Here is a 121,896-nt window from a genome sequence, read left to right on the forward strand (position 1 = left end):
CTTCAGTTCAGGAACAGGGCTAGATAAAATGATACGACAAGCTGATAATATTCAGCAGAATTACACCTGGCAACAGTCATTTTCATTTCTTTGGGAGACTTACCAATAAATCGGTTCTCTCTCCTGATGGGTGTTTCTGTCCATATTCTCTGACTTCCAGAGTCTTTTAGGTCTTCTGAGTCTTCCACCATTCCTTCTTACTGCAAATAAAGGTTACACGCATTGAAAATATATGCAAATTGTAACTACTCTGGCATGAAGTGTGGGACACTAGGTCTAATTTCAAGAGAAATCAGATCCTCCAATTGTCTGAATGAAGAGTATGGTATGCCTTTAAACAAGTCATTCTTTAAATTATATATGTGAACTTTTTGCTTTCAACTATAGCCAGATTATCAACAAATGGACATGTACTAATAAATTCCCTAAATACCCTTCGTCTAAGTGCAAATTATCTATGACTAAATAAATATCTGCACGCTGTAATTAACTATTCTAACAATAGGAGATAGTCTATGTTTATACTAAATGAGCCAGACTTCTTTTCAGCCCTGCAGTAGGTGACTGTTAAACATTTCTACATGAGCATTCATTTTAAAAAAAATCTTTCCATTCTCCCATAGCATTATAGTTACTATAATTAATGCAAATTAAATATGAAGGGAAAACTATCATTTCATTTATATAATCCATGAGCATTCAAAAAGTTAGGTATTTTCACTTCTATTAACCAGCTAACATGCTGTAGAAATCAGTTGCAACCAACAACTCCCTTAGTCAATGATACATTTATTTTTACTTACCATGCATGAACAGCAGGACCAAAATTTTCATGTGCTCAAGCTTTATTGTTTAGTTGATTCAGTCACATGCTGTACAACTCTATGGAAAGATGAATTTTTTAAAAAAAATGAAGAGCTCCATTTATGAAACTTACACGTACACTTGCTAACATGTACAGCATTGTGTGAAAAATGCTGGAGGTGCAAATGTTTCATGTTTGTTGTCAAAAGAAAAGCCAGCAGTTTCTGTCACATGTGACAAGTTAGTACAATGTGCTTTTCTAGGGGTCATTCGGTGCTATGTAAATTAGTCCACTGGGAAAAGCCTAATCCTGGGAGTGCACTGCATCTCATGTCTGGCATGGAAAATGGCAGAAAGGCAAAGCCTAGCTAACACAGATGCTGACTGGTTTATTTGCCCCGAGCATTTCATTTTGATTTATATGTCAGAACAGTGCAGAGATTAGAGGGCTTGACTTCAATGGAGCTATGATCATGTACCCCATGTGCTGTATTCTTCAGTGAAGCCGCAAGAGAGAACACATGCTGTTTTAAACATTGCAATACTGGCTATGTGTTGTCCTTTTAGAGAAGATGCTTTTGGCTGTAAGAGGAGTATCATTTAAGTGTTTTAATTGCAGTAATAATTTAGAATACAATTTCATGTATTGAATTCAAAGCATGATGTGACTTCAATTTTTATCTGATCACATAAGCAGAGAGATTTGATGTTTGCTGCAGGCTTGTGCATCACTTTCACTTGAATCCCTGTGCTTAGACTGCTGTTTATCAATCTTATGGGATGTTCTTTAAAAAATATTCACCAAAAAACTGAAAAAAACATTACTTGACTTTCACAGGACTTTGGGAATTCACCAGCAGTTGTCAAACTGCACTGTCATTTTGTAAGATGTTTGTAGAATTTCCTTAGTAGTTAGTTGCAGAGGATTTTCATAATTGTCCATTCATTTTTATTGGTCTAACTTGAGACATCCAAGGCCTGATTTTCAGAGGTGGTGAGTACCTGCAGCTCCCACTAACTTCAACAATTCTGGTAATTGGACTCACATGCCTCAGGTTGGGCACCCAAAAGCTGATAAAGGCAAAATGAAAATGTCTAAAAGCAAGTTGCATCTGTATTATTGGGGAGTGCAGTGGCTGTAGAAGGGCTCACTTACAGGACAGCAGTGATTCTCAACCAGGGGTATGCGTACCCTGGGGGTATGAGAGGTCTTCCAGGGAGTACATCAACTCCTCCAGTTTTACAACAGGCTACATAAAAAGCACTAGCGAAGTCAGCACAAACTAAAATTTCATACAGATGACTTGTTTATACTGCTCTCTTACACTATACACTGAAATGTAAGTACAATATTTATATTTCAATTGATTTATTTTATAATTATATGGTAAAAATGAGAAAGTCAGCAATTTTTCAGTACTAGTGTGCTGTGACACTTCTGTATTTTTATGTTTGATTTTGTAAACAAGCAGTTTTTAAGCGAGGTGAAACTTGGAGGGATGCAATACAAATCAGACTCCTGAAGGGGGTGCAGTAGTCAGGAAAGGTTGCGAGACCCTGCAGTACAGCAAGACAGATAGGGACTTTCAATAATACTAAGGAATTCCATTAGGTTTGGCCAAAGCACCAGGGAAAGTGAATGCGATGTGACAGTCAAAGGCAGAGAGGAGACTAAGTACTTACATCAGAATTCACTGCAATGTAGTTCTGCTTGGAAGAGGGAGGCAACATCCATGTCTTCATTGGACTGAGAACAATGTTCGCAGAACCACTTTAAAGGAGGTGTTTAAGCAGGTTCACGCTAACTTGATTTTATCAATTTAGTTGAACTTTTAGCTAGGACACTAGAGAATTGAACTGCTTATAATGTAGCTGTTTGGACATAAGAACACACAGACATCAAAAAAGCTGGTGCCAAGACAAGACCTACCTCTTGACAAACAGAAGAGATAAAGAGACATTCCATCTCATCTGTCCTCAGGAATGAAGCATACGTAATGAGAGTACTTTAAGCTCTTGCAGCCTCTGCTTGGCTGCTCTGTAGGGTAGGGCACAAGCACCCTACTGGCTCTCCCACTGGTGTGAGGAGTTACTGAGAAGACTGGGTGTTTTTGCAATCCCTCCCCATAGCACTAATCCATATGTCTGAAATACATGAACTAAGCCTCAAAATAGCTCCATGCAAGAGGAAGCATTACTAGATCCATTTTACAGATAGGTAGAATGAGGCCTAGAGGGGTTAAGCAATTTTACAATTTCATAGATTTTAAGGCCAGAAAGGATCATTAGATCACTTAGTCTGGCCTCTGTCATAAACAGATAGCTAAGGGTTAATGTCTCTTTCACCTTAAAAGGGTTAACAAACAGTGACCTGAAACACTTGACCAGAGGACCAGTCAGGAGACAAAATACTTTCAAAACTGGGTGGAGGGAAGTTTGGGGGTGAGTTCTTTGTTCTTTGTCTTGGTTCGGTGACCCTCTCGGCTCTGAGAGTGATCTCTCTATCTCCAGGCTTTCTAATCTTCTGTTTCCAAGTTGTAAGTACAAGGATAGTAAGACAATAGGTTTATATTTTTTTTTTGTATTTACATGTGTGCAGTTGCTGGAATGTTTTAAATTGTATTCTTTTTGGAGAAGGCTGTTTATTCATTTTTTTCTTTTAATTGACCCTGTATATTGTCACCTTGATACAGAGACCATTTTTATGTCTTTTTCTTTCTTTTTATATAAAGCTTTCTTTTAAAGACCTGTTTAAGTTTTTTTTCATTGGTTAAGGAGGGGGAAAATCTCTTTGTGTTAGATTTACTAAACCTGACTTTGCATACTCTCTGGGGGAGGGGAGGGAGAGATTTGATCTCTCGGTATTTGTGTTTCAAGGACTTGAAGCAGGGAATATCCTAGAGTACCCAGGGCGGGGAAATCTGGGAGGAGGTAAAGAGGGGGAAGGGAAGTGGGTTATTTCCCTTTGTGGTGAGACTCAGGGTATCTGAGTCTTGGGGTCCCCCAGGGAAGGTTTTGGGGAGACCAGAGTGAGCCAGACACTGGAATTTTCTGGCTGGTGGCAGCGATATCAGATCCAAGCTGGTAATTAAGTTTGGAGATTTCATGCTAGCTTCTCATGTTCTGAACTCTAAGGTTCAGATCTGAGTAGGAAAGTTATGACATGGTAGTAGGGGTGGGATAGATACAATCCAGAAGCCAGTAGGAATATTATTTTCTTTTTCTCTCTAGGGCTTTTAAGCAGAAAAAAAGGTTTGGTTTTAAAAGGTGCCAGAAGGAATTTTTTTTTCTGTTCTCTCGTTGCAGTTTGGCTTGCATATTAAGCAAGGATTTATTAAGGTTGACAAAGGGTCTTTTGTTAAACTATAGCACTCCAATTGAGAGTCAAGTACCCAGCACAAAACACATGCAAATAAAGTGGTTTTTCTGATTTACTTTACATTTAAAAGATTAGCTAGAGGAAGAAAAAAAAAGGCACTGTTGCTGGGCAAACCCCAAGAGACAACAGAGAGCCAGCAGTTCAAACAATAAACACCAGAGGGCACCCCAACACAAGAAAACAGGAACCATGATTTCCAAGGCAAAAAGTAATGCAGAGAAACAAGTCGAAGAAGCAGACCACAGGCGACAAATGGAAAAAAGAGAAAAAGAGGTGGAGCTGAAAGAAAGGGACGAAAACATCAAACTGGCAGCCTACAAATGAGAGCGAGCAGCCAAAGATGCAGCCCACCAACGAGAGAGGGAGAAACATCAACAAGAAATGGAAAAACAACAAAAACAGAGTGAAGAGAAGGAAAAAGAGAGAAATCATGAAATGGACTTGGCGCGGGCCAGGCAGGATGCTCCCACCAGTCCTAACAACCCTGCACCAATGATTGATCCACATCACAAGAAATTTCCCATCTACAAGGCAAGTGATGACACTGAGGCCTTCTTAGAAAATTCTGAAAGGGCCTGCCTTGGGTACAGCATCTCTGAAGACCAGTACATGGTAGAACTGAGGCCACAGCTCAGTGGACCGTTAGCAGAGGTGGCGGCTGAAATGCCTAAGGAAAACATAAATGATTATAAACTTTTTCAAACCAAGGCCAGATACAGAATGGGGATAACACCTGAACATGCCCGTCGGTGGTTCAGAAAGCAAAAATGGAAACCAGATGTGTCATTCCCCCGACACGCCTACCACATTGCAAAGAATTATGAAGTCTGGCTATCAGGAACAAAGGTTAACAATCTGGACGAGCTGCATCTCCTGATACAAATGGATCAGTTCTTAGATGGTATTCCTGAGGAAATAGAGAGGTACATCCTAGATGGGAAACCCAAAACGATAATCGAGGCGGGGGAGATTGGAGCCAAATGGATGGAAGTGGCAAAAAAGAAAAAAACTACCGTCAAGGGGAACGAATACCCCAGAGGGCACACCGACAATAAACCCTACAACTGAGGGCAGCCAAAGACCCCACCTACAACCCAAGGAAAGCCACAGACGCCCTATTCTTCCACCTCACCAGTCTCCAGTAACCCACCTCAACCCAGTGACCAGTCAGCTGGAAGATGCTTTAAGTGTAATGAACTGGGACATATAAAGGCCAACTGCCCAAAGAACCCCAATCAAGTGCAGTTCATTACACCACCCTCACACCAAAGATCCCCAGTCCCAGATGCCTCTCAAATACCCTTGAAGCGAAGGGAAAATTTGAGAGTGGGCGGAAAGAAGGTTACTGCATGAAAAGACATGGGGGCACAAGTGTCAGCTATCCACCAATCCTTCGTGGACCCCAAATTCATCAACCCAGAGGCCCAAGTGACAATTTACCCCTTCATGTCACAAGCTGTAGACTTGCCTACAGCTGAACTGCCTGTCCAGTACAAAGGCTGGTCAGGAAGGTGGACTTTTGCAGTCTATGACAATTATTCCATCCCCATGCTACTGGGGGAAGATTTGGCCAACCAGGAGAAGCAGGCCAAGAGAGTGGGAATGGTTACACGTAGCCAAACCAGGCAAGCTTCCAGACCCATTCCTGTTCCTGAGCCGTCCACAGGAAACCTGTCTGTGCTAACAAAGACCCAGACAAAGGTAGTGGACCCGGATTCCCTGCCAACAACGGAAACAGCCACAGCACCTCCAGTCCTAGGCCCAAAACTGGAACAGCCCCCAAAACCAGCACCAGTCCCAGCAATCGCAACCACATCTTCAACCTCACCACCAGAAGGCGCCAGCGAGCCAGAACTGGCAGAAGCAACAGACAACCATACCGAAGAGGCTCAGCCAGAGCCTGAAATACTCCCAGGTGCACCACCGGAAAGCGGTTCACCAGCAACGGAAACAACCCCATCACCTACATCGCTTCCAGAGGGACCAAGCCCAAGTCCACAGTCTGAGGAAGAACTGGTGTCCCCAGCCTCAAGGGAACAGTTCCAGACTGAGCAGGAAGCAGATAACAGCCTTCAAAAAGCTTGGGCGGCGGCACGGAGTACCCCACCGCCTCTCAGCTCTGCTCTCCAATCCCGGTTTGTAATAAACCAAGAACTTTTATACAAGGAAATTCTTTCCGGTGAACACGAAAAAAAATGGCAGCCGAAAAACAGTTGGTGGTTCCAACAAAGTACCGGGAAAAGCTCTTAAGCTTAGCCCATAATCATCCCAGTGGCCATGCTGGGGTGAACAAAACCAAAAACAGTCTGGGGAAGTCCTTCCACTAGGAGGGAATGGACAAGAACATTGCCAAGTATGTCCAGTCTTGTGAGGTGTGCCAAAGAGTGGGAAAGCCCCAAGACCAGATCAAGGCCCCTCTCCAGCCACTATCCATAATAAAGGTCCCATTTCAGCAAGTAGCTGTGAATATTCTGGGTCCTTTCCCAAAAAAAACACCCAGAGGGAAGCAGTACGTACTGACTTTCGTGGACTTTGCTACCCAATGGCCGGAAGCAGTAGCTCTAGGCAACACTAGGGCTAAAGCTGTATGCCAGGCACTAACAAACATTTTTGCCAGGGTATGACAGCCTTCCGCATAACAGGCTATAGAATTTCTTCCAGTTATTCCTGTATTGAGCCCAATAACTTGTGTTTGACTAAAGCATATAATTTTCTCAAGGTAAGTGAATCAGCTACAGAGCAAGGAATACAACCCAGAAGTCCTGACTCCCAGGGCTCAAATAACTCAGCCCCCTTCATTTAAAAACAAAGGTCCTAATGAAACTACAGTTGGCTGCTGGGTCACCAGATGAGGTGCCAACTTTGGAGATCCATCAGAAGTAAAACCTTGCATTTTAAAATGTTTTAATAGTTTATTAGGAGTAACTGTAATTAAAATAACAGTGGGGAATTTTCAAATTGGTTTAATCAATCAATTAAATGAAATGCAAAAATAAGGTGGGTATATTTTATTATTATTAATCTAACTGAATATAAACACCCAACAAATTTTAGGCACCTTCAAAACTCACAATTTTATAGGGTTTTGTTAAAATTATTGGATTTTCTTTATTCTCCACTTCTCCCCTCCTGCTCTTGCATTCTAATCCTGGCTCTGACACTGATAGGGGAAGGCCTCCAAGCACCAGCTAAATATACCTCTAAACTGCAGTTGGGAACAAGTCTCCCAGCCCAGGTAGACAGCATGCTAAAAATAGCAGTGTGGATTGTACTAGCCACCTGAGTTCAGACCCAGGGGGTGTCAGGTGGGCCTAAGAGCCTGAACTGACACCTAAGCAGCAGTGTCCACACTTATTTCTAGCATGCTAGCTTGAGCAGAGCTAGTGTGCTGTCCACCAGGCTGGGAGGCTCAATCCCAGCTGCAATGTAAGTGCTATGAGAAGTGAAATTTGTGAGTCAGTCAGTGGTATTCTGTCCTTTGATCCAGAATTGGACTAACACCCAGCATGGAGTGAGGTGCCATTGTGCTGGTGAAGGTGCCACTGTTCAGATGAGATTAAAAAGAGATCTTGTCCACTTGTGTTAATTAACATTTTCATCATGCACTTCCTAAGCCCAGGGTTATTATCCCCAGTGTCCTGGCTGAATTCAAATTCAGATAATGACAGCTTGTCTTTCTGAAAACCACCTGCAGCGGGACACAATTCACACACACATTTTAGTATTTTAACTTTTGCTTCCCTGAGATAGACCTATTGCATTTCAGAAAGGTACATGGTTCAGCATTCAAAGCCAGCCTTATATCCTTGTTCTTTTCTATGGCTTCATGTGTTCTTACTATGATTTCACTAACAACTTTACAAAAACATCTTTTTCATCCCAAGGCTGCCTGTACACAGACCATTTTGAGAAAAGCTCAGACCAGGTCTTGAAGACAGCAGTAAAAAGCCTGTGGCCAATCTCCATCACTGCTATGTAATACTTGAGGGCTTCCATCACCAAAGTATCTGAGCACTTCACAGACATGAATGAAATCATCCTCACAACATCCTTGTTACAGGATTGTAATCCCCATTTTAACAGATGGGCAACTTCCGTACAGAAAGATTGCATGACTTACTCAAGATCCTAGGAAGTCTGTGGCAGAGCCGGGAATTGACTCCAGATCTGCCCCAGTGTCTTAATCACAAGAGCATCCTTTCTTGGATCTTCACTGATGTTAGACCAATGACAGGAGAATTTTTGAAAACGTACAGAGTATACAAAATGAGAGAACAGGTGCAGGAGCAGTACCCCTGTACAATTTATCTAATAACTCAGAGCACTCAGCCTCTTGTATAAAAGTGATTTAAAATGTTGGGGAATCAAGCATTATGAATGGTAGGGGCACTAATACATCAGCTACAGAACAGTATATGGCAAAGTGCCTGGTTTTTCCAAGATATCATCAAGTCTTGGGTGTGAGGCAAAATTTATTGCAGCTTTTACCAAACAGAAGAGAAGGAAAAGGGGGAGAGGAGATTTTAAGCTTGTTCCGTCATACATAATTTATTAGAAACAGAATTTCAAGAATAAGTAGCTTAATTATTTTAGAGGTTCCTGAAACAGAAAAACTGTTAGAGCAGGATTGTGTTCACACATATTTTGGGGACACCAGGAACCTAGATGCCTCACACAAACTGTTCAATCTACCAAATTCCCACCAAAAAAACCCCCATCTCCACTATTCATTTTCTGTTATTAAAGGGCTAAGTTTAAATTAGACCCTCTCTCAAAACACAAACAAAACATTTAAAGAAACATTGATTGGTGTTAAAGATGTTCAGAGGACAATTTTGGGTAAGAAGTTATTATCTTGGTACTGTTGCAAAGGTCCTTCCATTTGGTTTTGGTCATAAGTAATACTATTCTTGACCAAGAGAAAGTCAAGAATATAGTCAATGGACAAATAAGGTTACAATAGATGTACCCCCTAAGGCTGCTCACAGAGACCTTTTCTTTTTCAATTAATTTATTTATAGATAAGTATCCTACTATCAGTCACAAATGTACATACCACAGTGAGTAGGGTTCTCTCCAATGTGTACAATGCACTCAACAGAGAAAAGAAACCCTGGCCTAAAGAGCTCACAGTTTAAAGACATTAACAGACACAATGTCATGAACAATATACATTGGCGTTATAGCTGGAATGTTTTGTGGAAAGGTGCCTTTTCAGTAGGAGGGGATTGAGGAAGTTTAAGCATTCATTGGAATAGTGTTCAAATGTTACGGGTGGCATGAAAGGAGACAGAAAAGCTAGAACGAGCAAAGTAGAAAAAGAGAGCAGTCAAGAAAGCAGCTTGGGCAGAGTGTAGGTTGCTGGAGGTTGTGTAAAAGGAGACGACACTTTTTGTTGAACCTTGTAGCAAACAAGGCTACACTGGGCCAACCCCAACTGCAAAAAGATGTCTTGTACTACTTGACCCGTCAAGGGCCACTCATGCCTCTGAGACCTGTCTGAGATAATCTGCCAAAATATTTCTCTCCCCTGCTAAATGCTAGGCCACCAGATAGACCTTGTGAAGGATACACTAGTACCGTAGACAGGTTACTTGGGCAGATAACTGGAAAAATGAGCACCCTCATCATGTTTGTTCATGTATTGTCCATTGCTGCCTGAAATAACTTTTCCCTCTCTATGAGAGCATACCATACTTGTAGCAAGGAATGGTCAAGTCAACCAAATGGCTGTCAACTCCAACACATTTAGATGCATGCTCTTTTCCTGAAAAGGCTAGTGACCTTGGATTGTAAAATGACCCAAATGTGCTCCACATCTATTGTTGAATGCACCTGAAGTTATCATGACCAATGATAAAGGGGATTGAAAAGGACACTTCTGAGAACATTTAATCTGTCCATTCACCACCTCAACAAATTTAGAATGTTTTGAGGTATGGTGACAAACATTTGAACGGTCTCTAGATTGGGTGTGTAGACTTGAGCTCTACTGCTGCATTTGCTTTATTCTGAGAGGAGCAAAAGTGGTAGCGAGCATCAAATCCAGGAGACCTGGGAAAGCCATCACTTTCCAGGTTTGATGGGTTCAAATTTAAAAAAACAGCTTGCTCTACTTTTAGAAACCTGTCCTCTGGGAGAAAGGCTTTCCCTGCTACAAAGTCCAAGTGTTTTGAATAAAAACCCTCACCACACTGATGTTTGGATACCCTCTTGACAGTTCCTATTTGGAGTAAATTCTGTACTTCCAAAAGTAGTCATGTGACGGTTCCCTGAAAAGGAAAGGTAGGGGGAAATTAAAAGGGGGTAATTTTTCAAACCGAATAGCATAGTCCTTCTCCATAACTTCTAGGGTCCATAAGTCCAATGTAATACGACTATTTGTTGTTGAATCAGGCTAGCCTGTCTCCAGATAAAGGAAGGGATGAGTCCTCACTGATTGGTCAATGACTCTCCAACCTCACATCAACTCTGAGGCCCGGTGTTCGAGAAAGACAGAGGATGGATCAGGTTGTTTCATCTTAGGGTTGTTTTGTTTTGTTTTGTTTGCTTTTTACTAACACTAACTATAACTATCTCTGTAATAACTTATCTAAATATTTATCTAAAAACTACTTCTTAACAGTTTTAGGGAGAAGTGCTAACAGTGCCCCTTCACTCCGTCTTCAGCCGAGGATGGTTGAGAGGGAACTGAAGGGCTTGGGTCATATGCACGCTACATGGGGCACCAACGGCACTGCAAGATGCCTACTGCACATGAGTGACCCTGACGGACACTACTACCATAAATCTCCAATAGATTTATGTGATGCCCCACCACCTAAAGTGAAGCACCCACAGGGACACTACTAGAAGAAGAGCCAAGGATTGCTGAGCCATCATATCCCTATCAGATAAAACATCTCCTCTCCATCCATGAGGATGATTCAAAAAATTTTGTGGTGGAACCCATTAGGGTCATGGAGACCAGGACAGCCAGTCTCTCCAATAGCTAGGATCTGGAAACATACTCACAGGAGGAGGAGCAAAGGAGTGAGGGAACTAAGGGTGAAGAGGCATGAACCAGGATGAATCAGGTCTCTTAACTCTCCCTTTATTCTTCTCTAAATGACGATCGGACCTCAGAACGTCTATGGACCACACCGACGACAACAATGGTACTGGATGGTGAAGAGAGATAAAAGATCAGAAAGATGTGACAGGGGACCCTGTAGGACAGGGGTTCTCAAACTGGGGGTCAGGACCCCTTGGGGGTTGTGAGGTTATTCCATGGGAGGTTGTGAGGTTATTATATGGGGGATCACAAGCTGTCAGCCTGCACCCCAAACCCCGCTTTGCATCCAGCATTTATAATGGTGTTAAATATATAAAGTGTTTATAATTTATAAGGGGGAGGAGGGGTGTCACACTCAGAGGCTTGCTATGTGAATGGGATCACCAGTACAAAAGTTTGAGAACCACTGCTGTAGGAGTCTTAGGAAGCACGGATGGATTTTGAGAAAGACAATCTCCTCTACTCTTCCCCCCTCTTCAGGTGAAGATGCAGATCTCAGAACCCACAATGCCAGTCTTTTCCTCAGCACCATCTGCCTCTGACTCAGCTGTAAGGAATGTTCGGACTCATACCAACCACTAATGTAAAAGTCCTCTTTGGATCCAAGGATCCCAGTACAGGAGCAGAGGACCAAGCCAGTCCCACAGACCTGGGAAGTATCAGATCCGGAGAAATATTCAGCTCCATAGCTCCAGTCTTCGAAGTTGAACCCAGAACTGACTTGGGTTTCAGAGTTGGAACCACATAGTCCATGACAGAGTCAGACAGATCCTATAAGTCTGACATAAGGGACCTGGCACTGCAAATGATAGCTGTCTGCCCTCCCTTGCCTTCTTCCCCAGAACTGATGGAGAACCAATGATGTGGTTCTAGGACCCTTGGCAGGGAGACAGCCTTTTTCCACCAACAGTGTTTTCAAAGCCTTGATGGCTTTAACAGAAGGATCTGGAGCCAGAATGGAGCCTAACATCCTGGAATGTTTGAGCGGCTTAGTCTTCCTAGAGGAAGTCACAGGAGCCAAATACAGTATCTTAGGCTTTGGATCTGACATCCATCAGGAACTGAAGGGTTTAGCAGATAGAGCTTCCTTAAGAAGTATATTCTGCCTCTCTTTCCATGCTTTGAGAGTCCAGCAAATGGGACACCCAGAAATTGAATGACCTTCCCCCAGGCACTTCAGGCACCTAACATAGTTGTCTGATGCCAGGAAAACAGTTGGGCATGAAGCACATCTCTTAAATCCCAGCTTTTTCTTCAATTCCACCATCCTACCAACTATATCTAAACTTATCAGTATGCTTAAACTATATTACACACTAAGAACGACAACAACTGAAACTATGAAAGGGACCGTCAATGGAAAACAAAGTGTGAATCCAAAGGGACTGGAGCAGTTCACCTCCATATGTTGCAGCAGTTAGAAGGAACTAAGGTGGTAGAAGGCACAGCACCTTGTTATATAGCCTTGCCCTCACAGGGTTAAAAAATGCTGAGGGAAGAGGGAAGAGCTGGTGCGAGAGTGCTCTAATGGGCACTTCTTGGAGAAGGTTCTACCATTAGATGCCACATGTGGCAATATGCAGGGCCACACAAAGAACTTTCTGTTATGCTGTACAGTGCATGCTTTTATTAGCGTGGGAGGGAGTAATTACAGGGACTGCAAATTTGATACTGAATATCAAGACATGTTCAAGCTATTTTATATCTCAAAATAGAACAAAGATTGTTCTACCTAATGTAGAATTTTCTGCCAAAAATGAATTTATGGCATTACATACTTTATAAATGGTCCACATGGTAACTGAATTTGTTATTGCATCAAATCTAGTCTGGTTTTTGGGGAAAAGTGCTTCTTCAGCATGGCTGGAATAGCACTAAAGCTGTGTTAGGACCCAATCCTTCAAACGCTTTCAGGTAGCTTTACTCACATAGCCTCATTGACTTAAATAGGTCTACTCCGACGAATATAACTACACCGGACCCTTGCTAGAATGCAGGATTTGGGATCCATGGCCACAACTGTGTTATATGTGAATTCGCGCTATATAGATGCATGTTCTAGCAAGGGTCTGGTGTATAAGTAAGTATCTGCAGAAGAGGGGTTAAAATGAGTTGCTGAGTAGTATTTGCTGAGAGAGTGGAGTGACACCTCTGTTACAATGCATTGATTGTTCACCATTTGTTCAGACAGCTTCAGGTAGACCTACAGAAGAAAAAGCAGTTAGTAACCTCTTGCAACTGTTGTTCTTCAAGATGTGTTGCACATGACCATTCCACTCTGGGGTGTTTGCATGCCACACACATAATCACCAGAAATTTTCCCCTCAGTGGTACCTATTGGGGTGGCTTGAGCACCCTCTGCTGCCACACACTACTGGCGTAGTGTGTATAAAGGGCCCAGCTGATCCCCAGGCCCCTCAGTTCCTTCTTTCTAGAAACTCTAATGTAAAGGGGTAGGAGGGCAGGTCATGGAATGGAGATGTGCCACACATCTAAAAGAATAACAGTAACGAAATCTTAGTAACTGTTTTTCTCCTACAAGTGATTGCACATGTGAACATAAGAATGGCCATAGTAGGTCAGACCAATGGTCCATCTAGCCCAGTATCCTGTCTTCCCACAGTGGCCAAGTCCAGGTGCCCCTGAGGGAATGAGCAGAGCAGGCAATCATTGAGTGATCCATCCTGTCGTCCATTCCCTGCTTATGGCAAACAGAGGGTAGGTACACTCAGAGAATGAGATTTCATCTCTGACCCACATTGGCTAATAGCCATTGATGGACCTGTCCTCCATGAATTTATCTAGTTCTTTCTTGAACCCTGTTATAGTCTTGGCCTTCACAGCATCCCCTGGCAACAAGTTCCACAGGTTGACAGTATTGTGTGACAAAATGCTTCCCTTTGTTGGTTTTAAACCCGCTGCCTGTTAGTTTCATTGGGTGACCCCTGTTTCTTGTGTTATGTGAAGGTGTAAATAATTCCTTGTTTACTTTCTCAACCAGTGAAGATTTTATAGACCTCTATCATAAGCCCTCTTAGTTATCTCTTTTCCAAGCTGAAAGGTCCTAGTCTTTTTCATCTCTCCTCTTCTGGAAGCTGCTCCATATCCCTAATCATTTTTGCTGCCATTTTCTGTACCTTTTCCAATTCTGATAAATTTTTTAGATGGAGTGACCAGAATTGCACACAGTATTCAACTCTATGCATTCCATTCTTGGTGACTCCCAAGCAGTAATATAAGTGGAGGGATCAGAGTTCACATACACAGACTGTAGGACAGCTCAACCAAATTTGGAATCATCTCTAGAGTACTGGGTGATGGCATAATGGGAGGAGAAAGTGTGCACCAACGACCAGGATGCTGCTTTACAAATGTCCTGGATAGTGAATCTGTGCTAGGAACACTTGAGTATGCATGCGATCTTGTGGAGTGAGCAATCAGCTCATCTGGTGGCAAAATGCCTGTCAGATCATAAGTGTGGATACAGGAAGTTAGCCAAGACAAAATTCTCTGTGAGGAGATTGGAAGACCTTTCATTTTGTCCACTATATCTTTGGAAGACCTTTCATTCTGCCCATGAACAGTTGGATGGACCATTGAAACAGTTTGGTCATGTGTAAGTAGAACACCCATGCTCATCTAATGATCAATGCGTGTAAGAGTTGCTCATCTCTATTTGAATGTGGTTTGGGGTAAAAAACAGGCAAGTAAATTGATTGTTATTTGAATCAATTTGAAACTACTTTAGAGAGAAAACTCTGATAAGGGTCTAAGTACACCTTATCTTTAAAGAAGACTGTATGGTAAATCAGATGTGAGAGCGCACAGTTCAGGGACCCTCCTCTCAGAAGTGATAGCAATTAGGAAAACCACATTCCAGGAAAGGTGTAATAAGGAGCTCATTGGAAAGGTTTAAATGGTGGTCCCATGAATGTAGACAAGACCAAGTTCAAGTCCTAAGGGGGAATGTGCTCCCTTAATTGACTGTACAACCTTTCCAGGCCTTTAAGAAATCTGATTGTCACATAATTAGGAAAAAAAACAGAACAGTTATCCATGCAAGGGTGGAGAGCTGATATTACTGCCAGGTGAACCTTGATAGAGGAAGTTGCTAAGCCTTGTTGTTTCAGGTGTAGCAGTTAGTCAACTATATGTTAGATGGATGAATGCATCAGTAAGACTCCAGTTTGACAAGTCAAGATAGAAAACCACTTTCATTTTGACAAATAGGTGGCCCTGATGGAGGGCTTTCTGCTACTTGGTAAGACCTAGCAAACTCGCTCTGAGCAAACCTGTTCTCTGGGATTCAGCCATGGAGCTTCCAGGTCATTAGATGAAAAGATTGTGGGTTCAGATGGAGCAGCTGAGCCTGGTCTGGGGAGATTAGATCCGGGCAATGGTGGCAAGATTGACAATGCCACCTAGAGGTCCAGCAGAAAGGAGAACCAGGGTGGGTGAAACCACACTGGGGCTATTAATATACCTGAGCATTGTCCCACTGGAATTTTAGTAACATTCTGTGTAGGAGTAGGAGTAGGGGGGAAAGCATAGTAAAAGCTTCTCTCTCCAGGGTAGCAGGAAGGCATCTGTGATTGAACCTGGACTGTGGCCTTGCAGGGAGCAGAACTGATGATATTTTCGCTTAGACTTGTTTGCAAAGAGGTCTATCTAGGGAGTCCCCTGCTTCTGGAAAATGCATCTGGCTACATCCAGGTGAAGACACCACTTGTGGTGACTCAAAAATGACCTGTTCAGGCAGTCTGCAAGGTTGTTCTGCCTCCTTGGAAGATAAGAGGCCACGAGATTGACTGAATGGGCTACACAAAATTCCTGCAAGTGAACTACTTCCTGACAAAGGAGGGATGAGCAAACTCCTATCTGCCTGTTGAGGTAAAAAACATAGCTGTGGTGTTGTTTGTAACAACAAACAAGTTTCTCCTTCTGCTATGAGATAAGAAAATCTGAGAGACAAGGTAGGTGAGGTAATATCTTTTAAAGGACCAACTGCTGTTAGTCTCCCTCACCAACAGAATTTGGTCCAATAGAAGGTATTACCTCACCCACTTTGTCTCTCTAATATTCTGGGACTGACCTGGCTACAGTTACACTGCACACAACAGTAGGAAAGCCTTACAGGCAAGACAAATTAACCTGAGTTCTCTGATGTTGATAGGAAGAAAGAGCTCCCTCAAGGACCAAAGACTCTGAGTTCAGAGGGGCCCCAGGTGAGCTCCCCACTCTACAGCAGGTACGTTTGAGACCAGAGTCATTGATGGTTGGGGTTGGAAACACCCACAAAAATGCTGAAAGGATCCAACCACCAATTCAGCAAAGTTAGAACCTGTAAATGTATTGTGAGCACGGTGTCCAGATGAAGATAGCTTGGCGAGCACACTGAGGCCAGCCACATCTGGAGGAGGTTGAGGTGCAGCCTCATGTGTTGTATTACAAATGTGCACAAGGCCATGTGCCCTAGGAGCCTCAGACCAGTGGTTCTCAAACATTTGTGCTGGTGACCCCTTCCACACAGCAAGCCTCTGAGTGCACTGACCCCCCCCCCCCCGCATATATTAAAAACACTTTTTAATATATTTAACACCTTATACGTGCGGGAAGCAAAGCAGGGTTTGGGGTGGAGGCTGACAGCTTGCAACCCCCCAGGTAATAGTCTCACAACCCCCTGAGGTGTCCTAACCCCCAGTTTGAGAACCCTGCCTTAGACCATTTCAGGCTGTTGTGATTGGATGAAAGTTGAGGTCTGTCACTACAGATTGAACAGATTGTGGACTCTTGACTCTGGGAGAAATATTCTGGCCTGGGTAGAGTCCATCACCACCTCTATAAATAGTATCCTCTGTACTGAGAAGAGGGTGGACTGGTTTGCATTGATCAATAGGCCTAGGGCCTTGAATGTTGACTGAATGAGTCAAAAGCTGGATATAACCTTAGCTTTGGACCAGTAGACCTGCACTCCAATCTTCTCAGGAATGCTGCTACCATGGCCATACATTTTGGGAACAGCGGAGGAGCTGCAGACAGACCAAACTCAAGCACTGTGATCTAGTAATGCAAATGCTTCACTATGCACATGAGGCACTTTCTGTGCCTTTGGTATATTGGCACATGAAAGAAGGCATCTCAAATTGAAGATGGTGTACCAATCTCCAGGATCCAGATAGGGAACAACGGATGCCATGGTGACCATGCTAAACTGCAGCCAAGTCAGGCTCATCCAGAGAAGCTTGCAATGAAGCCCTTGCCACCAATTTTTCCTTATCCACTAGGGAGAACTTCCACCTAACATCTTCTGGCAGCATGTCTTTGAATTTTAGCAGGTCTTTTAAATTTTAGCACATTAAAGTCAGACCTGCCCAAAGTGCACACTGGTTTGCAATCCTGAGTTGGAACCACTGCCCTCTCCCACCAGGTAAAATAAACTTTCTGACTAAATAGGTCTAACTTTTTTGAGTCTTTTGATATTGGGGTTGTGCCCTGCTGCCCCTGCCTTTCCCTCTTCTTGGCAGCAGATGCTACCAGGGACCCAGGGTGGAGGGATAGGAGTAAAGGAACTCATAACCCTGGGCAGATACCTAATACTTGCATTCAGCCCTTTTTGAAGTGAGAATGGATGCAGGGGTCTCCACAGCTCCTTAACTTGGTCAATAAGTGCCTCATTGAGAGGCAGGGCCAGTCTGGAAGGACTTGCAGTGGCTAAAATATTGACCAGGCAGCTAGAGGATTCTTTAAACTTCCTCCACCTGTATGCCCAGACTTCAGGCAATCCTCTAACAATTCTCGGTGTGCCTTATAGTTACCTGGGGGAGGTGACATGCCCCCTCCTGCGACTGCCTTACCAGGGGAGGGGAAGAGAAGGCCAACACTGGCTGCGGATGCTCTTCCTCCATTTCTTGATCTGCAGGGTCCTGTTGAGCTGGCTCTTGATGTCCAGTATCAGGCTTGGTGCCAGAGTCAGGAACAAGTAAAGTAAGTGCCACACACCTTTTTGATGCCACTGAATAAAAGTACCTGGAATATGATCTGGAAATGGGGGGAAACCTCACTGATTCCAAAAGGATCACTGAACAGCTATAGGATCTCAAAGACCTTCTGGCCAACCACTCCATGGTACTTCTGTGACAGGATCCATGGAAGGGTAGAAACACCTAGAGGAGGTGTAGTGAGAGTTGCTCCAAGGATGAGAAATGTAGGACCCAACCTCTGATTTGGAAGAGGCTGATTTTCCTTCTGCTGACCACAGAGTTGTAGAAGGTGCTGAAGATCAGTGCCAAAGCAGAGAGACCTGCAGAGAAGCAAGCATCATGGGTTATCCCTTTGATGGTACTGAAGGACAAGCCTACATGAGGCTGGCAAGGTACCCAGCATTGTAGCAATCCTGCTGGTTCTCTTGCGTCTGCTGGCACTGATAGAATCAACTCTTGTACCGCCAGCGATACTGACACTGACAGAGTCAGGATGTCCCTGGCAACTGCAAACACCTCCAGTGGGGTTGGTACTGAGATAGTGTCGATACTGTGTAGTGCTGTGGATGTGGAAGGAGCCCCTTCTGGCTCTGGACTCAACAGAACCTGCCTAGGCACAGGATTCAATGGCACCATCTTCTGTGGTATGGAATAGACTGCACTCTACTCTTAACTCCATGCCTAGCAGACTTTGGAGCCAGGGGTCTCCTGCTTTTTGTGCCTCTTGGTAGGCACTGGGGATGGCACACTCCTTACGAACATTGAGGCACTCAGTGCCGAGTCTGACCGACCTGGCTCAGATGGAGGTTTCAAGGCTGCCTCCACAAGTAGAAAATTTACCCTGGCTTTTACTCACAATCTTTCTTTGTGTGAGACTTAAAAATCCTTGCAAATTTGGCAACACTCTGCTGTATGAGCTTCCCCAAGGCACTTCAAGCAATTTGATTGTGGGCATAGCCTTATCGCAGGAAACACAGGGAAGCATCTCTCAGCAGCAGGAATCAACCAAAACCCTCAAACAGGGTAAAAACCTAACTAACTCAACAAACACTAAACTATTTACAATAAACAACAGGAGAATACAGGCCACTAAGCGCACCTGCAAAAGTAAGAGCAGGAGCTCCAGCAACTCTCACAGGCAGTGAGGCCTTGTCTACACTATGGGAAGAGATCAATCTAGTAACGTGAATAATGTAGTTGAAGTTGACGTACTTAGATCTCCTTACTGTGGGGTCCACACTATGCTGTGTCAACTGGAGACACTCTCCTGTCGACTCCCCTTGCACTTCTTGTTCAGATGGAGTACAGGAGTTGACGGGAGACCTGCTAAATCGACCACCGATGCATCGATCCCCCTGTTAAATGTAGACAAGCCCTAAGAAGGCACAGAAGGGGCTCAGGGTTGGATGGACCTATATACTGATGCCAGTGGCGCATAGCAGCAGAGAGCACTTGAGCTGCCCTGATGGGTAACACTGACGGAAAATTTTCCGGTGACTGTACACAGGGCACATCCACATCCAAGAAGGGAATGCACATGTGCAATCAAAAGGTATAACATGTATGCAACACTCAAATTGCACTGATTGCTCCTTTGCTTAAAGGCCTTATCTACCTACAGCATGAGCAAGATCTGGAAGCAGCTCAGCAAACTTCCATTGTAGTGAAGCGGCCTTCAACAAGCTGCTGCGACCTGGAAAATGCAACGAGTTAAGCAACTGCAGATTGTGAAAACTCTTGGGAGCTATTTAATCCAAGATCTATTCATAGATTTAATTATGAAAATCAGAGAGGTTTCTGTCATGTGTATATACATGAGTAACAGATTGTAATGTAAAAGTATGAATCCTTCTGGGTTTTAGAAAAGAGCAGCATGGCTGAATAAATTCACTACATCAGACCTGCACAACTCGTAAAGCAGCGAGGGCCATATTACTCCAAAGAAAACAGCTGAGGGCCGAACACACACACACACCCCAGCGCCGCCAATCCCCCTTCCCCCCCCGACACCAGGAAGGGGAAAGGGGGGAAGTGTGAAGGGACTGGATGCAACTGTCCAACACACAAACAGGGGCCGCAGGGAGCCAGGGGCGGGGGGGGGGAACAATGTGATAGGGGCCATGGAGGGGGAAGGTCCCTGGACTAGGGGAGGGGGCAGCAGTTGGGGCAGAATAGGTGCAACACACACGTCTCTGTGTGACTGGCTGCCTACAGACAGTTCAACTGCCCACTCGTCCCATCACTACAGAGACCGTCCTGGGAGCAACCAACACAGTAGCCACCCTGCCCCGCCCCAACCGAAGGAGGGGGGGGATAGGGAAGGGTCTTGGCCGAGTTCTACCCCCCTCCCGCCCGAGCTGCAGCTCGAGCCCAGGCTGGGCACCCCTCCCCTTGCTCGGCACTTACCAACTCTGCCTCGTGCGTACTGCTTCCTGCCTCAGCACGCCCTGGAAGTGACACACCTGCTGTACACCAGGCGGGGGAAGCAGAAGACGGAGACACGTGCGCTTCTGGCCGTTAGGGCAGTTGGAGTGTGGCGCACGTGCGGGGCTGTAAGGTGGGGCTCTCCTTGGGCAGGGGGCGAACCCAGGGCCGGTGCAGGAATATTTTGCGCCCTAGGCGAAACTTCCACCTTGCGCCCCCCACCCCTCCGCACATCGGTTCGTTGAGGGGCAAATCCCAATAAGACTTTATAGACCCCAGGGGCTGCTCCCCAGACCAGGTTCCCCTCCCACCCCCTGAACTCCCCTGGAGGGTGCACAGACCCCCCATGAGCCCTCCCCACCCCACACAGGTGGCCCCTGCCCCAAGTCCACTCACTGGCTTTGCCAGGCTTGGGCCGCTGCAACAGTTTGGCAGGGAGGAGCCGCCTTCCGGAGGCACCGGAGAGCCAGAGCATCCTGCTTGCGGCAGCAGCAAGCCTCAGCCATGGAGGAGCCGACATGGTGCAGGGGGGCAGCAGCCCTGCAAAGGTGGCAGCGTTGCTAGCGGGGAGCAGCCACACCTCCCGCCCCTCCTGCCCAGGCTCCTGCAAGCTGCAGCGGACGCATGCAGGTGCCAGTCCCCCATACCCCCCCCCGCTGTCTCCTCACCACACTTGGGCTCTGCAGCTCTCAAGAGTCTGAGCCACCACCGCCACTGCCCCTCCAGGAGCAGGCTCAGGGCCCTGCACCCCAGTGAGTCACAAGCCTGGGAGCGGCAAAGCCTGAGCGTGGTGAGGGGGAAGCCGGGGGGGGTGCACATGGGCCACTGACTGCATGCATTTGCTGCAGCCTGCAGGAGCCCCGGGGGGTTGGGGGGCGCTCTACAGGCCGCAGCCTGGGCAGGAGACGTGGATGCTCCCTGCTAGCTGTGCCACCGCCTTTGCAGGGCTGCTGCCCCGTGCCACGCCGGCTCCTCCATCGCTGGGGCGCGCTGCCCATGTAAGTCGACGCTCTGGCTCTCCGATGCCTCTGAAAGGCAGCTCCTCCCTGCCGAGCCAAGGCACCACCTTTTTAGGGTTACCATATTTCATCAATCAAAAAAGAGGACAGGGAGAGCCCCGCCCCCATCCACTCCCTCCCACTTCCCACCCCCCTCAGAACCTCCAACCACCCCTGCTCCTTGTCCCCTGACTGCCCCCTCCTGAACCCCCCCCCACCCTAACTGCCCCCCTAGGACTCTATCCCTACCTGTCCCCTGGCTGCCCCAACCCTTATCCACACCCCTGCCCCCAGACAGACCCTTGGGACTCCCATGCCTCATCCAACCATTCCCCATCCCCTGACAGACCCCCCCCAAGAACTCCCGACCCATCCAACCCTCCCTCTGCCCCGACAGCCCCCTCAGAACTCTCGACCCATCCAACTCTCCCCCTGCTCCCTGTCCCAACTGCTTCGATCCCTCTCCACACCCCTGCCCCCCCAGAACTCCCGACCCATCCAACTCTCCCCGACAGCTCCCCCAAACTCCTGCCCCATCCAACCCTTCTCCTGCTCCCTGACTGCCCCCTGGGTCCCTTACCACCATGCCGCTCCAGCCGCTGTGCTGAGGCAGGGGGAGGGGCGGAGTGGGGGAGGGATTGTGCCTGCTGGAGGCCAATGGGAGCAGCTAAATCAGGCCCAGGTGCCCAATCAGTCGCACCGCACTCTGCATGAGGAGAAGGGAGGGGAGGAAGAAAAAATCCCAGACCATTGCACCAGCCCTGGGCGAACCCAACAGCGCCACCATGCCACTTGCTCACGGGCCGCACAGTGAGCCCACGCGGGCCACATGTTGTGCATGCCTGCACTACATCATAGTAAAGAAGTGAAGGTAACAAAATATTACATGGAATTATTTGTGTTGCAGTAGCACCTAAAGATTCTCCTCAAAATCAGGGCCCCATTGGGATGGGTGCTGTCCAGATATGCAGGAAGCCACATCACACAGCTTCTGGCAGAGAACCACCTTCAAACCTGGACATCCAGGCAACAATTGCTGCTCTTCGGCCACCCAGTTCTGAAGGAAGCGCAGAAATGGTTGGCAATACCGTGACATCCCCCCACTCAATAATAATTTTGCAACCCCTGCAACTCCCTTTTTGGTCAGGACCCCCAACTTCAGAAATGCTGGTCTCCCCCAACAAAATCTGTATAATATAGGGTAAAAGCAGACGAAAGGCCAGATTTCACGGTCCATGACATTTTTCATGGCCATGAATTTGGTTGGGCCCTAGTAATTGCACAGTAATTGTGTGTTTTCCTGGACAGTCAAGTGAAAAGTGCAGAGTACTAAAGTATTAATAAATGTATACAACTTGAAAAACAAAATTCCAGTTTGTTTATTCCAATAGCCAAAAATATTAAACACAAAACAATGCAAATTCATGGTTTATACTTTAGGAATATTAACTCTAGAGTACAATTTAAAACATATTTTATTACATAAAAAGTGAAACACTGCATTACCAAAATAGAAGACAGAAAAATAATCACACAAACTATGCAAAACATTAAAAATATGAGAAAGTGTGGCACTTTCATTTAAACTTAGGCTTTCAAGTTAAGACAGAGAACACCTACGAACGGATGCAGTTATTCCATAGACCTGTGTTACTAAAAATATACATCTAGTCCATTGTTGCAGTCTTTCAGAAATGGAGTTACACAGACACAAAATCCAGTATGTTACACATCTATATACAGCATTTTAAAATTAAACTTTGACTAAAGAAATATTTGACATAATTACTAAATTTGTAAAATCCTTATGCTAATCAAAAGGAGCCTGGTTATCTCTAGAAAGGTGTTTTTTAAAAAAGAATGACTTTTTCTAGCAATATGAACTCCAATAAACTTTCATAAATGTCAACAATTTCTAAAAAAATATCACTACAGAATATAGCTGCACAAAGTGGTTAAAATGCATACAATCTTTGCACAAAAGTGTCCTACTTCTAGACAACAGGAAGTAGTTGTTCACCGTTAATTTTAGGTAATCAAATATTTTGATGTTAGATTTTGCTGTTAATGCAGCACTGAAAACGTTTCCCTTTGATATAGTGAAATGGAGTTCAAACCTAAGTGTAAGCATTAGCTACTTTTTTCCTTTAGTACCACTTGAGTTTTCTGTTTTTAAATGGAGATTTTTTTTCTTCTGTTATTATACACCTCTACCCCGATATCATGTGACCCGATATAACATGAATTTGGATATAGTGTGGTAAAGCAGTGCTCCGTTGGGGCGAGGCTGCGCACTCCAGCAGATCAAAGCAAGTTCAGTATAATGCAGTTTCACCTATAACACAGTAAGACAGCGTTATATTGGGGTAGAGGTGTATTAAATGGTGGTAACCCCTGAAATGTATTCATTCAAAATTAACTACCATTGTACAATGTAAGATGTAATTTCTTAAGACTACAACAACATTTACTTTAAAAAAAGAAAAAAAACCATTCTCAATGCAAACGTGATTAATATAAAATTTAAAAACTCTCGAGATTCACTATATAACACTGTGTCCAAGCAGACGTCTTGATGGGTATTTGGACAGTCTAAGACACGAAACTAAACATACTTACTCCTAAAACTTTCCTGCAATTGTTTAAATAATAGTTATAAGTTTAAATACTTATGGTTATAAAAAGGTTGTTAGAGTAAAATTTCAGTATTGACAAGACCTAGGTTGTGGCAGTTACAAAAAATGAACTCAATGAACCAACCATATAGATAGGCTTATAAAGACTTATGTACATAAAGCTGCATGTGTAAGTAGAAGCAGTAGCCCTTTAGTATTAAGAAATCTGCCATTTAAAATCACATTTACTTGAAAACCATAAAACCTCATATAAATTCTATTGTATAAGAGGAATGTCGGTTTTATCATTTTGTTTTAACATTTATTTAAGCCCAGGAAGAAATAAAACCAACAGCCAAAGTTAGAATGATTAAACGTGCAAGATAAAACCAGTTTACCCTTTTAAAAAATACCATCTGATCTGTAGTTTGGAGAACAGTCAAGTGGCAGCTTTGTAAACATTAAAGTTACTCATTTGTATCCCTGGCATTTTAAATACACCTCTAAAAAAGACAGTTCATTCTGTTACTCTGTAGCTGCAAACTTAAATGGCTGGATCTTCCAGTACAGAAAAATCTTTTCTACCACTATTGAATTCAAAAGGGGTTTAACTACTATGGAAACAATTAAAAAAATAAATAAATCACAATTTCTCTAGAAAAGAAATGACTTAAAATACTAATTTCTTAAAGCTAATCGATGCTTAATACTGTCATGATAAAAAGTTTGCTGGAATTACAGTTTAAATCGATAAGTTATAAGTCAACTTAAAGGTATAGTTCAAGTAAAAGAATTTTAAAATTGTATTCCCCTACAGCTAGGAAATCAGAGGAAGGCTGTGTGTTCTACTCAGTGAGAGCTAGGAAAGGATCTTGTGCGAAACTCTAGTGGACATCCCTTCTTGGCCTCCCAGGAGGAATTTCAAGTTATGTTAAATGCATAATATCTATTATGTAGACATTACCTAGTAATACCTTTTACCAGTTCCCCAATACTCTTCCACTGCCTGTGGTTTGGATGCTATCATTATGAAATGGCTGGAAATTAACAAAACTTAGCACAGCACTGTCACCCCATTCTGAAAGGTGATTAAGAGGCTGCAGACAATGTACAATGAGAGCTTGTTTACATTTATTTGTGCTTTAGTTTTCAGTCAAATCAAGAATGGATATCAGGGCAAAACTCAACGAGGGAAAATCTAAAAAAGTGTTAGTCCTGGCTCTGTGTCATGAGGTCCTTTGACATTTTTGGCTTATAAAAAGGAACCTCGCCACAGAGATCAAAATACTCACAAATGGATATACATTAGACCTCTATTTTACTTTCTCCACTTCCCCTGCGAAAAGACCACACAGTTATACTATGTAAAGCACTCCTTCACTTCTCAAGGAATGGTTATTGCCAGCTTCTCTTCTCCCCATTTGTGTGTAGCTTGCAATCAATAAGCATTGTTAAAGCTATAATCTCAGCTAATAAGATTTTTTTTAAAAACTGCTATAGTAACCATAAAGAATGTTGATATGTTGTAGTTTCAAACTAGCAAAGTAATGACATGACTTACATGTTACAACATAAATGAAAGTTACAACATTAAGTTACAACATAAATGAAATTAGTTATAAATCAGTTACAGTACAATTTCTCTTTGTGCTTGCAAGATTCTTAATTTGTACATGTCCTTTTGTAACAGTCTCCTAGTCTCATTCAAGAACAAGCCTTATCTTTAAACACATTATTCCATTAAAATGATGTGCTTGATTCAATACAACAGGTGTCAAAATCAGCATGAACATATTGATACTGTAATTATGAACACATTTTCCAAAGTGATGAAAAATGCCGTAATGACTTTCTAATTAGTAGCTTTGTGCCTACTTCTGATGACTTAGATAAGGAACCAAAGTCACTGCATGTTCTGACAGAACACAGTGGCTCGGAGTGGGCAGGAGGGCAGCTTGGGAGGAGGACTTGCTCCTTTGTAATTCTGCATCCCTCTGCACCACAGAAGAAATTGAAAGAAAAATCTATTTACTGTCTCTTTTCCCCAGCAGTCTGACTATCCTGGATCTTCAAATGTGGTTATGAGTAAAAAAATGTGACTAAACAGACTGGTATTACAGTCAATGCAGCTAGGGGAAACAGCAAGAAGCTTTTCTAGCTCACTCATCAGAATTGATCACAGAGTTCCAATTTAAGAATATTTGTTGCCAGTGAAAGCGTGAACCAGAAAGAATAAAAAAAAAGACTTCCCTTCTAGACTCCACTTTAAGTTAACAGGACTGGTGGGAATTTTTTTTTTCTTTTGAACTGAGCATATTTGGTAACTCAGAATCAAACACAGAATCCAACCAGTGCTATTTTAGTCACTTTTCTGAGTATTATGGAATTTTCATCACAGAAAACTCCTGTCACCAGCAGAAGTTTGATCTGCCATTGTATGACTTTTGAAGCCAAGTTTTCAACCAAATGTTTAGAGAGACCTATTGTACACAAAACTCAGTTTGCATATACCCATATACTTACAGGAATATGCAACTCACGTGGTGGGCAAACATATTGGAGTTTGTGAATTAAGTCAGGTACATGCCAAGATTTCCCATTGTTATGAAAGTTTCCATCTAACATGGAACACTGAATTGGTATTTCTAGCTGAAGGCCTATAAAAAGTACATCTCTCACATTAACACATTTTCTCTGGCATGGTCTGCAATGCTGTGATTTTATTGTATGGACCTATTGCAATGTCACCCAAAATTTCATTCTTGAGTCACAAACCCCTTCTAATAAGTAACTACTTTGAATCAGTGACTGAAGTTTTCTAAAAGCTACATCCTGAGAAAGAGGATCCCTTTGCTCTGCAGTCTATATTTTACAAACACACAGACACATTCTGCCAGCATGGCTAAACAGAGCCTGCCAATATTTGTTAACAATAGGGGGATGTAAATAATAGGAAGTGTAAGTGTAAAATCAAATCACCTAAGGAAAAAAAAACCCTCTAGGCTATTAATAACAGTTGAAACAATGCAAAATAGTTAAAAATTGTAATCTAGACACACTGTCAAATGCAAGCCAAGCTCTAATGATATCAAGAATTTGGAGGGTTAGATTTTACAAAGGGAAGATGGGGAGCACAGTGTATAACACTATCAACAGAATCTCAGATTCCTTTTTCATACTAGGCAGTTTATCAGACATCAATCTGTTGACAGTGTTATGCTGATGCTAGGAGGTCGCTGCTGATTTGATTGTTTGTTTGAAATGGGAAGATCTATTCTTTCTGCTCCAGATATCAATTTTTCCTCTTGAAGACTACATGCTGAAAACCTATTTGCTTCAGCACCATTTCCACCACTACGGTTATTTGGAACTGTGATACCACTGACCTGCTCAAAGGATTTACTAAAAGCAGTAGTGGTAGTTCTAGCCAAACTATGACTGCCAGGCTTAGGCAGGGATTGGCTAGTAGTTAATGTCAGTCTCTTTAAAGACAGAAGATCTAAATTCTCACTCATGGCTCTCTGAGTTTGTTTTCGAGAAAAGTCTTCTTTGCAGGATTCCCCAGAAGCTTCTCTTTCTTTCCCCCCAACTTTGCTTCCTCCAGACCTTCGTTGGCTCTTCCCTAAAAGGATCTTGTTGCTGGTGTTGTTGCTGTTTGATAACGCTGATTGGCTTGTGCTAGAAGTAGCTCTAGAGTAAAACCCTTCATCAACCTCAGATACTTCTATCAGTTCTTCTGGAATTGCTAGATCAGTATTATCTATGTAAAGGAACAAGAAAAATGTTAGTTAAAAGATGTTATTCATATTGTGATTAATTCAGATGTATACAGTTAGGCTTTGGCATTTTCAAACACGAAGCAATAAAGCAATAGAGTATGGAGCAAAGTAGAAAAATGTAACATACTTACCTATTGCATTAAATTGTAGAAAATGATTCATTATGATTTAAATTGCATCAAGTTACATTTACTAAACCATAAGGCATGCCCGCATAATCTCATTTTGTAGTGATTTTGAAAAAAAGCAGTATTATTCATGCAAAAAATTAGGAACAGATCAGATAGAGACCACACAGAAAACTAAAAAGGTATAAATCCTATTATGTGCAAGTGCTTCTACATACTATTTGCAAAGCAAATTAATCATTAAGGTAGATTATCAATGCCACAAAATACCCATTATGGCTCCTGCAAGTTTAGAAAACCTAACAGTGTTTTAGTTTTACAACTGAAAGGTCACCTCTGCATTATCTGTTTGCCAGTATAACTAGGTTGGAAACTTAACACTGGAGTATGAATGTACCATCATGATGAAGGTGTTTCAAATAGTATAATGGGAGGGGGGGGGAATGGTAAAGCGTACTGAAATGCTTTTTTGCATAAGTTTGAAATAGTCCACTTTGTTTCCTTGATAACTTTATTTGTAAATCCAACAAATATGCAAAATAAGCTCAAAGTGAAGAATAGGAAAGTATTTTCTGTTCGTGTTGAGTCTCACAGTGTGGTTTCCCCAAGTTATGTCATCACTGTATGTGGCACAGACAAAATAAGAAATGGTGTGTGCAGTGCATGCATTTGTGTTTTTATGAAATGACAACATGCAAATACAACAACTGCATACTGCAACTCTCCAAGCATGCAGCAGTGACCTTTTCAATCAGTGGTACCTTAGAGTGCAGCTACAAAGTGCTCTGCTAAAACTGCACTCTGCCAGATGAGTTTATTCCATCCTCCATCATTTTTCTTACAGATTTTTGCCTCCTGATTTCTGGCATGCCTTTGCTGTCATTTCTAGGATCTGTAGCTGTTTCCTGCACACCCTGTATATGCTGAGAATCATTCTCTGCTAGTGCTCTGCTTTTTTCCCCATTCCCGGTTCTCTCTCCAGCCACATTTGTGACACTAATCTCAGGTATGACAAAGTTTCCAAATTCAGGAGCATCATTACCATTCTCTGGTTGTTCTAGAAATGAAGATGGATAAGGAAAAAAAAAAGGATGTCTGAAACAAAATCATGAAACAAACAACAAAACACAGAATTGGATGGCTGAAGCGTTATGAAGTAAGCTACATGTTTGCATATTAACTTTTTGTTAATTAGCAGTATTAGTGAGGATGGGATAGAATTACTCCATTTTTTAAAAAAATGGACTTTCTCCCATGCTGTGCTACCCTCCCCTCCAATCTCCTTTCAACGTTAAAGCCCTTAAAGGTGCTCATGAAACATGAGTTCTTGAAAATTCAAAATTACATGTTATTTTAGACATCAAAATTGAGTTTAGCTTTTTCCCCCTCAATTCACTTCTATGACCAGGTCTACACTACAGACCTGTATCAGCATAAATACATCACTCAGAGGTGTGAAAAATCCCCACTTGAGTGACACGGTTATACCAACTTAATCCCCTGTGTAGACAGCACTATGTTGACAGGAAAGCTCTCCCGGAAGACAAGCCCTATGACAATATTGTATCAGCTGTACTAAGATGTAAAGAAAACCTTTGTTTTTAAAGTTACCTTTATAATTATCTCCATGTTAACCTGAAGTACTACTACATAGGAGCAGAGATTATGCTTTCAGTATGCACTGATATAGCACTCTCTCTTGAATGTGGTTGAACTGAAACTCTACATCTTGAGAGCCAGACCAGCTCAGGTACAATTAGATTGCCACTTTATCTCTGCATTCTTTTCTAAGTTATTTTCAACTGCAACAAGTCTGCATAGTTAGGAAAACTTTCAAGTACATCAACTTAAAATTCACTTAACCTTTATATAAAATCTGCAAAGTAACACCTGCAAAAAGCTATGTAGGTGTAACATGGAATGTTTATTTTATAGAAATTTGTATATCACATCCATCTCCATAGCATCTCAGCACTTTCCATTAGCGCAATAAAGATGTTGACCTCAGCCCAATTTCTGCTCTTATTTGAGGTTACAGTGAAGCTTGATTTAAAGTATCCTTATCACTTCCATGTCAGACTGATCTCAAGTACTAGACAATTACATCACTACAGGATCAAACAGGAGAAGGTAGGCTGTAAGGGAGAAACAGTTCATTGCAATGCTGGAGAATGATGGAAACAAGCTGAGGCACAAGTGATTATCTTAGCTTCAAGGTACTACAACTTGACTGATGGATGAGGGGGGAAGAGAGTAAACAATATTAAATGCATAGCAACAGAGAGAGTGGGCCATCATTTAAAAAATAGTATGAGCATACTTTGACATTCCTGGATAGTTAAAGTAATGGTGGCAAAAATCAGTGATTGCTGCAGTTCTCGATACTATACGCATGAATAAAAATAGTACCATTGAACTGGAAAAGTGGTATTCTTCTACAGTAAAAAAGGACAGGAAGATCTTCATAACCTAAAGTGCAATGGTGCATAAGTAGAATTGGTCGAGAATTTTGACAAAACAATTTTTCATCAGAAAATGCCAATTTGTTAAAACCAAAAATTTTCACCGGAACTCATCACTTTCTGTGTTCATTCATCGGCAAAGGATTCTTTAGTCCACGATGGAATTTTTAGGGGGCTTGGGAGGAGGGAAGAGAAAGAAACCCTCCCTAGAATAGCCAATAGCCCAGTGGTTAGGGAACTCCCCTAGGATAAGGACAGTTCTTGCCTGATTCAGAGCAAGGACTTGAACTTTCATCTCTCATGTTCAAGGTGAGTGCCCTAAACAGACCCACCCCTCCAGTTTTTTGTACAAAATTTTGTAAGGTATTGATTTCACCTGAATGTAAACATTTTCCAATTGTGAACATTTTTGCAGAATGGAAAACCTGTTTTCCCACCAACTCTATGCACAAGGTACTTTACAGACAAATTCCTTCCCTGGAAAGTTTACTATCTAAAGTTAGATTCCGATAAATGAAGACCCATGAAGAGAGGTTAAGGGTAGAGAGGGAGAGAAATGCAAACGGGGGGGGGAGGGGGAGGGGGAGGGACTGGGAGGGAGGAAAGAAGGGGGGGAAGAGGGAAAAACCTTTCAATCTTTACAATATATAATGTAACAAACTACACTTCCAGCAACTTATCGGCATTATAAAAATCTTTAAAGAATTAGACCACAGATTTCCAAACTTTAAGACAATAAAAACATTCAGCAGTCAAACGGCTTTTCATCACCAGATCTACTATGAACTAGATTTTGTGATTAGGGGAAGCTACCAGGTCTAAACAGTCATTGGGTATCCATCATGAAAGTTTCTACCATCACATCTGTAACATACAAAAGCAAGCACAGGAAGAGAGAAAAATAATCTCTTCATGTATATAAATAGTAACAAACTTGACGAGAATGAAAAAAATCCAATGAAAGCATAGCAACAGCCAGAAATGATAGCTCATCCTTACTCTGAAGTGGTTAATTTATTAGTGAAACAGTTCTTTCAAAATCCTCAGGAGTAAGTAAAGAATATCAATATTAAGAGTATTTGAGGTTTTAGAACTGCAAACAACAATTGTCTGTGCTGTAAGGTTTCTTTCAAACTTGTTGATATGAAGCCTACATATGAATATTGAAGGAACACTAATTTAGGGTAAATATATGAGTAAACACTGAAGTTGAAAGGACATGAAACCTGGTAAACATTCAGCTACTACATAGGTCTATTTAACCACCAGAGTCATGCTATCTGCTGGAAGGAATGGTTTGAAAGTAAGTCAAGTACCTGACAATTTACTACAATGGTGAAATGTTTCCAAGAACAACTTAATGGCCAAAGGCCCCCCCATGCTTCGCATGAGCCAACATCCAAAGGCCCTTTCTAATGGTTTAGGGGTTTGCCTGTATGTCAATGGCCAAAACAGTAACTTTTCCCATATTGCTTAACATGATTTTTCACCAGCTGGCAGGCTGCCACTCTAAGGGAAGTGGCTTTAACACAGTACTACTGTAGATTGTGTTTTGGAATTCTTCAGGATGAAAGGGGTGTGTGTGTGTGTGGTTTATATTTTTTAGTATCTATATAGATATATATATGCATGCCTACTGTCAAATTTTCAGCAGTGAAGACAAGTCTGATTTCAACATTTGTGGAAGGGATTAAGTAGGAAAACTTACTGTTCGGTTTCTTAGGAGTATGAGTTGAGGCACAAAGGTTACCTCCAAAGGGTGTGTCATAAACAGATAGTTAAGGGTTAATGTCTCTTTTACCTGTAAAGGGTTAAGAAGCTCAGTAAACCTGGCTGACACCTGACCAGAGGACCAATCAGAGGACAAGACACTTTCAAATCTCAGTGGAGGGAAGTTTTTGTTTGTGCTGTTTTGTGTTGTTCGTTGTTCGCTCTTGGGGCTAAGAGGGACCAGACGTGCAACCAGATCTTTCTCCAATCTTTCTAAAACAGTCTCTCACATTCAAAATAGTAAGTACTAGCTAGAAAAGGCGGATTAGGCTTATGTTTGTTTTCTTAACTTGTGAATGTGTATTTTGCTGGAAGGATATTTTTACTTCTGTTTGCTGTAACTTGTATCTTAGGCTAGGGGGGAGGGAGTCCCTCTAGTCTATATAAGCTGAAGACCCTGTAAACATTTTCCATCCTAATTTTACAGAGATAATTTTTACTTTTTTCTTTCTTTAATTAAAAGCTTTCTTTTTAAGAACCTGATTGATTTTTTTCCTTGTTTAAGACCCAAAGGGATTGGGTCTGAACTCACCAGAGATTGGTTGGGGGAAAGAAAGGGGGGAAAGGTTAATTTCTCTCTATCTTAAGATCCAAGGAGTTTGGATCAGTGTATCTCTCAGGGTAATCCAGGGCAGGGAAAGTCTGGGAGGGGGAATGATTTATTTCTCTCTGTTTTAAGACCCAAGGGGTTTGGGTCTTGGGTCCCCTAGGGAAGGTTTTGGGGGACAGGGAGTATACCAGACACTGGAATTTCTGGTTGGTGGCAGCGCTATCAGATCTAAGCTAGGAATTAAGCTTAGAAGGGTACATGCAGGTCCCCACTTTCTGGACGCTAAAGTTCAAAGTGGGAAACATACCTTGACAGGGTGTCTATTGTATTGTGTCTATTTTGGTTAACAAAGTTTTTTGATTAGAGCTAGTAATAATGAGAATAGGGAAGAAAGGTCACAAATGAACACCACATAGTACTAACTAATAAGGTGAACCAACTGCATTTCAACATGGCTTCACACCTCTGTACATATGTAAAGCAGCAGGGAAGTCAGTTTTTTGCAGAGGCAATGCCTATTTTGGCCACAAAGCTCTGCCACATCTCATCTTTCATAGCTAAAAAACACCTTTAATGGTCTCTAATTGACATAAGGTACCTTAAAATTCTGTTTAAAATTGGCTGCATGTGCATGCTTAAGTATGTAGCCATTATGACAAAGCACTGGAAACACCCATTTAAACACACAGTTAGAATTCATTGATTGCTATAAATGAAAAAACCACACATTTTCCAGATTTCAGCTGTGATTTACCAACTTATTTCCTTTCCCCCACTCGACCCAAAAAGCCAATGTTTACAGCTTTGGTTCAAATGACACTATTTAGGTCTACTCACTTGATGCCAAAGGAATTAATACATCTAATTGCCAAGAACATGGGTTGAGGGGGGAAAAACACAACCTCTGAAGGGTCACTCTGTAGTTTTTGGCATGCTACATAGCAATTAATATGCCTAAGCATTATAAAACAAAACTGAACAAAAATATGTTTAAAGCTACTATATTGTTTATTCTGCATCTATGACTCTACGATACGCTAGACAAGTGCTGCCAGAGATTTTATCCCATTTGCTTTCAATTTTCCTTTCTTCCTTAAATAATATATCCCTGTTTAAACAACTTTTAAATCTTACATAAGACATGCAATTTTCCTACTTTTTTTCTGTTTATGGTTTGAGACAGAAAAGCCCCTACATACCTATAAGGACTGGTAATGCAAGACATTCTTTTGCCTTTAGGCTGATTATTTACAGGAAAAACAAGTCAATAGCAACAACAATAAAAAGCCAGACATGATCTGATGAACAGATGGTGGACTAAAGATCAAGATATCTGTCTCTCAGAGGACAGGCTGATTAAGAGACCTTTAAGCTAGATATTCAGGGAAGATGGTTGGGAGATTTAATAATCTCCAGGCCTCATTCTAATATTGAGCAGAAGGAAAAATCAAGAGAATGAACAGCAATGGAAAACAGAACAGAGGGTAGAAGAATGGACAAGAGGAAAGAGAGTGCCAATACTATTGACAGTAACAGTCAGATAGGCAACAGTGGAAGTAAAATGACTACCTATTCAGGTGAGGAATCTGGGTGAAGGCAAAAAGGAACAACTGAGATGGCTGTACACCACTGCAAGGAGTCTAAATAACAAAATGGAGGAACTAGAACTACTGGTGGAGGAAGTGAAACCACATATTATAGGGATAATGGAAACATTGGAATAATAGTAATGACTGGAATACAGATATTGAAGGGCATATGCTATTCAGGAAAGACAGCTAAGAACAATGATATTTTTCTTCAATAAAGTAACATATAAATGTGACAATTATAATGAAAACTATTCACTAGATCTTCAGTGTCAGTACAGAGACTGGGATAATATTTCCAAGCCTGTTAAACAATATGCAGATCTTTCTCAAAAGACAGATTTTATTTATAGCACAGCAGTAAGTTATATTTTATACTGAAATTGGTGTAGACAGATTTACTTCAATGCAAATTTTCCACATTAGGCAACAATGCATTTTATTTTGAAATTTCATCCTGAGCCAGCTGAGTTTTGTAGCATAATTATTTTAAACTACACAGCTTTTCAGATGGCCTTATGTATCTCCATATGGTTTTCCCAGTTTTTGGGTTTAACTGGTTTAACACATTATTCCCCACTGTTTTCTCTTGTTTTAGTTTTGGAGTTGACTCTAATTCCAGTAAGTCAATACATTATATATATATCAACTTTCTGGTTGCTTTTTTTTTTTTTTTTTGGTCAGAAGTCCATAATTCTCCAACTAAACTACTGTACTTGGATGCTCCCAGAAGTTTGTGAAGATTAGTCTGTACTAGAAGACATCATAATACTGTACTTCCATTCTAAGAGTTCAAATTATTCCAAAATGTCTCCAGAGAACAGATCTTTCATATCCTAATTGCATTTTCTTTTCAGCTCATATGTTGGTAAGTTTTCCCTACAAGTATTCCAAAAACTGAAAGTTTTCATAAGAGGGTGCACCTAACTATTGGTATTAGGAAGTTTGAGATGTCAGAAGTCAACCCATTTTCACAGAATCAGGGCCTGTGCTTTTCAGTGTAAAGTGTTCATTGTGTAATGCATTTGACATCAGCAGCTAATAGCTGTAAACATCAGGAAATCCCCATCCTCTTGGATTTCTGCATAGAGAAAATTTTACTAGAGAGTCAAAGCCATTCTCCTCAAACAAATATAAAAGTAATTCACTGAAGTTCTTAGAACTATTTATCAGAATCTAAATGATACAGCCACCAGCAAGAACAAGATTTGGGGTAAATAGCACATTTTGATTAACGTACTCCACACACACTCACCCATAAATGGTCTACAGCAAAGAAAGAATTTTCTTGAGATAGCAGCTTGTCAAAGTGTGTCATTTGTATTCCAAATACTTTTATACTGTGCAGTCCATTTAAATCCCTATTTTCTGCACCAAGACATCTAGCTTGTCAGTGTTTCTACCAAACAACAATAAACTAATCTCAAAACTCCTTTAATTTTTAAAAAACTGATATCAAGTTTCAGCTAAGACTTAACTTTGTATTCGTGTCATGAGCAGGGATTCTCTGCATATTCTAGTAAGAGCCCCCAGACTAATATAAACAAGAGATGATGAATTCTAACAATATAGTTGTCATAAACAGATAAGTAAGAGTTAATAGAACAGAAGTACTTCATGTCTCTTTTGCCTGTAAAGGGTTAACAAGATCAGTGAGCCTGGCTGTCACCTGACCAGAGGACCAATCAGGGGACAGGATACTTTCAAATCTTGAGGGAGGGAAGTTTTGTGTGTGCTGTTAGTTTTGGTTGTTGTTCACTCTGGGGGCTCAGAGGGACCAGACGTGCAACCAGGTTTCTCTCCAATCTCTTTGATACAGTCTCTTATATGTCCAGAATAGTAAGTACTAGGTAGATAAGGCGAGTTAGGCTTATGGTTGTTTTCTTTATTTGCAAATGTGTATTTGGCTGGAAGGAGTTCAAATTTGTATTTTGCTGAAAGGATTTTAATTTGTACTTGTATACTTAGGCTGGGAGGGCATTCCCAGTGTCTATAGCTGAAAGACCCTGTAACGTATTCCATCTTAAAGTTACAAAGATAATGTTTACTGTTTTTTCTTTCTTTATTTAAAAGCTTTTCTTGTTTAAGAACCTGATTGATTTTTTATTCTGGTGAGACCCCAGGGGACTGGGCCTGGATACACCAGGGAATTGGTGGGGAGAAAGGAGGGAAGGGGGAGAGAAAGGTTAATTTTCTCTCTGTGTCAGGATTACTTTCTCTCTCAGGGAGAGTCTGGGAGGGGGAGAAAGGAGGGGGGAAGGTGAATTTTCCTCTCTGTTTTAAGATTCAAGGAGTTTGAATCACAGTGATCTTCCAGGGTAACCCAGGGAGGGGAAGCCTGGGAGAGGCAACGGTGAGGGAAAGAGTTTACTTTCCTTGTGTTAAGATCCAGAGGGACTGGGTCTTGTGGGTCCCCGGGCAAGGTTTTGGGTGGACCAGAGTGTACCAGGCACTGGAATTCCTGGTTGGTGGCAGCGCTACAAGTACTAAGCTGGTAATTGAGCTTACAGGAATTCATGCTCGTACCCCATCTTTTGGACACTAAGGTTCAGAGTGGGGAATTATACCATGACAATAGTCAATAGAGTAGCCTTCACTAACCCTGCCACTTCTTGCCACCAACTCGGATGTTCATCCTCGTTCAGACCATTCTCTCTCCACAACACATGTCCCTAAAGAAGGGCATTCCCGTTTTCTCTCCTCACCTTCAGTATCTCTGATGACTTACCACATCTGCAGGTAGTTCATAAAACAAACAACAGCCACCGCCTGCTACTCCCATGGGTAGGGCAGGTGACTGCCTCTTCACATGTTGCTTCCATGGCTGAATATTCCAGGGGCAGTTGACAGAATGAGAGGGAGCAGGTAGACAGATGGATAAGTGATTTCAAAGCAGCTGCTATCCATCCCCCACACCACAAGAGACACACACTTCATGATAGTAAAGGGTAGGAGGTAGCAAGGTAGAAGATACGGCACATCCAATTCCCGGCTCATGTTCTTGTTCTTACCTTCTACCCACAGGTCAGGAAAAAGTGAGGAAGCCCTTGGAGCCCCACTATTCCAAGTGTAATAGCAATATCTTTTTCAGGATTCTCTGGTCTATAAGCTCCTAATCACTGTAGGAACTGTTGGTTCAAGATTTATGTCCAAAACCCAAACTTTATCCAGCTCCTCAGAAGAAATTCATTGGGAATTAATAAGTCAGTTCCCACTGCAACACTACAGTTACTTCACAGTATTTTGATCTGTATAATGAGTTTGTCTACATCAAATTTGGAGAATGGTTCAAGCAAGTCTTTCCTCCACCCTCCTCCCAGAAAAGTACACCCCAACCCCTCAGAAAAAGCAGCAGCTGTAACATTTGAGGGTTTTTTTTCCACTCTATATATTACATTTAATGGCCTGTTAAGAAAGCCTGTCCGGCCTGGATTTATGATTCAGGAAGAAATTCGTGCTGTCCAATAGTCAGGGTTTTTGCTAGAATTTTTATAAATAACATTTTGGAAGTGAAGCTGACTGAAATTGGTATAATGCACGGAGCCTTTTCCATTTATAACCCCCCAAAAGCCTTGTCAGTCACTGAGCAGATATTTCAGATTCACTTTTGGCATACTGGAATGAGAGATGTCTAATGACAGGATATTAGGGACAACCAATCATTTTTGGCTGAAAAGTTTTGGCTACACCAGTTTATCCCAGGAGTCCAGGAGTGCAATTTTTCCCGTTAAATCATTTGGTGCCACCATCCAAAGTCTTAGTTTGTAGTTCCCTCCCTGAATCAAATGGAATCTTGACAAGAATTTTTTTTAAGCCCTTATTTTTCTCCCAAGGGTTACCTATCATTCCTTGCTTGGGTCACACTAATTGCTTAGAATTAGATTAATATTATGCTTCTCTCTATTAACTGTCACACCATCTCTCTTCATAAGTGAATAGCTTTTTCCATGTTTTACAGGAATCTGTTTTTCTACTAACACTATCAAACCTCTTGCCTTACTGTTATCTGCTGCAGCAAATACTTGTCCCACCCAATGCCTCTTGAACTTCGCCATCTGTATGAAGCATGATCCCTGCAAGAAGGCAATACCAAAGCATGATTTTTGTAAAGACTGCAAGACCTTTATCTTTGCTGGATAGTCAGCACCTTTAAAATGCATGAAATAAGAATTGTTAGTATTGGCCCATTATAATCCATGTTTTTATTCTGTATTATTGAAAGTGATAAAGTAGAAGACAACAGGGGAGAGTTAAATTTGCCTTTAATTTCTCTCAGAAGGAACAACAGATCTACTGTCTGTGCTCTATGCTTCCCTGTATCAGTGAGTTTGAATTAGCAACATCAAAGCCACACAGAGGAGCAAGATTAAAGATAGCGTGACAACTGGCTAAACCATGTTCAGAGATGGTTTCTTGCTTAAAACACTGAGCCACGATTTGAGAGCTGCTGACCCCTTACTGATTTCAAGGAGATTCTGACAAGTCTTGGGCAGCAGCAGATCCTGCCTTACTTTCTTCCGCTAATTAGAAAGGGCCAGTAGCCATTTTGCACACTGTAGGCTGATATACTCCCTTGCATTACTATGATTTTAGTTAGTAATAACTATTGGAACTTATCTAAGCACTTGTCACCTCCACCACTAGCTATGACCCATAAATAGCCGGGTCTTAGGACCACTGCATTCAACCTGTTTTCATTGATACTTTAACATTTTTCATGAAGAGATTGATGTAAATATTACCACAGTGGGCATTATTGTATGTCAAGGTAAATAAGCAAGAGTTTTGTAGATTTAATCTTGTTTTAAAAACTAAATACCCCTACAAATTTGGGTGTTATAATTTTTTTAAAAATCGGCACTTATCCAAGATCACTAGGCCATTTATCATTTTTTAAATAGCCCTGTAGTAATTTTGTTGCTAATTATACTGCCTATACAATAATGATGTCTATTATAGTAATATATCAACACCGAGCCCATCCCAAAACAGTCAAAACATCAATTAAAGATAAAGGATGACCATATTATATAAGAGCCAATACTGATGATCTTCACCGGCTCTCAACCCAAGGTGGTAGTTACAAGGCCTTAGGCACAGCAAGTGATCAAGAGCACAGATCTGTGCTGGACTTGCTCTTCCTTCTCAGACTGGAGAAGAGGAGTGCAGATAATGGACTACTGCAAAAACAGAAGCCTTAACATGCTGTTTTCTGCCAGCCCAGACTGGGCCTGATTAAAGACCTCTGATGAAGTTTTTTTTTTAGCTTCTATTCTTTCATATTGATGATAACTAATACAATTGTAACATGACCATCTTTTCCCACTCTACACCCTGCCCAGCTTTCTTTGAACATTTTGCATGAAGGTTCTGTGGGGACAACATTACCTCTTTTAAATTACTTTGGTTATTGCAACTAATAATTGCTTCATTTTGGACACAAATCTGGGACACCCTGTAACAGATCTTTGATATACTAATGCTTCCAGTTAAATAAATGGTATGTGTAACTTCTTTAGCTATAGATTCAAGAATTTTGTACAGTTCTACATTTTAAAATAAAAACAAAATTTTGAAGAACTGAATAGCTAAGGAGTGAAACAGATCAAATGTTCACTCAGAGCTATGGCAAAGAAATCTTTATTCCCCAGTTGGGAAAAAGGAATCTGTTACAGGCAGTTAAGTCTCAGTATATAATAGCTCACTCAGGATAAGCTCACTCAATAGCACAGTGGCTCAAACATCCTACTGGATGACTAGATACTCAATATCTAGTCAAATTCATAACACAGACCCAAGTGAGCTGCTAAGGCTGCTCTGTTCATACTCTTCAGAGAAAGATCCATGGTACTGGATTTTTAAAGAGACTAATATATAGCAGTTTTCACCTCACTAACCAGAGACATTTTGGTTAAGATTAAATTAAATAGAAGATGTGTGCATTAGTCTTAGAATTTCAACTTTTAAAAAAAAAATAGCTCTAATAAAAAAAATAACATTTAATGTGTACAGTGTGTTTCTTACCATGTCTCTTCCATCTATGCCCCCTGATGGACATACTAGTCACAGCATTTCTTGATATTCTAGATGAAGTGGGGGTAATTTCAACCTGAATGCATCTTGTACCTTCTTTACTAGATTTCATGGCACCTTGAGGCAGTGAGGCCTTTATTGCATTAGCAACCTAGGGAGGAAAAATCTGGGTGAAGTTCTTATCAAGATTTGAATTCTAACAGAAGTACTATTTACAGTAATTAGCAGGGATTTGGAGCAATCACATTTTTGAATTGCTCTGCTCCGGCTCCACTCCAGCTCCAGGAAATAACCTACTGATCCATGCTCCAGCTCCACGCTCCGCTTCAAAGCCCTGGTAATTAGAATATTTTTACAACTCTGGGAAAAATATAATACCACATGCAATCTGAGATCAGCTATGATCATAAGGTTCAAAGAAAGTATCAAAGATTAGACTAAAATCTGTTTGCAATTATGCCTTTATTTCCTGGTGGTTTGAAGTCTTAAATCAAGCAACCTGCACAATGCTTTAAACAGCTACTTTGATGGTAGTCTCCGTTTAAAACAATGACTGACTACTTACCACATACTTCATGGTGCTTTTGAGCCTCCCCCAAGGCTTTAAATTCTACTTTTCCATTGTTTGAGTGCACAAAGTAAAATTACTTTCTTGGGGCTTGGCGTGGGAGGGGAAAGGAGTATTAAAAATGCATGCTTCCAAGCATCTTTAGCATAGGTAGGACACTGATGATTCCCTGTGGGCCTATGGTTCATTATAATGTTGCATCACCAGCATGATTCACAGTTTAGTAACTTTGTATCTAGATTTGTATAGAAAAATCCCAACATAATACCTACCAGCAGCGGTTCTGGATACAACTCCAGCTGAGCTCTATATAAAATGTCATCCATTGCTTTACGAGCTAGATCCCATTCTCCATTATAACTAGAAAAATTATAATTAAGTATGATTACCAAGTTTTATAAACTGCACCCTCATTTTTATATCAAGTAATAGCTGTCTCTCTCTCTCCTTGGTCACATTACCTTCAAACATTAACAATAACCTCATTTCTAAATAAGTTTAGGTGAATCATTAAACTCACTATTAATAAGAACAAAAAGCACAGGAAACAATTTTCTTATAAACAGATAGTTTTGACTTTTTAATTAAAGAAAAAAGAAATGCAAGTTTAAAAGCAGTTTGTTTATCCTACACTCCTGAGTGGTTTAATTTTAGGTAAACAGTCAACTAGTTGTTGCATTTTAGTCATGGAATTTCAACAGAAGTTGCATAGCTAGTGTGCTGTCTGCTGTTCCACATTTTGAAAATTTACTAATGTTGTGAACAAGTCTATGGGATCAGTTATTTCAGTTAATACAACATCATCAAAATTCAGTTAGTTTACCTGTGAACATTACTGTATGATAAGAATGCTGAAGACAAAAGAAGCAATAATGTGGATGTGGCAAAAAAAAATTAAGATTGAAATAAATTCTCCAAAACTGGACCCCCATTTGTCACTTCTAAGCATGAATATGTATGTGAGTAAGAATGGATATGGGATGAATAGATACACTCGTTGCAAATGGTTATTAAAAATATTCTGATATTAGTTCAATTTGCCAAGTGGAATTTTCCCCCTCAAATGGCATGTTTTATTGCAGTGTACAGAATTATTCTAATAGGAGAATATACTCCTAAACATAATTCTGCCAGTCATGAATTAACAGGTATGAAAGGACATCTGCGATAGAGTATACAAGTTAAGCTGTCATATGTTTTTGGTAAACTTACAAGGCATAGTAAATCCCAGTTAGCATTTGCACCATGAATTCAGAAGAAACTGGAATCCTGCTATTTACTCCTTTGTATTTTCTTACTTGTTGCCGAGGAAATCCACAGACACAGATTCTAGAGAAACCATGCATTTGGCATTAGTACAGCTGTTAATTTAGATGACTCCATATCTAAAATATTACAACGCTAAGAAGAGTTTACTATATGCCACAGCCAGAAGTGGAAACCACAAAGCGAATCCATCCAGCAATCAATTTTTCTGAATTAGATCACTCTTATATATCCATTTTGAAAAATATATGCAAAATAAGCGTTCAAAATGCCCTCTACTGGTAGAGTATGAGCCCTTCATACTTCATTACACAAAAAAGAAATTTCAGTCACTCATGCTACAAGCATATAGCAAACAAAATACACAAGTATCAGATTTCTCAGGTTACTATACTTCTCAAAACACACACTAGTGAATCTACCATATGTTGCTCCTCATAAAATGAAATTACCTTTGCCAGTAGTGCAGCATATTACATGCTCTAAATTTACAAAGTTACTCTAAAAATGGTAAAAATCTTTTCTGCGTTGATGCAAGTTTTCAATTAGATTCCATCACAGATTGTAACTTATGTGGCTTTTGTAGATCAAAAATGACAAACTTGACACACATAGTAAATCACTGAATATACATTAATAGATTTTTTTCAAAGACTAAAGGAATATAATGTAATTTAACTGCAGTATTTTATTCAAGTTTTGTTATGATATCTTCTTCAAGGTGGAAACTGGAAGATATTAAAGATCAGAAACTAATTTTGAACTGTTATAATGAAATACTCTCTTAGCAGATACTTTATCCTTGTAACACTCCCCTGGTTTCTGTTTGCAGTTTACAGTAACTAGTATATGCATCTAACCTTTACTGCCAAAAACATAAGAAATGAATCTGAGACTGAGTCCAAAGATCTTCTATTCTTCAAATGCCAATAGTTCTTCATAGATAGGAGGTCCTATGTTTTAATCCTAGTTCTGCCATTGACTTGCTGTGCATTCTTGGATATATCACTTCATCTCTCCGTGCCTCATTCTGCCACCTAGTCTTTGTCATGCCTATTTGAAATTGTAAATTCTTTAGATGAAAAACTTCTCTCTCTCTGTATGTGATTGGGTTTCAAGGTACTACTGTCATACAACTATTGACTGAATGTTTCCCCTCAATCCTTTGAATCTTTTTGCTACACCTCCACATTTTCTATCTTATTCTTGTAAAACCATCCTATCTTTACAAATCTCTATTCTTCAGACATCAATATTTTCTTCTCATGTTATAATTTTTTCTATGTTTACATAAAAATAATTCTAGCACCAGGCTCCCTGACACAGTCCATGGATATCCACAGATATAAAGCAGATATCCACAGATTCGCAGGACTCTAGGTATAAAATTTGGATCCACATCCATCCACGATCCACAAACATGGTCCATGGATATCCGCAGATTTGTGGGGCTCTAATTATGTGGCAGGAGTGATTGCATGCTGCATGAATTTTTACAGGTCTCCTACATGTCTGAAGATGATTTTTGATGGTTTTGTTGGCGAATGAAGCTAATTTTACATTTAGTTATCCTTAAGTGTGTGGTCTCATGCCCCAAGTCTGTCTTGACATTGGTGATTATGAGAATTCATTTTGCTCTATAAGTGATATGAGCAGTGTCTGGATCCACAGAGTTTATATTTGGATTTTATGTGATTTAAGAGATAGTCAATGAAGAGAAACAGTCAGAATGTGAACCCATAAATTAAACTGTATTTCTAAGTTCAGCAAACAGTCATGAGTTTTACTTCATGCTTCACAAAGTAAGAGACAGTCTTCTCATTTGAAGGGTATCCAACTGGCTACATTTTTCTGCATGTCTTCATCACTAGTAAACTTGACCCAACTCAGGTCTATAATACAATTACAACTAAACTGGTACACTGTAACATACGTACATTGGGTCAACCTTACTGGTGATAATGCATAAGTAGCAAAGAACACAACTTAGCCTTCAGATCCCAGGTGATTTAGCAAATAGAAAAAAAAATTTTCCTTAAAGTGCTCAACCATAGTGAAAAAACAGTGCCAGGTTTAGCTATGCAGTTTAGTCTTACACATTCTACTTTTAGACAAATGCTGACTAGAAAATTTCCAAACAGGCAGTAATACAAATATTGTTAAAAAGTGTTTTTGGGTTCCAGAAAAAAAAATCCCACTTTTATAGTCCTTTCTATTTTCACCTTTGCAGGGCATAACCTAGAGTATTTTTCTGGTAACCTGAAAGTTTTCTTAACCAATAAATTCTTGCCTCTAATACTGGATATTCTAGATAGATAGCAATGAGGATACAAGATATGGAATTAGGAAAACTGGACTTTTCTTGTATATTTAAGGGTGTTTTCCTAGTCTCTATAGTTTATGAAATGGAAGACGTTGTAGGCTATAAGATAATCAGGGACTGGAGAAAAGGATTATGGAGTTGTTTTGTGGACTAAGTTATATGAGTATGCTAGCTAGATTTTCCACATTAGCGCTCTCAGTCACTACAGCAGAGGCATTTATCATTTCTTCTGGAACCATTTTCCACCTCCTCTTTTGTTCCAGAAACTGAGTTTCCTTGGTAACAATGCTTGCTCTATTCTGGATCGGGCACTTCCTTGTGTCACTCACTCTGGCTTTCCATGTTCTTTTAAGATTGCAAAGTCAAGCACTCAAAAGTTAGGAAATGACAGAATTTAGGCTGCCCTGAAACTTTAATTTGGTCCCTCATGTGTATAGATTAAAAGCAGTCTAATTACATGACCCTGCTTCATTCTGTGCACAGGGAATGAAGCAGCTGTTCAACATTTTTATCATCATCCAGTCAATGGCCCATCTCCTCCTTACTGCATGCCAGCCAAAGCCTGCAAAGAATGGTGAATGCTTGAGAAGATGGGCTACTGAGATCATACGTTGGGCCTGGGATAGGGGTTTGTCAGGAGAGCTTGACCCATTTTCTCTCCCCTCTTGCCCCTGGAGTTCTACATGCAATGTGTTTTGCAGCTGCAGGAGAGACATGGGCCTGGCCTTAGATGAGAACCTGTTGCAAAATTTTGGCAGTATGCCAAAATAACTGAACCACCACAAGTGACAGAAGAGGGAAAATTATTTTCAAAAGTTTGTCTCAATTAAACCTGAAAGGAATTAAATGGGACAAAGCAGCAGCACTTCCCTGGTCTCAGTTTATCCCTGCCCAATTTCAAAGGTTTGCAGCAAACAGTGATATTTGAGTTTCTCAAACAAATGATGCAACCACTTATGATAGAATATGTTAGACACCATCTGGGGGTGATGCTCTCCCTATAATTAAGAGTCTGATTCAAGTAGCCTTGAGCTGTCAACCCTTGTTTGTTCAACTTACATAAAAATTAGTTCCCAGAGAACTAGATCCTGGTGATGGGTTAAAAAATAACTGCACCACAGATCACTGCAAATGCTGTGGAATTTGCTTTAAACAAACTAGCACTCAAACTCAAAGCCAGGAATTCCAGAATGTCTGGAACTCAAGATTGAGAGAGGTCTATTTTCACTCTCTTGCATAAAGAGAGAATAAGATCTCTAAATCCTTGAGTAAGTTAGAGAGTTAGGTTGTTTTCAGGGGAGTACCCACAATCTGATAGCTCCCTCTTTCTTAAAGTTTGATTGCCTCATGCCCAGAGAAAAGCCTGAAGCAAGAGGGACTCTGAGGAAATCCTCTGACTCACTGTCTGTTCAAGTCCATGGTTTAATCATGGACAGCTTTATTAGATATGGGCACAATGGCTTTAGATCAGTCTGGAGCTAGGAGGATTAACTTCCATGCAAATATGGCAACGATCTGCTACACTGCCTAGAAAAAGCCTATATCAAGTCATCTGTTTGCCCCCGATTTCTTAAACTTTCCTGAACTACCTCCTTGCTTTTGTGTTTGTTTTAGAGGTCCATAGAAAGTGAAAGTTTGTCTCGTTTTCTATACATCTCCTTGTCTACCACAAGATTTCACATTTCCCCAGGCTCACCAGCAGGTTACTTTATTCAAACCACTGTACTTTTGATGCTTCCTGCTCTCCCATCTGTCAGTAATTCACAGAAGTTGTTTATTGCTGCCCCTTTATCTAAGTTCACAATGATTTCACTGTTGAAAAGGTTGGGACAGTGCAACAAATAAAGTTAGTTAAAAATGAAATCCTCCATTAGATACTTGACTGCCACAGCATACAACCCCCCAGTGGTCTATTTCTGTTGAGGCTCATGCATGGAATAGTTTTAAATGTTCTGCTTCTGACTGCATTCTGTGAATGGTCTGGATCTTCACGTCAACCTTCCTTTGAACAAAGATTTATTCCAGTCAAGTCTGCTTCTTCTCTTGAGTGCCAATTTTGGTATCTCTGCCTTGTCAAAAAGCTCTAGTATTTTTGGATGTTCCTATGTATTGGAACTTGAGACACATTGAATGTCTCACCCATGAGGAGGATCTTTTTAATCAGTGACAAACTTTTTAAAAGCCACATATATTTTCTTGAAATGAGAGATCTGACAGCTTGGTTTTGAAGGACAGTTCTGTGGAATTTTGATTTAGTTGGTGAGGAGGAACAGTGGACACACCTACCTTCTCCCTCCTCTTCACTGATACCATGCTCATCATTATAGCATCTCCATGCTTAATTCACATGCTCTCCTTCTGGCAGAGGCTTATGAGGCTATCGAACTTTAAGTCATACTGGTAATATTTTACATGACATCACAGAAGAGGCAGACGAACAAGGCATATTTGGCTAAGATCTTGCTCGAACTACTTGTTTCTGTTGCTGCAGAAACCAAACTAATCTCTGGCTCCCAAATGAAGCCTGCAGAAAAAGCCCCAAAGACTAACATTCATTTCGGGGGGGGCAGGGGGGGGAGTATCAGTTTTTCTGTGTTAGGGGACTTTTAGTGTTGCCAAAGCTTCTGAGGCATGGTAGCTTCATTTCTTTGTGATCCTCCCATAATCTTGCATCTCTGTCAAAAGAACACATCAGGACTGGCAAGTACTAATTTTCCACCACGCCCCACTAACTACTCAACTCCGTGTCTTCTGTATGTTGGTGCAGGGACTGAGCTAGCACATGTGTCCCTATGATCAGTTCTTACTTCTGATGAGGATATAATGGCTCAGTGACTACACATGATAGCGCCAGAGTGGTATTTTAGGTTCCCTGATGGTGCTTTTCTGCAGGGACATGCATAAGGGCTGGAGTGGTACTGGTGCTTCTCGCTGTTGCAGAGGTCCCACTTGAAGGCAATGTGTGTGTAGGGAGGGAGAAGGCAATGCCTTTACATCAGGCTGTATGCATTATGGGCACTCTGTAGGAGCAAGAGAAATATAGCTGATTGATTTACTCAATCAGTCTCCTTATCTGAAGGTACAATCTTGGTGGTGGACTTTTTTCTCCCTCACAATCCCTCTTTTCCATCAAAATACATTGGTGCCTGTTCCTTCCTTTATAGTTTAGGTAGCAGGGACCTTTAATATTTGGCTTCATTAAACCCTGGTTGCAGGAGCAAATACTGGCCTGGAGCTCTTGCAGATGTCAGCCATGTGATATACCTCGAAAGGCTAGACAGTCGCACATGAGATCATGAGTCCACAGGCTCAGATTTCAAGAGATGCCACCAACCCTCTGAGGCCCAAGACCCATTTCATCTTTGCTCAGGACTCTCTCTGCCATGAAGTTACTGATAATTCCACTTAAAGAGATAGAGTTGAGAGTCAGCAAGTCCCTTATATATAAAGATGACATCACAATACTTACACTCTATCTGATGTGGAAACTTATGCTTGTTTGTTTTCCTTCAGTGCTTTTCCTAGATCAAGGCGTAAGGACTTAAGACAGACTTAAAAAGCATTCAACTAATACCCATATTGTCCAATAAATGGTTTTAGGGTACATGTGAATAGGGTCCAGGGCTGTGAAATTAGATCATACACTCTTTAGAGCAGGAACCACATCCAATTTTATTTATACAGCAGAGAAAATGGGATCATAATTCCATAGGGGCCTCTGAGCGCCACAGTTGCCTCAGTGTGCATTCTCTAGCACACCCATAACTAATTTTTTAGTGGCTAGATGGTGACAGAACCATAGACAAGACTGATATCCATGGAGAGGACAAAGATGGAAACAATCTCCTTTTCTGAAGCATGACCTATAGGATTGAGGTAGATTAGCAGGTTATTGTGGGAAAGTCTGTATTGCCATCATCCATCTTTCACATTTTTCTTGATCTAAAAAAGGTATATTTTGGAGACAATTATAAATGTACAATAACTGCAATGGTTATCACTTGCACTCTGCATGACACTTTGCATGTTGATTTCAGTATGCATTCAACAAGAAAGAAACCCAAAAGAGATTGTATCTTTGGATCATCAGAGCAAAAGACGAAAAAAGAGTCATGCTGAGACTAGAACCAGCATTTGAGACAGGGAGTAGAGATCATGAAATAAGCTTCAGTGAACAATATGCTTATTTACCACTCAATAGCAGATGGCTGCTTGGTAACTCTAGAGTAGCAGTCTGAGGCTAGACATATAGAAAGCTAACCAAATATGGTTAAAAGCAGAGATATTTGGTTATAATGATTGGGATCATTAGCTTTATTGCAACACCAACTACCTATATTTTTTTAACTGGGAATAGCTTCCTTAGTATGCATACATCTATTTTATGGAATGATTACTGGTAATACATGAGTAAGCATAAGACCCTTATTCTGGAAAAATAACCAGACATTTGCTCTGATTTTCAGCTACACTTATTTTTTTTAAAAAAAGGTGTATTAGATTGAAAATAGAAATCTGTGATGTACTGTAACTGCTAAAATCATGAAAAGGCTTCCCAATCTAGCCACACATCTGATGCCAATATCACTCAGAACTCTAAATAGGTCAAGTTATATTCTACCAAAAAAAAATCGGCTAAAATGGAAAGAGGGGAGCAGCATTCCCCTGCTACACAGCCCCAAAGTAGAATAAAGATAATGAAACAGAGGCATTCATTTCTGCTTCCACTATTACTAAAGGTATCTAAATACAGAATTCTGTATATATAATAAAATCAAAGATTAGGTAAATTCACATAATTGATGTGCTGCCAGTGTTATCTCTAATCTTGAGTTTGACCTTTGTAAATTGATATTGTTAAAGGTTTGTCATGATGAATAGCAACAGTGTTACATTTCCAAATCTCTGATAAAAATAATTAACCTTTCTAAAAAGGCTGTTCAGTGTAACTCAGACTTTTACCTTTATTTGGGCAGATCCTTCAGCAGAACCATATGAAATGGAAATGCCTAAGATATCCTGCTGATTCACTTAAAATGAGGGGAAAGGGAAGATTCTTTAGAGGGAATCCCACTACCTCTTCCACAGATCCTCCTCAGACCTAGATCATTACCAGATCCACATCCACAGACTTAAATGCACTGAAACATATCCTCGACCTCTTGTGTAAACCTCTTCCATTCCCCTGGTTACCTAAATTGCTTTCAGCCAGGAGATCTTTGGAAAGATTTACGGACTTGGAAGGGAGACTCTATGAGGGTCTGAGGGAATTTAAGTCCTGCTATTACACAGTTCATGTTTATAGTTTTATAAGCATCAAAATGGACCATCATTCAGTACCCAAACTCATAGTGTTTATTCTGAAATGAACTTCGGTTTGCACCTTGCATCTGCAGCCACTCTATTTGGTTAACCTCAAGATAACTATCAAAACTTAATGAAGCAGGATAATCAATGCCTCACTTTCCTATGCAACTCTTAACTGCTATACATTTCTGAAACCTCCTCCTCAGGTCTCCAAGATACCACTACCATCTAGCAAGATGTCAGGTACACTTCTCAGAGTATAAAAGGATTTTTTATGGTACTTACAAAAAAGAAAAAGCATCCTAATCTTATTCCCTCAGGATAAAAACAAAACAAAAACAACACAGAAACTCAAACCTTACAGCAATAGCTGCCCTTTTGAAGTTTGTGTGACAGTGCTTGAGATCTCTGAGTTAGAGACTAGTGGAAAATTGTTGTGTTATTGTTTATGGAATTTCAGGATTCTGGTTCTTGTTTTTATCTGCACAAGAGAGTCACCCTATCCTTAACATCACCTCACTTCAAAGTTAGCCGCAAGAAAAATTTGCAGGATTTGAGACAGGATGTTTGGATTTTACGAGAGTCATGTTGTTCATTGCATCTTCTTCACTGAGTTGTATATTTATTGTGGGGGAAAATGCAGGGCATCTCTTATACTTGAGCAAATATGTCTCAAGAGTTTTCAGGTGAATGACTGATTTAAGGTAAATATTTGAGTAACAAATTTATGAAGCAGGTTATCATTAAGCTTATACTACAAACATTCATAAAATGAGAAACAAGAAATAAATAGAATTCAAAGAACTAATACACATTTGTCACATGTATTGCCACTTTCAATATCATGACAATTGTAAGTTTTTTTAGACTTCCCAAATCTTAGTAAAATAGTCAGTCAAGTTCCCAGCTGTACAGCAACAAAACTGTAAAGCATCAAAACTCAGTTTAACAAACCTTCCAATGGGATACTAGTATTAAAGGAATATCAAAAAATAAATCACTTCTGACAATTTTTACCCAGTGCTTCAACAAAAAGTTACTACTATAACTAAGATTAGAAAAAAAAATCTAGATTGTTTCATTGTTTCCCCTATTGATGAGTCTCATACAGTAAGAAGGGAAAGAAAAGCCATTTTAAAGTATAAACAATGTGACTGTAAACCAAAACAATTTACAGAATGTTTCAGGGACTACAGGTGCTCTACATAACTGTTGTATTTTCAGGTATACTATATGACAGTTTTAACTTCTTGTTTAAAACCGTCTGGACTTCACATTGCCTGTGTCCATTTAATATATTCAGTCTAAAGAAAGTTTACCTTGAGCAAATTTGACACAATGATTGAAGAGAAACTGCAGGCATGTAGCTTAAGGCAGCATTATAACACAGCAGGAGGAATGTCAGCACTTCAAACCTAAACAAAAAATATTCAAAATGATCAAAAACATAAGTTTAAAGTATCAACATATTTTAGTACTTTTCCCTTTTTAAAGTGAATATAGAGAATAAGTTAAAATATGCCATGCGCAGGAACCATACAAGGGATTCTACTATAAACAACACAAATTTACAGCATCATTGAATCACAGAAACATAGGTTTAGAAGGGACATCAAGATGTGCTAAGGCAGAATCAAGTAAACATAGCACAACCCTGACAGCTGTTTGTCCAACCTGTTATTAAAAATCTCCAGTGATGGGGATTCCACAACCTCCCTTGGAAGTCTATTCCAGAGACTCACTATTCATCTAGTTTGACAGTTTTTCTTAATATCTGATTTAAATCTTCCTTGCTGAAGTTTCCATTACTATTTATCCTATCTTCAGTTGACATGGAGAGCAATTGATCACTGTCCTCTTTAAACCAGCCCTAAATATATTTAAAGACTTATCAGGTCCTGCCCCCATCTTCTATTCTCAAGACTAAACATGACCAGTTTTTTGTTTGTTTGTTTGGTTGGGTTTGTTGTTTTTTTTTTTTGGGGGGGGGGGGGGGGTTAAATAAACCTTTCCTCATAGATCAGGTTTTCTAAGCGTTTTATAATTTTTGTTGCTCTTCTCCGGATTCTCTCCAGTTTTCCTATATTTTTCCCAAAGGGTGGCACCCAGAATTGGACACTATATTCCAGGTGAGGCCTCACCAGTGCCACACAGAGTAGGACAATTACCTCCTGTTTCTTACATACAACACTCCTGTTAATACACCCAGAATGATATTAGCCTTTTTCACAACTACAACATATGATTGATTCATTGAATTTGGGACCTACTCTAACCCCCAAATCCTTCTCAGCAGCAGTATCAGCTATCAGTTATTCCCCATTTTGTAGACGTGCATTTGATTTTTCTTTAAGTGAAGTACTTTGCACTTCTATTCACTGAATTTCATCTTGTTGAATTCAGACTACAGTAGAACTTCAGAGTTACAGACACCTTGGTAATGGAACTTATCCGTAACTCTGAAATGTTTCTAACTCTGAACAAAGTGCAGTTCGGGCTCCAGATCCACAGCTGATACTCCAGGCCAGGCTTCAGCAGCAGCTGAGCTCCCTACTCAGTGCAGACATGAGTTTGCAAGCTGTCTCCCTCCTCACCAGGGGTGTGTGTGAAAACAGTTTGTCCCTCTCCCAACCAGGGGAAGGAGGTAAAAACAGCACATCCCTCTCCCAGCCAGGGGAGGGATAATGGGTGAAAATAGCACAGACACCAGCGCTGCTCCTGCTTTGCTGGCTCCAGCTGCATTTGGCTGGCAGCCAGTGTCTTGCAATAAGTGGCTGTCCTGCGCATGGGTGTGGGATGGAGACAGGCAGCCCAGATGTGCCTATCTTTAAGATGCAATACAGGCACAGTACAGTATTTGCTTCCCCTTCAACTCCCCCCGCTGCTGCCTGATTGGTTACTTCCAGTTTCACATGGTGTCCAGTTGATCGGTCAGTCCACAAGAGAAAGTTGCTCACCTTGCAGTAACTGAGGTTCTTCGAGATGTGTGTCCCTGTTGGTGCTCCACTCTAGGTGATGGTGCGTCCTGGCGCTGTCGATCTGAGATTTTTGGTAGCAGTGCCTGGTTGGGGTGCACACACCCAGATGGCATCTCCCATCTAGTTGGAATCTTCCTGAGTGCGTGCGCCCCACAACCTCCTCAGTTCCTTCTCTACTGTGGAGAGTCATCTCTGTACTGCAAAGTAGAGGGGAGGAGGGTGAGGAGTGGAGCACCTACATGGACACACATCTCGAAGAACCTCATTTACTGCAAGGTGAGTAACTTTCTCTTCTTCTTCGAGTGCTGTCCCTGTGGGTGCTCCAGTCTAGGTGAATGTGTAGCAGTACCCACTATGGTTGGTGGGACTTTGGAGATGCGGCAGGGAGTACTGTAGATAGTACTATATGGCCTACTATTGTGTCTGCCGTGGTGTCTTGCATGAGAGCATAGTGTTTTGTAAACGTGTGTTCAGATGACCACGTAGCCACCTTGCAGAGATCAGGAATGGGAACGTTGTGTAAGAAGGCAATGGATGCCGACAAGGCTCTAGTGGAATGAGTTCTAATGTTATCAGGCGGTTGAAGATTCTTCGCACAGTAACAGGATCTGATGCCGTCAGAGATCCACTTGGATAGACATTGTTTAGAGACAGCCATGTCCTTTGATCTTTCAGCAATGGAAACGAAGAGTCGTGGAGACTTGCAAAATGGTTTAGTCCGTTCTAAATAAAAGGCAATTGCTCTCCTCACGTCGAGAGTATGCAGGGTTGCGTCCTGCGGAGTTTTGTGAGGTTTGGGATAGAAAGTAGGTAAGTATATAGGTTGGTTGAGATGGAAGGTTGACACCACCTTAGGAAGAAATTTAGGATGTCGTCTCAAAGTGACTTTATCTTTGGAGAAGACTGTAGGGAGGGTAGGCCATGAGGGCGCTCATTTCACCAACTCTCCTCGCTGATGTTATGGCAACTAGGAAAGCCACTTTCATGGACATATGGAGGTGAGAGGAGGTAGCCAACAGCTCAAATGGCGGTTTCATGAGGGCATGAAGTACGAGGTGAAGATTCCATGTAGCCACTGTTGGATGAATTTCAGGGTAAAGATTTTGCAGGCCAGCGAGAAAGCGTTTAATGGTGGGGTGTGTAAAGAGTGAGTACCCATCCAATAGGTCATGGAAGGTGGTAAGCGCCGCCAGGTGCACTTTGATGGAGCTGAGCGAGAGTCCGTCCTGTTTTAGTTTCAGGAGATAGTCTAGAATGTTAGGGAGGGTCACATTATTGGGTGCTAAATGTTTATGCGAGCACCAAAGAGCGAAACGTCTCCACTTCTGAAGGTAGGTTTTACAAGTGGAGTTTCTCCTACTGTGCAAGAGGACATATTGGACCTGCTCTGAACAGGCTAGTTCATGGGTTTGGAACCATGAAGGAACCAGGCTGTGAGGTGGAGCTTTTGGAGCTGGGGGTGAAGGACTCGTCCGTTGTCCTGGCAAAGGAGGTCTGGTCTGTTGGGGAGAGCCCATGGGTGACGGGAGGACATGTGGAGAAGGTAGGGGTACCATGTCTGTCTTGGCCAAGCCAGGGCAATAAGGATGACCTGGGCCTTGCCGTCTGCAATCTTCCGAAGAACCCTGTGTAGTAGAGGGATAGGTGGGAAGGCGTACAGGAGGTAGTTCCATGGGATGAGGAATGCATCCCCTAAGGATGCAGTCCCGAGTCCCGCCCTGGAGCAAAACAGGGGGCATTTTCGGTTTCGGGTCGTGGCGAAGAGATCTATTGATGGCATGCCCCAGTGGGAGAAAAGCTGTTGGGAGTACTGCGGGGTGCAGTTCCCATTCGTGTTCTGTCGAGAAGTGTCTGCTGAGTGTGTCCGCAGTAGTGTTGTGACAGCCTGGTAGGTAGGAAGCAATGATCTGTATTCAATGTCGTATGCACCAATTCCATAGTCGAATGGCTTCCATGCAGAGGGAATGTGATTGGGCTCCCCCTTGTCTGTTTATGTAATACATACATGCTATGTTGTCTGTTAAGACTCGCAGGTATTTGTTCTTTATGAGGGGAAGAAAGTGAAGGCATGCTCTCCTCACTGCTCTGAGCTCTAAGGGATTTATGTGTAGACGTGTCTCTGATGCAGACCACCAGCCTTGTGCCCTGTGTTCCCCTAGATGTGCTCCCCAACCAATCAGGGAGGCGTCCGTGGTGAGCATGAGCGTTGGGAATCGTTGCTGGAAGGAAACCGCCGTGCAGAGGTTTTCTGGGCTTGTCCACCACTGTAGGGAAGTTACAACATGGGGTGGAGGAGTTAGCAGCATCCCTAAGGGATGTCTGCTGGGTTTGAAACTGGAGTTGAGCCAGCCTTGGAGGCATCTCATATGTAGCTTGGTGTGTTGAACCACGAAGGTGGTAGCTGCCATGTGACCAAGGAGCTGTAGGCAGATTCTTGCTTGCATCCTGGGACGAACAGAGAGCGTACGTATGAGCTGCGTGATAGTGAGGAATCTGTTGTATGGGAGCGAGGCCCTGCTCTGGGTTGAGTCGAGATGAGCTCCAATGAATTCGATCTGTTGCGTGGGTATCAGGGTAGATTTTTGGATGTTTATTTGGAGGCCTAGGCTGTGAAAAAGGGAGATGGCGAAGCGCGTGGCTTGAAGTGTCTCACCATAGGAGTTGCCCCGATGAGGCAATCGTCCAGGTAGGGGAAAAGTGTGACCCCGTGTTTGCGGAGGTGAGCCACAACCACGGCTAGGGTCTTGGAAAAAACTCTTGGAGCTGTGGAGAGTCCGAAAGGGAGAACTCTGTATTGGAAAGGATCCTGACCGATTGTGAATCGGAGGAAGCATCTGTGAGCTGGATGTATTGATATATGGAAGTAAGCATCTTGCAGGTCGAGGGTTGTGAACCAGTCCCCTTGATCCAATGCAGGTATTATTGTGCCCAGTGTGACCATCTTGACTCTTTGTGTCCTCACAAATTTGTTCAGTCGGCGTAGGTCTAGTATAGCCCTCCATCCCCCAGTTTTCTTCTGCATTAGAAAGTAATGGGAGTAGAACCCTGTCCCTTGCTGTTGCGTCGGCACAGGTTCCACTGTGCCTAGTTGCAGAAGGTGTGCCACTTCTGAGCGAAGTAACTGCTAGTGAGAGGGGTCCCTGAAGAGGGACGGGGAAGGGGAAAGGGTAGGAGGGTAGGATATGAATGGGATAGAGTAACCAGTCTGAACTATTTCGAGGACCCAGCGGTCCTGTGTAATCCGCTACCAAGCATGTTGGAAATACTGGAGGCGGTGGCCAAACAGACAAGTAAGTGGTGGAATCAAGGGGTGGTCGTGCAAACCCTCGACCAAAGCTTCAAAACTGTTGTTTATTGCCCGGTGGATGGAAGGTGGTGGCTTGATTTTGATTTTGTCTGCGTTTGGGAGGTCTAGCACGATTCCTAGTTGTGTCGTATGGTCTGGATTGAGGGCGATCGTACTGATGTGTGCGTGGTCTTTGGTAGGTTGGTATCGTTGTCTCCTGGGAAGAGATGGGTGAATGCCCAGGGTGCACAGTGTCACTCTCAAATCTTTCATGGTGTGGAGGAGTTCATCAGTTTTTTTCGAAAAGAGTTTGTCCTTATCAAAGGGGAGATCCTCCACTTTGGTCTGGAGCTCTTTAGGAATACCTGATGCAGAGAGCCATGAGGATCTGCGCATAACCACAGCAGTTGCAGTGGTACGGGCTGCTGTGTGTGCCGTGTCTAAGGACGCCTGTAGGGCCATTCTGGAGATCAGTTGTCCCTCAGACAGGACTGATTTGAAGTCTGCTCTTCTGTCCTCTGGGATGTATGAGGCAACTTAGAAAAGCTTATTGTAATTATCAAAATCATAGCTGGCGAGGAGAGCAGAATAGTTTGCAATCCTGAACTGTAGTGTCGAGGATGTATAAACCTTGCAGCCCAGGACATCAAGGCATCTAAGGTCCTTGTCTTGCGGGGTAGGTCGATATTGTGACTGTTTGGTCCGCTGTGCAACTGCATCGATGACAAGAGAGTTCGGTGGTGGATGAGAAAATAGGGAGTCTGCGTCCTTTGCAGGAACGTAGTATTTACGTTCGATCTTCTTACAAGTTGGTACTAGAGAAGCTGGGGTTTGCCAGAGAGTGTCAGCTGGCTCCATGAGTGCTTCGTTTATAGGGAGCGCGATTTTTGAGGGCGCAGACGGTTGAAGGATTTTGAGGAGTCTGTGCTGAGTCTCCTGAACCTCTTCTAAGGGGATATCCTGACTGAGTGCAACCCTCCTAAAAAGTTCTTGAAATTGTTTGCAGTCGTCCACGGTCTGTGGAGGTGGAGGGAGGATGGCTTCATCTGAGGCTAATGGAGAGTTAGGGTTAGGCGAGTCAGGATATGGTGCATAGCTCCCAGGCTGAGGAGGGGACTCAGGCGCCCTGGAAGTGGATGGAGCAGGAGATTGAGGCACTGAAGGAAGATGATTGGTAGGAGGATTCTGCCACGAGTACCACTGAGGCCAAGGCATGGGGTAGGAGAACCCAGGCATCGCCCATGGGTGGGCAACCTAGGGAAACTGAGGCTGCTGAGCTTGAGCCGTGACCTGAGGTGGTAAAGGTAACTGTGGAGGAGAAGCAGGAGGGGAGAACTCCGCTTGCTGCTGTAGCTCAAGGTCACCGTCGGTGAAAGCCAGTTCAGGTGGAGAAAGTGGCAGGTCAAGAAAGGAGTCCTCTGTATCTAGGAGCGGAAAGTGAGGCTCAGGTGGCACTAAAAGGTCACTTTGAGTGAGAAGCTGTTGTTCCTGCTCCCTAGGTTGAGCTAAGCCTGCTCTCTGCTCTAGCTCTTTAGTAGGAGAGTGACAGAGAGTGTCCTGCTGTGCTGAGCCTAGAGGTGCCCTGCAGGGGGTCTGCTGCTGGTGCGCGGGCAGAAGAGTGGCTGGGTGCCGACGCTCTTCTCGGTGCAGAGGCTGATCGCACTGTTGGCACTGCAGCTATTTTTGTTGCTGATGCAGAGCCCGCTGGCGGGACCACAGCCGCTTTTGGCGCTGAAACTGACCAGGCTGTGAGTACCGTGGCCGTTTTGGGTGTCAGTGCTGAACGCGCTGCCGGCACCACGGAAGGTTCCGGTGCCAGCATTGAAGCCCCTCTTGGTGCCAAAGAGGAGTGAGTTGTCCGCATCGCAGTCGTTTGCGGCGCTGAGGGGATCGAGTCAACAGGTGCCTTCCCCACGCGGGAGGTCTGGTCCCTGCCTCTAAGCTCTGTCAGAGCAGTTGCTGAGGCGTTAGAAGAGGCTGATGCAGCTGTCTTTTGTGCTATCAGCACAGGAGGTAGGGATCTCGCCGGAGACCCCCTACTCGTTAGAGTCTCGTTTGTGAGACTGCTGAGCTTCTTGCCTCTGCTCCAAGGAGGGTGAAGCAACGCTCCTCACCGGTTCCAATCTGGCTGGGGAGCGTGTGGGAGCGGGTTCTACCTTTCCCGTCTCCGACAGCGGCTGCAGGGATTTTTCCATCATAATGATCTTGAGGCGCAGATCCCTGTCACGACGAGCTCTTGACTTGAGGCTGCACAATGGAAGCACTTCGCGGGGATATGGGTGTCCCCGAGGCACTTGACACAAGAGTGGCCATCTGACCGTGGCATGGAGTCCTGACAGGAGATGCATCTTTTGAAACCTGAAGCTCCTGGCATTATGAATTAGAGATGGCTGAGGAGAGTGTCTCAGTGGGAGACAAGCCTGAGGGTTGGTTTTGGTTTTTTGTGGTTTTTTTTGGTAAACTAAGTAACTAACTATGTAACTCTGCTAAAGCAAGGGAAACAACTGGGAAGTACTTAATAATTATTTCTATGTTCTTTGTTACTGTTTCCTATCGAAATCAGGGAAGAGAAGGTAGCACTGCCCCGAGTCCCGTCTTCAGCTGAGGACGGTTGAGAAGGAACTGAGGAGGGTGTGGGGCGCACGCACTCAGGAAGATTCCAACTAGACGGGAGATACCATCTGGGTGCGTGCGCCCCAACCAGGCACTGCTACCGAAAATCTCCGATAGACAGCGCCAGGACGCACCGTCACCTACAATGGAGCACCCACAGGGACAGCACTCGAAGAAGAACTCTGGCATTCATATCTTTGAGGTTCTACTGTAATTCTCCAATTCGTAAAGGTTTTTTGTTTTTTTTTAAATTCTAATCCTGTTCTCCAAAGTGTTTGCAACCCCTCCTAGCTTGGTGTCATCTACATGTTTTAGAAATTTACTCACCCCTCCAATATTAACAAAAATATTGGGTAGTACCAGACCCAGGACTGACCCTGAAGGACCTCACTAGATACATCCTTCCAGTTTGACAGAAAACCATTGATAATTGTACATTGAAAGTACAATCTTTCAACCATTTATGCACCTACCTATGGTAATTTAATCTAAACCAAATTGCTCTAGTTTTCTTATGAGAATGCCATGTGGGACTGTCAAAAAAAAATTACTAAAAATCAAAAATATACTGCTTTTCTCCATCCATTAGGCCAGGAACCTTGTTAAAGGAGGAAATTAGATTGGTTTGGCATGACTTGTTCATGACAAATCCATGCTAATTCCTTACAACCATATTATTCCTCTAGGTGGCTACTAACTGATTTCTTCATAATTTGTTCCAGTATCTTTCCAGGTATCAATGTCAGAGTGACTAACATAATTCCGTAAATCCTTTTTGCTCCCCTTTTTAAAGATTGGTTACTATGTTTGCCCTTCTCTAGACTTCTGGAACCTCACCTGTCCTCCATGAGTTTGCAAAGTAATTCTTAACAATTCCAAGATTGCTTCAGCTAGTTTCTTAAGTATCCTAGGATGAATTTCATCAGGCCCTGCCATCATGACTACTTCTAATTCATCTAAATAATCTTTAACATGTTCTTTCCCTATTTTGTTTGAGTTTCTTCCTCCTTGTTAATAATAACTTTTGACTATCTGGTCACCAGTAACCTTTTTAGTGAAGACTGAAGCAAAATAAATACCTCAGTCTTCTTGATGTCATCAGTTATTAGCTCTCCTTCCCACTAAGTAGAGGACCTAAACTTTACTTCATCTTTCTCTTAAGGTATTTAAAGAATCTCTTCTTATTGCCTTTTTACGTCCCTTGCTAGGTGTAACTCATTTTGTGCCTTACTCTTTCTGATTTTATCACATAGTGACTTAGTAACATATATCATTAAAGCTGTAGACAGAAGCCGTTAAATGGTGTAAAACTGCAAGTCAGCGTTCTCTTCTTGTTGTGAAATGCAACACAAGTAGTATTTGCAAACCTAGATTAAGATGTTATTTTAAAAATATGCCTCCTGAAAGTATTTTAAACCCATATGTCTAGCAACTAATTCCTAAGATTCTAAATTACCAAGATACCTATGTACTACAACTGTAAACTTAGACAATATTAGATGAAAAAGATGGCAGGATAACAAAACTAAAAATAATGAAGCTACTTTAACCATTTTTATGGATTTTCATGCAAGATCTTACTATAGTTTTACCTGTTCTGTGCTGTTAACATCTCTCTTTGAGGATGAGGTCCACTGTACACAACTCTGGACAAACCATGCTGGGATAAAGCTCCCTCCGTAAGAGCCATGGAACCAATGCTGGAAGGCTAAAATAAACAGGTATTTGAATAAAGGATTCCAAACATTTGTCCTGTTAAAGTCTCATTACAAAGTGGAGTAAAAAACAGACAAAAAAGATGGAAAGTTGTACCTGTGCATACATTTTGAACCTACATAAATCTATCTGGCTGCTTTCTTATGTTATGTAATATAGCAACTGCCCTGAGATTAGTAGAAAAAGTTAGGAAACAAAGCTATGAAAAAGTTGGCACTTAAAATTGTTTTAAAAACAAGTTTAAATGTCCTCACTAGAAGACAATAGCCACAAAAGCTATGCTTTGAAAAGTCAAGTGTGTCATTACATCATCATGTATAACAAACTGTTCACATTGCCTTCTTTAACTGGCCTCAGCATAAGAGGAAGCTACGCAGTCCATCTGGTAACAACCATGCATTTAAGTAATTTCACTCACTTCATGATACACTGAAGGTTTGGACAAGGATGGAATTGTGAAACTCAGCACTTTACTATGCCCCTGTTTGTCAACTATTTCCTGTAAAACACAAAAGACATCAAGGGTTACAATATTAAAATGTTTATTGTGAAAATTAGAAGAGCTCAGTTAGCATGCAAGAAATGTTATATTGTAGGGGAAAACTCTGAATTAAATATCATTATCGCAGGGGTTCTCAAACAGGGGGTTGGGATCCCTCAGGGGGTCACGAGGTCATTACATGGGGGATCGCGAGCTGTCAACCTCCATCCCAAACTCCACTTGCTTCCAGCATTTATAATGATGTTAAATATATTGAACAGTGTATTTAATTTATTAGGGGGGTTGCACTCCGAGGCTTGCAATGTGAAAGGGGTTGCCAGTAAAAAAAAGTTTGAGACCCACTGCATTATTGGCTCTAGAATGCAAATAGTCAGCTAGAAGCTTAACGTAGCCTTGATATTTACCCAAAACTAAGTGTTCTTTGCTATTTTTGAATTCACTTAAAATAAAGACATTTGTTGGTATTTGTTAATTGATACATACTGGACATTTTTAATAGCGTACAAAAGAAATATACATTTCTATAGCGTCTGTTGCAAAATATTTGTCTTGAAATAGATATATAATTTTTTGATTTAACAGTATTATCCATTATTTTTAAAAGCTATACTGTACCTATTCTTTCCAACTATTGAGGAGTAAAGGCTGAAGGTGTCTAAACCCGGTAATAAAACCCTCTCCTCCATAGCATAATGATGGCTAACTGCATATTTAAAAAACACTTTTAATTAAGTCTTAAATCCAACTCCAGCCTAACATGATCTAACACTATCTGATAAATTCTCTTTCAGAACATTTGCAAAAGAAACCCAAAGTTTATTAGTACATATCTACACATGGGTGAGGGGGAAGGACCCTATAGAAACTATATCCATGGACGCAAGGGTTCAAAGGGAATTACTTTCCTGCAAGATGAGACTTTCAGAGTAACAGACATTTTATCCCTGCATCTTAGTGCATGATTAACAGAATGAGCAAAAAAGATGTGCTAACAATGCCACAAATGAGCACTGGTCCACAGCACTTCAAAGCAAAGGCTTCGGAAATGGGAAACGTTGACGCAAACCTTACTGGACGAGTGGGGGCAGAATCAACAAATGATACCCAACAGTGCTGTTGAAATCCACAGGAAAGAGAGAGTAATAGAAAATATAGCACAGCCAATATGATAATGAAGGACCTGGGACATTCAGGATACAACAAGATGTATACTCAGCAAGCAGTAATCTGGGACTGCCAGTCAGAGGGAGGCCTGACTCACATTCTACCCCAACTACCGCTCTCCTCAAGGGTCAAACACATCTAGGAGCTAGGGGATTTTAGTCTCATGTTAAGGTGCTAACATCCAGGAGTTAAAATTCTGCATAGATGGTATATTTAGAAAAAAATATTTTCAGTTATGAACAATTTACCCCAACTTTTAGCTTTATATCTATGGATTCAGTCAGTAACATGGAATTCAGGACATAGAAGGCTGCTTAAAGCATGGAACATTTTCTAGATAATGGAACCCTTCAACATCAGAATTTATATCTCCAAAGATAGGAGCAGAGAGAAAGTTTAAGGAGAATTGGATTTTAAGATGGACAGATGGTTAGATTGGAGCAGATGAAACCTCACGGGTACACCGTTCTTTGGCCAGAATATAGCTACACACCCCATCATTCTCCATGTCACCATGAATCCTTCACCTGTTGGCATTTCCTCATTCCCTATCCAGGAGGCAAGAGTAATTGACTAGGAGTCTGGTCTCCACAAGCTTCCAATGGACCCATCATCATCTCCAGAAAGAGGCAGATGATTACGGCTCCCATAGTCAAACTGGCCCAGAGATAGAGTGGGGTGGGGGCGGGAACCAGTCTCTGTGGCCAGAATAAGTAAAGTACCTCCTGCCAGACAAGTGCCACTCAAATTGTCTTTTCCAAGTACCCTACTTAGGACTGTCTGGGAAAGAGATAAAAGAAAACATACAAGAGAAGAACAGACTATTTGGGAGAATGCCTAGTACTTTGCTGTGCTCTCTCTGCCTGTAGAGCATTACATGACCAAACTGATTATGGTGCAATGTCTGGCTAGGATATACAAGAGCCTTTGGTTGCCAAAACTGTTTTAGTGAGCTTTTCCATGTGTGCTGGTAGACATGGTTATCCAATTGTCCACTTCTAGATTGACACTTCCTGTCTGAGAAAAAATTACCAGAGCCACTGAGATACTCCACTGAAGCATTCATCCCCTCCTTGTTGCCCCAGAGATTTAGAACAGCTAGACAAAGCCAGAAAGGAATAATCATGAATAGATACAGTTTGACTACAGGAGCAGCAAAGAATTCTTATCAGCCTTCCACAGTAGCAGTTGCTAAATCATACACCACTGAACTATTCAGGACCTTGAATCACTTTTATAAGCCCCGTGTGCCTCTACTCAACTCCAGTACCTAGTTCTTCTCAATGTGAGATGATATCAGTTTATTTTTCAGCTAAAGTCACCTACATTTAAGACAATATTTCAGGATACCAAGTACCACACAGATGCAGGCCTGGCCACACAATTTCCCTATCTGAATTGGGCCCATTCACACCAGAAAAAGGCCCAGAAGCACAGCAGGAAAACTGAACAATGAACTAAAACTCTGATCTATGCACTTCTTAACAAAATAAGGCAAGTGCACTAGCTCCTTTAGGAAGGAATTTACTGTCTCTCAACTTCTAAGGCATGTAAGCAATTGTCCAGGACTTAAATCACTGCTCAGTGTAACAGATGATGCACTTGCCTCTACACAACCAAAACCCTTATCTGTAGCAATCCCACAGGGATCCATCATCTCCCCACATCCCATTCCATCTATATGAAGCCTCGAGGCGTGATTGTGAAATGCAGATCTTACCGACTGGTAATTTAAAAGCAAACAGCACCATTCTCCAGCTATAAAAAGGCTTGGCTGAGATCAGCCCCTGAAAGAAGAGCAGCTAGATTAAGCTAATCTTGGAAAGACTGAGGTGATTTGGGATAGAGAAACATTTTGAAGAATTTGCTCTCTCTCACATATAACCCTCAGTTGAAGACATTTGTCTGCAGTGTGTTAAACAGTCAACACCCATTTTGTTTCCTCAGAACAGTGTTTCCCAAACTTGGGACGCCACTTGCTTAGGGAAAGCCCATGGTGGGCTGGGCTGGGCTGTTTACCTGCTGCATCCACAGGTTCGGCCGATAGCATCTCCCAATGGCCGCAGTTCGCTGCTCCAGGCCAATGGGAGCTGCTGGAAGTGGTGCAGCAGGTAAACAAACCGGCCCGGCCTACAAGGGGTTTTCGCTAAACAAGCAGCGTCCCAAGTATGGGAAACACTGCCTCAGAAAATAGGAATTGTAATGTTGTCCAGGATCTTGCCTGACAGTGACTAGTATCAGACACTTCGGAGGAAGGTATATGAAACCCTGGACAATTACAGAGTAACATTTCCATAGGGGAAAATTCATCCTAGTCCCTGCCCCATCAGCTAGTGGTGGGTTTATGCTGTAAAGCATGAGGGATTATCCCCTAGTTTATTTTATCTAGATGTTCTCATCCACATAAACAAAATCTTTCAATACTTCCTGAGTTTTTTTCTCAATGATATCTTGTGGCAATAAGTTCCACAGGTTCATTATGTAAAAATGAATGCCTCCCTTTCTAGAATTTTAAGTTTGTTGCCTTTCAATTTCACCAAAAGAATACTTTTTCTTTATAATAAAAGGAGTGCATGGATTTCTCTTTTCCCTAAACCATTTATTATACCTTTATGTCTTCACTCTAAATTAAAACAGTGCCAGTTTTTTCTAATCTGACCCACATGGAAGTCTTTTCATAACTCTCATTTTTTTCACTCATCAATAGACCTCTTTTATTTCTGCTTTACTTGAGATAGGTCAACCTGGTCACTGTAAGGGTATAAAAAGGGATGACAGTTTCAGTATGTTCTATCCTATCCTTTGCATGTGTTAAAAATAAGGTTTTTTGGGACTACTGCTATAAGCATGAATGGATGTTTCCATTTAAATGTCCACATGAATGTCCACATCTCATTCTTGAGTAGCTGCAGCTAGTTTAAAACCCGTCAACATGTATGAGTAATTAAAGTCATTCCTTCCCACATGCATTACCTTTCATTTGTCAACGCTTTCATCTGACATTCTGCCATCCATTCACCTAGCTGCTAGGTCTTTAAGTCTTGGTTACGGGTAACCAATTGGTCTAGTTATATGAATTTTAATAAAAATGATTCCCTGTACTACAGATAATTCTGTAAATTAAATATAAAACTAAGTTGGAAGCCAATAAGAATTGCTCACCTGAGGAGACTGACATCACTACTCCTTTGGTGAGGAAATTTTCAAGTGTTTTCAAGAGATTCATTCCCCCCTCCGAAGAAATGAGAGCACTTAATACATAGGGATCATCAATGTTTGCATTAGCCTACATGTCTTTTTTCCTGGCATTTTTTGAAAGCTTTAAAAAAATTAGCTGAAAGGACAAAAACAAGTGTCTAACAGCTCATTTCAATTATCTTTTGAATCACAGGATCCAGAGAAATATCCTGTTTGTTTTTAAAACACTACACAATACTTATGGCTCCATGAGTAACTGTGTGGGAGAGGGAGGAATAAGAAGTCAGCATCTGTAGGTTAGTGTTATTTCAGAATGTCTTGGAAAAAAATTTGGCAGAGACTCTCTCTTGGAGATTTATCTACCTTATCCAAATCCTTATTGCACCAAGCAGCTGGAAGATAGATGGAAATAGCAGACAGGGTTATATTAATAATTGAGAAACCTCTCTTAACTGACTATTCTAAAGAGATATAGTAGTGGGTACAGCTTCAGGTTTTTCTTTCTGAAATGCTAGTGAGTGACTTTATCTTAGCAGGAGAACACAAGGGGTTATCCAGCTATACTCTGAGCACCCTGGATGCCTGTGTTATCAGGGAAGCTAGTTCAAAATGAATCACAGTTCCAGGCATAAACCCAGTGCAAGAGTCAATGGTCCTGTCTGTGCAGGAGATTGTCTAGGACTGTTGTCCTCTTTTCAGCTGCAATTAAGTCTCTGGAGACGCGTGCATGCATTTAGCCTATTAGAGAGACAGTTGCACAAAACTCTCTAGAAGTTTGCATGAAAAAAACTCTTGAGCTGAACTTGTTTCACTATTTTCCCACAAAATGGGCACATCTATTCTTTCTTTTCGCCTCCCCTAATTTATCAGAATTTTAAATAAGCCCCCTTTCACAAAGCTGTCCTCTCCCTCATTGCACTGGTCTCTCTCCTAGAAAGTACAAGAAATTAGACTGGAGAAAATTCTGAAAGAGAAAACACTATGCTTTTAGACTACACACTCGGTGCAAGGCAGAGAAAGACTAGAAATAACAGGATAGGGAAGCAACCAGTGTATGTACTCCAAGTTTTGGGTGTGACGCAAGCAAAAAAAAACAAAAAAAAACCATTTGGTTAGAGATAGGAATTGTTCATTGAAAAATAAGTTACTATTCTCATATTAGATACGAATAAGATCTCCACATAAAATTTTACAGTATAAAAAGAGATCAATTTAAGTCCCCAAGTGTCAACAATATGACAAGTTCCAGGTCCTTTGTTTTTAAGAGCAACAGCACAGCTCCCCAAAGCAATCAGACCATCCTTAGAAACAAAAAACTGTCTCAAATACAGCGCCTCTGAAATACTTCCTGCTAAAAAGATTTGGCTAACCATGTTCTTTATTTGAATGTGAGGAAATTGGTTCTTTTCGCATATCCCAACAATGATAGTTTAAAGTGTGAAAAGGAGACTGCTGGCAATTCCAAGACACATCTTTCAAAGAAAGAGGGAGGGAGACAGAAAACTGAAGAGAATGATGTGATGACAAAAGGAGAATTGATAGGGAGCAGATTAAAGAAGGCATCTTCAGTGTGGATTTCAGGCTGGCAGCCTTTGCCCTAGGGTGCCAAATGGAGAGGGTGTAGCTTCTATAATTATAGGACTGGACTTGCTGATAACATATAAAGTTGCATTTTCAGCTGCATATAAGCGACATATATAGGATTCCTAGAATAGAAACACACAGGCTCTTCATTTTTGTCTTGAAGGAAACCTTAGCTTGTTTACTCTCCACTCCAATATGAGAGTTCATCTGCTATCAAAAAAAGCCCACTACCATTTTAGGTATTTGAATAATTATATGCATATACAAACCAAGTTGTAAACTCCTAGGAGAAGAGCCTCTATGCAGCCACTGCTCTGCAGATCTCTGCTGGCTGAGACTGCCAGGTAACACCACATCAATTCTGGCAGAAACTGTAGGGTGAATCGTAGTAGTCGTTCCTCTCCACTGCGATAGAACTCAAAAAGCTGGTGGCAAACTGGCTCTAGCAGCTGGAATAATATAAAATGTGACTGTCAATAGAATAAAACCTGATCACAAGATATTGTCTCTTTCTGCTCAGTAAGTATGAGGCCAAAATGTTAATTTTTAAAGCAGAAGTAACTGAACTTCTAACACATTATACATTAATTTCATGTGTTATGAAGCGACTGATAGAGGCTGGTTGAATCTTCCCTATAACCGCCTTCACCCTGCAATCTGGCCCACTGAATAAGACAGAAGATTATATTTTTACCTGCAGGAGAATTCCAGTGGCTCCTTTCCTTCCTCCTTTGTTCCTCTCCAATCCCATAAGGGGGTTGGATGAAGGAGGACCTTGGTGAATATTTCCTATTCATCAGTGAGTAGTAGTAGTAGCACAATGGGTAAAAACTTTCAAAACAATAGAAACCTAAGTATGAATACAGTACAGAATTCTCACTGAGTCAGCATATACAACTTTACTGCATAATCTAAGGAAAAGACTACAAAAAATTTCCTCCCCTATCCCCAAAATGATTAAAATTAGCACCATATGAAACAGATAGGGACTAAATTTTAAGAGGGCTGAGTCCTACACACAAAAAGTAAAAGATTCTGAATCTCTTATCTACGAGTAATGAGAGAAGAGGCTCTTCTCCTGGCTATAAAATAAAGATGCCTATCCATCCTAAAGGAAACTGATTAGAAAATAGGTCCCTGATGCACCAAAATTAGCAGGCTTTGCACTACTGAGACTCTCCATGCAATTTATAACTCATTTTAACCAATTCCAGTTAGTACTTTTAACTAAAACATGACAATTGCCATGATCACATTTGAGCAAGTTACTCATTCCTTAACTCTTGTAGGATAGAACAACCCCTGAGCAAATACTGCTGAGTTACTGAGCACCCACATACTTGGAGCATTAGTGTTTTCCCGGTCTCGTGGGACCTTGTCTTTGGTGTATCTTACTGCAACAGAATGAACAATACACAATTCTATACACAATGCACAATAGTATATTAAAACTACACTACACATGCACAACCCAACAGTCTAGGATTTAGATAGCCATGTGTTAAGGAAGTGTAGAGCTCAAGTTGTTACACATTCTAGTCCTCCTTGTCCGGTGGTGTAAATTCTGTCTGTAAGTTACTTGACAACTTTTTACTGCATATGATACTATTCCACTTTCTATCTTCAGAACATGGTCTCATGGGGAAAGGTCATCTGCCACAGAAAGGAGATTTTTGCACAGTTACTTCCATGGGCTAAGACCAGAACAAAAGTAGTGAGTGTTAATTAGCTGCATGTTTCCTATACCACCATTCCATTCAGTGTTGAAACTGTTTGCCATATCAAGCATCACTTCTGCAATCTTCAATATTTAAATCAAAGATACGTTTCCATATCCAGAAGCTGGCAATTATAGCAGGTTTCATTTTTCAGTGAATACATAACACAGTATGCAAGCTTCATGGCAGGATCAATTCCTTTAATGGCACTGAATTTCCAATCCTCCATTTTTAAAAAGAGATCCACTGCAGAGCACAAAATAACTACTGAAGATGAAAGAATGAATTTACTCAAATTATGCAATGCACAAAAAAACTGCAACATACCGCAGTTTTGTTTTACAGGATGAGATTTCCAAAAGCTTAAGGGAGTTAGGCATCCAATCCCCACTGAAAGTCAATAGAAGCAAAGTACCTAATTCCCATGGGTGATTTTGAAAACCTCACCACTCATAATAGTTTGACTGATTAATTCCAATGCACAAAAATGGAAGTTTATTGGGTTTTCTGTTGGAACGAAGGAATCTCACTACTGATAATAACCAGGTAACTAAACCATATAATATTCTGAAATTATTATTAATATGCTGGGCTCTTGGGAAAATGTTGAATATGGAGACTGTGATGCTGGTAGACCAGGTGACAGCTCTAACCTAGGTTAGCCCAAAAATGACAGTCAGTGCTGACAGATTACTGCATCTGTCACCTTTTGGAACCACAGACTGTAACTCCTGTGTTGCCTGCTTTAACCTGTAAATAAGTCTCTCATTCCTAGTTAATAAATCATTAGTTTACTATAGGATTGGCTGCAAGCATTGTCTTTGGTGTGAGATCGGAGGTACAAACTGACCTGGGATAAGTGACTGGTCTCTTGGGACTGGAAGCAACCTGAATATTTTGTGATTTTGGGAGTATAGCAACTCTTTATCACCGAGTCCAGCTTGCCTGGGTTGCAATATAGACTGGACTGACTGTGACTCCGTAGTAGAATGGTCAGAGTGCTTCAGGAATTCACATTTGTTACGTTCTATAAACAGATTTCACCAACTCAGCACCATCAGTTTGGGGTATCTGCCCTACTTTATGACAATCCCTGAGGTTGGCACTCAACATTGTGAACCACTCCAGATACTGTGGAAGAGACCTTCTATTAACATTGTTGCACACAACTCAAAACTGAAAATGTTCATCTGATTGACTCTCAGAAATGGATTCCAAGTCATCTAACTTCCGATTCTATACCATATTTGGCCACTACTGCAGCTTTGCTGGCATTCATTCACACACAAAAATACAAAAGTTATAACCCTAGAAAATGACGGGACCAAAATAATGCTGGGTATGAGACAGAGTGGTATTAGATTTCTATTGAGAAAGTAAATTCATCAGTAAAGTCACCACTGCATTACACACAAAGTAAGTCTTACAAACTCTGTCTCATCATAAGTCAGCTGCCTAAGTATTATTGAACATGTTTTTAACTCCGTCAAATACTGTGATAGAGATTCAGGGTTACTGTAACTGTAATATGTGTAAACTGTGTACAGTCCATTGAAAATTACTTCTGATTCTACCACTTAATTTCCATGTGATCTTCCTACTTTATAACATCAGTGTGCTTGTAGAAGAGACTGTTGAGGAACCAGGCAGTATTTCTCTCCTCATTGAGCTATAGCCAAGGAAGAGGACACCACTGGACACGGAATACAAATCACCTCTGGTACAGATGATCTGTCAGAATCTAGAGTAAGGTGAGCACCATCAGATATTAGAAAATGAGGCCAAATTTCCAATCAATTTGAAAGCAGAATATTTATCTGAAGTTCCTGGGAACCTTGTCTTCTTCTCCAGCACATTAGTCCTCGGTAAACCCCATTGTGTTAGGTGAATAATGGAGGAAAAAAGAACTTATCTTACAGTAACTGTGGTTGAAGATGTTCTGTAACACATGGATCCCACTCTGTGCACATTCACCCCATGCACAGGAGATCGGAGTTTATTTAGCTAGCAGTATCTGTTGGGGGTGGGTATGCTCCCTACGTGACCTCATGCTATCCCTCCCAAGGGCATAAATGCCAGAGCATTCAACTGCAAGTCATTTCCTTTGCTACCCAGAATCCCAATAAGATTCAAGAGCTGCAGGGAAAGATAGTGGGTATGGGATCCATGTATACAGAACAAAGAATCATGGTTACCGAAATGTAAGTAACAGTTCTCTGAGTATCTGTACATGTGGATCCCATCTTGGCGATTACCCAGCAATTAACTCCTCCAGGAGGTGGCAGCTAGGAGCTCATATAAACAATGACAGGCGTACTAGAACTACTGAACAACTACTTAACAATCAAGAGACAATACAGTATCTAAGAAAACACTGAGGTTTTTTCAATGCACTGCCACAGGCAGTAAGAAAGAACTCTGTGACAGTTGAGGACGCTCCACTCTTTATACCAGGGGTCGGCAACCTTTCAGAAGTGGTGTGTCGAGTCTTAATTTATTCACTCTAATTTAAGGTTTTGTGTGCCAGTAACACATTTTAACGTTTTTAGAAGGTCTCTTTCTGTAAATCTATAATATATAACTAAACTATGGTGGTATGTAAAGTAAATAAGGTTTTTAAAATGTTTAAGAAGCTTCATTTAAAATTAAATTAAAATGCAGAAGCCCCTGGACTGGTGGCCAGGACCCAATCAGTGTGAGTGCCACTGAAAATCAGCTCACGTGCCGCCTTTGGCACGCATGCCTTAGGTTGCCTACCCCTGCTTTATACCCTCGGGAGGGATAGCATGATGGTATACAGGGATGTTTGACTGGCTCAAAGAACCACAGAGTGCTAAAATTTTAATGTTACATGAACCACAAAGATGTTTGTGTCTCACAGCATAGAGCCAAGAAATTGCCATATTGGTATGCAAGTTGCCTGGAAGCACATACACACTTAAACACAGTCTCTCTTGCCTCAAGGAACTGCTTTGCATTAGAGCAGCCCTAAAAACACCAATTGCAAGCTAGACTAAGATGCAAGTTCAACAACCAGAACAAAAGGGTCAAGGTGAGCTGATACCTCATTCCAAATTATATCCAGGGACATGGCTAAAGACTTCTCCAACTCCCAAGGATGTGTTTGTGACACTGTCTTTCCTTGTGTCACTATCAACTACAAGCATATTATTTTTTAGGATTCAGGACTCCTAATTCCCTCTGGCCATTAGTTTCTTTCAAGAAGTCCAATGAGGAGTTTCCTTCCGAATTACAAGCTGCTTGAGATCTTCATTCTTATTGAAGAGTCCTTTTCTTTTACCCCACTCCTACTGAGTACCACATATTAATCCACTTTTATAGTAACACGATAAACTATAATTTTAGAGATTGTTATGCACTTGAGTGCAAGCTCAATATTCAAAAGCTTTGGTAATTGAAACTTAAGGTCATATTTTAAAAAGTAAATCAACCAGAAGGAAGCTGCACAATCCTGAATGTAAACAAACGCTTCCAATACATATTTTTACTTTTTGTTTAAGTCAATCACTGATGTTCTCACCTAAATTAAAAACTATGGAAACACCACAGCCAGTCACAGGCTTTAATATTCAACTGACTTTGAAATTATACAATTTGCCAATTCACTTTTTAATCCTATGACTGAGTCCTGAAGCACAGAAATGTGAACTATAAGACTTTATATGGTCTGTGAGTAGTGAGACTGAAAAACTAATTGCATGGTATTACATCACTGCCAAAAGACGGTTACTCACCTTTGTAACTGTTGTTCTTCGAGATGTGTCGCTCATATCCATTCCAATTAGGTGTGCGCGCGCCGCGTGCACGTTCGTCGGAGACTTTTTACCCTAGCAACACTCGGTGGGCCAGCAGGTCGCCCCCTGGAGTGGCGCCGGTATGGCACCTGATATATACCCCTGCTGGCCCGCCCGCTCCTCAGTTCCTTCTTGCCGGCTACTCCGACAGTGGGGAAGGAGGGTGGGTGTGGAATGGATATGAGCAACACATCTCGAAGAACAACAGTTACAAAGGTGAGTAACCGTCTTTTCTTCTTCGAGTGCTTGCTCATATCCATTCCAATTAGGTGATTCCCAAGTCTTACCTAGGCGGTGGGGTCGGAGTGAGACGTTGCGGACTGTAAAACCGCTACGCCAAAAGCGGCATCGTCTCTAGCTTGCTGTACCAGCGCATAGTGTGATGCAAAGGTGTGTTCAGAAGACCATGTGGCCACACGGCAGATTTCTTGTATGGGGACATGAGCCAAAAACGCGGCCAAGGAAGCCTGAGCCCTGGTAGAATGGGCGGTAAGGGGTCCCATTGGCACACTGGCCAAGTCGTAACATGTCCTGATGCAGGACATGACCCAGGATGCGATACGCTGGGAGGAGATTGCCATGCCTCTCATGCGTTCCGCTACTGCCACAAACAATTGTGGTGAACGCCGGAAGGGTTTAGTTCTCTCAATGTAGAACACGAGAGCCCTTCAGACATCCAAGGAGTGGAGCTGTTGCTCTCTTCGGGATGAATGCGGCTTTGGGTAAAAGACTGGCAGGAAGACGTCTTGGTTAATATGGAAGGCGGAGACGACCTTAGGGAGGAACGCCGGGTGCGGTCGCAGCTGTACCTTGTCCTTATGGAACACCGTATATGGAGGGTCCACGGTCAGAGCCCGAAGCTCCAAGACTCGCCGGGCCGACGTAATAGCGACTAGGAAGGCCACCTTCCAGGATAGGTACAGCAGCAAGCATGTGGCTAAGGCTTCGAAGGGGGGCGCCATTAGCCTGGTTAGAACCAGGTTCAGGTCCCAAGTAGGGGTAGGCCGTTTGACCTGAGGGTAGAGTCGCTCCAGACCCTTGATAAATCTTGACACCATTGGGTGAGAAAATACGGACTTGCCAGCCTCGCCTGGGTGGAAGGTGGATATAGCTGCGAGGTGGACGCGTAGAGAGGAGATCGCCAAGCCCTGCTGCTTGAGAGACCACACGTAGTCCATGATGGTGGGGACTGGCACGGCGAGTGGGTCGTGGCCGTGCTGACTGCACCAGCAGCAGAAGTGTTTCCACTTCGCTAGGTAGGTTGAACACGTGGAAGGCTTCCTGCTGCCCAACAACACTTGTTGTACTGCATCAGAACAGCGCAACTCGGACTGGCTTAACCAGCCAGGAGCCATGCAGACAGATGGAGGGACTGTAGATCCGGATGGCGCATCCTGCCGAAGTCCTGCGTGATCAGGTCCGGCCAAAGAGGTAGGGCAATCGGATTCGCCAGGGACAGATCGAGCGGCATGGTGTACCAAGGCTGCCGCGGCCATGCCGGAGCGATCAGGATGAGGCGGGCCTTGTCTCTCCGGACCTTGATCAGGACTCGATGGACGAGAGGGAAGGGTGGAAAGGCGTGGCAAAGACGACCCGTCCACGGTATGAGGAACGCGTCCGACAGGGAGCCCGGGGAGCGACCTTGTAGGGAGCAGAACACCTGGCATTTCCTGTTCGATCTGGAGGCGAACAGGTCTATCTGGGGAAACCCCCACCTCTGGAAAATGACATAGAGGACGTCCGGACAGATGGTCCATTCGTGGAACAGAAAGGATCTGCTCAGGTGATCCGCAAGGGTGTTCCGCACTCCCGGGAGAAAGGAGGCCACTAGATGAATAGAGTGGGCTATGCAAAAGTCCCACAGACGTATTGCTTCCTGACACAGCAGGGAGGACCGGGTCCCGCCCTGATTGTTGATGTAATACATGGCCGTTGTGTTGTCCGTGAATACCACAACACAACGGCCGTGCAAATGGCGTTGGAATGTCTGACATGCTAGGCGAACGGCCCGTAGCTCCCGCATATTGATGTGAAGAGTCAACTCTCTCTGCGACCACAGACCCTGTGTACGCAGGGTCCCCAGGTGCGCACCCCAGCCCAGCGATGATGCGTCCATTGTTAGGCACACTGAGGGCTGTGAGGCGTGAAACGGTAGGCCCGCACACACTTGGGAGGGCGTTGTCCACCAGCCTAGGGAGCCTAGAACATTTGGTGGAATTGTTACAATTGTGTCTATGGCATCCCTGCCTGGTCGATAGACCGACGCGAGCCAGGTCTGCAGCGGGCGCATGCGGAGTCTTGCATGTCTGGTGACGAAGGTGCATGCGGCCATGTGCCCCAGGAGAGCGAGGCACGTTCAAGCAGATGTGGTCGGGAAGGCCCGCAGGCTTGTGACCATGGACACTATGGCTTGGAATCGGTGCCGGGGGAGGCTGGCCGTCGCGAGGTTGGAGTCCAGCACTGCCCCTATAAATTCTATGCTCCGCGTAGGCACCAGAGTGGACTTGTCCGGATTGATGGTCAGACCTAGGCTCGTAAACAGCTCCGTGATGATGGTGATGTGCCCAGTCACCTGCGCTTCCGATGTGCCTCGAATGAGCCAGTCGTCGAGGTAAGGGAAGACATGGATACGACGACATCGCAGGGCAGCCACAACGACCGCCATACACTTGGTGAATACCCGGGGGGCCGAGGAGAGCCCAAAGGGGAGGACCGTGAACTGGTAGTGGTCCTGATTCACCACAGAGCGGAGATACCGTCTGTGCTGGGGGGAGATCGCAATGTGGAAGTACGCATCCTTCATGTCGAGAGCACCGTACCAATCTCCGGGATCCAGGGAAGGGATGATGGTTCCTAAGGTTACCATGCGGAACTTGAACTTTTTGATGAATTTGTTCAGGCCTCGCAGGTCCAGGATGGGTCGCAGGCCCCCTTTTGACTTGGGAATTAAGAAGTACCGGGAATAAAACCCCTTGCCCCTTAGCTCCCTTGGCACCTCCTCTATAGCCCCAATGGACAGGAGCTTGCGAACCTCCTGGACGATAAGTTGCTCGTGAGAGGGGTCCCTGAAGAGGGACGAGGAGGGAGGATGGGAGGGGGGTGGAGAAACAAACTGAAGATGGTAACCAAACTGCACCGTGCTCAGGACCCAACGATCCGAAGTCAGCTGGGACCATGACGGTAGGAAGTGGCGGAGGCAGTTGAGGAAATGAAGTGGATCCAGAGGGGGGATTGGTAAGCTGCTCTCGGGTGCACCTTCAAAAGTTCGCCTTGGGTCCCTGCGGTGGCTTTTCGGACCCGGAAGTGTTACCCCTTTGAGGACCTGACTGCCGTCTACGGTTTGGCCGGCCTCGCCTCCGGTTGAAATCTTGGCCGGGGCGAGGCGAGGGGTAAGTGCGCTGATGGTAGGGGCGGAATGGCCTTCTCTGAGTCTGGGGCATGTGCATTCCCAGTGAACGCATGATGACCCGGTTATCCTTCAAGCTCTGTAGCCTGGGATCCGTCTTTTCAGAGAAGAGGCCCTGCCCGTCGAATGGCAGGTCCTGGATCGTGTATTGTAGCTCCGGCGGTAGCCCGGAAGACTGCAGCCACGATATACAGCGAATGGCTACGCCCGACGCCAGAGTCCTCGCCGCTGAATCTGCGGCATCTAAGGACACCTGTAGCGAGGTCCTGGCGACCCTCCTGCCCTCTTCCAGGAGAGATGAAAATTCCTGGCGTGAGTCCTGGGGGAGCAGCTCTGTAAATTTGCCGACAGCCTCCCAGGTGTTGTGGCTGTAACGGCTCAGGAGGGCCTGCTGGTTCGCCACACGGAGCTGAAGGCCTCCAGCAGAATAAATTTTACAGCCCAGCAAGTCCATGCGTCTGGCTTCCCTGGATTTTGGTGCAGGAGCCTGTTGGCCATGGCGTTCCCGCTTGTTGACTGATTGTACCACCAAGGAGCAGGGAGCGGGGTGTATGAAGAGGTACTCATATGCCTTGGATGGTACCATATACTTCCTTTCCACGCCGCGGGCAGTGGGTGGAATGGAGGCCGGAGACTGCCAGATGGTGTCCGCCTTCGCCTGGATGGACTTAATGAAGGGGAGGGCTACCCTGGTCGGTGCCTCCGCCGAGAGGATGCTTACTACCGGGTCCTCTACTTCCGGGACTTCCTCTACAGGAAGGTTTATGTTCTGGGCAACTCGCCTCAGCAGGTCCTGATGCGCCCGGATATCAATCGGCGGGGGCCCTAATGAAGATGTGCCCGCTACTGCCTCATCCGGGGACGAGGATGAAGACACCCCAGGGAGGAGTGGTTCTTGCACGGAAGCCTCGTCCAGACGGGCCTCCATTTCCCGGGCATCCTGCTGCACCAGGGGTTCCGTGGGGTCTTCCTCCATACCTGAGGGGGGGGGGCCGACTGTGGCCTCTGGTGCACGACGCTCCGATGGATTGGAGCGAGCTTGTCCCGAAGATTCGTCCTGGGCTTGGTGGTACGCCCAGGGCGTCCAAAAGGACCACTGAGGTGGACCCTGGTCCGTGCGGGCGTGAACATCCGAACCCCCGTAAGAGGCGCTGTCCACATGGGAAGAAGCGGACGAGTGCCTCGAAGGCCATGGAGGAGCCGTCGATGACTGTGGCAGGCCCCTGCGCATCCCGACGTCGCTGCGCGGTGCCGGTGAACGGTACCGGGAGTCATGGCGGTACTGCGATCTAGACCGGGACCTGCTACCAGCTCGGTGCCGGGAGGTCGACCGGTGCCGTCCACTGCCGTGCCGGGACCGGCTGCGGTAGGAACGTCAGTGCCGTGATCTAAACCGGTGCCGAGAGTAGTACGACGGCGACCGGGATCTTGAACGGTGCCGCAAGTATGACCGGTGCCGCAGGTAGCGGTCCCGGGACTGCGAGCGGCGTCTAGATCTCGAGCGGCAACGCTGGGAGTGGTCCCTCGATTTGGAGCGGGACCGATGCCCGGTAGTACCTGGTGAATGCGGCCGTACCATGGCGGGCTTGCCCATCGGTTGGATAACCTGCACCAGCGGTGCCGGGGGTTGGGGCAGCTCGGGCTCTGTCAGTGCGATGAGGTCACGTGCCGCTGAGAAGGCCTCCGGCGTGGAGGGCGCGACAAGCTCGACCCCTGTCCTCACTGGGGAGCTGAAAGGCACCGGACTCAACGGTCTCTGAGGGGCCAGAGTCGACGGTGCGACGACGCTCGGTGCCGCGGCGGATGACGGTGCCGGGCGGTCAGGTTTTGAGGCACGCTCTGACTGTGGTGCAGATCCGACACTTATCCACAAGGTGGGACTTGCCTAGGCACCTCAGGCAGGAGTCATGCGGATCTCCTGTTGGCATCGGCCGATGACAGGCCGCACAAGGCTTAAAGCCAGGTGAACCAGGCATGGGCCCCGGCACAGCGGGGAGGAAAAAGGGGCGAACCCCCGATCCTCAGTATAACTATTTACAACTACACTAAATTAACTTTATAACTACAACTATTGCTATAATAACTGAACTATATACACTAAACTGCAGAAGAGTGAAACGCTAGGGAGGTGGAGAACGGCTAGCCGTGCTCCACAGTTCCAACGACCGACACGGGCGGTAAGAAGGAACTGAGGAGCGGGCGGGCCAGCAGGGGTATATATCAGGCGCCATACCGGCGCCACTCCAGGGGGCAACCTGCTGGCCCACCGAGTGTTGCTAGGGTAAAAATTCTCCGACGAACGTGCACACGGCGCGCGCACACCTAATTGGAATGGATATGAGCAAGCACTCGAAGAAGAAAGAATGGATCATACCCATATCTTAACATTTTATTATGAGAGAACAGAGTCCTACTCAGATTCTAATCATAACTATTTGTATCATAAATAGTATTTGAACCACAAATGTGGCATGTGTGTGTGCACACATGTGTAAGTACGTGTTTTCATCCATGCATTCGAGGTCTGCTGCCACACCAAACTAAAATCTTACAGATATGTGCACCTACCTCGCTCTGTGGCTCCCGGATAACTTTGTATAAAGATGAAACCAGAGAACTCTTGTCTTTCAAATTTGTAGCATAGTTAGAGATAGAAGCTTCTGGAAGGGTCTGAAATCAAACAAAAATATTTTTTTCTTTTAGATCATAACTGCAATATTTTATTGCCTGTACATCGAAAGAAAGCCATTTTATTATGTCAGCTGGCTTTTCTGTTTTTACAACATCCTTTCAACTGCAATAGAATCCATTCACTGGTGTTTACTTTAGGAGACAATATGTTCCATGTACAGAAACAACATTTCTATATAATCTTTACAGTTTAATAAAATCCCAGTATTTAAGACAAACTGCTGGAAGGCAAGTTATTAAAAGTTACATTTTACCATTCCACAGCTTTGTACAGAATTTAATTGAATTGGGTGGAAAATACAGCTAAAGGGCCACAATTTCGTCACATGTTTACCCATCCTGAACAATGTCTAAAAAGAATAATCGGTTTAAAAGAGCAACAGGAACTGCAACTTTGAGATTGGGATAAGCATACAATCAGGTGTGGTTTTTTGTTTTTGTTTTTTTGTCTGCAATCAGCTATGGGTCCTCTGTTCTGGAGAATCAGAATATCTACAGCCATATGGAAGCTACAGGGTGCTCTGCCTTTTTTTCGGCGGGGGGGGGGGGTGGTGTACCAAATATGGGTCATTTGAGCATGCATTTCACCCTCTTTCAGCACCAACCAGAGTTCTGACTGGCAAAGCTTACAAAGGTCTCTATTAGGTTTTCAATAGTTTACTAACTTTTTCTGATAGAGATGTTACACTTAAACTCCTCATTCCTAGCTCTCATATAGTGCTTTTCATCCACAAAGCTCAAAGTCCTTCACAAAGGATGCAATCATAATCCTCATTTTACAGATGTGGAAACAGGTACAGAAATGATGTGATTTGTCCAAGGTTACCCAGCAGGCAACAGAAAGAACCAGGAATAGAACTCAAATCTACCAAGTCCTAGTCTATTTCTCTGCCCATTAGGCAATAATGCCTCTCTAAACTGCAAAATAAGGAGTGTTGTTATAGAAAAAGACATTACAAATAAGACCAAAACTATATCTATATCTGAAACCATTTCTGGAAAAATACAGAAAAGCCAAGATTTTCAAAAATAGAAGTCTAAAGCTGCTCTTCTAAAAGACATATTTAGGCACCTAAATGAATGGCCTGCTTTTCCAAAAGCAATGGATCTCCCAGAACCTTACATTTGATGCTCAGTACTTTTCAAAAATAAGGCCTCTAATTTAGGTGCCTAAATTTGGCTTTTAGGAGACTAGCTTTAGATTCGTGAAGATCTTGTAGTTGGAATATTACAAATTATACGATAAATGGACTGTTGAGAAGATTCAAGCAAGATATTTCATTTATGTACAGGGCGCCAATTCTCCAGAAGTGATGTGTCCAAATCAAGTGAATCTACACCACCCATAAAAATAAGTCTTCAAACCTAGTTTCTTCCCTCCACTTCTCCTTTCAATGGAAAATTGCAACAACTATCTTGGTTTGAGGCATTATTCTAGGAATTACTAGAAAGTAGCAGTTAACAATCAAGGATGTTGTGTATTTAATGCCTTGGATTTGTTGGATACAAAATCTCAGTGAAATGAGGCCTGAATACTAATCTACGTTGCTCCATAGTGCAGTAAAACATGATATTTCTGAACAGTAAGTACATAGCAGGGTTCAACTCCCCACTAGAAATATGCATATATTCAGGACAACTGAGGGACTTGCATTTTCTCCATAATACATAATATATACATAGTCTCATGGCAGGTGGTGGGAATAGTTGTGAATTTTCTGGACTACATCTGGAAGAGTGCGTCTCCAGGCCATTACTTCACCCAGACCAGAAGATCAGATTTGGTCTACTCTGAAAAGATAAGTAGATGCCAACTGTAGGGTTTTGGTTTTGATAGATTTGTATAACAAAGGTCACCATAAAAATGTCAACAACTATTTCCTGATCCCCTTTCTTTGGGCTCTCCATGAGACTAGGGTCCTGAAAGCAAGTCAGAGTACCTCTTAGCATGGTGATGCCATTTAGTTACCCCACTGAAGCTGCAGCTTTTGTGGTACACCTCTACCTCAATATAATGCTGTTCTCAGGAGCCAAAAAATTTTACCACGTTATAGGTGAAACTGCGTTATATCCAACTTGCTTTGATCCACCTGAGTGCACAGCCCGGCTCCCCGGAGCACTGCTTTACCGCGTTAAATCCAAATTTGTGTGATATAGGGTCACGTTATATCGAGGTAGAGGTGTAACTGTGACATTGGTCCTGGGTCATGTTGCACCACCTCATCAGAATAATTGGACTCATTTACTATTTTCAATTTATCATGTGTTCCCTGCATCTGTTTACTACCTGAAACTTAACAGCAATACTTTACAGCCTGGTGGCATGTTACAAGGGGTTTGCCCTGAAGTTCTGACTACAGGAATTCTGATGTCTTCCCAGAAGGTACGTCCAGACTACCCGCCGTACTGGCGGGTAGCGATCGATTTTTTGGGGATCGATATATCGCGTCTTATCTAGACGCGATATATCGATCCCCGAAAACGCTCCCGTCGACTCCGGAACTCCACCGGAGCGAGTGGCGGTAGTGGAGTCGACGGGGGAGCCGCGGACGTCGATCCCGCGTGATGAGGACTAGCTGAAGTTGCGTATCTTAGAGCGATACCCCCCCCCAGTGTAAACCATCCCTGATGTGCGCACACAGCTTACCCATTTGCTGGAGTACCGGCTGAACAACGGTCTGCATGTGGTGCTCTCAGATGGGAGTGCTAAAATGGCAGCTCTTTGGTTAGTCATTGAGGCTGCTTTTACAACCGCTGGAGGCAAAGCTGATGAGGAAATAGTTGGTTTTAAGGGAATCCCATGGCTGCCATTGTTCCCTTCAAAGGCATATTCTCCATAGTAAGGTCAGGTAGGGACAGTGAAAATATATGTAGGGAAGAAACTTTCAGAAAAACAGCACAAGAGGAAATTGCTGCTCCCCTCAAATACAGCACTGGGTCTGACACAAGACACTGCAGTGTGCCAACAGGTAGAGCGGGAAACAGCAAAGGGATGGAGAGAAGTTAGCAGCTGCCTCTAAATCAGTGATTTGAGCAAAAAAACAAAAACAAAAAGAAAAACCTGAACGTCACCCCAGAATAAGACCACAAATATGAGAAGAGGATAATACTTGTTAAGTAAGTAAGGTTATCTTGCTAACACACAGCATTAAAATCTATAGCTAAAACCTTAAGTCAATCTTTGGGAGTTACTTTACATTTCAAACAGTAAGTGCTGTTGGTACACTCAAGAAGATGGGTAAATTAAAATAAAATGCCAGGTATGGTAAGAACTTGATAAAAAATATACCATTTTGGTGTAACACGAAAGCCTAAAGCTCTTCAGCTAAGAGTATTTAGTTGGTACACTAACATTTAAAGGATTTGTTTTTAATCAGATTTCATCTATTTTATCTTACTGCTTTGAAAGTTTATTCCTTTATCCAAGCATGAATTTCATTGGGCTGTCATGTGCCAAACATAGCATACAGTCCTGAATATGGCAAGAAAGGAAATTCAAGTCATACAGACTGAAATTCAACTGTCTTAAATTTATCTTGGGGTTTTCTATAGCACCCATTTCAGCAGCAAGCAAGAGCTTATCAGGTACTATTACTACTGAATAATACAATGCTTAAAAACTAAGTTTATTTCTAATTATCACACAATATATTACCTTGAACTCTGATAACCACTCCTCCACAACTCCTGTGTCCACAGCCAACATCTTTCCACATCTGATCTGAAACCTTCAACCTTAAATACCTGAAGAAGAGACAAATGCTTGTTAAAAAGTGACAATTTAGGCATAGCATAAATCATTAAGTTGTTATTGCATTATTGAACATTTACTCAGCTACCACAATTATAGAAGTGTTAATCTGTTATCTCACTTTTTTAGCTCACTAACCTACCATATGTCAACATCAGCCCCAATATTTTTTACTCTGCCTCACAGATGCCAACTGCTGGACACAAAATGGGAATATTCACCAGCACCAGTTTACTGGATTCCAAAAGATTATGCACTGAGACGGGAAGTTTAATGAGTAATGACCATGGTCGATAAAAATCATTAAAAATGGATTTCAGATTTAAATCAGATATTTATTGCTTGAAGATTATATACTCCATTCTTTGGACTACTGTAAATAGATATGAAATGAAACTTTAAAACTTTAAAGTATAAAGCTATTTTCCTAACAACATTTAGGTTTACAGGGAAAAAAAAAGAAGGGGAGATTGGTTTAAATTTGTACATTATTCTTGTTTTGGATTTGTTCAAAGTCAGGACCTACACTAAGAATAATCTTTTCAAGGTTGTCTGGTTGACAGAGGTCCAAATTAATTTACTCTTCAAGGTGATAACTATAGCACAAAGAAATTTTATTCAGCGAGGCTCTTTCTACAGGATCTGGGCTGAGAAAACAAAAAAGGTTTTGCAAAGATCTGTAGAAGCACATTCTATTTGCACAACTATGTGCAAATAAATATACGTGAGAAGGCTGGTACCAGATCTCTTAAATTAATAACCCAAAGGACATAAAACCATTATCTTTAGGTAACTAAGACTTACCCTAATGGAGGTCACCCATGAGAAAAATGAAGATTTGATAGATATTTGAAGCCAATTTTGGCAAAGGCCTGCATAACAACGTGAACAAGTTTCCTAAAACCTTAGAAACCATTATAATCAGAGTACATAAGACAGATATCAGAGGGGTAGTCATGTTAGTCACTCACGAAAGCTTATGCTCCAATACATCTGTTAGTCTATAAGGCGCCACCAGACTCTTTGTTGCTTTTTATAAGACAGATAGGAATTAGTTGAATTTCTAAGAGCATTCATGTTGTTGGAGGTTCAGACTAGTTTCAGGCTGTAAATCCAAATCAGTGACTAAGAAAGTCATCAGGAATAAAGGAGATTGTTGAAAAACTGAGAACCTCTAGGCCTTTCAGTCTGCCATTTTTAATCCTAGAAAATAGTTGTCTGTGAAGCCAATATGGCATGACAGTATTACAGATGTTCTGTCTAGTCTTATTTTCTGAACTATTTTAGAAAATAAAGGAAACTAAATAATCACACATTAGTACAGTGATCTGTTTTCCACAGTCAGGAATGCTATTGTTGAGAGTGAGATACTTTACTTTCCAGTTCTAAACTACAAATTTAGCGAAAAAGTCATCTGGTGGAGAGATGATCATCCCATTTGTCTGCTGCCTGCACATAACAACTGAACCTGCTGATATATGCCTTGAGCCGAGTACCTTTTTTCCCGATAGACTGGTCCTACTTCTCCATGATGAAAAGATCCTGAAGACCTCGTTGCTCATATTCATGTTCTCTGTTACCCCCTGACAGTTTATGTACATTTTTGTTGTCCACGTGTCAGTATCATTGTTGAATACAAGATGCATTGAATTCAACCATATGGAGAGTTTTGTGAAGCAGTGTTTCAATGCTATTACTAAGTGCTTTGGAGTCTTAAGAATCTCACGTTATCACCAAGGATGAAGAGCTATGGAGTGCTACATTTCTCATTAAATCTATATATGCATAACACCAATAGAGTAGTATGGACAACAATTATTTTAAGGAGACCACCTGAGAGAGAGAAAAAAGGATTAAAACTTAGAATTTTAGGAATTAGAACAATGGGAGAATTACCAGATTATGTATCTCAAAATGACCTCCAAGATGGACAATACCAAGGATTTGCTCAGTAAATTAATAAAATGCTGATGCAGTTATTGGACTCTACAGAAAGAGAAATATTTTTAGAAGACATATTCATCAGAAGGGCATTCAATTAAAGAAAGATAAACGTAAAAGCCCAGATGGAAAAAGAGGACAATCAAAGTTACATAACCTTGGACAACACTATAGGAAGTGATATGCCAAATGACATATGAATAGACAATGTTTCCCATTAATTACAGGGCAATTTCCCTTAGGAGAAGATTTCTGACCCCCATTAAGGGCGGCACAAAGAATTTGGGAGAGAATCCAATTTGCCCTGACTCAGAAGAAGAGGCTGTTAGGTAATGACAGCAATAATCTTCTAAATCCACATCAGATTACAACATTCTGAAAGGGCATTACCTCAGGATTCCAAGGCTTTGAAGGAGCAGAGTGTTAGTAGCTGCAGAAATGGAGTTTTCTCTTTGAGGAGACTCCGGGCTGCTCTGGCCCACATGAAACACCTGAGAGGAGAAAAACTTTTTCCCTACAGATGCTAGCTATGTAGACAGTCTGCTGTGCTACTAAAGATAGCTGACAGAATGTGGTAGAGTGGTAAGCTAAGGCAGAACTCACTGATGGGTGCACAGATCCAGCACACAGGTTCAGGTTGCCCTGAAGGGAAGATCAACAGGTTCTAGTTATTAACAGGCCAAATCATCTGAAGTTTCCAGGAGATACAGAGTGTGAATTTCCTCTTACAAAGCTCTCTGTTGGATGTATAAACTTCACTAGCTAACAATAAATAACTCAAAGCTTGGGCCTAAATTACAATGTTCTTTTAAAATGTTTATTGAAAGTCATTTATTGAAAGTCTGGTAAATTTACATGTCTATTTCCTCTGTGGCTACAATCACATGGATACAACTGCAGGATATGAGCTATAGTAAATACTTGAAGTTCTACATGCCTTATAAGCAAAAGAAATATTAAGTGGATAAGAAATTATGTACTACATTAAAAGAGTAATTTATCAAACTGAGCAAATTCTTAACTATGAAAGTTGGCTTAAAAGCAATTATTCAGAACGGTAGGTATATTTTGAATAATATGGCAGAGCACTAGAAAGCATTTGAGAAGAAAAGGATGCTTTCAAGGTCAGCATACTTGATATTGATATTGTTATCAATATTCAGGAGCTACAGGAGTCTGGAAGTCCTGTAACTTATTAACGTAGCCTTCCAAGAGAAAGAAGTTTGAGAACTGTCTTGAGAATTCAATATAAGCTACGTGCTCTGCTCAGTTAATGCTTCAAAAGTCAAACCTCACTCTGATTAGAATCCATTCAATGAGAGTGTGTGGAGGTGGGGGTTAGGGAGGAGAGGCATTTCTTTGTGCCAGATCTATTTTAGTTAAAGAGATAAGGTGGGTGAGGTAATATCTTTTATTGGACCAGCTTGGTGACAGACACACACTTTTGAGCTTACACAGAACTCTTCCTCAGGCCTGGGAAATTTACCTCAGAATGTCACAGCTAAATACATGGTGGAACAGATTGTTTGGCATAAGTAATTAACACATATTTCAAGGGATCATTCAAGGTGAAGTGACCTTTTAAAACCCCTTCAGTCATAGGGAGAAAAGGGGGGGGGAGCAGCTGGGGACAGAGGTTGTTAGTGGGTTACTGATTGTCGTAATAAGTCATAAATCCAGTGTCTCTGCTCAGTCCATGATTTAGTGTCTAGCAAAGTTATGAATTTAAATTTCCCATCCTCATCTTTTGGAAGTGTTGAGTAGGTTTCCTTTGAGGATGAGGACTGGTAAGTCAGATATAGAGTAATCACTTTGTGAAAAGTGTTCACCCACAGGTGATGTAGTGTTTTTGTCTCATCATTTTTCTGTGTAAGTTAATTCAAGAGCGTAGCGACTATCTGGTTTCACCCATGTAGTTGCTATTGGGGTATTTAGTGCACTGAATGAGGCATGTGTACAACCCTTGGATCTTGAAAAGTGTGTTGAGGGGGATGTTGGTCATTGTAATTAGAGGTGGATTGATGCACAGGCCCATGGGGCCCATGCCAACTTGGGAGCACCACTAAGGAGCACCAGAACTTTTGAATAGAAGTGGGGGGGGGGTCACCAGTGCCAGAACTGTGGCTCTACCCACGCTCCTCTTCTTCCTCTCAGGGCCTTGCCCCCTAGCCAGGACAGAAGCTGGAGCTGGGCAATGGTAAGGCCACCCAGGAAGCCGGGGAAGGGTGAAAGAGGAGCCCCCAGCCTGTGTCCCCACCCTCCAGTACAGGTCACTGCCAGTGGGACCCAGGGGCAGGGGCTCTGATCCAGCCTCCTGCCCCCTCCCTGGGACCTGCAGATATACTCTGCAGGGAGAAGAGGCCCTACCCTGGCTGGGAGCCAGTGCAGGCAGTGAGGAGCTGGGCAGTGAGGAGCTCCGGCAAAGCTCCAGTTGCTATTGGCCCAGCCTCAGCACCCACCACACTCTGCCCAGGCTTGCTCAGTGTCTCGCCCAGCTCCTGCTGCCCCCACTGGGTCCCATTGCTGCTAGGCTGCCCCCGCTAGTCCCTCCTGCTCCCAGTCACAGGCTGCCCCCACCACTGCCTAGGCTTTGTGCCTGAGTCAGCAATCCTGTGCAGCACTGCTCCTCCTGTCACCTCTAGCCAGAGGCCTGCAGTTTGCGGGTGTGTGTGTGACGGGGAGGCAATGCCTCTGCCTCACCCTCAAATTATGCTCATGCTGCCACCATTATATATCTGCCCGAGGCTACCGCACCCAAGTTAAAAAGTGGGCGGCCATGCCACCTCCACCCCCGACTCTGGTGTTCCTAGGCCCCCAGTGTGTGGGGGATCCAAATGTTTTGTGCCCATAGCCCCAGTAAATATTAATCCACCTCTGATTGTAGTATGTGTCAGCAGGTTTTGCAACTATTGTTCTGGCAAGGTCTGTTTAAGTTTACTAGAAGAAAAACAAGAACCACACCAACTCTTCAAAATTCTTTGCGACTTCTATTATTGAACATTATATGCAGTTGTAATTCTTACATTTTTCATCCTGATCCTTGACTCCCATCAAGCAGCACATTTTCACAGCTGAGGAGCAGCTTTCAGCCAGCCTTGCACTGCCCCAAATCCTGGGGTCACTCTTCCAGTCCGCAGACCCTTCTAATTTTTGATGGCTGTCAACAACCCCAATGAGCCAACCCAGTTATGCCAATTGCAAGGACAGGTGTGATGTTGCACTCCATATGATTTCATGAAGATATGCTAAGGAGTGTGAATATAATATAACTGGAATATGCTTCATGCAAAAGGTCTCTTGTAAGGTATCATTACAAAGTTTATAATCTAATGAGTGTGGTCATCCTATTTGTATAAATGTATCATTCTTGTATCTGAAACTAGAAGTATGAAATATAACTGAGGTCCTATTGTAATTATGCAAAGTGTGGGCCATTAATGGCAGCCTGGAATTTTGATGGCTCCCATTAACCAGGACAACTGGCTGTAGATGGATCTGTTTACTTGCAAGCTTTCCTGTGAGTCAGGCCAGTAAGAATGAAGGTTTGGGATCTCACAGGACACGTGACCATGTCACCTGGTACTGGAATCTGTCTTAAACCTGGTGTTTTCCATTTAGGAGGAGGGGTGGGGACCCAGAGAAATAAAAGATTCCAGCCTTGTGCCAATAAAAGGGGGTGGAACAGAATGAAGGGGCAGCAGTTATGAGAAATCCCCTAGCTACCACCTGAGCTAACAAGAACTGTACTAAGGGAAAGGATTGGGCCAGACTAGGAAGGAGTCTAGACTGCACAAGAAGGATATTAGAACATGTCTGAGGGTAACATTTTATCTGTATTCAGTTTCCTATTGTATTAGGCTTAGACTTGTGTGCTTTGTTTTGCTTGGTAACTTACTTTGTTCTGTCTGTTATTACTTGGAACCACTTAAATCCTACTTTTTATATTTAACAAAATCATTTTTGCTTATTAATCGACCCACAGTAAGTAATTAATTCCTGGTGCAGCAAACAGCTGTGCATCTCTCTCTCTCAGTGTTACAGAGGGCAGACAATTTATGAGTATATCCTGTATAAGCTTTATACAGAGTAAAATGGATTCATTTGGGGTTTGGATCCCATTGGGAACTGGGTATCTGGGTGCTAGAAACAGGAGCACTTTCTAAGCCATTTTCAGTTAAGTCTGCAGTTTCTGGGGGACATGGTTCAGACTCTGGGTCTGTGTTGGAGCAGACTGCCGTGTCTGGCTCAAGGCAGGGTTCTGAAGTCCCAAGCTGCCAGGGAAAACAGGCTCAGAGGTAGTCTCAGCACATCAGGTGGCAGTCCCAAGGGGATCTCTGTGACTCAACCCGTCACAACAGGGAAAGCAATTGACCCACATAGGGGCTTCTCCACCATCTGAAGACTCCCCTAATGCTGATGTGATACTTGTTTGGCTAGTAAGCCAGTCTTGCATTGTTAGAGCAGCACAAAACTGCCCTAATGCAGGGAGAATCTGGCCCTCCATGCCCCAATGGGAGTAAAAATATTACAATAATTGATTTGAATAATAATGCAGTATTTGCCCTCAAAATCCCTTTGTAAATATATTCTCACTTTACCTTTTATCACCCTGTCTTTGCTGCTTTTTCTTTTTCCATAAGTGAGACCATGATATCAGTGGCTACAAGCTCAGTTAGAGCTGGCTACCTACAATTCCACTTAGCCTGATCATATCCCACAGAACTTCTTCTATCTCAGAGGTCTTACTCCATTCCAAATGTGCTGAGCCATTCCAGTTGCAATGAATCTTGTAGTTTTTAAGATGTACAATGCAGTGAAAATGTTTGAATATTGCACATACCAGGCTGTAAAAGGAAACTGCTATTTTAATGCTTCAAACATTGTTTGTTTTTTGTGGTTCATTAGCTTCCGTATGCTTCACTCTATATATACACACGCGCCAATTTAACAAAAAAAGTTTCTTTATGCTTGTTCCTTCAAACAAAAATAAGGGGGGAGGGAGGGCCAACTAATCTGTTTACGAATATTGATCAAAGCTGTGTATGTTGCCCAGTCCTTCTAAGGAATGATGTAAGTAAATGTCAAAAGTAAACAACAAAACTCTAGCTAAACACTTTATTTTTAACACCATTAAGAGATCACTACACAGTGCTGAAGTTGCCAGCTGAAGGGACACTTCATTGGTCTCTGCCTCTTTGATTTTCATTCCAAGGCATGTGGACTCAAAGTAACTTGCTCCATAAAGCTGGTCTCTAGTGAGCCAGTGCTCTTATGAGAGAGCTTATGAGAGCTGTGGTTAAAAACTGTCTCCATTTTGCAGGTACTAGCTCTCCCGTTAGCTGAAATATGTCTAGAGCTGCCAACCACATCCCCATATGACTCATCTAAAAGTACTCTTAACCCTTTCTTCATATAAGGGAACTTGTACCACTGGATCTGCAGAAGTTTAGCAATCTGGAGCCCATATGTTTTCCAGCATATTTCTATTCTTTGAGATACTTCAAGCAATTTGTTATCACATTCTGTAATCACACCTGACTGGTGTGAGAGATACCACTGAAACAGTATCTTAAAGAAATTTTCTTTTATTGTGTTACAGACTGAGGTTGCCAGTCCTCTTTTGCAGATCAAACCCCACTCCTTTGGGATAATTTGTCTATCCACATCCTTTTTCCAGCATGTCATATACGGACACTGTTTAGTTAGGAAAGCTGTCTGTAAAGATCGATAAATTAGTTATAATTTTGTTTGCTAATTGACCAGATGCCATTGCTTTTATTTGAAAGTTAACCTCTTTTGTACAGAAAGCTTTCTAGAAAGTTGAGAAACAGTGCCTGACTTGAAAGTATTGGTATCAAGGGAGACTGGGCCAGTTAAAGTTTGTTTTGATTTCAAAATAAGTTAAAAAAGTTTCTTTATTGAATAGCTCACCAACTGTGTGTATTCCATGGCTCCCTCAATCTTTGACGCTCTCTGATTCATGATTTGGGTTAAAATCTGGATTATTTGCAATGGGTGTCATTGGTGAGGGAAAAGAACTGATCATATCTCTAGATCAGTGTTTCCCAAACTTGGGCCGCCCTTGTGTAGGGAAAGCGCCTGGCGGGTGGACTGGTTTGTTTACCTGCCCCATCCACAGGTTCGGCCGATCACGGCTCCTACTGGCCGTGGTTTGCTGCTCTACCATCACAGTTAGGGAATCCCATTGCAGCAAAGCCATCCACTATGGCCTGCACATTTCCCAGAGTCACTACCCTTGATAGCAGAAGCTATCAGTGATTGCGTGGGCTAGCTGGATCACAGCAGCCCCCACAGTAGATTTGCCTACTCCAAATTGATTCCCGAATGACCGGTAGCTGTCTGGCATTGCAAGCTTCCAGAGGGCTATCACCACTCGCTTCTCAACTGTGAGGGCTGCTCTCATCTTGGTACTCTTGCGCTTCAGGGCAGGGGAAAGCAAATCACAAAGTTCCATGGAAGTTCCCTTACCCATGCAAAAGTTTTGCAGCCACTGTGAATCATCCCAGACCTGCAACACTATGTGGTCCCATCAGTTTGTGCTTGTTTCCCAGGCACAGAATCAGCGTTCCATGGCATGAGCCTGCCCCATTGTCACAAGGATGGACAAATTGCCATGGCCCGTGTTTTTAGAGAAGTCTGTGTCCATGTCCTCATCACTCTCGCTGTTGTTGCCTCCTCGCCCGCCTTTGCAGGTTCTGGTGATGCATATACTGCAGGATAATGTGCGTGCTGTTTACAATGCTCTTAACTGTTGCAGCAACCTGAGCGGGCTCCATGCTTGCCATGCTATGGCGTCTGCGTAGAAAAAAGGCACGAAACGTTTCTTAGCCATTGCTGTCAGTGAGAGAGGGGGTGACTGACAACTGTAGATATCCCACAGTTCCTGCAGTCTCCGCCAACCATTTGAATTCTGGGTTGAGCTCCCAATGCCTGATGGGTCAAAAACATTGTCACGGGTGAGTCTGGGCACATGTCACCATCCCCCCCCCCCCGTGAAAGCAATGACAAAAAATCGTTTCTCGTCTTTCTCTGTCATCGTGTCTCCTGGGTGCTGCAGGCAGATGCAGTACTGCAGTGCTACAGAGCAGCATCCCCTTGCCTTGCCTTGCGGATGGCAGATAGTGCAGTATGACTGGTAGCCCTCGTCGTCGTCCCGTGGGTCCTCCTGGCAGGCCTCGATGAGGTCAGTCGGGGGCAACTGGGCAGGCACGGGAATGACTTCAGGTCATTCTCTTCTTTAAGTTTTGTGTAATGGAGATTCAGTCCTGCCTGGAATATCATGCCAGCTGGAGGCCTCTGCCTCACGCTGCTCTCCCAATCGGCAGCACCACACAGTCGCACCTATCCCAGCCTACCCCTTGCTTCCATGGCTCATGAAGCCTAGATAGTAAGAAGTCCAACTATAGGCTGAGCAAGTGCAGAATGGTGGTTCACTCTACTTCCCTGTAAGCCAACTGCCTGCCCCTCTCCCCTTTGATCTCTGCTTGCAAAGGCAATAAAGTCAGTGTTGTTTCAAATTCATGCATTCTTTATTAATTTGTCTCACAAACGGGAGGATAACTGCCAAGATAGCCTGGGAGGGGTGGAGGAGAAGAGAAGCCCACAGGTGGGGTAGTTGTAGGGGCACTCCATAGAATTGCATGCAGCTCATCATAGAAGCGGAATGTCTGGGGCTCTGACCCGGAGCGGCTGTTGGCTCTCTGGTTCTTTAGTAGACTTGCCTGATATTCAGGCAGGACTGAATCTCTATTAGACAAAACTTAAAGAAGAGAATGACGTGGGGAGTCATTCCCATTTTTGCCCAGACGCTCACCGACCTCACAGAGGCTGGCCAGGAGCAACCAGGAGACAGCAGCAGACAATACAGTGTGACTGCTAACCGTCTCTGCCAACTTGCAAAGGCAAGGAGCTGCTGCTGTGTAACACTGCAGTACTGAGTCTGTCAGCAGCACCCAGGAGACGTATAGTGACAGTGAGCTGAGCGGGCTCCATGCTTGTCGTGGTATGTCGTATGCATGGGTAACCCAGGAAAAAAGGCGAGAAACAATTTTTTGCAGTTGCTTTCATAGGAGGAGGGGAGGGCCTGACAATATGTACCCAGAACCATCTGTGACAATGTTTTTGCCCCATCAGGCATTGGGAGTGCAACGAAGAATTCCAATGGGGGCGGAGACTGTGGGAAAGCTACTACAGTGCAACGCTCCGGAAGTCATCGCTAGCCTCGGTACTGTGGACGCACTCTGCCAACTTAATGCACTTAGTGGGGACACACACAAACGACAGTATCAAATCGATTTCTAAAAAATTGACTTCTATGAAATCGAACTAATTTCATAGTGTAGACAAACCCTGAGTCTAGTGATAACAGAAACTGAACTTTTTTCCATCTAGTATTATGGATGATTCCAAGTACTCTCAGAATACTCTGACATTTGTCTATCCTTAATTAATCCAGTTTGAACTGGATTAACACGAGATGAGAGACACTATTTTTGCTAGCATTACACTAGTTAATATTTTTGCTAACATATTTATGTCATAATTCAACATAGATATAGGCCTATAGGAACAACATTAGGTAAAATCCTTTCCATTTTTAGAGAGAGAACCACTGTATCTTCTCTCATAGGTTGTGCAAGTTCCTCCCATAACAGAGTGGTATTGAGGCACCTCTCAAGGAACCCACTAATACCTTCTTAAACACCTTGTAAAATTCAGCTGGAAAGCCATCAGGTCCTGGAGTTTTACCACTTTTCATACTTGCTATTGCCGCTAGCATTTCTTCTGTTATTTCTTTATCTAAAGTTTCTTTATCAATTTTGCTTCTCTTTGGCAAGCTTGCTACTTCGGTATTTTTCAGTAACTTCAGAGCTTGAAGTATCTGAAGTACAGAGAGTCTGATAATAAGCAGCAAAAGTAGCACATATTTCATTAGGGTCTGTAACTATCTTTTGCTGATTGTTCTTAACTGGAGGAATAATACGCTGTTCTTGAATCTCTAAGTTTCTGAGTCAATATACTATCACTGTTAGTTCCTTTATCATAAAACTTCTGCTTCATATACCTATTAGCTTTTTCAGTGGCATCTGTCATCAACATATTCATCTTCCCCCTAATATTAGTTAATTGTTTTTTTAATGAACCTGTGTTTTTATGAATGTCCTGTAATGCACTCCTGTTATAGCTCTATTTTTTCTTGAGTTTTCTTTTTAAATTGAGAGGCTCCACTTATCAACTGACACCCTAAATACTGCTTTACCTGCCTCCCAGCAAAAGACTCTTTTTATATTGTCCATTATCATTTATTTATAAGTGTTGAATAGTGTCCTCTTTAATTGCTGTAAACAAATCTTTATCTTGGAGAAGCAAGCAGTTCACTTTCAAATATAGCGGTCTTTGGAACCCAACCCAGTCATCAAATATTACTGCCACTGGTTCATGATCTGACCATAATGTTGCCAATTTCAGCAGATCTTGTCTACTTCATTAAGGATTTAGTCATTAATATTAAATCTATTTTAATATATAACTGATGAAGGTGCGAATAAAACAATTCTTTATCACAATCTGAAAGACCTGTTACAGAGATGTCAGTGCTGTACCTGATTCCCTATCCCCCAGGTCTTTTTTAACAGATCTGTCCCATTATAGAATAGGGGTGTAACTGAAGTCTCCAAGTATAATTTCCCCTTCCCCAAAATGTTGCAGTGTTTAAAGACCTTAAAAAATGTTTTTTGCTTTTGGTTGGGCGCATGATGTATTAATATTGTTATTAATAACTCAGTGATTGTGACCTTCAAGAGTATAAATCGTTCCACCTTATCCTTAAATTGATCTGTAATCTGAAAAGCTACATGTTTAGCAAACATTATATTCACTCCTCTCTTCTTTTCTTTAGCTGAAGCAAAATATGTCTGTTCAAATTGGTTACCTTTCATACCCATAATTTGCCCCTACTGAAAATGAGTTTCTTGAAATAGAATAATGTGTGTGGGGGGGGGGTGTTTACGTTCTGCCAGGGCTTTTTTCCTTTTAATGGACATTACTTAGCCTTTTGACATTCAAAAATGCTATAAAAGGAAGAGACATTGAGACTCTTATTGAAAAATTTGAAATTGTGATTTTATTTTTTTTAAACTGTGTGATGACATGAATCTTTCTGTTGCCAATGTCTCTCTTGTTTCTAATTAAGTTGCATTCACTATTGTTTGCCCGAATATGGCTTAGTTTCTGTTTGGAAACTTCCATATCCATTTTTTGTATTCCCCTTACTCTAAATCCACAAATAAAATATCAACATAATGTGTAAAAGTCCTCAAACAACTGTGCTTCACTGAACCCTGAACCCCTGTACATTCCTGATCAGTAACTGGGCTGCTTCACTTGCAATACAAAGGAGGTACATTCTCCATCTATGGGACTTTGATCCTCACCTGTAGAAACAGATTGCCATCTAACGTTTGAGTTATGTGGAGGGTTTACACAAAACCCCTAATGGCTCCTTCCCGTCCCTTCTCCATTTTTTTCAATCTTCTCCAACCAGGGGCAGGCACCAGGGCAACAAGCGTGTGCCTGGGGCGGCAAGCCGCAGGGGGGCAGCATATCGGTCGCCGTGAGGGCGGCAGTCATGCAGCCTTCGGGAGGTCTGCTGGTCCCGTGCAGAAATGCTGCCGAAGCCATGTGACCAGCGGATCAGCCACAGGCGTGCTGCTGAAGACTGCTTGACTCCAATGCTTAGGGTGGCAAAAAAACACAGAGCCGCCCCGTCTCCAATCCTGAAATCCCTTCCCCACTCCCTTCTTATTGTCCTTTATTTCCTCTACCTTTTAAAATTCAAAAATACAGCTATTACTGACTACTCTGTACTATTTTCTTTATAACATTAACTGAGTTACTGTTCAGCTGTTCATTCCTGGTGACTCCCAAGAAGTCCCTTCAGATTAGAGTTTTCAATTATTATTCAGTAGCTGAGTTCTCTTGTTCAACTTCATTTCTTCCATTGCCAGTATGGTCTCAAGTCTTCTGTCCTCTTTTTCCGTCTTCTTTTTCCTGTGTTTCACCACTTTCCAAGAATTTTTAGTAAGCTCATCTGAAGTTACTACCTCTGGAAAGTCTTCTCGTACATCTGAAATTTGGATTTCTATCCAAAGTGACTAGAGTGTATTTTTTCTTGTTTACAGTCTTTTAATTGTATTACACTTTTACATTCTCATTCAAAATCAGTCTGTAGCAGATATCTGTCTTCCTGAGTGCTACTCTATTTCTCCCAGCTCTCTCTCTCTCTCTCTCATTTATTTTAAAGTTAGGGTAGGGACGTCAGGAAAAATGCAGCCAACTTTGCAGCTTGTGATGAGCACTGAATGTGTTCTGCCTTTTTTCATAATTAATTTTTTCTGCTGATAATCATGGCATTTCACAATTATGCATCTGGGTTTATTTATTATTATTACAAGGCCCAGGCCAATGCTCCATGTCCTCTCTCCACTTTTGCCTCTTCCAGAGAACTCAGATGTAATAGCTCCCATAATTAAAGTTTTTACATACTAGATTAGGTTTCCTCCTTACATGTTTTCAGGCAGTCCCTTAATTCTGACGATGTTCCTTGTTCATCTGTTTTCTGTATCATCCAATTTAAGCTGTATCTTTTTCTCTTTGCTTCATCACTGCCATGAAGATCTGTTTCTCTCTCACCTGCTTCTTTTAAATCAGCAGGTTTAAAAACAAACAAAAGGAAGTATGGAACTCTGCCAGAGTATGTTGTAAAGGCCAAGACTATAACAGGGTTCAAAAAAAAAGAACTAGATACATTCATGGAAGATAGCCACTGATGGACCTATTAGGCTCTCTGTTTGCCAGATGCTGGGAATGGGCAACAGGGGATGGATCACTTGATGATTACCTGTTCTATTCATTCCCTCTAGAATACCTGGCATTGGCCACTGTCAGCAGACACAATACTGGGCTAGATGGACCTTTGGACTGACCCAGTATGGCTCTTATGTTCTTAGTCTCTAGCACTGCGTATATCCACGCTGCAAGTAAAAATCCACACCAGCTAGCTCGGGCTAAGGGGCTCAGGGTAAAAGCTGTTTAACTGTAATGCAGACGTTCAGGCTTGAGCCCAGGCTCTAGGACCCTGCAAGGTGGGAGAGTCTCAGTCATCGGGCTGCAGCCCAAGCTCAAAACGTCTACACCACAAACAGCCCCTTAAGCTTATGGGGCTCAGGCTGAGTCAGTTGGCATGGGCCAGCTGCAGGCATCTAACTCCTGTGTAGGCATATACACAGACACTTTCTCTCAAGTTAGCAACTTCTTTCTTTACTGTGAGAAGCTTGATTGTCAGATCATTTCTAATGGCCTTAATAAACTCAGATCTGCAGAATGGCGTCTTTGGTAGACATTTGATCTTCTTCAGCTCTGGCATTTCTGACTCATTTGGCTGCCATGTGTTCACTTGGAGTCAGAGGGTTTTCCATGCTGTCAGCCAGAAACTTTCTTCTTAGTGAGATATCTTTTTAAAAACTTTAAGATTTTCTTGGAGAATCCATCCTTTGCTACTCTGTGCTTTGTCTTTTGGGGAGGGAGTTTAGCACATTTTGTGGGCTGACAAAGGCAGATTGCTTTACTAGTCGCTCAGACTTCAGGCAGCCATGTTATCCCTGTTCCTGAAACATCTACAAGTGAACCACTAACAGGTATCTGAACTGGGGACTGACATGTCAGAGGGCAGACTTAACCACTAGAGTCCGGGAGACTGAGTGGTTGTGTAAAGTGCCCAAAAAAAGAAGTTTATGGCATCCTCTATCGATGTTTTTTGTAATATGTATATAGGCTGCTGATTAATCACAGTTAACTCACACAGTTAGCTCAAAAAAATGAATCGTGATTAATCACAGTTTTAATCGCACTGTTAAGCGATAGAATACCAAGTGAAATGTACTGACTATTCTTGGATGTTTTTCAACATTTTCAAATATATTGATTTACAGTACAAACGCAGAATAAAAAGCATATAGTGCACACTTAATATTTTTGATTATTAATATTTGTACTCTAAAAATGATGAGAAATAGTATTTGTCAATTCACCTCATACAAGTACTGTATTGCAATGTCGTGAAAGTGCAATTTACAAATGTAGATTTTTTTGTTACATAACTTGCAAAACAAAACAATGTAAAACTTCAGAGCCTATAAATCCACTCAGTCCTACTTCTTGTTCAGCCAATCACTAAGACAAACAAGTTTGTTTACATTTACAGGAGATAAAGCTGCCCTCTTCTTATTTGCAATGTGACCAGAAAGTGAGAATAGGCATTGGCATGGCACTTTTGTTACTGGCATTTCAAGGTATTTATGTGCCAGATATGCTAAACATTCGTATACCCCTTCATGCTTCAGGCACCATGCCAGAGGACATGCTTCCATACTGATGATGTTCATTTAAAAAAAGTGTTAATTAAATTTGTGAATGAACTCCTTGGTAAGAATTGTATGCCCTCTGCTCTGTTTTACCTGCATTCTGCCATATAGTTCATGTTATAGCAGTCTTGGATGATGACCCAGCACCTGTTTGTTTTAAGAACACTTTCACAGCAGATTTGACAAAGAGGTATCAATGTGAGATTTCTAAAAATAGCTATGGCACAGGACCCAAGGTTTAAGAATCTGAAGTGCCTTCCAAAATCTGAGAGGGACAAGGTGTAGAACATGCTTTCAGAGGTCTTAAAAGACCAACACTCCAATGTGGAAACTACAGAATCCAAACCACCAAAAAAGAAAATCAACCTTCTGCTGGTGGCATCTGACTCAGATGATGAAAACAAACATGCGTCAGTCCGCACTGCTTTGGATTGTTACCGAGCAGAAGCTATCATCGGCACGGACGCATGTCCTCTGGAATGGTGGTTGAAGAATGACAAGACATGAATCTTTAGGGCATCTGGCACATAAATATCTTGAAATGCCAGCTACAACAGTGCCGTGTGAATGCCTGTTCTCACTTTCAGGTGACATTGTAAACAAGAAGTGAGCAGCATTATGTAAACAATGTATAAAGTAATAGACAAACAAGTTTGTTTACATGAGGGATTGGCTGAACAAAAAGCATGACTGAGTGGACTTCCAGGCTCTAAAGTATTGCACTGTTTTATTTTTGAGTGCAGGGTTGGTTTTTGTTTGTTTACACACAATTCTACATTTGTAAATTCAACATTCAAGATAAGAGATTGCATTACAGTACTTGCAATAGGGGAATTGAGAAAATACTATTTCTTTTGTTTCTTACAGTGCAATTATTTGTAATGAAAAATAAATATGAACCAAGCACTGTACACTTTGTATTCTGTGTGGAAACTAAAATCAATATATTTGAAAATATAGAACACATCCAAAAATATTTAAATAAATGGTACTCCATTGATTCATTGTGTGATCGCCCTAATATGCATGTACATATGCATTCATTTTAGATCTAGCCATATTCATACATATTTATTTAGCATAACTGGTTCTTTGCATTTTTTTTGTTTACATAAAATAGAAATTATGAAGTTTGACTCGTTTGGTAATTTGAGAATTATGTATTTATTTATGAAGAGAGTACAGCTTCCACTATTAGGACGAATTACCTATTTTTTCCCAGTAGGCACTACCATTAGAGTAGCAGTTCAAGTAATTCAGATCACCAGTGGAAGGTGTCTTGAGTTCAACAGAGAGATCCATGTTGGCAGAAGGACCCAGGAGGCAAAGCACCACTACAGACCTCCTGATTTTGAGCCCTAAGAGGCACCAGGAGGGTTAGAAAAGCAATCAACTTTTGTTAAGCTGAAACAAACATGAGACTGCACCAGGAATACAACTCAAATCTCATCTACACTTAAAATGCCACAGTGGTACAAAGGTGCCACTGCAGCACTTCAGTGTAGACACTACTTATGCCAATAGAAGAGATTCTCCTGTCAGCATACGTAACGATCCATCTCCCCAAGAGGTAGTAGCTAGGTCGATAGAAGAATTCTTCCGTTCTGTCAGCCCAGAGCTGTCTACGGGGGTGGGGGGGGGCATGCACCACGTTCAACCTAACTATGGTTCTCTGGAGTGTGGATGTTTCTAGTGTAGACCAGGCTTCAGTCATCAGGATGTCACTATAATTAGTATGCTGCAAAAATAAATATCAATCAACAATTAACACTGGTAGTACTGCATAAATACAAGTAATAGATCCAGTTTTAGAACTAGTGGGAAAAGTTGTAGTTCTAGATTAATAAAATAGAGGAGAGGAGACTGAGAATGATCAAGGAAAAGAGAAGACACATTAGATTATATGTGAATCCAAAATACTCTAATTAGCTCTAGTCACATAGGTCATTACTGTTTTGCCTAGGCTCACTTTTCCCCTTAGAACTCAGACACATTAATCCTTTTCCCAATCAATTTTGGGCAATGATTTTCATTTTGACTCTTATTTTGCCACAGCCATATTTCATATTTCTAAAATGAACATTCTGCCAACTCCATATCACCAAATGTCTGCTGCTTATTCACAGAATTGTTCTCCTTGAATAATTTTATACATGAGCAATGCAGTCTTTCCATTGCAGCACTTCTCCCAAAGCACATACGTGAAGAGGGCAAGGATAATGGAGATGTTCCCCAATATGAGTGTTCTACCGCTTTTTCCAATCTAGAATTGTGAGAAAGTTTTGAGGTGATCTACCACACAGCCTGTGTTTTGGTAGCCCAGCAAAATGATATACCAAAGTAAACTTCTTCTACATTAGATAGAGATAAGCTTTGTCAACATAGGGGGACAGCTATATTAAAAAAACCTTAGGTTGGGGAATCCTTAGATTTCTCAGTATTTCCTTTTGCTCTTTGCACTAAGTTGACAGAACTTACCATTAGCCTCTCAAAGTGAAGGGGGAGAGGTGGAGATAAGCACTGCCATGCTGCCTACTGGTACATAAATGACAACAGATTTTCCTTTAAAAGGTGGTTAAACAACCCCCTTATTGCTTTCATGGTGCCCTTCTAAGCTTCTTCACAAGGTTAGAGACTGAGGCTTACTCACCTGACTGGGTTCTCACCAATACAAAAAGCATTTCCAAACATTAAAAGTCATCTCTTTATATAAGCAAGAATCTGCTACCCACACATTTGAAAACTGATCTCTTCCTTCTCATGAACTACAGCTATTTTTTAAAAAGAGCTATACTGCACAGAAATCATTTATAGCTTGTTCCATTCAAATTTTAACAACAGAATCTATACACTTGGGGACATGATATTTAATATCATGTACAGATAATTCAGTGATCTATTCTGGAAACCATCAGGAACAATGTGGACAAAGTCCTAGACAAGCAAATTACAATCCCACATTTCTCATTATCCACTTCACACTAATTTAAATGAGCCCCAGTCTACCAAATTAGCAGCATTAGATCGATTTAATCCTGCACCCATCCTCATGACGAAGCCATTTTTGTCAACTTAAAGGGCTCTTAAAATTGATTTCTATATTCCTCCCCGATGGGGGGATTAGCACTGAAATCGTCCCTGCTGGGTCGAATTTGGGGTAGTGTGAACGCAATTTGACAGTATTGGTCTCTGTGAGCTATCCAGAGTGCTCTATTGTGACAGCTCTGGACAGCACTCTCAACTCAGATGTACTAGCCAGGTAGAAAGGAAAAGCCCCATGAACTTTTGAATGTCATTTCTTGTTTGACTACTGTGGCGAGCTGATCAGCACAGGTGACCATGGAATCCCAGAATCGCAAAAGAGCTCCAGCATGGACCAAGTGGGAGCTACTGGATCTGATCGCTGTATGGGGAGATGAATCTGTGCTATCAGAATTCTGTTCTAAAAGATGAAATACCAAAACATTTGAAAAAAAAATCTCCAAGGGCATGAAGGACAGAGGTTATAACAGGGACCCGCAGCAGTGCCATGTGAAACTTCGGGAGCTGAGGCAAACCTACCAAAACACCAGAGAGGCAAACGGCCGCTCCGGGGCAGAGCCCCAGACATGCTGCTTCTATGATGAGCTGCATGCCATTCTAGGGAGTGCCCTTACAACTACCCCAGCCCTGTGCATGGACTCCGTCAATGGATTCTCACGCAACAGGGATGAGAATTTTGGGGAAGAGGAAGATGAGGAGGAGGTTGAAGATAGCACACAGCAAGCAAGCAGAAGAAACCATTTTCCCCACCCCTACAACTAGCCCACCCCTTGGCTTCCCTCCTCCCCCACGCCTATCTGTGAGAGTAAGGGGGAGACGTTTATGGTGGGGTGGGAGGTTGAGGCAAAATCGCCTGACTGCTAATTATGCGCACCCAGACATCAGGGCGGTTAGAAGAGTGCACAGGGCATGCTGCGAATCAAAGAGGCTTTGAAAACCAGTTTCACAACTGGCCAGGCTATGGTGTGAAAGTTCTGTTTGTTTCTCCTTGATGAAAACCCACCCTCTTGGTTCACTCTACTTCCCTATAAGCCAACCATCCTCCCCCCACTCCTTAGATCTCAGATTGCAGAGGCAATAAAGTCATTGTTTCAAATTCATGAATTCTTTATTAATTCATCACACAAATGGAGGGATAACTGCCAAGGTAGCACAGGAGGGGTGGGGGAGGAGGGAAAGCCCAGAGGTGGGGTAGTTGTAGGGGCACCCCCTAGAATGGCATGCAGCTCATCATAGAAGCAGAATGTCTGGAGCTCTGACCCGGAGCGGCTGTTTGCCTCTCTGGTTCTTTAGTAGGCTTGCCTGATTTTTCAGGCAGGACAATCTCCATTAGACGAAACTTAAAGAAGGGAATGACCAGGAGTCACTCCCATTTATGTCCAGGCACCCCTGACCAACCTCACCGAGGCAGGCTAGGAGCACCCATGTCTGCCCAGGCGCCCTCAACCAACCTCACCAAGGCCGGACAGGAGCACCCATATCTGCCCAGGAGCCCCCGACCAACCTCACCAAGGCTGGCCAGGAGGAACTAGGAGACAGAAGCAGATGGTACAAGATGGTACAATACGATTGCTAAACATCTTCGCTAACTTGCAAAGGCAAGGAGCCGCTGCTGTGTAGCACTGCAGTACCGCATTTGCCAGCAGCAGCCAGGAGACATACAGTGACAGTGAGCTGAGCGGGCTCCATGCTTGCCATGGTATGTAGTCTGCATGGGTAAGAATTTTTGCCATGGCTTTCATGGTGGGGGGTATGGGGAGTCTGACGACATGTACCCAGAACCACATCAGGCATTGGGAGCTCATCCCAGAATTCCAGTGGGCCACGGAGACTGTGGGAACTTTGGGATAGCTACCCACAATGCAATGCTTCAAAAGTCGACACTAGCCTTGGTACGGTGGACACACACTGCTGACTTAATGGTCTTAAGTGGGGACACACAATCGATTGTATCAAATCAATTTCTAAAAAACTGACCTAATTTTGTAGTGTAGATATACCCTGGGGCACAAAACACCAACTCTTGAGGACAGGAAATAAAATCCCTCTAGTGGCACAAGAGAGTGGTAAATTGCTATCTGGACTATACGAACTTGAAGCTGGATTTAACATTCACGTATTTTACAAAAAGTTCCTGAGGTGCAAAGGAAACCCTGCTCACTTTAGGGAGTACACAGGAGCTCTCCCTCAACCCTTTAAAAAGAAATTATATAAATACATACCTTGCAATCTGAAGTTGCATTAATTACTACTCGCTCTAAAAGAGCTCATCTTTTTGATTTGGACAAGACAGATACACTTTTACACAAGAGGATGAAGGGAGGTTGTCACCTTCTAGCAGTCTGTAATGCAGCCATCACAAAGTCTATGACAGTTAAGTGAATCTTTCAGGAATATTCACATTATAAAAATTAAGCTATTGGTAAAGTTTGCTAGAACAGGAAGCCTTTTTAGATTCAAAAGCATGTGTAAGTTAGCCATACTCCATTTTCTAGCTTGTCTTGTTTTTCCTCTAATAACTGTATTGGTTCTCAAAATTTCCTCCCCCACACTCCATATAATACTCTCAGCATAAGCATGAATTTGTAGGCAATTTGATGGTCTACTTTGAATTGCCAAATGTTTCTAACACGAACACAAAGCTCCTTACCACTGTTTAGTGGTTAAGAATTCAGAGCCCTACGTTTATGTAACAAACACTGGGATTTTTGACATTGTGGTGAACATTTTAATGCAAGACTTGAGAACAGAACGGTTCATTACGGCAACACAGTACTTATTTATTCAATTATTTGAAAAATAATACAATGTATTAAAGATCCAAGTTCTCAGCTTACCATTAGTAAGCATAACATGCGTGATCACTAGAACTGTGTGCAATATCCTTGACCGAGGATTAAAAGTCAAACTGGGCCAAGGAATGATACTTTGGCTCAGATCAGCACAATACCACTATTCGTTTAAGGAATTATTGTTGCAAACCACTAAAGACACTAAAAATCCAGGACTTCCCCTTTTCCAGCAACAAACAGCATGCCTTTACATTCCTGAAAAATCACGAGATAGGTGACTGATTCTACCACCGTTAGGCCAGGTCTACATTACCACTTTTGTCAGTATAACTTATGTCACTCAGGGAGATGAAAAGAACACCCCCCTGAGCGACATAAGTTACACCAGTAGAAGCACTGGTGTGATCAGCGCTATATCAGCAGGAGAGCTTCTCCTGCCAAAATAGCTACCGCCACTTGTGGAGGTGGTTTTATTCTGTCAATGGGAGAGCTCTTTCACCGGCACAGAGTAGCTACACGAGCGATCTCACAGTGGCGCAGCTGCATCAGGACAGCTGTGCTGCTGTAAGTTCACTACTGTAGACAGGGCCTCACTCACACCGAATAGTACTTTACTCCTCAATCATATTAATTTCAGTGCAACTCCTTAAAAAGAGTTAAGAGTGGCAAAATCTGGTATTTTATAGTGTTATCACCTAATTAACATCTTGTCCATATTCCCCAGTTGGATTGAGGCTAGCTTGACTGCTAAAGATAGAAACCAATAATTTCTGTTGTCTAAGAGCAGAAATTAATTCCAACCAAAGGGTATAAAAATAGCTAGTGTTAGTAGTTTGTGAGGTAGAAGCTAAATTCAGTCTGCATCTAAAGTAGAGGAAAAGGGAAACAGCAAGATAGTAATAAGAACTGATCCAGTTTCATTTAAATACTTCCCCCCTAATGTCGGAACTTAACATTTATACATTACACCATACCACTAAAAAAAGGTTAAATATGCACTCCATTTTACCTTCTGAGGTTCCTTCTTCATGTGAAATCAAAAAGTATCTGAATCCTGTGCTGCTTCTAAGTTCATATATCATTTTTGTTACCACATTCAGGAGGCTCTACAATGGTTCAATTAAGTGAAGGGGAAACAAGCATAAATTTCTCTACTTAACTTCCTTGGACACAGCTTCACAAACACAGATGAACTGTGAATGCTCGCCATATCTCTGTCAATACAAGATAAGTTCTAGACCATCTATGATTTATAAATACTGTTAGTGCTGTATAAACATTTTTTATGTATGAATACATTAGTAGGCTTGAGTTAAACATATTTTAAACTAAAATAGCTACGACAATACTTTATTTACTTACAAGAGCTAAGTTGCAGGAAAAAGAATCCCTGAATAGTTGATAAATGCTGCTCCCCGTGTGCTTCAAAGGGATAATGTTATCTGTTGCAAACAGAAGAATCAGTACCTTGAACTCATACTTTTGCGCACAAAAGCTTTTTAGTTTTTTTAAGTTGTCTTAACAACCTCTGAAGGACACTGGATGTAACAGTAGTGTTCCCATACTAAAAGAACATTGGCAATATTTTTACAAGATAGTTGTTTCCTTTTTTGTATAGGCCACAAAGAAACACGAGCCACCAAAAATTTCTCTGGACTTCAGACAATGCAAGCTATGTTCCAAAATATTAAAATAATTTGGTTTAAAAAAAAAGTTAATTATATTTACAATGTCCATTGAAGGGACATTTTGGGAATGACAAATTCCTTCTCAGACTTATGCAGTCTGTAAGGTATGTTATCTGTATCTAAATGCCTACTCCAAGGAAGATAGCAGATGGCATATCTTATGACTTTTATCAGATCAGAGGAAACTACTCAGTCAAAAATGAGTTGCTACACCTAAATGGTAAAGCAGATTCTAAATTATCTCATCACTAGCATGTACTCCCAAATTACTGTAAGAACTGGTGAAGTGCCCAACTTTCAGTCTTGTGCTTAAGAAAGTGTGTCATCCTTCCATTCTATCTATTTGTCTACCTCACATCCTCTCCCCCTTGCCACACCCCTCAAAACTCTAATCCCAGCTCAGAATGTTTGATGTTGCAACCTAATCATATGACCCATTTACTCCCTTGATGTTTACTGTGTTGTTGCTTTTTGTTAAACCACCACTAGGAAGGAAGTGTTACTAAGAAGTAGTTACTAAAAAAGTTCTCGTTTGTATACAAAAAACCAACAAAACAAAAACTACTTTTACAAGAGACACTTCCACTGCCCAAGGTCTATATTAATAAAGCATAACTATTGTGCTTCTGAGATTCACTGACGTTTGAAAATATCTGTAGCTCTTCAATAATTCAAATCTCCTTTCCGCTCCACATGTCCGGAAGAGAGAATTTTCACGTTAAAATAGAATTAAAATCGGAAATGCTCCAACAGTTTCCTTATATTGGAAGTATTTCAAAACCATGTTTTATTAGGTCAGTTTAAAACTAAAAAGCTAAGCTAACTTTTAAAGTTTTGAATGCCAAATAATACTCTACAAGTTCTCTTTTGAAACTGAAAACAGATGAAGTCAAAATGAAGAAAATGGGGGTTTTTTGCATTACTCTGACATAGGAGTTAGAGTTTCATTTAACTCTCAACTGTTTATGTTACTCGAAATGGGTTTAAGTTATTTTAAAAGTGCAAATTTTTAAAATAAATTAATTACAGAATACTTGTTAGGTTTAAGGGATTTTATACTATTGTTTTAAGTGAAATTCTCCAGTAGGGAAATTATAGTTTCTACTTTCTGTATTTTGAAATAAAAGTAATTAAGTGGTTTTGTGTTAAAATGGGACTTGCTGTAAGATTCCCTAAAGGCTTCCTGTTTTGTGTAATAATCCTAAATGCCACTATTAATTTTTTACAAGCTGAAGCTGTTTTTTATGGAGAATCCATCATCAGGATGAAGTTAATGCCTTGGTGAAGCACAAACATTTATCCAGTGCACACAACAGGAAGCTATAAGAGACAGCATGGTTTTATCATTGAAGTGAATTAATTAGTATTGTGCACTGCTTCAAACCATACTGTGCTGTTTTAATTAAAAGGTTAACTTCTAGTTTTAAAGAAAAAAGACACCTTACTTCTTATGCAGAATAAATGTCCACAAAAAACAAAGGAAGCTAGTATATACAAAAATGCTGTTTTGCTGTTAGCCAATATTACTTTTGTTTTAATTTCTCTGCCATGCTTTCCATGAAGCATTTTTTCAGGGGGTCAGACAGGGAGGAAAATGTCTTCCTGAGAGATAACCAACTTCAATCTTCCTCTCGCTAGGTCCTGTCATCCACAACAGTGACCATTTAGTTCCCATTCGTGCCTTCATCCACCATCTCAATCCATAAAATGTAATAGAATTAAAAGATTTTCTACTTTTCACATGCTACCTTGGGGGCTCTGCCTTTGATAGACTGTTACTATGAATAAGGTTGCAAGTCTGTCATGGACAGTCATGGATTCCATGACTGTTCATGACCTCTGAGTTCTGCAGCTGCTGATGCTAGTTCAGGGCTAGCAGTTAGGGTCTCAGACAGTGCTTACCTCAGGGTTGGTGGGCTCCTCGGCTTCCACTGCAGCTCCTAGGCAGTTCCCAGCCAATGGGAGCTGTGCAGCCAGCACTTGTGGCGGGAGCAGCACACAGAGCCTCCGGCCCCTTCACTGCCTAGGAGCTGCAGGGACATGCGGAGATGGGTACAGAGTCTGCCAGCCCTGCCTGCCCACCTTCCCCTCCCACCCCCAACAGCACCTGCCTCCTCCACCCTGAGAGCCCATGACCCCCCTGGACCACTCGACCCTGAGCAACCATGGCCCCCCTGCCCAAGTTGTAGTTAGGAGTATATAGTAAAAGTCACGGACAGGTCACTAACTTGACAAACAACCTATTCTACTGCCAGTAATCTTATAGTAACATATAACCTGCATAGAAAATCATTGAAACAGAACCCATCATTAGGCATGGTGAAGCATACAAAGAGAAAATAACCTATTCTTTGCCACTACTATGATGACTACAACAGGCTGTATCCTAGATGTTAAGATTTGCTTCCTTATAAAATTCATTTGCAATCCAAGACACATTATTTTTGGTCACTCTTTCCAGTTGCAATGCTTCAGGCAATCAAGTGCACATTAATTAACATGGTGATGAATGCGAAGAAATGCCTGTAAAAGACCAAAACTAAAAACACAGCAACTTTACCAGACTTCAAGAATGCCTACTATTTTTATGCCTTTGGTTCTGACTGCAATTCTAATTAGGGCAGATACTGCACAGCAGATTAAAAAAAAAAAAAATGCAAGAAAAAAAAATTCTATTCTAGTAGAGCAGCATCCAGGACATTGTCAATTACAATAAACTTTCATTTCATGTCATGTTAGAGTACATCCAGAACATTTCACTGGTTTTAAATGTTGCACAATAGATGCTTAAGTTTTTGGTTTGGGATTTTTTGTTTTGTTTTTTTTTAAGGTCACACACAACCAGGCCAATTAAACATGAGGCAATTCTCCAAAAAGGGTCATATTTCTGGAGTTTAATGTGCACACCCTAACACACACCCACATTGTGTGTGTGTATATATATATATATATATATATATATATCGTATCATTTGATATATTAATTTTATGTACATTTTGATCAGGTCTGATGTGGGGCTGTCAAGCCTGTAGTGTAGATGAAACAATGGTCCTCAAAATGAGAAAGTGTCATTTTTTGCACAGTTCCAGAAATACAGCAACATGGCTGTGACTACAGTTTTTACTGTTTAAATTAATTTCAACACATTAAAGTGTCATTTATTGGTGAAAGCTACCAAAATGACAATGTATTAAAAGATTTTTATTGGTTTGCATGGGCAAGTATTTTTTCCAGAAATGATTACATTGTTTAGCATGTGGCAAAAATGGCACATATCAACATTTTGTGATACACTAATATGAAATGTTTTCACATCACATTCTTAATTTCCAAAGTATCTCATGAGACTAATAATTTTCTATATTTTCAGTTGAAATTTGCTGATCAGATCAGTCTCACGTTGAAGGTTGTGCAACAGTAGTAGACTGCATGCCCATAGTTTGTTCTGCATAATGAGTAGATACAAATGTATATGAATTCTTAATATAAATGCTCTTCCATTTATAACAGGCCTGTACAACACATGGCCCGCGGCCCACAGAGAGGGGAGGGTGAGTAGACAAGCGGCGGGTGAGGGGGGGGGCTGAGGAGGCAGGCAGGCAGGCGGCTTGCCCCAAGTCACCGCCACTCAGCTTCCACCTCCTCCCCTGAACACTCCGCTCTGCTTCTCCCCCTCCTCCCCGCTTCCCGTGAATCAGCTGTTTGCGCGTGAAGCCTGGGAGGGCAGAGAAACAGTGCGGCAGCTTCGCGCTCAAGCCCAGCAGTCAGGGGACAGGGAGAAGGGGTGGTTGGATGGGGCAGGGGTCCCAGGGAGCCATCAGGAATGAGAGGAGGGGTTGGATGGGGTGGCAGGGAGCAGTAAGGGGACAGGGAAGGGGGGTGGATGGGACGGGGTCCCGGGGGGGGTGTCAAGGAACACGGGAGGCTGGATGGGGCAGGAGTCCCGGGGGGGCAGGGGCGGGCCACGACACCCTTGTGGAGTGAAGGTGGAACCAATCGTTAAGATTTTGGCAGCTCATCACTGGCCAAGGGGATGGAAGGCTGAGGAAGTGAGAAGACGGGCAGTGATGGAGGGTGAGTATGCGAGCCAGGGGAGTAGTGGCTGAGGAGGCGAGCGGGCAGGTATTGGCGGGGGGGTCAGGTGAGCTGGCGGCAGGAAGGAGGGCTGAGGAGGCAAGCAGGGGGGTGGGCAGGTGAGCCGGCAGTGGGGGAGGAGGGCTGAGGAGACGAGCTACGAGTCGGTGGCTGACCTTTTCTATTGATCTGGTCCAGCTCCCATCCCCTCTCCAAGGGTTGCAGCTGTCTGGAAGTGCCTGCCTTCCACAGTCACACCTCATTCATTCAACAGGGCAACTGATTACAAAGTGGGAGGGAAGATCTGATTCTACTTCTAGCAAAAAGAGTTTTTTCTTTTACCTTAATTATACTACCTTAGGGCCTCGCCATAACATATTAGCGAGGTTCAATACCACTGTTTCAGCGGGGCGGCGCTGGGGAAGGAAGGTTTGTTTCCGTGGGGCAGCTGTGGCACGGAGAGTGGGGTGGGGAGGGTGTTTCGGCAGCGCTGGGGGTGGGGGGGTTGGCCCTCAGCTGTTTTCTTTTGGAGTAATATGGCCCTCACCGCTTTATGAGTTGTGCAGGCCTGATTTATAAGCTGTTGTACATACAAAATGTAGAATCTAGTCTGCCTGGTAGAACATTTTAATCTGTAATTGCCTATGCCTGCAGTACTAGCCTTTGAAATATTCTAAAATTAGGTTTTTAATTCAGTGACTCTTATGCACAGGTCAATATTAGTGTCAAAGATGACAATACACAGCTTCATATTATGAATATTCAAAAGCTATGAAAGAAAGAAATGACTCAAGTAGTAATGAAGACAAAGTCCACAAACAAGTCCTTGCCTCTGCACAGAAGGATGAAATGCACATTACTGCTCTTACCAACCACGTCATTAACAATATGACAAATTCATCTCACCCCAAGTCACATCTAGAGGTTCTCATTAACATACTTACTGGACTGCATGCGACATCAGATATACAAGAGTCTCAACTGAAAATAGCAGAGTTGGTGAAAAACAAAATGAAGAGATTTGCGAGAGGTGCCCTTGATTATGATGGGGAAGACCGCTTCCTCAGTCGTCAAAAAATCTGGCATTAAAACATCTGCTGACACAGCCAAGAAGACTTCACAGAAGACAGCCACAGAAGCTATCAGTCCAGAAATTGTTTTCTGCAGAGCCCTATCCTTAGCGAGATGTAGAAAAGATGCTTCAAAGGCTACTATTCTTAATTACTCAATAGGACTTGTGTCTATGTCCCTCTTCCATGCTGATGGATCAATAAGAAGAATAGACAAGGCTGAATTAGCGTATTAGCTGGATTATTTCAGCTTGAGCTTCCATGAGCTACCAGCATGCAACGAAGAAACCACAGTGTACATCAGAGATGCATGGCAGTTATACAAAGGATGACTGGAGACTTAATTCCTCACATTTGTTGAGTTGGCTGCTGAGTACTTGAAGCAGGTCCTAAAAGGATTTGACAAAGCTAATTCCGTAATTAAAGTATTTGACAGGTATGACAACAGTAACTCTGTGAAAACTGCAAGACAGCGCCAGGCAGCATTAAAGCTGAATGCAAGATATGCCAAGTGATTGGTGAACACCAGGGCCTGTGTCTCCATGGCAAATGTTGCTAAAGGTAGCATCTAACAAGCACTTACTTCTATAATACCTCTGAATGCATGGTTCAAAATGCAGCAAGTGTAGGAGCACACCCAACACAAACACTTCTCCTTGTTGGAGACTTTTCTAGTGACAAAATAGCAAAGTCCATTACCAGTAGAGGTTTTGAATAAGCCTAAGACTTGTACAATACTCAAGAAGTAGACTCAAAGAAGCTTCTGCATGTTATCTATGCCAATATGTTTTTGGGCCTCTTGCTGTCAAAGAAGCCATAGTAGCTAGATCACCTGGTACAAATGTTTGGTCCTTGCTGTTCACCACTTTCCAAAAATGGCACACAGATAACATGTGGATTGAAACAGGTACCATTCCCAGTGCAACTGATAAGTGTTGCTTCAGATATGCAACGTGATGTCTGCAAAATGCTTCCAGCTGTACATGCATTAACAGAATGTGACTGTCATCTCTATTTGGTATTGGGAAAACAAAGCTTAATGCTGTCAAAGAGAACTTACCACTCAGAAACCTTGCCAAATTGGTAGAGAGTGATGGACAAGCTGCAATTTCTACAGCAAAGAAGTCAGTACCAGTGCTGTATGACCAGAGCAAGAAAGAAAAAGGGGCCCCAGAGTCCCAAATTGCTTGGACACTAATCTAGCCATCAAAAAGACTAAGTCAGTGGCAAAACTTCCACCACCTGAGGACAGTTTTGAAGAGCATGTTGAAAGATCATCTTGGCAAATGAAGATTTGGATGTCTTCACACATAGGTAAATCAGGTACTGAATCACCATTACAATACAGATGAAAAACATGAATGATGAACTATTTTCCTCTATTCAAAGGTTCGATGGCATCTGCGCTTCTATAAGACTTTGTGCCTGAACCATTAAGGGTTGCTCACAATCAAGTGTCTATAGTCAGAACAATCCTCCTTGCGCAGAACTGGGTACACGCCAACACAATGAAGACTGTGGTAACCCACACATTCTGGACAGAGGTCATAATGATGAACAAGACTATGATAATGATGTTGAATACAAGTGTCACCAGTGCAATTACATTTCAATTATACCTGTACAAATGTATTGTTATATTTTGCTTTACCCTTTAGATTGTTATTGCATTCCATTGAAATCATGAAGAAATTCAGTCTTCTGTTTTGAGAGAATACATCGTTTAATGACTAACAGCAATGAATGCAAATATTTCAAAGTAGTCATTTTAACGTCTTGATGGGGGTCACTATTTATCCCTGTTTCTACAGTAATGGCATCACTTTAAGATCAAGTATGATGTAGAGCTGTAAAGTAGACTTAATAGGCTTTCAAATGATGTGTGCGCACAGAGAGGGTACATTAAGTTGACCAAGTCGGTGGTGTCTGCCACTCGCCTAAATGCCAGTAATCAGATTATCTTGGGCAGTGATCACATCAGAATTCATTAGATAAACTTTGTCTAGGTGTAACCTTGTTTAGGTGGAACACTTCCAAGAAAAATCTAGATGCTGCAGAAGTGCTGTTGCCAATTCTGTGGGTGAGTCTTCTTTCCAAATGAGCACAAACAGTGCCCCAGTATGGTAATAAAAGGTAACATTGATCAAAGTGGAGTCAGATGAAATGTAAAACTGATGCTGACCACTTCTAACCATATATCCAAATAGCACCCTTTACAAGAATAAAGGTGTGTCATAGGGCAGCCCCACCTGGGACATCCCCGCTGCAGCACAAGTATGCCTGCTTTGGCTTCCCCTTTCTATGGCCCATGCAAAGGAACACTATTATCAGACACTGAGTGACAGACTAAGCCCACCTCTGGGCTTAATTTATTCACATGCACCATTGTAGTACTTCCCCAAAAACCTTGGAGCAAAACCATTTTCAACAAACCCTCAGCAGGATTTCCCATTCCCCTCTCCAGAGAGATCAGCAGCAAGTCACCCACTCAAAAGTCAATAGCAGCACTCTCTGAGTTCCCTTGGCCCCTGATTCAGAGGTCCCCTCTCCAGCCCTCCCTGCCTGATAGCAACCAAGCTTCCCACACCCCTTCACTCAGTTCTTTGCCCTGAGGGCTCCCTCTCTTGCAGTGTTCACTTTCTCCAGGCCTCCTAGTCTGGGAGTCCTAATCCTACTCAGGGGATCCACCCTTACACAATAAACTTTTTCATTCTGGTTGCCTTCCCCTGTCAAAGCTGGATCGTCCCCTTTTTCCTAGGGGCCACTGCCCAAGCCTTCTGCTCATCAAGCATCCCCAGCTTTGATCATTTCCCACCAACAACTTTGTTCTAGTTCTCGCTACTGGATTTCCTGAAATTCAGTCCTAAGGAACACCTTTCTTGCTGCTTCCTGTCTCAGAGTCTCAGGCTGCCCTCTCCTGCACCTCTGATGCCTGACTCCAACTTTCCAGGTCTTAGATAGCTCTGACCTTCTAATTCGCCTCTCTCAAGGCCCAGGTACCTTCCTTTAAGCCTAACAAGGCTAACAGTCACAAGTACACAGGTCTCTTCCCTCTTAAAGGGCTAATGTCACCTTGTCACAAGGTATCAGCCAGCAGCTAGTTCTAGCCTGATACTAGTGAAACTCCATCAGATGGAGCAGAGCCTCAGCTGGTGTAAGTTGTCATAGCTCTACTGACATCAATGAAGCTATGACACTTGATACCAGTTAAAAATTTGCCCTTGTGTGCAATTTTTAATCATATCCTGGCTTGTCAACAAAGACATCAAATGGAATAATGTAAGAGATGCCCATAAGGTTGCTTACAGTAGCTTTACAAGTGACTATACAATGAAGACTAACTTCCATAAATAAGTCTTTTCATTTTACTGATACCATGAAATTGTCTCAGTTACTATTCCTAGTTTAAAAAAAAAAACTAGATTAAGATGAAATTAAAATTGAAAGTATATAGCAATACTTTAGGGTAAAATGCATTATAGGGGACATTGCAATTATCTCAAAACCAAGCATTATAAAACCCAGGAAATTCATAGTTAAATTTATACAAAGGAATTTCAAAACATGCTACAAGTATGCATAATTAAGGCATCATAGCAGTTTTAACTCTGCCCTATAACAACAATATGCAATAGCCAAATGGTTATTATGGAATTTCAGTACTTGTACTCCCAGATTAGATAAAACTGATTTTAAGAACAGATTTCCCTCCCCATGCCAACTGCATCACTTCAAGTCAGAAAACCCTAAACAGAAAGCTTCATATTTGTCCCGTTAGGACACATCCACTTGAACAGAGGCAGCTGATCCAGTCCAAATTGATCACATTTAATAAACTCACCGTCAAATGGGAGAAATCGACCTTATGCCCTCTCACTAGTTTATTATGTATAAAGAAAGTCTAAAGGGATGGGGTTGGGGGGAGGATGCTCCTCCACTTTCTAATTCAAAATAAAAGTAATTTAAATCTTGCTCACGCTGTAATGCTATGGTCAACTGGAACATTAGCCACTCTGAAACCCAGCCAAATAATGACATTGCAAGAAACTGAAGCATTTGAGAAGCAAGGAATTGTTAGACAGTTACAAAATGCTATTTGGGGATAGTCTGTCACTATCTCTTTAGTTCCAATACCCAATACCTGTTGAAAAAAGGTTTTTATATGATTCAGCACTTCACTCCTTCAATTCAGGTGACAACTCACAATAAATCTTCATAAGAGCCTTTCGCAGAAGGGGGCCTCATTCCAGCAAAACCAGAAAAGACCAGAGATGACATCCCTAATATTTCTAAAAACAGACAGACAGTCTACACACAAAAGTTGTGCCAATTTCACTAAATCAGGCCACCAAGGAAAAGATGGACTCCAATCACCCATACCAGAGAACACTACGCACACACACTGTACAAAAACAAAGTTGCATACAAAGAAAATTCCATACAAAGATCTTGGAAGAAGAAAAAAAAAAGCAGGTAAAATACACAGCTTAAATTTTAAAGTCACTGAAGTCCAGGCTACGTTGTTTATACTGATAAACATTTAAGTTAGTTTGCCCACAAACAGCTAGTGCATACCTGTTACCCTTTACTGAAGTCTTAAAAACGGCTTTACACCTGTCTCGACATCCTTGCCTAGGGAAAAATGTAAAAAACTTTAAAGAGAGTCTCTCTGACATTATATAAAAAATAAGGCAAAAACAGTGAATTATGACATTTAAAAAACCCAATCACTGTCATTCTACAATGCTGGTTTAGAGTCACCAGTTACATCTTGATTATTTTGGCAGTCCCTGCTTAAAACAGTTCATAGTCTTTTACATATGTTTGTACATCAATGAGCACAAGGGAGCCCTGATTTTAATTATAGCCTGTGGACATCACCATAAACAAGTGCAATGGCATTAACAAGTCAAAAACCACAATTTAGCTGAGCAGCTGAGACAGTATCAGATTACAATATGTTAAGAAATAATTTTCCAATACACAGCACCGGGAGAATCAAGTCAAATTTGCTTTTCACCCACATCCTCATCGTGTATTGGAAATAGTTTTTTATATATCATCACTTAAATCATTGAGCATAAAGTAATTCACATTGGTTGAGCCAGTTTTCCAAATTTAAGGGGTAAAAATAGAAGCAATTATAATTTGGACCCTGCCTTCTAGATTCCAATAAAATGCTAGAAGCAGTATGTACAGTATAAAGATTTAGATGACTGTATCAATATGAAGTACCATGATACCATTTGATAATATCTTATTTAAACTTTACGCATATTACTTCTGGAAGATGGAGTGCTTGACAACTAATGCCAATCTTTGAATTATACTCCTTCCAGTGCACAGTGATTCACACGTTACCTGCATAAACTCCCATAGCACATAACGTATTTTGGGTCCAATCTTGTGGTTCTGAGACTGACAATATTCCACATTGACTCCAGTGGGTGCTATCTTGTATAAAGATCAATCCATTAATGATGGTCAGCTGATCAATTAAATTAAACTGTAAATTGTTCAGGACAATAGCAGTGTCTTCATGTTTTTGTAGAGTGTCTAGGGTAATCCTGATAGGTGCCCAAGTTCTAGTGTACTTAATACATCCAGTAACTTTAACATTCAAGTCTCAATTAAAAATTTAGATTTCACTTTAAAAGCTCAAGTATCAAGTATGCTCCCAACACCTTAACTTTTATAGAAAAGCTCTGCTTTAAAATTACTGTTTTTCCCGTTATAATTCATGCAAATTCCTCAAAACTATGCATCTGCTACTATGGGAGGCATAATTAGTAAATATATTCTATACATTTAGGCCTCATCTTAACTAGGAAAAAAGATGCATTTTTACCATGGGTTAACTACCATGTCTACACTACAGCACCTACGGCTGCATAGCTACAGTGCTCTAATGCAGATGCTTCCTGCAATATATGGCATTTTTTCCCGTTGATGTAGGTAATCCATCTCTTATAGTCAGTAGCTAGGTTGATGGAAGAATTCACCTAAGTTTAGGAGTAGATCAGGCCTAGTACAAAAGTAAAATCATAGTGCAGACAATGTTGTTATGGCCATGTCAGTCCCAGGATATTAGAGAGACATCTTTTATTGGACCAACTTCTGTTGGTGAGACTCAGGGACTCAGACTTTAAGGCCAGAAGAGATCAGCATAATTATCCAATCTGAGCCCTCACACATCGCAGGCCACAGAACCTCACCCACCCACTCCTGTAATAGACCAATAACTTCTGGCTGAGTTATCGAAATCCTCAAATCATGATTTAAAGACTTCAAGTTACACTAGTTTAAACCTGCAAGTGACCATGGCTGTAGAGGAACATGAAAAACTCCAAGGGTCTCTGCCAACCTATAACAGGACTGTAACAGGGTTCAAAAAAGCACTGGATAAATGAATAAAGGATAGGTCCATCAATGGCTATTAGCCAGGATGGGCAGGGATGGTGTCCCTAGCCTCTCTTTGGCAGAAGCTGGGAATGGGCAACAGGGGATGGATCACTTGATTACCTGTTCTGTTCATTCCCTCTGGGGCATCTGGCATTGGCCACTGTCGGAAGACATGATACTGGGATAGATGGACCTTTGGTCTGATCCAGTATAGCCGTTCTCATATACATAATCTGACTATGGGGAAATTCCTTCCCGAGCCCAAATATGGTGATCAGTTACACAGTGAGCACATGAGCAAGACCCAGCAGTTAGACACCTGGGAAAAATTGTCTGTAGTAACTCAGATCCCTCTCTATTGTTCCATCACTGGCCACTGGAGATATTTGCTACTTACAATGGCATGTACCTGATCTGCAATTGCAAGCAGTCTGATTATAAGATCCTCTCCATAAACTTATCAAGGTCAGTCTCGAAACTAGTTACATTTTTTGACCCCACTTCCTCTCCCTAATAGTGTGGGCAACACAGCTGATATTTTAACATGTGTTAGCAGGTCAAGGAAAACACTAAGCTCTCTCCTAACCCACTAGCCAATATTGTAAAAATACGCTTTTTTCCTAGAATGGACACTCCTATAGGTTTCAGACCAGTGCCGAATGTTCTTGACCAGCCACTGAATTAAAGTGCAATTTTTAGTAGACAACTGTGATACTTCCCAGGATACCCAGGATTGTGAGGCACCTCACTACCACATGCCCTTAGCATGAGGAAGCTTTGTGCCTTCCATGGGTCATATCCCCAAATGCAACGGCCATGGCAACACAAGCACTCCTCTCTAGGCCTCACCAGCTCCAGTTCTACAGGTTAGCAATAGGCACAGTCTAACCCTCGAAAGAGATGCTCAGTGTCCAGCCTCTGTTTTACTGAACACTCACAGTATTAACCAATTTCTTGCTTCTAAAGAAACAGTACACCCCAACTTACCTGTTCCACTTAAGATTCTCTCTCCACTTAACACACAACACTTTGATACATTTATATTGAAATCAAGTATAAGTTTATTTAAACACAGCACAAATATTCAAGTAATAGCAAGTAGTAGGATTGAAAACAAATGTTTACATATAAAACAAAATCCTAACACACATTCTAGAACCTAGACTTAACTAACTAGATACTTTGGTGTCTTGTAAAGTAGAGTAATGCTCACCCAAAGGTCCTGCAGCATTTCACAGACAGGCTAGGCTGTGATTCTCCTTTCACGAGGCAGGCACGCTGTCAGCTTGTCTCCCAATATATACAAATTCCATCCTTTGACTTCATTCATAAGCAGGCTGCCACTCCCCACCCCTCTATTGTTTTGTTTCTTCCTGTAGATTCTCTTGCACATTTTGCAACCTTTCGACTGGCACCTGGCTCAGTATCCAAATAACGTTTTGTTGTCATGCAGACAACATACAACACACAAATGACCAGACAGAGGCATAAGCATCTGTTACCACCTGCCTGAAAGGAACATGTCCAAGGCATGCACATATCACAACGTTGTTCAATTCTGTACACAAAGAAAACAGTTCTGGTATTAACAATTTGTATTGCAGTAACTATAAGGGGGGCCCCACAATCATGGGTTTTGGCCAGTCTCATTATGTTAAGCACAGTGCAAACAAGATGCCATCTAAGTCCCTGATCTTACAACAACTTAAGCACATGGGTTGCTTAACTTTATATACTTTTAAAAGTTTAAAAGTCTTTGCAAGGTTGGGGCTTAAGAGAGTACGTATCCAGCTGTTCCTGATTATTTGTCAATCTTCCTGTGGCACAATCTCTTGATAGAAACAAAAGAAATGGGGCAGGGGAGCCAACAGGCAGACCAGAAATATATCACCACCACCAGTGAAAGCTTAATACAGGAGAAAAAGATATTCCTTTACAGTTTAGTTTGATCTATTAAAATGCACCTCAATACTGAAATCAAAAGAACTACTACACTTAGAAATACAGCCAACAAAACACTATAGATGAAAATTGCCATTAGTTTTGTTAAAAAAAAAAATTATCTTGTGATTGGTATTTTTGGTACCACACACAAAATAAAATCTCCATTTTGGAAGAAAGATTTATGCTGTGTTTTCTTACAATGAAGGAAAATATGCCAAAGAAATTAAGACAAAGAAACTGTCCCCTTCAAATTACACTTAAAGTATTTTACTGTTAATAAAATTTCATCTTAGGAATTAAAACGCCCTGGAAATTAAACCAAGCTTTATAGTGGTATTCCCCACCACCATAGCAACAAAACTGAAGAAAGATTTCCCTTGCAAAACAACAACAGAGAATTAAACCTGATATGTTAGAGGAAAGATATTCTATGAAGAGTGGACTAAAGCGGTGGTTCTCACCCCGCAGCCCACTTGCAGCCCATTCGGCACAGAGGTGTGGCCCACATGACACTCTCAGTTCCATACAGGTAGTATATATATTGTATGGATGTGTCCCACATAACACAAAGAGCTGCACATGTGGCCCACAATGGTGAATAGGTTGAGAAATACTGGATTAAAGCATATTCCAAATGTATTCATTTGTTAAAATCAGCTTGTAACCCAAAAATAGACTACTAATCTGTAAGAAGAAAAACCTTCTAGAGGGGTCAGTTTCCACCATCCTGTTTTATAATAAAAATGTTTGTCAGATCTCACTAAAATAACTACCAATGTTACAACAGTCTGCTTCACAATTATTCTTTGACATACAATTTGTTTGTACCTATTTTGAAGTCTGAACTTGAAACTATCAAGACTACTCAAAAGTAGCCATTAAACAGGCACCTGCATCTTTTACTCATCCATTTCCATCTTCTCAAAGGACAGACTCCCAAAACACTGATTTCATTATGAACAATCTGAATTGTGAAAGTTAGTATTAAATTGGAGAAGTCACACAAGCCCTCCAAAGGTGTGAAAATATAGCAGTTGGCCATCTGACACTTCTGAATGGAAAATCCTTCCAAACGCTTTTCAAGGCAGAGATAAAATTAGATGAGAAGAGAGACAAGTGTAATGGTTTCCAGGGTTAGAGACTTTAAAAAAGTCTACTGACATTGATCTCTGCCTTTCAAAAAAATGTTAAGTACACAAAGCACAAAATGTAAGTTACCTGAATTTAATGTGCAAGCAACTGGATAAAGAAATCTGCATAGAAGCAAACCCAGCCACCAACTACAGTTCTTTCTGCTACCTTCACATACCTCCCTGAGTGGACTGAAATCAATGCAGAAGAGGAAATGCGCTGGAAAGATTAGTGAAAATTAATCTGCTTTCACTAATGTAACCAGCAGAGCACCAGATTGGTTTTTAAATCTTTCCATAAAAAGTTATAATTGCAGATGCTTAAACAAAAACACAAACAGAAGTGACAGAGGAAGTAGAGACTAATAATTGAGTATGAGCATAAATTCTACAAGTAACAGCACATCACAAGTGACATTTGAAACACTCATCCTAGTGTAAGAAGAGATAAATAGCAACAGAGTCTTTGTCTTGTCTGTAGCAGACTGCAAGCCCTTCAAGGTACAAGCTGTCTTTTCTACGTTTTGTGAAACCAGATGGATATGTACAGCTATTTATTAATAAGCAGTCTCAGCAAGACCATCCCCTATCTCTCCGGTCCCATGACTCCACCTCTGTGTAAAAGGAAACCAAGAGACTCGGGGACTCTCAACCTGTGAAGATGTGAACAAGAGATCAGAGTCACCAGTGCTGATAACCAAAGTGCCCCAAGGCAACATACACACACACTCCACAAGCCCGCTCCTAAAGAGAAACACGCGCAGGCCGCTGGGCCAGACTCCTTGTGAGACGATGGGCAAGTGGCTTAGGCTGCCTGTGCCTCCGCTTTCCCATCTGTCAAGCGCGAGCGGAGGGGGTCCCTGGCTGCCTGTCGGGGCGCTGTGCGGGCACATCGCGGGGGCAGCGCTCCCAGCCCCGCCAGCCCCAGGCGCCCGGCAAACGCCTTGGGGCAGAGCCTGAGACCCTCTCGTCTCGCTGCGAGGGCGCCGGGACCACGCGGCTCCAAGCCCAGCACGAGCGATCGGGTCAGTCCTAGCCGCTGTGATGACCCAGGCCAGCCGGGCTCGGCAGCTCCGCAGATCGACCCCTGCCGCCGGCTTAGAGCCGGGCAGCGGCCCCGCCGCCTCGGGTCAGGGCGCCCCAGCCCAGGGCCATGCCGGGGCGGCAGCAGCACGGAGCACCCGCATTCTGCAGCCCGTCGGGCAGGGACACTCCAGGCGCGGCGGCGGGGAAGAGAGGGGACCCCGCTGCAGGGAGCGCCTAGCAGCTCTCGGACCCGGGACCTCCCCAAGCTGCCGTTACCCGGCGGTTCTAACAGTCCCAACGGCCAAAGACTCCCAGCCCCGCCAAGAAAAGTTCCCTCAGCTAGTCAGACTCACCCCTCCCGCCCAACGGCGCCGCCGCTCCCTCACCCCGTAACGCCACCTCGCCTCCGCTCACCGACTTACTAGCTTCGGGGGCTGCCTGGCGGCGAGGTGGGAAAGTGAGAGGCCGACCCCGCCCAGCCTGTCCCTGCCTGGCTGCGGTGTCAGCCAATGCTGAGGCGACGAGCAATCACGCTAGCCTATGGGATGGCACAGAGGGTGGGATTTAGAACGGGCTCCTCCCTCCTTTTTCCACGGGTTGGATCTGTCCTGTTGGGGGGGAGAGGGGGACAAGAGGGATGGGGTGGGGTGTGTGGGCGGGGATACAGGCTGTGGGCGTGGTTTCCAACTTCTCCCGACATCTGATTGACAGCAGAGGGTCCAGTCAGCCCTTAGTGTTCTGGGGTCAGGGGCTGTGAATGTGTCTTTTCCGTCCTCCTGCTGGTGCAGCTGCTCTGTTCTCTCAGGTCACTGGGGCCTGGTGCCTTGACAGTGACACCGGAACGTGATCCTGTGAGATGCTGAGCTGCCTGGATGGCTGGGAGTGGAGGGGCT

General features: G+C 42.4%; 2 protein-coding genes across 10 annotated transcripts in view; both read right to left on the bottom strand.

The window, feature by feature from the left end:
- LOC115644951 (solute carrier family 40 member 1-like) overlaps nt 1-191 on the bottom strand; it is a 22,107-nt gene extending 21,916 nt beyond the window's left edge. Inside the window, exon 1 of the mRNA XM_030549380.1 lies at nt 104-191. Coding sequence (XP_030405240.1) covers nt 104-191 — 88 coding nt within the window. The remainder of the gene's footprint in view (nt 1-103) is intronic.
- Nucleotides 192-23,945: 23,754 nt separating this feature from the next.
- On the bottom strand, nt 23,946-121,502 carry FAM126A (family with sequence similarity 126 member A). Of its 9 annotated transcripts, XM_030550755.1 has the most exons (16): nt 121,357-121,382; nt 118,117-120,630; nt 115,077-115,133; nt 105,031-105,110; nt 104,678-104,774; nt 84,348-84,437; nt 82,356-82,444; nt 78,578-78,679; nt 67,340-67,519; nt 61,041-61,121; nt 60,499-60,614; nt 51,349-51,444; nt 42,346-42,462; nt 41,406-41,493; nt 40,557-40,716; nt 23,946-28,014 (listed from the first exon to the last, which is right to left on the bottom strand). In XM_030550755.1, exons 7-16 carry the CDS (start codon nt 82,404-82,406, stop codon nt 27,452-27,454), a joined length of 1,554 nt encoding a protein of 517 aa, XP_030406615.1. In that variant the 5' UTR covers nt 82,407-82,444; nt 84,348-84,437; nt 104,678-104,774; nt 105,031-105,110; nt 115,077-115,133; nt 118,117-120,630; nt 121,357-121,382; the 3' UTR covers nt 23,946-27,451. The 9 variants fall into 9 exon arrangements, with proteins under 9 accessions (XP_030406615.1, XP_030406617.1, XP_030406620.1 ...); XM_030550757.1 differs by lacking the exons at nt 84,348-84,437; nt 104,678-104,774; XM_030550760.1 differs by lacking the exons at nt 84,348-84,437; nt 104,678-104,774; nt 105,031-105,110.
- Nucleotides 121,503-121,896: the final 394 nt, after the last annotated feature.

Source organism: Gopherus evgoodei, chromosome 2 (assembly GCF_007399415.2).
Source record: "Gopherus evgoodei ecotype Sinaloan lineage chromosome 2, rGopEvg1_v1.p, whole genome shotgun sequence".
Classification (NCBI taxonomy): Eukaryota; Metazoa; Chordata; order Testudines; family Testudinidae; genus Gopherus; species Gopherus evgoodei.

What these genes read in the sequence shown, in the direction of transcription:
- FAM126A (XM_030550762.1), bottom strand. Translation starts at nt 82,406, where the DNA reads ATGTTGGCTGTGGACACAGGAGTTGTGGAGGAGTGGTTATCAGAGTTC. An exon ending in AGTGGTTATCAGAGTTCAAG is followed by an intron (nt 78,680 to 82,355) that starts GTAATATATTGT and finishes GTTTGATTTCAG; the next exon opens with ACCCTTCCAGAAGCTTCTAT. An exon ending in TTGTGTCAAATTTGCTCAAG is followed by an intron (nt 42,463 to 51,348) that starts GTAAACTTTCTT and finishes TGGTTTCTCTAG; the next exon opens with AATCTGTGTCTGTGGATTTC.